At 38.5% G+C, this 144179-nt stretch overlaps 1 protein-coding gene across 3 annotated transcripts; it reads right to left on the bottom strand.

The window, feature by feature from the left end:
- Nucleotides 1–28409: 28409 nt before the first annotated feature.
- Nucleotides 28410–133233, bottom strand: RSPO2 (R-spondin 2). Of its 3 annotated transcripts, none has more exons than XM_005516963.3 (5): nucleotides 132942–133233; nucleotides 78178–78366; nucleotides 72156–72299; nucleotides 71243–71431; nucleotides 28410–30471 (listed from the first exon to the last, which is right to left on the bottom strand). In XM_005516963.3, exons 1-5 carry the CDS (start codon nucleotides 133033–133035, stop codon nucleotides 30362–30364), a joined length of 726 nt encoding a protein of 241 aa, XP_005517020.1. In that variant the 5' UTR covers nucleotides 133036–133233; the 3' UTR covers nucleotides 28410–30361. The 3 variants fall into 3 exon arrangements, with proteins under 3 accessions (XP_005517020.1, XP_087912783.1, XP_087912786.1); XM_088056657.1 differs by lacking the exon at nucleotides 28410–30471 and adding an exon at nucleotides 42709–44026; XM_088056660.1 differs by lacking the exon at nucleotides 28410–30471 and adding an exon at nucleotides 42709–44026 and having other exon boundaries at nucleotides 71243–71428.
- Between the last annotated feature and the right edge of the window lie 10946 nt (nucleotides 133234–144179).

The following is a 144179-nucleotide window of genomic DNA, read 5'->3' as shown; positions in this document are numbered from 1 at the left end:
AGCAAAACTAAAATAAGATGTAGGATCTGACCCTTGACAACCACTCTATGTACTTCTTTATAACAGTTCAAAGTGGATATGGTCATAGTCTTACACTGTAAGGAAGTTCAGAGACTCCTTCATGAATATTTTAAAGTGTATTTATCTCTGCCACACCAGCATCCTTGAACTGTTAGTCATTATTTCAACCGATGGTCTGTATTTTCAATCATTTTATAAATGAGAAGATAGACAATTATCCATCTTCCAAGATGAGGACAGAGGCAATCAGGAAGCTTCTAAGCATGCCTTAGAGATATTAAAAAACAAATTTAAGCCATTTAACAGTGTTACACTTCTGACTCTCAGAGAATAAACCAGATATTGTAGTAATGGTAGCTCTCAGATAAGTTTGTGGAAAATTACACCTCATAGAAGAGAAAATCCATTGATTTATGAAATTTCAAAATATTGGGACTTCTGAAATGGAACCTTTACACCTACACACAAAGTTCATGTCCTTACCAACTCCAAGAGTTGTGAGACCACGTCTAGAGTCCTGTGTCTGGTGGGAGGCTCATCAGCACACAAAGGACTCTCAGGAGCAAGGCCAATGAGGGCACTGAGCCAACAGGCCAGGCAACAGGAGCCAGGAGCAGAGGCTGAGAAGCTGCATTGCCCAGCCTTAAAAGAAGGTGAAGACCTTACTGCTGTCTACAGTTCCTGAGGAGAAGATAGGACTACTATGAAGACAAACTCTTGCAAATGCACAGTGAAAGTGAGTAAAGAGATACAAATTAGGAACATAGAAAGATCTGCTTTGATGTTAGAAAACTTGTTTTTCTATTGAATATTGGGAAAGGTCATCAGAAAGATTGTAGAACCTCCATCTTGGAGTTGTTCTGAATACAGCCCTAAGAAATCTGGACTAATTTCTACATTGAGCAAGGGATTAGACAGGGTGACCTCCAGAGGTCCCTAACAACATAAATTGTGATTCAATGGGTGATGTTCTTCACCCACTGTTGTTATAGTCTGAGAACCTGGGTATATTTCTGTGCATTTGAATCCTAGCAGGTTGGAAAAGTATGTTGATTTTAACAATCCCACATTCCAGCAGGAGCTCCAACTGCTTTAGTATTACATCAGGAAACAGCCTCCACTGATTAGTTTCTTCTGATGTACAGTCCCAGGAGACTTCTTTGCTTTATGGCAACTAAATGGGCAAAATACTTGTCCACAGCCTTATAAAAGTCTGTGCAAGTTCTAAAAATCTATGGTTACCCAAATCTCAAGATTTCTTGACTGTCCTTTACATCTTTTAAATTCTCCAGTGCCTTACATGAAGATATAGGTTGGTTCTGGATTTCATTTACCATTCTTGGGATTGTCCTGAGCAGAGCCTGGATTTGGACTTGATGGCCCTTTTGTGTCCATTCCAACTCAGGACACTCCATGAATGAATTTACCTTCTTTGCTTGAGAGCTGTTATTATGCACCAAATATACAACTCTTCATACTGCTTATTTACTAGAAACTCTCCTGGCAGTTTTTTTCATGCAAAAAAACTCTCTTAGACAACATCTGACAATGATTTGAGAATAGCAAAGGGCATAGGAAAAGGCACATTTAGCTATTTGGATATATAAACTGTTGCGTGACATGTCCCCTAATGTCCTTTTTGAATTGACTCTTACACTCTTAGTTCCTTTTGTGGATATAGTTTGTCATCATACAAATTATTTACCCATACAAAAAGGAGGAAAACTTGAAAGAGTACCTTTTAAGCTCTACTTATATTTTATCCATGCTTGTCCTTAGGACTTAAAAGAATCTGACCAAACACCCTGAGGATTCTACAACAACAGAAAATGCCATGGCAGACCAGTTACACCATATGAATGTTAGAAAGGTTCCAGTGCAGTGCCCACTGCTGCCAACAGAAAGGTTCATACTGACATTGTCAGACATTCTGAATTAATTTTTTAAAAAGAGACAGGTACAAACAAACTAAACATATAAATGGAAGTCAAGAAATAAAATGCAGGAATACAGAAAAGAGTGATAATACTGAAACTGTGCAGCTAGTTAGGGAAGTTGTCAAAAGCACAGGAGTTGAAATTCCTCAACAAAACTTTAGTGCAGAGCCAAAGAATGTGTATTTATTTCACTCATGATGACAAGTTCAAGGCATCTACACCACAATAAGATGAGTGTCGAAAGATGAACTGATACAAGCTGTGCATTTCATCTGAGCAGTGTGGATGCTGCTCTTACAGGAGAGAATCATTCAGAGAACAAAGTTATTACAGATAGAAAAATCACTGCTGTAATGAAATGATGTTCAACCAGTCAGAGGCATACAAAAGCTGCTTCTTTTAGGAGGATTTTTTATTTTTAAATTAAAGGCTTTTTCTGTTTAAGAGCTGATAATAAAATTGTCTATACTGAGAAATGGCTGAGAATCCCCAAGCACATTATTGCTCTGTATTTTATCAGTTCCTTCCCTCTCAAAAGAGGGGAATGCTACAAATAGATACAAGTAGTTCCCATTGCACAAGTTTATTTTCAACATGACTTAACACTCAACATCATCTTCCTCACTGTATATAGCTGGTGACAATCTTTCTGTATTTACAAACTGTATTCATTAAGTTCAGTAGGGGACTGGAGAGTTTGAATTGGAGGCATAGGAAATTCCAGGAATTCAAGATAAAAGTGAGCACTATTATACACTAAAAGTTCATTTATAAACTGGTGGATGGCCTCAGCATTCCATCTGGCCCTCCAAACCAGGGGCTGCTATGGGACATTTGGACACAGAGACCAGAAAAATCAATGTTTTGCTGGGAATAGGAAAGAGCTCTACTTGTCAACAACAACTTTGGCTTTCATCTTGCAGATAAAAATGTAACTGCATCTGTAAAAGTTCTAAGTATTTAAAAGTACTTAAGGCGTTATAAGGAATTATAATTATTAAAGAACCCTTTAAACTAAAACTACCAGGGAGTACATGGACTTAATGAAGACCTAGTTCTTACAAGCAAATTGTACTGGTTTACTGAAATGGGATGTTGAAAGACAGCTTTAGCGCTATCATTTTTATTGTGACAATAATTCCTTTTGTTTTAAATTCAGATTGTTTTTAAACTCTAAATTAAACTCATTTCTCATTGAAGTAAGCTTTAGTGCTACAAACTCTTAAGAAATTTTTAAACTTACACTAGTTCTGTTTCTATCCAGTATTTCCACAAAGAATGACTTATTTTACAATTTCCACTCAGTTCTGTCTCCCAGCAACATCTACTTACAAACATTCACTAAAGCTTTTTAAATCAAAACTACAGATACACAGGGCAAAAAGGCAATATAAAAAGAAATATTCAACCAGTATCTTTCTTCTGGCATATTTAAATACTGAACTACAAAAAAAAAGGTATCTTGTTATCTTCTTGTCATAGAAGAATATTCTAGGCCTTCACTGATGAGACTGGGGATGGATAAAGGGCAAAAGACTTCCAAAATTCTGATCACCAATTGTATGAAATCTTATACTATGTAAGTTCTTTAACATTACTTTTTCTTCCATTTTTTTTCATCTCATTCACATACTATGGAGGAATATAAGAAAGACTTCAGATAGGTACACAGAAAAAAAAAAGACAATATTCCAATGAAATTTATTTATCTACCTATCTTATGAACCATCTGAGAGCTTGCCTAGATTTCATCTCTAATCACTAAATTTAAACCCAAAGAGGGACAGTCACAAACTCAGTATATGTTGAATACTATTCACAGGAGCCTATGCATTAAAGGCCTTTTGTACAAAGGATGTGAATCCAAGCCTAAGTTTAGAGTTTTATTTATGACTTTATTATCTTTTCCCTTCATAATAAAATAAAGCCTATTTATCTGAAAGAGCCATAACAGCATTGCACTTCAGGGAAGTGTATTCCTGTAAATAGTAGGAGGAAAATCTGGTACTTAGGGAAATCGGCAAGATTAAAGAAGTTATGTGAAGGGAATCTCTCTCCCTTTGCTACTAACTGGATGGAATTACTCATCCTGTTGAGAGACAATAAAATTATTTTGGAATTTTATAGTAATATAATAAGAAAAATGTGGAAAACAAGCATCAGAAATGTTTTATTTCATGATCAGGAACAAGTTATAAAACTAAGAAAAAAACACATGCTTTAAATTGACCTAGAAAAATGACATTTCAAAAGTATTCAGTAAGTGCATTGGTATTGAGACACAAATAATGAAATCAGTAAAAATTATAGTCTTAAATCTCACGTGCTCTACTACCTTAACAACAAAAAACCCCAAACCTTCTCATTTGTTAACAAATGAAAGCTGGGGCTCTGAAATCATCCCATGCTGAGTAAAAGGCAGCTGAGGTTTTTAAAATATCATGGAACCTTTAAAAAGTTACGAAGACAGAAAGAAAAACTAGACAATATACACTCATTAGCTACTTAAGCAGCTATTTGCTAAGCATGTTTAAATCTTTGGAGGAAATACTAGAAAAACATGCAAAGTATTACTATTAGAAGATGTTAAAGCAGATGTTCCCCGACAATTTGTCACAAAAATTTAAAATATTTTATTAAGTTCATTTATTTTTTCAACAGTCTTTGAAGTACAGAGCAACATTTTTTAAGAGTTGTGATTAATAGGCATACTGTTTTATTTGGATTGTTTTGTAAATCATGTGGGGCTTTTTTCTGTTCCTATAATGTGACAGTTTAACTCCTCTCTGATGTCAGAACAAACTGGAAAAAAAATCCATAAATAAAGAAAACTCTCTTTGGGCTTGTAAATCACAAAGAATACATTGGCATGATGCACATCAGGAAAAACTGTAGGTGGTTTCACACTTATTTCTGCTCCAAAGCCTCGTGACTGGAATTATATTACTTAATTGGAAATAAGGGTCTTACACCTAGTTTACAAAAAACTTATTTAAATATTGCAATGTGATTATGCTGGACATGTCCAACTGAACGTGATACATGTACAGTACATTGTACTGTGTTGGCCATGGGCATTTCCTGAGCAATTAACCAACTTTTAGTGGTTTATTGAGTTTGGGCAGCCAGTTCTCCTGGAATGTCTGAGTCCAGAGGCAGTAGGAGAAGTTTTCTGAACCAACCAACCGATCTTGCTGCACCATCCACTCTGGACAAGTTTATAATTCCTGAAACAGATTCCTTTTGATCGTTTCCCCTGAACATCGATATAGAATCGCCACTAGCACTAGAACTTGATGAGTTTTTATTTCATAGATTTCCTGATGCCAAGAAAAGCAATTTGTCTTATACAGGAACTGAAGGGGAAGTGTGTCAAAAAAGTCATTTATCATTAAGTTTTTTAATAAATGCCTTGGTTTTCTTTTTTTTTTACCATCCAAAATGGCTTTAACTATTGAAAAACCCCACAATTTTTTTCCAAAGTACTGAGCCTTCAAATTAAACTTTTCTGTCAATTTACAGTTGGAACTTAGTGTGTCTCAAAATTGCCATATATTGTCCCCAGACATGACATAAGTATGACATTTATTCTCAGAGCTCTAGCTAACAAGGAGTTAAACAAATACAATGAATATATGTATCAATTACACTAATTATCATTATTACTAAAACCTGTGCTAAATCTAGTGACTATTCTATCCCTAGTTCCCTGAATTTGAAAAGGAGAATATATTTATTTTCATCAGTAACATGAAACAGCTTAGCCATATCTTGACAGAATTACTAGAGTTTTCTTATCCTTTTGTGAGTCCTCTTTACAATACTTTCCCTAAAGTGTCTGAAGTGTACTGACTCTTCTATTGAACAGGTTCCTGTGAGAGTGGAACAGCAGGCTAGAAAATTGCCAAGTATTCTGCATTTGCATTCTTTTTGTCAGCAGAAATCCTGGGTCCTGAAAAGTTATGGTAAATTAAAATCTTTGTCTGCTGTTCTGCAAACAGAAGAAAGGGAACAATGTTTCTAATGACCTACTGGTAAGTCAGTTGAGGTCACAATATAAATTAACAAAATAGCTAACACCTGTGAGTGGCAAATTCAATGACCAGGAACAGAGAAAAGCCAGAAAATCTTTATTTGCAGAAATATTCATATAGATGTACAGAGCTAATTTATTTAGCCAGGCACCTATGAAACTGTTAATTATTCTGTCCTGGGGTGACTTGGAGTTTTCCTTCCTAATTTGCCCTAAACTAAGACAAATTCAAAAGCTGGAAAGTTGTGAGAGGGAAAAAAGCCTCCAAGTGCATTTCACACTCATGCACTGCTAGGAATTCAGAATACACTAATTTGGAAAACATGTCTAAAACCCAAAGGGGTGGCTACCCTCATGTGTTCTGCCTCTCTGTGAAAGTTCATTGACATTATGGAGGAACATAAGAAGACCCAGAATGTGCTTAGATGCTGTATTGTCCAGCATCCAGTGTAAGTTTTAAGGGTGCACTGATACAGGACCAAAAGGGTTGACTTTACTCTTTCAAGTACCTACACTGGGGATCCCAAGCCAACTGCTGACAGATTATACCCTGGAAACTGAGATGCTTAAACAGTGACATAATTTCAGTGATTTTAAGAATAATCATATAATTGTTGCTGTGTTTTGCTTCTTTAATTCTACATTTATTTTTATTATTATTACATAAAAGATATTTAAAGGATATACTTGGATGAAAAGCTCCACTAACAGTGATTTCCCCTGTGTCAATGTAAAATGTATTCAAAGTCGTATTTTTTTTCTTTTGGGGACTAATTACCTTCTAAAATAAACTTTTCTAAAAATTCTGTAAGTGTTTAAATGAGTATTTGCATGTTCCAGTTTATTCCTTGCATCTGGGATCTCTTTAATCAGTCATTTTTTTATGAGACCATATGGAGAAATGATAGTCTTGTTCACACAACACTGTATTAAAAAGAATGCATATGTTTTCTTTGTGAATTAAAAGAGCCTAGGGGTGCTGGAATTGACTGCATGGTCTGGTTACTTGAAGTTTAACAATTCTTGCTGTTCACAGCTGTCAGTGTTGCATGCAAGTGTTATATTCCCCTTGTTTCCCAACTCTGTATTTTTTCTAAGATCAATACAGGTTAAAGGATTTTGTAAGACATACAGCTGTCAAGAAGTTTTAAAAGGTACCAGATATTCTAATTCCTTTAATTCTTCATTTGCATAACAATTTGTTTTTATATTTTCCCTATGAAATTTAAAACTGTAATGTAAGTAAAGGAAAAAGTTTCATTTACTAAGTAAAATTTTCTGTTCACTTCCATAGTAAACTTAAGCCTGGAACAACAAGCATTAGCTATTGCTTAGGGAGCCCAAACAATTCCAACAACTATAGCTTCAAAATATGGTCCAATCTGGAAAAATTTTTGCTGTATCCTAACCCTGAAAATCAGCCTCACCACCCTATTTCCAAAGACCCAACAGGAAAGGGTAAGATAGAGAGACCTGCATGAGGAGAGACCAGAGCATAACAGAACCTTCAGCATTTCTTCTCTCAGTATCAGTTTGGCAGCAAAAGGGAAACAGCAGAAATTTCAGCAGCATTCACCAGCAGACTTCCTCTATCGTTAAATCTCATCCTGGGATGGATGAAAGGATAGATGAATGAGTGGATGGATGAATAGACAGATATTTTTTTTTCCCCCAACAGAAATCTCTAATAGAAACATCAAAAATCTAGTTAAGTTCTAACTCCATGGCAAGTTGAGAAGTGACAACAGCTTTATTTAATTTCCTCTGTTGCCTGGCACGAAATTCTGACAATGAGTTTGAATTGCAGGAAAACAAGTTTGGAACTATGGACTCCTAGTGTTCCATATTATGCTCAAGAAGAACAACGGTTTTGCTTTTAAAATACTAAGTTTTTGCTCTAGTAATGGGGAAGATCATTGCATTTTCACATCAGATTCATGTTTCAAATGCTATGACTGCCAATGTTTGTGGAGCCTGAACCATGTGACTTTTCCCATTTGGGTATTAAGTCATTCACAGAACTCAGCAAAGAAACCCTTTGTAGCAAAATAATAGCATATTTTTATATTTTCTCCTACAAGTAACAAGAAGAAGTAGGGGGGGATATTGTGTAATTGTTCCTTTAAGCAATATGTAGAACGTCAAATGCTTTCCATTTAACATGTAATATTTCCAGCTTTTTCCACTGTTGAACAAATACCTAAGAAAAAAGATTTCCTGTGAGTAACATATCATTAAAATGAGATGTCCTTGAAAAATTCTGCTAGCTTTTACAAATGAGCAAAAAAAAAAAAAGGGGGGAAAAAAAGGGGGGGAAAAAAAGGGGGGGAAAAAAAGAAAAGAAAAGAAAAGAAAAGAAAAGAAAAGAAAGAAAAGAAAAGAAAAGAAAAGAAAAGAAAAAGAAAAGAAAAGAAAAGAAAAGAAAAGAAAAGAAAAGAAAAGAAAAGAAAAGAAAAGAAAAGAAAAGAAAAGAGAAATTTAAAAAATGAAAATTACCAGAGCTGAAGAAAAATGGAAAAAGCCAAACCCAGCAGACAAGCAAGAGGTTTGAGTTCTGAAAATCATGACACCAACAAGGTCTCACAAATATCCTCATGTGGAGCAGTCAGAGTACACTGTTGGAAATGGATCTTACATCACCCATGCAAGGGCTATACTGAATCAACAGCGTTTGCACCGAGACTGGAACATTATAAGTGTCACTTTATGCTTTTGTTCATTTGGTGTCCACTCTACCATCACCAATTCTCCAGTTATATTTTAAGTACAATATTGTTTATGTAAGAATTGGTTTCTCTAACATGTCTTCTGATGTAGATTCACAGAACAGTCTGAGTTGGAAAGGACCCACAAGAATCATCAAATCCAACTCTTAAATGAATGACTCATGCAGGGAACAGCGCCTTGGTTTTACTAACACCATGCTCTAAACAACTGAGCTAATCTCAGGATGTGAGTAGCACAAAACATCATGAAAGGCTATTGAAGATCATATTTTGTGGGTTTTCATTTACTCCTATAAACACAAAAATTAGAGCCAGCTGCCAGATTAGTTGAAATTAAAAGGATGCATATCACTTTTATGTTACAAATAAAGCCAGGGTTTTTTTTTAAAGAAAGAAAGCAACAAGTTATTCCTTGAAGACTTTGTGGAAGATTTATTGCAAATGCACAAACCAAATTCATTTAATGCAACCACAGTTGAGATGCAGTATATATTGTTTCATTTCTCATACAGCTAATTCTGGCAGATACTAATTATCCACCCCCAAACCTACACGTGTCCTTAATTTTCTCTTTGTCTGTAAAGCTGATATGATTGCCAGTAATAAATCTCAAACACAAACATTTTAAATATATTTCATTATTATGATTAGGTACAACACGGTTTTCCATACCTTGTGTTTAAAATACAAATCTACTATTCTTCCAAGTTATTCTGAAATTTTCTTTCTTATCTTGATTTTTCTCTTAAGAAAGGCCCAGCTTGGTAATGTTTTGTGAGACCAGATGCACTTCTAACATGAAAACAATAACACACAAAGCTGAAATCACTGAAGACAAAATTAAACAAAACGAGTGCAGATTGATTCAGTTGCCTTTGGCTGGGATGCTGTTACCTCTGCATGTAGCTGCCTCATTGGGAAAATATTTGCCAGTATAATCTGGTAATAGATTACACACCAGCACTAGCTGTATTTTAGCAATGAGGTGATTTTTACAGATCACTTATCTTCAAGGTGTCAACAAAGCAATGTCTGCAGCAGTGCCTGCCTTCCCTGGCTTCGTGAGGGCTCTCTAGCCATTTGTGCAATGGAATTTTCTCACGTTTCTGCTGCAAAGACCTTAAACAATCCTACTCTGACCCACCACTTGTCCTTCTCCTGGCACCTGCCTGCAGCGTGCTCTTCTGTCCCAGCAGAAGGTGTTTGTCCAAGCGGCAGCAGGACCGCACCCAGGGCCGTGGGGGAGATCTGGCGAAGGAATGCAGCAGGAAAAGGCTTCCCTGCCCTGCAGCACCTGCCCAGGCTGCGTGGTGCCCGCTCCGGAGACCTCAGGCTGTTCTGATCCCTGGAGGAGCGTCCTGGGAAGTTTCAAAGAGTCTGTGCAAGGGAGCGGAGCAAAATATGCAGAAAAGAGACTTGCTGTCTTTCAGAACGCTTAACAAACGTGCTATGATTTTACATCTTGGTGCTATCCATCCACCAGTTGTTTCTGGAAACATGAGTATCCACGAACTGTATAGCTGAGAGGATTTCCAAATTTGAACAGTATCTTCTCACTAGGTCATATCTAAGCTTGTCCCTGAAGTAGACAGAGTATTTTGAATATTTTATTTATTCTGGCTTGAGTCATAACACTTGTCTTCCTTCTCTTGATGCCTGCCAAGGCTTTTCTCTTGCTTAGAACCAGGTTTTCTGTTCCTTCTCTCGTTGCTGCTGGACTGCTGCTTCCCATCTATTTTGTCCTTTCACACCTCTGTAGGAAATTTCTACAGCTCTGGAAACCTTGATTTTCTGTGGCTCTCTTAACAACTTCCTCGGCAAGCTGATCTCCTTGGGCTCTGGCTTTTGATTATTTCTGGCATGGGATGGAAGGAATGACATTCTCTCCTCAGTTTTGCCTAGCATTTTTGAAAAGGAAAATACAAAAGAAGCATCCTTAAACAAAGATTTTTTTATTGTTTGATGCTAGATTTTTTTCCTGCTGTTGACTTTCATATGTCCATGACATTGAAAAATGGACAGGAAACAAAGGTATTTAACTTTTCTCTGGCTGTTTTCTATTTCCTCAAGTACATTTCTCCATGAAAATTCCATTTTTCCTGTTACCTACTGGTGTATCCTTAATGCACAATTATTGTTAACTTAGAGCAGCCAATGTCCCTAGTCTTGTCTAAGCTCAGAAGAGAAGTTTTTGTGACACATATGATATGTGTTACCTGTGCACTCCCCTGCGTTACCAGAATGAACAAAGTTTGGGAAAAAGCTAAGATGACAGAAAGCGAAGGAAAAGCATCAGCTTCAGCCTTCTGTAGACAGCTCTCAGTGCCAGGCTGCCAAAAAGACACTCATCACTTTAAGGAGAAAAGCAATCTTTTTTGATTTACATCTGTATTTAGGTTTTGAATTTGGAAATGGAATTGAGGTTTAAGAGGGATGTAAAGTTATATAAAAGGCTTTTCCTTCACCCATCATTTTTTTTCTTAATTATAGGAGTACAGAAGTCTCATTAGCTAGTACTAAGGTAGTTGGATTGTAGATGAATCAAAGGACTTAAAACAGACAAATCTGACCAAAAAATTAAAAAAAGGAAATACTATAATTTTGATACCATGTATGTATGCAGTAAGCAGCACAAGATACATCTACACTCTGTTCCAAGTATTTTTGTTTCCACAGGAGAAAGATCAAGGTCAAGAGAGAGCAGGATTACGTGATGTAATATAGTATGATCACAACCCTTGACTTCAGGAGAGCAGACTTTGGCCTCTTCAGGGATCTGCTTGGAGAAGTATCATGTGATACTGTCCTGGAGAGTAGAGCAGTCCAGGAGAGCATCTTGACAAAACGTAAGTATAAAAGGAAATCATAGAGGAGGTGGAAGCAAGAACAGGTAAAATAGGAGGAATATAAAAAGAGTCTGAGCATGCAGACATGGGCAAGACAAACACTTATAAGAGTTAAATCTGGTGAGCCATGTAAAGAGCAGGGAGAAAGGCTTCCACCAATTTATCAGTAGCAAAATGAAGATACAATTAGGAGAAACATAGACCCACTTCTGAATGCAATAGGGGTCCTGGTGACAAAGGGCATGGGATCAAGGTGCCTAATACCTTATTTGCACTGGTAAGCCCAGCTTTCATGAATCCAGGCCCCTGATGCATATGGGAATGTCTGGAGCAAGGAAAACTTACCCATGGAGGACCAGGTTAAGCAACATTTGATCAAATGGCATACACCAGTTCATGGGATGTGATGGGAAGCACCAATAGATGAAAAACTGAGAAGTTTCCTGAGGACCAAAAGAAAATACATGTCACCCCTGGAAGAAAGTAAATGTCACTCCTCTCTTGAGAAGGTGTATCTGGGGACTTGCAGCTTATCCAGACTTACATCGTTTACTGAGAAGGTGATGGAGCAAATAAACCCTATAACTGCTGCAAAACATTTTAAGGACATAAAAGGAAGAAGTTAACATGGGTTTATGAAGTGAAAATCATGCTTGTCCAACCTGAAACCTTTCCACAATGAGTGGTTCTATGGGCAAGAGAATAGCAATGGATGTTGTGACTCCATTTAGGGTGGTAAGCTTGTTGAACATGAGTCAGGAACGTGCCTTTGCATCAAAGGATGTCACCAGCATCATGTTCTACCTCAGGAAAAGAACCAACAACAGATTGCCAGAGGTGATTGTGCCACTCTATCCAGCACTCATGAGGCACATCCTGAGAACTGGCCTAGCCTGCAAAGGAGTAAATGAGCACAGAGGTGTGAGTCCAGTGAAAGGACATTTATAGGAATATAAATACGTGATTTTGGGGGTTGTACTGTGCAGGGCAGGGATTGGACTTGCTATCCTTTTGTGTCTCCTCCAGCTCAGGATATTCTGTGATGGTGGTTGTATTAGAGGATGTCCAGAGATCCCTTCCAACCTCAACTATTCCTTGGTTCTGTGATTCTGTTCATAAGTCTATCTCCCTGTTTTTGCAAATGAAAATTTCAAATCTTACAATCCATTTGAATCTTGGAAATGTAAAAGATTTCTAATACTCTCACAAAACTAAAAATCCATGGCCAGCTGAGAGTAACTACTGAGAAACAAAGGTATAACTGTAAAGTAGATGCTCTCACCAGCACTTCTAACTGGGATATTATGCTTCTCTTCTTTAAATACATATCTGGGAAATATGAGATCCTGGATACCCTGGAAGCAGTATAAGTAATATTTCTTTAGGAACACATGATGGCAACTTATGTTGAACTCTCATAGCTTAACTAAAAACAGTTAAATAAAGGAAACTGTGCTATATTCAATTTATATTTGATTTTTGCAAACATATTTGTTTTAGCAGTAGGGCTTTCTTTCCCGCAATGTAGATCAAGCAATAAAATATTAATTGGTGAAAAAAAAAAATCCAAGTTAGAATTTATTCAGGATCTCCTTAAATCTAATCTTAACTGAAATTTAAAAATAGCATATTAAGTATCATATCCATAACATTAAACTAGATTGTCTTGCAAAGAATATTCAGCTCAGTTGAGATAGAATAGAATAGGAATAGAATAGAATAGGAATAGAATAGAATAGAATAGAATAGAATAGAATAGAATAGAATAGAATAGAATAGAATATTTCAGCTGGAAGAGACCTATGATAATCTTCAAGCCTAAATGTCTGTATTTTTTGAAAAATAATTAAAATTATGTTCTGATCTGACAATTTTTTCAATTAAAGGATACACATTTTCCACAAAATAGGTATTATAATGTAGGAGGATATATGCCCCCATTCAGACCCAGAAAACAAAAAATGCTTCAATAGAGAAATACTGCTCAATGAAGATGTCTTAGTTTTTTCTGGAGGGGTATAAAAAATATTAATCACACATTGTATGAAAAATTTCCTCATGTGAAATATAACATCCTTTCAGGATTACATTCTTCTGTTGTAAAGAGCAATGTGTAGATGCAACTTTTAGGGACCTGGCTTAGAGTGTAGATGTGGCACTTAGGGACATGGTTTAATGGTGGACTTGGCAGTGTTAGGTATATGGTTGGACTCTGATCTTAAAGGTATGTTCCAGCTTCAATAGTTTTATGATTTATATTTTTTTATAGCTGTGTATTGTCAGCTATTTGTCATCAGTTTTGTGGAAATATTTGCACACACATTTTACATTATTCAACTAAGAAAGGAAAAGTAATTTGGAAACAAGGTTCAACAGCTAACATATTAAATTTTGATTAACTTAGGTGAGGTGCAGAGATACACTTGTACATGTGTGCTGTGAGGAACCTGCAGCAAATGTTTTGTCACTTTTCATGTTTCTGTTGAATTGCTAAGTTTGGAAATCAAGAGTTTGAATATCAGGGAGACTAAGTTTCTGGAAGATTATTATTTTTCTTCTGATGTGTAGTATTTCAGATTTCATAAAAAATTATGTACTTGCATATGTTGCCTTAAACTGCTGTTTTTCCCCAGCCTGCAGAAGCACAAACTTTTCCTCTGTGCCTGATGAGATGGAGAGATGTAAAAAGTTTAAAAGCCACAATCATTTTGCATCACCGACATAAAGCAAACGCAGGGGTCCCAAGGGGCAGATAGGCCTCCATAAATCTGTGCCACTCTTGGGAGATAGACCCAACAGGATAGCCCAGCGTACTGCAGGAATGCTCCTGCCGTGGGGTGGGAGGGCTGGCAGCAGAAGCAGCAGCAGCAGCAGAACCAGGAGCAGAACAAGGGACAGCAGCAGAACGAGCAGCAGGAGCAGAACCAGGAGCAGGAGCAGTTTTAGGAGCATCAGGAGCAGTTTTAGGAGCATCAGGAGCAGTTTTAGGAGCATCAGGAGCAGTTTTAGGAGCAGCAGCAGGCACAGGGCTCTCCCGTGGCCTCGGGGCGGCACTCGCGCTCCGCCGCCGGCGCTCCCGAGATTTGTTTCTCCGCTATTCTCACCCTGCAGGGCCATTTCCCATCAGAAACTAATCTCGTTTTCAAATCTGCATGTTTCTTAGAAATATCCCCGGAAAATGAACGGAAAACAAAAGAACTGCGCAATATCTATGCAGTAGCTCTTACGCTTGTTTCTGGCCGAGATGGAAGTGACAAGAGAACAGCTTCCCATAGTAACGCAGAATTTCTAATTCTGCGTAAGAATATTAAAATAAACATGCATGCACACACACATATTACTGTTATGATTTTTTTCAGAGATAAATTAGAAGGGTCAGTCTCCTTTTTATTAAAAATGCTCTTACTCTAATCCATATGGGTGGGGATGGGGGTGGGGGGGAGGTGGGAATTAGCACATTATTGTGCATTTTAGTTACTTGGAAAAAATTCCTTAGGTAAGGTTTCCCACATTTTTTTTAAACATTTTATATTTGTATATGTATGCATGTTTGTATTTATGTATGTGTGTGTATGTATGTATGTATGTATTCTATTCATGCAAAACCCCCAAATCTGGTAAGATTTCTTTGAGAATTTTCCTGGATTTAACAGATCTGACTCTTTCTTCTGTGTCAGGGTGGTTTTGTAAACAAGATACTGTTTTTTTGCTAAACGTTATGACAGCAAAATCACTCATGTCTATTTAAGATGCAGACAATTTTCCTTTAATCAAATAATAATTGATTTGCCAGGTAATGTTTCATATGAGGGAAGTAGAAATTGTGCTTTATTTTGTGCATAAACTGAATCTGAATTTAGGAAAATTCTGAAGTCCAAACCACCTTTGGCATGTGCAACTGCTGTCTTTAACATATTTTTATAATGTGATGAACAAGGAAAAAAATGTTCTTTCCTCATTATTACTTGCACAGAAATGGCTTTTTTAAAAACATGAATTTAGGCAGAGTGAAGTACTTCAAATTCTTTATTGATATATTTTCATTTAAAATGAAATCAATCTTCCTGCCTCCAGAGGATGCCTTTTACCCACAATTTTTCTTTTGATTACTCTCAAAGGAAGTAGTGGTCAATTTTGATCAGCTGCCTTATTTTCAAAAAGTGTTTATTTTGATCTTGTTCCCTTGAGGAGTTCTTTTGAAGATTTGTGCAATTTGGGTTCTCAGTGAAAATTAATCTGTTAAACTTCTAATACAAAACTGTTAAGCTGTTAGCAAGAAGTCATACCTGAACATAGTACCTGTAAGATAATAATGTTCTATTATACCCCACTGAACAGTGACAGGCTGTTTAGAGATTACAGATGGGATGAAGACGAAGACTCCTTTTGACTAAGCATGAAAGACTAGCAGTAATCTTCCTCCAGAGTGCTGAGAGTCCTGATGTCTTCCTGTGGAAAATAACAGCAAATTAGTGTAGTGAAGCTGGAAGGCAGCTGATCCAGGAAAGTGGATGATGATGATGTATTTAGAAAAGCAGATCTGGTAACTGAAAATTAACTGGACAGGACTGTATCTAATAGTGGGGCATCTCAAGAGCAACTCAGAGCTGACATTAGAGCCCAAAGGCTTCACAAACCACAGACCAGAAGCTTGAGGCAACCTTGATGTATTCCAGGACAAGAGAGTTGGTAAGATGTGTCCCTCAGCAAGCTCCCACAAGTGCATGAATCACAGTGTGCAGAAGAGAGTTAATCACTGTGTCTTCATTAGTGTGTAGATGATAACATTATTAAAATTCAATACATTTCTAATTAAGATCCTTGTATGATAGATGAATGCAGCAGTAATTTTTCATAAGACTTGAGACTAAGGAAGAAGAAATCCCAGGCAACCAAAACTCTTATGATTTTCATTCCTACCTGGACAAAAATGGCTGAAAGTAAAGAACATACAGGATGGGAATCTCAAATGTTCAAACTAAAAAACAATAGTAAAATATTGATCTTTTCACACAACTCTTTGAGAAACAGAATTCTATTGCATTAAAACCTGGCATGTTACTGTTGAAACAAAAGAGTAACAATTAAACAAATGCTAAAAATTAAAATCAGGAGAACAGAGGCATGGTCAGACAAAGGGATATGCAGGAAATCCTAGGAGGTGATGTGCTCAAAATAGTCCCTATCTCTGTCTCTTGAAGGCAGTAAGAGAGAATGAGTTGTGGAAAAGATTGTTACTAAAGAAGAATAATTCCCACACTTCATCAAGGCAATATTTGACATCTGTAACAGAAGGGGCTCCAACACAGCTCTTTACTGCTGCTCTATCTGCATCATGCCCCTCTCCAATAACATGCTCCACAGAACTCCCTAAACAGTCCATGGCCGTCTGCAGGGATGGAGATGAAGCCTGTGTTCCCTTCTCAGTTTTCTTTGAGGACTTGCCAAGTCTTCTCTGGGTAAGAGCTCTCTTCTTCATATGGGCTGTAGTTCTCTAGTTTCTCAGAGAAATGATGATAATAAGCTGAAGAACATGCTGGGCATAGTTTTCAAGTTAACAATGATGAAAATATTTCTGCTCAGAGTTTTGGAATGTTGTTGCCCTCCTTCTCCTCTGGGGTGGCTTTTTTTTTCACAAGCGTCTTATCCAGAAGGGTCTGAACAGACTAGAAAGAAATGAAGTGCTGCTATTCTCTTGGCAACACTTGTTACAGGCATGGAGGGCAAACAAGAGTCAGTCAAGCCCTCTGAGTGCTGTGTTGTCTTCCAGTTTACATAACAAAGCAAAACATCTTTTTTTTCATTTCTATTCAGTTTTATGATACAGAGAAATCTGCATAAAGTTTAATGCAAATTTTACCATTCACATTGGAGAACTCTGTTCAAGAAAACACTCCATACTTCCTCAAAGCTTTTATACAATTTGAGCCATCTCTGGCTTGATTTAAATATTTACCCCTGGAAGGTTCAGCTTTATTTAATACTACATATATTAATGCATCTTTGAGCTAATACATCTTTCCTATTGTTTTAGTTAAAGTCTTGGTATCTTTCACTATTATAAACATTTTTGTTGTGCAATGTCTGGATATTTCCACTTATTTTGTGCAGAGAGACTGAATTAAAGGACAGGGGTAGGAGAATTTATTCCATATGGCAAGGAAAACACAGGAGAACAAGCACCATGAGCCATGACTGAGGATTTCATGCAGAAACTGAAGATTTTGAAAATGTTAAATTCTTCAAATTTGACAGCTGCTTGAACTTGTGGCATTGATCTTAAGTAAGGTCACAGTTTTTCTAAGTGTTGCAGCAGACAGATGACATCCAGAAGAGCACAATTTTGTGCAGAAGTGAACAAAGCACTTTCAGGGTGGCCAGACTCCTCCTTCAGAGTGTGCACAACAGTGATGCTCAAACTGCAGACTGCTTAAACGGGCCTGGTTGCTCTGATAGGTCCTGACCTTCCCAGATCTCATGGATGAGAGAGTTAGAGGTTCAGTTGTGAAATATATACTGTCTGTGACACTTCAATGACCACCCACATCCTCTTCACAGACATGGATGGAAGAACTCCCCTTTATTGTTGTCTGGGCAGATGGCAGCATGACCAGAGCTTTTGGCTTTTTCTCATGAAGGTAGTTCTACCATTGACCCTTTAATTTGTTTTTGTCTTGGGGACAAATTCCTTTCTCTTTCTAAGTTCGTGACAAGAAAGTGTTATGTAGATATGGCATTCTCTGTCAGTTCTCCAGCTGGAGCTGAACATATGTCTCTCCCTCAAAGGCTCAGGATCTCCAGAGGGCTCCAAAAGAAGTAGCAAGAAAGCAGCAGAATGGCTGCACCACTAGTTGTGTGATCTTACTATTTCTTAACATCAGGAGAAAATCCTCTCTCATCACTATTTTTTATTAGAATAATGTCATCTAGTCAAAGTGGTTTATACACAGATGTGTAATGAACAAGAGGAGTACTAGAGAACAGTGCTTGGGACACAGATGCATGAATCTTTAGGGTTTTTTGGTTTTTTTTTTTTTCAAAATCTGTCCCACAGATCTGAGGAAGAAAGCTGAAGATGAAAATCTCCTTGAAGGGAAAACCACTTTCCCTCATACATTTCCCTCTACCAACACACCTCTCTCTGACTGTTTCCAGCACAGTCTGGTGGGCAGAGCTCCAGCCCTGTGCTAACACATTTCCTTGAGGAACACTGTGGACTCAACACTCACCTGAATTCTTGAGAAGAGGATTAACACTGCAGTACCACACAGCTGTGACAAGTTTCAGTAATTCCTGCTTGTTGAGCCAGCAAACCTGCAGCATCAGCTCATGTCTTCAAGCACTGTTGTGCAGACTGCGGGAGCCGTGGTTTGCACTGGCTCTGTTAGGGCTCAAGGACAGCATGTTCAGCCAAGGCACCCTTAAAGACAGGCTTACAGCTAAATGGATTTGAATGGAATCTTACCAAAGAGACAGAAGGGTATCATCAGAGATCCTGTAACATGGGAGTATTTAAAAACTCCGGTTTTTGTGAAATGAAGCATCTGTTTCTGTTCTAGGTTGCCATTAAACTCTTTACAAATATTTACTAGCTACCAGTCGATACAAATTTTGAGACAGAGAAAAGGAAACACTAAATAAGTCCCTTATTAAAATTAGTTTCATTATTTTCTTTTTGAATGCTGTTTTTGCATTTCTAATCAAAGATTGGAACTCATTGGTTTCTGCAACATTCTTGACAAATGCATCCTTTTATACAATAAATGACCTGGAAATATTTGCATGCAACTTCAGATAAAATTTCAAGGAAGCAACCAAAATAAATGTTAAGCTGCCAACAAAACCAGTTAATTTCCTTTCTGCCTCCTTGTAAAGGTATCTTTATGTTTTTCTTCAGATTGGGGAAAAAAAAAATTTGTCTTCTCCAAAGTCATAATCTGTTCAGGACCATTTTATTACTTCTCTAATCTGAGTGCTGTCAGCAGCTTGGCACTATTTGTCTTGTCAAGCATCTGAGGATATGGAGATTGTAAAATTAAAGCTGCAGCTGTGCTCATTTGATATATGACTAAAACAGTCTGCCACTACTCTCTATAGCATCATATGTTAGCTCAACATGCCTTTTTTCTACTGCTACAAACTTTTTGATATATATTTCTGTTTCTTTGATGCTAAGTAAGAGACCATGCACATCAGGACCAATTCTGAAAACTCTCCCAGGCTGGCACAACTCCACAAGTCAGAGGTTTATGAATCACTTTTCATCTGATGGGTGCTAATTTTTCTTTGTAGGCTGCCTTCAGCATTTCCCACAAGAGCTCAACAAATTTGAAAAATAGTTTTCAGGAATATTGCAAAACAGCAAAATAATTTTGCTTGCAAAATTAGGACCTCAGGCCTATCAACTCTATCAATCTATCTCAACCTGCATGGTTGTGGGCATAGTACAGATTTGGGGACTTTTTCTGGAGTGCCAATGAACACAAATCCCTGCTAACCAAGTCTGGTGTTGAGAAAAAGAAGACACACACAAACAAAATCCTTCATAAAAACCCCTACCCCACTCTGTTCCCAGTCTGTATTTTCCTTCCTTCTGCTCTGGATTATATCAAATCCATCAAGATCCATCCAGTGAGATGATGAGCCAGTCCCTCACAGGTACCTGCACCAGTCTGAGCTGCTCACAGGATCCACAGCACAGAGTATCTCCTGCTCCAAGAGTGCATCTCTGGTCCCCAGGAGCTGCAGTTGTCCTTCTAAAATATTTTTGAATGGCAGCACCTGAGGGCTTCGGGGTTAAACTGAAGTTTTGATCATGGGTGGGTTTTACCACTGTTGACAACACTTCTTTCAGTCAGCTGGAAGAAGATGTGAACATCACAGTCTAGTTCATGATCTCCTCACACAGGTCACTACATCCCTCTGAGACCTAAAACCTGCAACTTATGTCCACTAACATGCAAACAATAAATTCAGATTAAATTATTATGTGGTAGTGCTGAAAAATAAAATGGTAACTTTTGACAAAATATTGTGAAAATAGCCCTGAACTGTTACCAGTTTATGTCATACGCTTATGCTTCGCACTGCCAAATATTTCTCATCAAAAGAATCCTTTTAACTTTTTATTTATATGTAATTTAGACATTTATGTTTGGAGGGTTTATTTAAAAAGTACTTTTGCCAATTAACAGATATCAATTTTACCTCAATTCTGGTTAGCAATTTGCAATCATGTCTCTTTGAATTATTAACTGAAATAAAGAACTCAGGGTAGAAATAGTATTTTCATTTTTTTTTTTTTTTTCCAAACAAGAAAGTACAAAAATTGAAAACCTGGCATTTTCATTAAAAAGCTAAGTAACAATTATGAAGCTCTCAGCCTTCTAAGCAGCAATTTGCATAATTGGCATTGAAATGTTTTTGAAAATATAAGGCATTGAGTCCAAGCCGATGGCTTCCAGTGCTGTTGAGAAGTTCATGTTTGCACACATGGTTTCTATCTCTCCCATGAACCTGAGATCCAGGATTGGTTAAAATAATTCTCTTGGAAAAAAATGTGGGGATTTCCAGAAAGTCAAGGGTTTATTAAGCTTATACTAGTTTTTGAGTTGTTGTCACCCACTAATGAAAAACTGCCCCTACGATTATTCTTTTTCATGAAGTCAGGAAAAAGGACTTACTCCACAAGAAGGCAACAGGTTTGCCTACACACACCAAATGGGAAGAAGTAAAGGTGAGCTCATCTATAAGGCCAGCTTTTAAAAATAAAATACTATCTTTGTGTTCTTATTTAAAAGGAAAATACTGCCCAGATTTATCCAGGTGTCTAATCTTCAACTAATTATCTAAATGTGCTTTATGCTTCCCTGTATGGCACATAACTTCAAACTACTCTACAGATACAGCTGGGCATGGCCTGTGAGATCTCCTCCTTTCCTCTTAAGATCTGTGTCCTGTGCAACTTCCATTTTTAGTTCAATGCATGCACCATAGCATGTCTTACTGCTGCTGTTAAACGGTTGTTAAAGATATGAGTAAAAGACACATTTTAGATGTGCTTTGGTCTGAGGGTCTAAAGTTAAATAGAATCTACCCATGGAGAGACTTCACTGACTAACAGTGCTTGTGAGCCTGTGCTGCTGATTACATCTGTTAACTTCCAAGAGGGTTAAGGGTAGGATTCTTGCTGCCTTAAGATCATACTGTTCTTCAGCTTGGTATGAAAATTTTGGAATGTGTCTGGTTTTATCTTTGCTCACATCTGACTGAATACCAGTATGGTTTTTCTCAAAAAAATGGGATAATATTTTAGAACACCAGATGAATCTGTATTTTTACAGATTTGTGCCTGCTCAAACTCAGGGTAACTCACTCAAGTTTCTATGTGCCTTCTGGGAGCTCACCAACAAGATGAACACAGTGGTGTCTGATAGCTTCACCTCAGCAAGATCTACAAATTCAGCTGCAAGGTCCAATGAAGCCCCTGCAGACACTGCAGACTGACTTAGACGTCAGTCTCATTTCCACTCTGAAGATTAATAGCAGTACACTACATGGTATGCATTTGTTTCTGAGGTGCTGTCATTTATGAACTGCTGAACACAGATGCGTTTCCATCCATTTCAGCTTCAGTGGCTGCACATGGATCCCAGTGAGCATAGCTGGGGACAAGGGCTGGTGACAATTGTTGGGGAGCGCACACAGGACCTCTCGGTGTGCAGTCAGTGCCAGCTGCAGGCTGAGCTCTGTGTGGTGACAGCCCCAGGCAAGAGGCCATCAAATGATGACCCTGTACACAGCAAATGTCATGGGGACTGTGGCCTGGCCAGGGGACACTCAGAGACTCAGCAGGAGCCAAGGGCCCCCAGGCTTTTGTGAACTTGGACTGTGAGGGTATAAAAGCCCAGGGGCTCCTTTTTTGGAGGTCCCTTCTGGAAGGCACCAGCTCAAGCTGTTACTTTGTTAATTGTTCCACCATTATGAAATTGTTTGAGGGATTCTCACGTCTCAGGTGAGGTCTTAGGTGACATCTCTGGGGAAGCCAGGGTCCAGCTGGTGAGGAAACCTGCTCTGACTGTGTGAGTGTGGGGTGTGTAGCCATGAAGGGGCCAGCTCAGGTGGTGTGGTGTGCCAGTGACTGCCAAAGTGGGTCCTGGATGGTCTGAGAGGGAAGTTTCCTTAATAGTGATGATCCCTGGAATCTGTGGAGTAGATGAGTGGGAACTCCAAAGTATCTGGCTACCACAGTTAAATCAAAGAAGGCTTGTGTCTCAGTCCTCAGCCACACTTTCTCAACTGTAAAGACACATTTATTCAAGAATTAAAAATTACCAGCTGTGAACTGCCCTTCTTTCTGGCCATATGCACACCTAGTCCCTCAGGATGTTACAGAACAAGCTGTATTTCTTTAAAAATGAAGCAGTGGGGGAAGACACTGGAAAATTCCTTTAACCTTAACACAATGGTGTTTCATCCCTTGCCATGTTTTGTACCATACAGTGCACAGTAAATTATATAACTTTCCTAATAACTTTTATAATTAATTGTTTTTAATTTTCTATTAATTGCTTTAAATAATCATAAACAGTGCAATTATCCACTCTGTCACATCCCACTGTCGCCACCATTTAGCAAGGTTTGTGATAAGCTGCTATTGTGGAACCACAGTTTGGGAAAATTAATGAAGCTCTTAAGTTTTACTAAAGCAGTTGTAATCAACCTTAATGTGCTTCAGTGCTCTCAGACCTAGAAGGAGGTTAACAAAGCCTTGGGAGAGAGATATATTGCTGAAATTGGGCACAAGAAATGAAGAATTTCTGGACCACAAGGACAATTTTCAGAGCCCTGAGATAAAAAAGAAACTAACTAGGACAATTCAGCAATTGTCCTGAAGTCCAATCTGGGTGGACTAATTAGCATGAGAAGTGAGAACTCAATAACCAATAGAAGACAGAATATTAATTAATGAAGAAAATTACAAAATTTATAGCAAATAAAAAACAATTTGTCAGCTAAAATGTATAAATAATGAAAAGTTTGGAAAGTGTGTGTGTGTGTATATGTTAGGTGGAGCTATCCCCATGCACCCACAATGCTGAATAAAATAATGCTGACTTTCTAACCTATCAAACTGGTTGGAGAGTTTATTTCTAAAGATCTAGATGATCTTTGAGGTTCCTTCCTACTCAAACCATTTTATGATTCCATGATACTGTACTAAATAAATTAAAATTGGCCTGCTCTACGTTTCAAGTTTTATTCCAGACCTTAAAAAATCAATCCTAGGATTCAAGACTGGTCTTGAATACTGCCTTGGTGGTACAGTAGTCCAGGCTGAAATGCACACATGTTCTTCATTGTTAGCTAAGAGTCCATGAGCCTTAATTGAACTTTATTTGCTCAAAAAGCCTTCATTTATATTTTTATGTTATTTGCCATTTCAATAGAGGAAAGGTAATTTTATTATAAGGTTATTTGTGGCATGAAGTTCTGTTGCAGAACTGAGTTATCTCCTCTGTCTATTCAGCACAACAATAGTAGCATTAAGCTTAAAACCACACCAATATTTTTCAGTTCTAATATGGTAAAACATCTCTACTTTTCTAAGTGGATTTGGAGGCTTCCCAGAAAATATACCTGTCCTTTCTTCTTGCATCACACCTAAAGGAATGAAGCTGACTGGGGAAATAAGAATTAATATACTTATCTAGAATGCATGTGCTACCTACTTTCTCTCTCAGAATAACATCTAGATTTTCTTCAGAGTGCCTGGCTGTGTAACTTGGAAATACATGCCAAAACATATCCAAGTCAACTGCATATTGCAAAGAATCTGCATCTTAAGGCTTGTGGGAATCCCTTGAATTATGGCAGACAGAGCACCAGGGAGCAGGAGGGGAGGGGAAGAAAGTATAGGCAAAACCCCCAAATCCCTGTGCTGTACTGTTAGCATGAAATAAAATTAAAATAAAACCAAAATTAAAATAAAAATTAAGATATATTGCCTCATTCAGTTAATCAGTATTGCAGAACTGCAGTCACATACAGAAGAAACATAATTTTGTTCATCTCGTTATGGATCTTTAAAATACTTTCATTCAGCATTCACACGTATTTATCATCACTGCATATAAAATTAACACTGAAAAATACCTTTTCCACATCTTTCTTCCTGTTGCCAAGTTTCTACAAGCTAACACCCTGTCATTAGCTGTCATGGTTTTGGTTCAAAGTCAAATATACATTTAGGGGTGATCTCTGCTAAGATCACTGACTGCCTTTGTCAACAATCCCAAAAGAACTGGTTGAAGACTTTGATTTTAAATAATCCCATTAAACTGGGATTAAACTGATTTGAATTTATAAATTCATTATGAACCAAAAAAAAAAAAAAGGCAGAAAACCCATTATCTATACTATTCTAGCAGAGCAACAAACATAACATACTTTTCCACAAAAGCCTAAAAGAGAAGCTCTAACAAGTCAAACCAACAGTTTAATATTCTGTCTCCAGCAGTGGCAATGGGCAATACTGTGTAATACCTGAGCCATTATCTACTGTTCTTTCATCTCATACTCCCTCAGCATCTGCAATCACTGGATCAGGCATGGTGATTATATTTACCTGTACACTTACCTGTTCCTGGATTAGTTTATAGGTGTGACAGGTTACATACTTGCCTATTCCTCTCATCATCTGTTTATAGACCTTTAGTTTAGACCTTAACTCTCTCTAGAGAGAAAATATCTGACCACAAAATAAGTTACTAGGATCGGCCTTAGAGTTAAAAATCATGCTCTAGCCAAGAGAATATGCAAACTAGAAGACATTTATGGTAGAAAAACTGTTCACTGCTCCTGCTGAAGCCAGCATAACAAGTAACATGGGGCCAGGAGAGCACCAAACAGTGACAGAGAAATCCTGTGGCTGCGTTCCATGTCCCTGAGACTTCATACACCTACCACAAGACAATTAAATAAAAGACTGAAACAATTCCTGAGCAAATATCAAGAGCTCCCTTGCAGTTGTGGCCCTTAGCTTCCATAGATGGCAAACAGAAAGCAAACATAAAATCTCACTGCAGTTTCTCACCAAAATAACCTAAACTAAACTCCCAAAGCTCTTATCTTTCTCATAAAGGCCCTGAAAGACTGAAGGGAAGAAACAATTGCAAGCCAAGACATATCTTCTAACTGCTACTGTTGGCTTTCTTGACCTGAACTTCTATTTTGAAAAGTCACAGGGGTAGAACAAAGCAGCCTCATTTTCAGTGTTAATTCATTTGTGGTCTATGAACTGTCAGTTAGCTTCATCAGTATTGCCCAGTTAAAATCAAGCGTTACATGAGTGTCACTGGAGACACAATTTGAAAACAAGGAGGCTGGGAGCATTTTTGCAGCTGCCACCACCACAGATATATTACTGGCCCTTTAAGTAAGTTTACAGCTTCACTGGGGTTGAAGACTTGAGTTTATTAGACATAAACAGAATTAGTTTGCATTAAAAAAATCAGTTGAAGTCTGGAAGAGCTTGGCAGTGGACTAAAGGCTGGGCTCACTTTGGACACTAGTCACACTTTTCTTAAATTTTTTTCACTTCTGAGAGGAGCTGAACTTCAAATACTGGGCTGCTCTTCTCCCAGATGTCCTGCAGATCAGGCTGCTCTAATACTTCCTGAAGTTAATGTCCTTTCCTCAGTCCTGGACAGAGGCTTTTCATAAAAGAAACTATGCCAGGTTCAGCACAGAGCTTTCGGTAAAGAACTAAACAAAAAGCTGACAGTGGTTTCTGGGTTACACTTTCAGAAGGGTACATTTTGTTCTTCTTGGTTTCAGTCCAAAATAACTTCAGTCTAGAGCTTACTGGAATTCATGCTGGCTTACACCATTGGATGTGAAAGTGAACTGGTGTCAAAAGACAAATACATTTTGTTGGTGAAGAGAGAGAGTTTGAATTCAAAAAACTCTCATACCCTCTGGTAAGTGGTAGCATCAGCCTTCAGTAACATCACTCACTTAAAAAACATGGCACTTGTGCTAGAAATACCTGGTTATTTTTAGTCTATATTCTATTTCATCAGCATAACAAAGCTGAAGCACTGAATTTGATTTTAATCTGTCTGGTAAAGATCTGTCTTCTCATTTTATAAGGTATCAGGATTTTAGCAATATTTTTGTTTAAAAAAGTTAACATGGCACTTCATTGATTTTTGGTTTGTTTTTAGCTAACATGGATAAAATCTACTTTTTTTCTGCTCTGCAGTTTTCTGTAACTCATACTGATAAATGGAGACATGTCATGTAAGCTCTATAACTATTCACAGTTCTTTTGCTGACATCTTTATATCGAGCATACAGCAGTAAGAGAACAATTTCCTTATATTGATATTTGTAATATAGAAGCTTTGCATTACCATAATGTGGAATGCAACATAGGGATTTTTTTCCCCAGGAATAAAAAAGGAGACATATAACAATAATTTCTCACTAACAAGAGCAGCTGAGATGCAATAAAGACCAATCAGCCACAAAATAATTGCTTTAAAGATGCACCTGGGGCTGTTTTCCTTTTTTCTTTTTTTCTGCTTTTTCTGTTTGGTTTGATTTTCTTTTGTTCTAATTTAGAGACAGATATTAACAGACCAGGATAAACTATGGCAAACTGGGAATAGAGAGATCCTAAATACACAGTGCAGTATGCAGTTGTCTTTCCTGGGACATGTGAATAAGATATAAAATAGTGTATGCTTTTGAAAAAGCACATTCTACTCATCATAGCAACACAATAGCTGAAGTTTACAATACAGCAATGACTAGAGCATATAAAGTGTTTTGTCCTCCTAATCTGAATCTTTTGTTGTTTAAAATAAATTTCCAATATAGCTAGGGCATAAAAGCCTTGTGAACACAAAAGTTCCACTGCTCTGAAACCTTCAGCTGTTTGAGAGAAACGGATTCAAAAAGCAGTAATAGTTATGAAAAGGGGGAAAATGTAGTATTTGTACCTAGTCAATTCTTACCAGAAAAGAACTAAGATCTTTATAAGTCCTCTTCTGATTAAATTTAAAGGAAATAAGAGACACAGTGGGCACATTTTATCAAGAAACAGTATCTGAAGACAGCTTCAAGGTAGGCCTGTTTCAAGCAAATATTTGGACAGCTGATCTCTCAAGGTCATAGATTCATCAAATCATAAAATATCTCAAGTTGGAAAAGACCCATAAGGATCACTGAGTCCAGTCCCTGCTCCTCAGAGGAGTACCTAAAACTAAACCACATTACTGAGAGCATTGTCCAGACACTCCTTGAACTCTGACAAATTTGGTGCCATCACCACCTTCCCTGAAAAGCCTGTGACCAAAGAGGCTCTCTCAGTGCAAAGCCTTTTCCTAATGTCCAAGGAACTGTTGATTCCAACCTCCAAAGTATGGTCCTACAAAACCCCAGTAGTGTGAACACACTGACAGGGTCCACCATGCAAAGGCAGGATGTCTAGGACAAAGGAGGAAATACTGAGGGCTACTTTGGGATAATATTTTTAATTCTACACTCCAAACTCTAAATACGAAGGTGACTGGGAGAGGAGAAATCAATGTACATCTAATGTCTTTTGAATGTGAGAAGTGTCTCATATAATGTGTCTTTTCAAATGAAACAGTTCTATGGGAAACCCTCACATTTTTTACACCAGTGGAAGAAAATCTGCATCTCCCCACCCTCTGCAATTTTTCTACATGCATGAAATTCCAAAAGAACATGCTATTTGAATTAAAAAGGACCAAAAATATTTTACTCAGGAGCTTGTGACATCATTTTATTGTATTTTGTAGCATTCTTTCCATGACATGCCTAATACAATATTTGTAACCACTACTGAAAGGTTTGTATGAGGGCATTGTCTGCACTTACAGCCAAATTTGATAACCAATAAGCAAACAGACAGCTACAGTTCTTCTTGTCTTTTTTCTGTTGTTTTTTTTGAAGTGAGCATCTTATGTCCAAAATAGCATCCCAGCATTAGAACAATCTTGCTGTCTGTAACATTATTATGTTCTAGGTGAATATGAACATACAGTGAAAACCTCACAGTTGAGTGGAAGTCCACAGGCAGTTTGATGGAACATTCATATGTGTCTAACTACTGCACATTTTGGTAGTAACACTTGTCATAGCTAAACACAGATATATTTGTGCTTATAGATGCTTTATTTTCCTAGTTTATTTGAAAAGCATGTAACCCATAAAACTGGTATTTGTGGGATTTTTCTAAAGTATATGTCAAAAAGAGGTATGTGGATGTCTGGGGTCTGTTTTGCTGTTTCATTTTTTTGTGTAGGTCGTATGCAATTTTCAGCTCTAAAAGTGAAATAATTTTTCTTTTCTTAAGTGGCAGCTTACACAACATGAATTTTAGTGTATGCTTTCCCTGTCAGGTATCCAAAAATCACCTTGAATGCTAGCCAAATAATTCTAGATTACCAAATTACATATCCTGAGTGATTTTAATGTCCTACACAGAAAACTGCCTCCACCTCTTCCCCTGAAAAAATGTCTCAAAGCAAACAACAGCTGCAGAATAAATTTGTTAAGCTTCTACAAATAATTGGCAATAGTGGGACATTGGTGTTTTCTATACTTTTGAATGGTTGACTTCACATGACTTTTATTTTGATTCGTCCTTATTCAGGTATTTTTTTTCTTATCTGACTGCATCAGGACTAAATGAAATAAAACACTGTGCATTACACTGAAAAAAAACCCAAAACAACAAAAAAAACCTACACATACAGTCTTAGATACCAAGAACTTTACAATTAATTTCTCTTCTGACACTCAAAACTTCTATCATCATCGTGCCTCATCTTAAAAAAAATTAAACTTCTTTTTCTGAGACAAAATATATGGGGCTGAGACAGAAGTACTGAATAGCAGAAAGAATTTGTGGATTACTGCTCTGGCAAATATACTTCAGAGCTGACACTCCATTGTGAGTGCAAGGTAGTTTTGCAAATGAGTGTGCTTTGCAAATCCAGAAAAAAAATCCAGTTTGTAGCTATTGAGGAACATGAGAAGATACTTAAAACATAGCAAAAAGTAAACATTTACTGGATTATTCAAAAGTATATTACTAGAACCAACAGGACATACCTTTAAACATGTATAAAGTATTATACATAAAAATGCATAGATGTACAGTAAATATGTTCATTTATATGTAGACAGAGTAGTATGTACACACAGAGTCTGTTGTGCTTCGGTGAGTCTAAGCAGTGAATCCTGCAGCACGTTGTCTTAAAGCAGTTTTATTATACAACTGTGTCAACGTAGCAGGTGGGAGAACAATGTACATTAACACTAAGCAGGTAAGTCATATCCATTTACTCTTGAAATGTACAAATATAGGAAACAAAGGCCATAAATGCAATTGTACCTACACCTCCAAGACTTCCTTTTTTTCTTATTTATTTAAATATGCACAAGTCCACCTACTGGTGCTGCGTAGGTTTCTTTCCTTGTCAGCATGTTGACCAGAACAATATCTCTGATGCACTTCAGGACCACTTCCACTGATCCAGCTTAGCACCCTCCCGACCTTGAAGTCTTCAGGTCAAAAATGAGAGGAAAAAATAAAATAAAAAATATATAAATAAAACAAACAAGCTTGTGGGCTTTATTTTCACAAGTTATTTGCCACCAATACTGTCAAAGCAGCTGAATTGTAGTGCATCCATGGGCAGGAGCATATAGCAGCTTTTGTGCACTTTGCAAAAAAATACATTAAAGAAAATCAAGTCTTTACTGGCTTGTTTTATCTGTTGCTAAAAAGATGCTGTGCTGCTTCTGAGCCCTTTCCATCAAATTGTTTTTCTTCTTTTTTTTGTCCTTCGTTTTTGCTGGCCTTCTCCCTAAAATAAAAAATAAAAAAAATAAAAAAATAAAAAAAAATAAAAAAAAAAGAAGAACAAATAATAGCAATTAGTTAAGTAAAGAATCCAGATGTGATAAAAACCCCAACAAAAACAACTCAGTGGTACCAAAATTATCAATAGGGACTGCAATGGTAATACTGGCTAAAGAGCTTCAATGATCAGTGAAAACAGAATTTTTCAATGTGTTATAAAAGGAAGCAGGATCTCCGACTGTCATCACTAGTCCACAGGCACAATTTTTCTAGTATGAGTAACCATGTTGATGCAGGTTTCATTTCTGGCAGGGTGAGTTACACAAGCAACATTATGCAAGTGCCCAAGGCCCAGAGCCAAATGAGTATGCAGACTCCTTACTCACTGGAAGCTGGATATATGCCTTAGACCCCTGTGTAAATTTGTTTGAGTGAGTAATCCTATTTAAGTCATGTCCAATACATGTGTGATTTAAATGAGAAATGAGGCATCACAGCCCAAGAACTTGGTTGGATGCCACCCTACATGCTTTGGCAGAGACAGTGCCACCTCTGCAAAGATGTGTTGTTATTGCTTATTAGTACATTGTGCCTAATTCTCACAGTACATAACTGTGCAGAAACAAAAATTTAATTACATGCTTCTACTATTGGAAGTTCACTGAAAAATAAACAAAATTGGGAAATCAGGGTCAATTCAGAAAAAAAAAGTTTACAAGCTTTTTGAATGAGAAAGTTTTTCCTGTTTAGCTCTAATAATAAATCAGTGCCCTTTGGTTATCTCAGCAAAGATAGCATGGACAGAAAAAATGTCAGATACAAAGGCCCTCATTGAGCAGTGCATTACCTTTTAAGTATATGTTTAAATCCTATCAAGTCTAGTAGGATTTAAGGAGACGACCAAATGTTGTCGGATGTGAGAATGGTCTGGATTTTCTTGGCAGTATCATATACTAAAATATGTGATCAATGGTAAAAAAATAAGGTTATTAAACTCTAGAAGCACCAATTTTGTAAATTTTCGGGAGCACTTAATGAACTTAAGAAAACAGTAAAAAGAAATTCAGTTAGCAGATTACATAAAACTGTGAAAATGCATTTTCCACCTACATTGTCAGTGCATTATTAATTGGGAAAAATGTTTGCCAGTCTGTTTTTTCTCTTTGTTTCTTAATTAAAAAGTCCCAAACCAGTGCAAAGAGGTTTTTCTCTATTTGATAATAACACTGAATAAATCTGATTCTAAAATTATCAAAAATTATGATTAATTAAAAATATATACATACTTACATATTTGTAGTACACTTTCTGGGCCACTGTTCTCTAGGAATTATTGAAGTACTTGTATATAAAACAGGGCAGGACATTAAGGTAACCAGCATATGAGTTTAGTCCATATTAAAAATCATAAGGGTCCTTGGAGTTTACTTCTGCTTCTCATTAAAGTCTGGCATTAAAGTTACTATGGCATTTTGCCATTTTTAAATCTAGGTAATCCTACACAATAAATCCTCAGTCCAACCAAGCATTAATCAAAGCAGCTTTTAAGTTAAAACTCCTTAGTAACAGTGTATCTAATGACAAGGCACACCTAATGAGGTCAGAGGGAAGGAACACTTGACACAAAGTGACATTAGAATAAGGTGGTTTGAATTATAGAAACTTCAATATATATTTATGGAATTCTACTAGTTGGTATAAATTAAGGCATGAGAACTTGCAGGAATGTATTATTCAACACTGTATTTATTCTAACTTGTACTTTCAATATTCTAAATTTTTTTTACCCAAATATTTGAAATGCTTATTAAGGAGGAGTAGATGAGAGGAAATAATATGAGAAAAGTGACCAATTATGCTGGTCAATTGATGCTCACAAGACCAGCAGAATCAATAGGAGCTTTAGTGGAAATTTGCTACCCAGTTTGCTCAGTGATCTAACCTTCTGGGGTTTTTCACTAAACAGACCAACCAGTAAAAGAAATATAAACTTCAGACAGTGTCTCATCTAGTCTCTCTAAGACCTCCTCCAGACAACTAGATTAATTGCTTATTAAAAAATTAAGGTTATGAAAGATCCTATTATTTTTCCTCTAAAAAACACGAGTTGTGATGATAAAATGACACACAACACAGTTGGTATCTCTGTCTAAGCCTTAGAAACTAACTCCTGTGACACAAACATCAAATCAAATTGCCAGCACACTCCCCAGATGATACGCTTAAAATAGAAATTAATGGAGTTCAATGATTTGACATCACCATGCAACAAGCACATTATGATGCAGCAATTGTCTCTGTACCTGCCTTCTTATTTCAAGAGACACCAAAGGGTGAATTACCTTCTTCTGCATGTGCTGTGGACTAGCTACCCATGCAGAGACAGCATCCCTAAGCCACCAATAACTTCTGTTAGGAGCTTTTTGGCTGCTTGCTATAACTCAAATTGCCCTATTGTACAGATTGTGTTTCATTATTTTCAGGACAATACTAAATCACACAGAAAATCCAGATGATTTGGTGATGCTAAGAGTCCCAAATTCCACATGCCATTTTAACCAGAAAACTGAATATAAAAGGTAACCATCAGTTCCCATATTGTTAGTAGAACACAACAGAGATTAGAAATTAGCAAGAAAAAACTGATTATAAATACTAGAGTTCAAACAATGTATGTTGCTGAAGTCCCCATTCATGAGAACTTTTATTAAATGCGGACTTCAATTACAGTGTTTATCAGCAGAAGCACAGTGAACAGAAGTATCTTCTGAATATCTTGTTACAGACAACTTTTGAAGAACATTATGATACGCAAAGTAGGTCCTCTGAGAAGATCTGTGAGCCATTTCCCTGACTGGAGGGCAGTGGGATGAGGACAGGAGGAGACTGTCCCCTGGAACAAGGATGGCAGCAGTTACCTCTGCTCCATGTCATGGGTCAGGTGTGGACAACTCCACGTGCAGGTTGTGTGCACAAACTTCCCCACACCTTGCCACGCTCACTTCCTGCTCCTTAGAGCAAGAGCCCTGACCCCAAGTTATCTCTCCATAGGAAGCAGCAGGGCTCTGCTGTGCTTGGCTCTGCTGTGCAGTTGAAAAGGAGTGGATTTTTTTAGCAGCACTGTATTACAGTCCAGAACCTGCTGTAGAACAAAAAAGGTAATTCCTGACTGAAGCAGATGAGGAGGGTGAGTGAAAGGACTCTGTCTCTTTAGAGGGGTTTTATCACCATCAAAAATAGGGTATAACATTATTGTACAGGACGGAAAGTGATGATACAAGAGAACTGGAGAGGGATTTCTCACAAGGAAGGGCATGTTGTGATAGGGCAGGAAGAAATAGCTTTAAACTGAAGGAGGATTGGTTAAGATTAGATACAAGAAGAAATTCTATACTGTGAGGGTGCTGAGGCACTGGAACAGATTGCCCAGAGAAGTTGTGCCTGCTCCACCCCTGGAAGTGTTCAAGGCCAAGGATGGATGAGGCTTTGAGCAACCCAGTCTAATGGAAGGTGTCCCTGCCTATGGCAAGGGGTTTGGAAGTAGATAATCTTTAACGTCCCTTCCAACCCAAACCATTCTATGTTTATACGACTATCTGAAATATTAAGTCTGATCCAACTGCCTTATAAACCCCTCCTGATAGGAAGCAGTATCCAAGGAAGCAAACAATCCATTGCCACTGCCTAGTATCCACAGTCAACACTGATCTTTTAAGTGACATTACATCCTTCCTAGTGGAAGGATGCTCATCTGTCATCTGGCAAATACAATGCCTGCACCTTGTTTCTGCTTTCTAGGTTATGGGTCTCCAGATCAGGCCTCATGTTCAATCTTTGTTTTATGACTGCTGTCTTCAATTTTTTAAGACTTTGATGCTAGCAGCAAGGGGAGCAAATACAAGTAATTAATGCAAAGAGCAGGATATCTGAGCACTGTTCAGGTTCCAGCATTCTTATATTTATTTTGACTGTGTTTTCCCTTGCATAGTAACTAGCTAACTAGCAGTTCCTTGGAAAGCATTTTTTGTCTCTGACTGTCTAAAAACAGGCTCCTCAATTTCTGTTATCAAAGTCAACTATGAAGATGATTTACATAATTTGCTTAATTCTCTGTAAAGTCATATGTGTACACTGAAATATATAGGGCCCAAGAAAGATGAGAAATGTAGCTGAATTCACTGTTCAACTACATACCAAAAAAAGCCTTGAAAGCCCAGTCTAACATTTTGTATCTCACATTTCTGCACAGGTTATTTTTGCAGAAGCAATATTGGTAAAGCTATTAATTTATTCTTTATTCCAATTTTTAAAATTCAGTTTTGCAATTTGCTTTATAAATTTCCTATGAGTAAGTCTTTATTTTCTTATTAACTTATCCCAATGGGTGGTGTCTTTACAGTGTTATTCATTAAACTTTTGTTAGAACCACTTAGTTCTGCTAGGTAGCTGGGAAACTAATATGCTATGCAATAAAATATTATAATTAGCTAACCATGTACCACCTATTTTAATGGAAAAATATAGGTAATTCTCCAATAAGGACATGCATATAGGTTATCATGCAATTATAACATGAATTCCTAAAAAAAACATTTCTTATACTAATAGACCCAGCAATTGTTTATACACCAAAGAATAACAGCTACAAAAAAAACCCAAAAAGAACCTTAAGGTGGATCTTGCTGGGCTATTTTTCTTCATTTTATGTAGCTTTTGTACCATTTTATCAGTGTTCCTTGTACAATTCATGCACTTGTGCTCAGTTTTCTGGTTTGTCTCATACCCCAAGCTGAAAAATGCTTGGAAGTACTGCATATTTCTTCTGGATGGACCTACCTGGTCAATTGGGGATACATGTCACCTGGTTCAGAAGGAGCATTTATCACCTTCTTACAGCTGCAAAGGCAGCTTTCTCCAGACAGAATTTGGGCAGCAGTTTCCTAACACCTAGGGCAGTCCTGGCCCTCCAGAGTTAAAGGGCAGCAAATGTATTCACAGGGACTCCCAGCCACATTTCTTGAGATTTTTGACTCCGCCAGACAGCACCAGTTCAGGGTCTGAATTGTCCCTCATCTGGTGTACAGACGCTGCTGCACGTACTGCTGCTAACAAATGCTGTCCATTGGGAGTTTCAGCAGAGAAAGGACAGTATACAGCCACAGGAGGGCAGCAACTTTAAAACATTTAATACAAGGGAAAAACAAAACAAAACAGCCATCTGCAGTTTTATTTCACAGTGTAATTTAAGCAGTCTTACATACAAATCATCATATTAGATCTATCAGAATGCTTAATACTCACTTCCTTATTTAAAACATTTTTCTCCTCTATTGATAATTACTCAATCATGTGATTTACATGTGTGTGCCTGTTTCCCTTCTCTGGATTTTCATACACAGAATTTTCACTGCTGGCAGCAAAGGCACAGGGGCGTCCTAAGATAACAGCAGACCCTGCTAAATACACCTTTTTGTCTTTTCTTACCTTTCACTTGTCCTCTTAGGAGCTGCACATTTGTACATCATGATCCTACAGCCACGGTTCTACCACAGACCTCATGTGGCAGCATTTCATCCATGTGGGAAGCCAGAAAAGTTATTAAGTGATATCACTGAAGGATGGCAACATCAGGGAACTAATGACAGCAGTGGAAAGATGATGGATACTCAGTGGTTCACCAGTCAACGAGATCAACTGACAAGAAAGATGGCAGGTCATAGAATCATAGAACAGAATTGTTAAGCTTGAAAAAGTCACCTAAGATCATCAAGTCCAACAACCGATAAAGGACCACCAGCACGTTTGCCACTAAACCATGTCACAATCATAGAATCACAAAACCATTTAGGCTGGAAAAGACCTCTAAGATTGAATCCAGTCATTCACCAGTTTGTCAACTAGACCACGGCACTAAGTGCAATGTCCAGTCTTTTCTTGAGCACTTCCAGGAGCGGTGACTCTACCACCACAATGCAAGATGGAACCAGAAGTATGTATTCTATTACCATCTGTTAAACCTGGTGTGGCAGTGTTCTTTATCTTTTCCACAGCCATCCTCCCTCCAGAGGGATATCCTATGTTAATGGGCCATCGAGTCTCGCTGCATGACTGATAAAATTACATCATCCCATTGGGAGATGCTCCACCCAGGGGGAGGAGCCAAGCATTCCTACCTGAATATAATCTGAGACTGGGAGCACCACAGGCAGCCTTATCCACTGGATTCCCAGAGGAAAACAGGACCCATCTACACCACCACCAGACCTCCAGAGGAAAACAACACCTTTCTACAGGATCATTGCTTCAACAGAACCACATCTGTCACTCCAGAAGAACTGCAGCCATTTAATCAGACTGCTACCAACACCCTGACCAACAGGGTGTCAGGTTGTATTCTGACTCTGTCAATGGGTTGGGTTTTTTTTTTACTACTGCATTTTTATTTTAATTTTCCTAGTAAATAACTGTTATTCCTATTTCCATATCTTTGCCTGACAGCCCCTTGATTTCAAGATTATAATAATAATTATAGGGTGGGTTTACATTTTTTCCATTTCAAGGGAGGTTTCTGCCTTCCTTAGCAGACACCTGTCATTTCAAACCAAGACAGTTTAACAACTTTTTTTGTGAATAAATTCTTTCTGATGTCCAGCCTGAACACAGCCCTGGCACAGCTTGAGGCAATGTCTTCTAATCCTGTCACTTGTTGCCTGGGAGAAGAGCCTGACCCCTACCTGGCTACAATCTCCTTTCAGGTAGTTGCAGAGAGCAGTAAGGTCTCCCCTGATCCTCCCCTTCTCCAGGGAAACACCCCCAGCTGCCTCAGCCATTCCTCACGTCAGCTTCTGGAGGAGCCCCCTCTGGCAGGACACTGGTCATGCACAGACCCACAAATGCCTCATCACTTACTTTGCATTTACACCACACATCAAGCTACACAGAAACACCAACTGCAAAAATCCCAAAACCAAGAAAATAAAGAATTCAGTACAGAAATTATTCCCCAGAAATAATTTATTTCCCAGGGCTTTCAGTTAAAAATTCTGGATACCAAAACTGCCAGAGAAATGCACAAATTGTTAAGAAATCTTATAAACACACACTCAATGGAAAAAAAAAAAAATAATTCCTCACTGTAACAGAGTCATCCTCTTCCTAAAGCATGATTTACAAATCGACACTGACAAGTGGCCCACAAAAAGGGGACACACAGAGATTTAATAACTTTGAAAACCACATGAGCTTCTCTACCAATTTCACCTGCTACTGAATTCATGACAATTTTCCTAAACTAGTTTTCAGTTGTGGATTTTTTAAATGCCATAACATTTAGGCTGAAATTGGCTGTGCTCAATAAGTGCTTTTGGAAGAAATCAGCCAAAGTAAAATACCCTTTTGGACAAGGAGTGAAAAACATTTGGTCTTGGATGGTGACACTGGGAAAAAAATAAGGATGAGGAGATGCAACAGAAAGGGTCAAATGTCAGAAGCCACTTCCTTGTTGAAAATGAGAAACCTCATTTTCCTGGGTGAATTTCTGATGTCATTTGACAAAGTCTTGTGAACACATATTTGCCTCTGAAGACATCAGAAGGAATAGAATGATCACACAGAGTACATCAGCTGCCCACAATACCATTTCAAGCCCCCAAAGACCAGAATGTGTAGAGGTGGGTTAATAAACATTTAGCAAAGCACTGAAACATGGTAACAATGGATATCACAAAAAGTAAGGAATTCTTAAATCATTCTTTCTTCATTTGCAAGGGTTAAATAATATTCAGCAAATGAGGTCCTAGAACAATTATTGAATAAGAATACAAAATACCCATGCCATAATTACAGCCATCATCACAACAGATAAAAATAAGAAGCAAATGAAGGCACTTCTTCAGCTTTGAAATGCCTGAGTTTGCAAGCTTACTGGTCTTCTTTTATTCTTTTTGGTGTAATACCAGTAGCTAATGATTTAAATATATATTCCCAGCCTAACTAAATTAATAATAGACTACAAAGTGGAATTCACTTATGCAAACACAGAGTTTGATGTTCTGTGTGCATTCTTGTCTATTTGATGTCAGCTTTCCTGATGAAAACAGAAATATTTCTGTCTTGAGTAAACCTTGCAATTTCTACACAAACCATTACAAAAGCACTCAGTGCAAAGCTGATCTGAGTGGTATCTTACTCGGTTCCTCACATCCAGAATCCTGATCATTTATTTTCAACTTAATAATGTCATAACTTTAGGTAAATTATTATATCTACCCCAAACACCACTTAGTGTTGCATATACTTGATGTTCGCATGCACCAGACATCAGCTACTGAGATGAAAGCTAATTTACAAGATTCAAAAACTAATTCCTCAGCTAAAAGAAATATCAAAATATCTCAAGTCCCTGCATTTAAATCCTGCTAGGTTTTTGTTTAGATATATCCATTAAGAAATTAAAGGTATTAGTAGTTAGGACAAGAATAAGCAAAGTGAGGTATTCTTTTTTTCTCCCAAACTACCCATCTATTTTTCATCTGGCTTGAACACAAACTAAGCAATACTATAATCTGATGTTCTTTCCTTCTGGACAATATAGTATCATCAGACACTGCCATCTGTTTAAGAAATACTGATTCCTACACGAAGAATGGAATTTACATGAATGTTCAGTAGTTTTTTTCCCTCAATTTTAGAGCAAATTAACTGGGAAAAGAGTCATCATACACAGCTGACATGCAACGCATTTCCCACAGTGCAGTTTTCCAGCATATACAGTAGATGGCAGTGAGATATGAACTGAAAACTGGCTTGTACTTCCAACATTTCCAGGAATATTATTTTTCGTTTGTAGAAGTACATATTCATGAAAGAACATGGAAAGTGGAAGACTAGAAGTTCACAAACATACTCAGAGCAGAAAGCAAGAGTAAGCACTCTTAGGGAAAACTAGTAAACTCAAAGGGACATGGAAACTCTATAAAACTCTCATAGGAGACCCATATTAACTGAATATACAGATGCTCAAACGTTAGGTACCACTGTCCTCTCAATCACAGTTGCATGAAAACAGGTGAGTCTCCACTGCAGCCAAAATATTTGTCTAATGTAAATTTAGCTCAGAATTCAAACAATATGAATATCAGTTGCATGCAGGGTACTCATTATTCTTAACACCATGTCAGATCAGATACTCTGCAAGCAGAGCCAAGCAAAATATTTACAATGAAAGGTTTGGGTTTATTTTCCTTCCTTTTTACAGAGAAATATAAAGCAAATTTAAAAATAATAAAATACTTACATGTTGTTTAGAGTATACATACACATGTCAATATATTCTAACTCTACAGGCAACAGTTACAGCTAAAAACTAATTGGCTTGAACTTCTCTTGGTTTGACTGGATAGTAATCTGACTTTAAATTCCTTCTGTTCAGTATTTCAGAATGGATTCTTTATTTTTCTTCCTGTTTCCAAGTGAATTTAATTAATTTTATTTTTCTCTCATCATATTGGGAATAAAAATGAATTCTATTGAAACATTTATTTGTGGCACCCCCAAGGTTTAATTTCATACTGGAAATTTGATTCAGTGAAGGGTTTCTTACAGAGAGGAAGATTATACTGAGAAGCTAATTTGTTTTAAAAGATATTTTCTTCTGTGGAATGCTATTTAGTCATGAAGACTTATTCCTTTTTTAATTCCCTTCAAGGATTTAGGTCAAGAACTGAGGAATAAATTTGTTCCGGGATCTTTTCCTTTTATTTTATTCCTTTTTTATAACTGAAACAGCTCAAAAAATTATTTTTATTATCCCTCATGCCTCTCTTTAAGTATTGCACAGTAAATCCTATAGATGTTCAGGAAGAAAAGAGGCTAAATTAAACACCTGGCAACAAATTAAAGTACAGACCAGCAGGAAGACTCCTGAATAATTACTGAAAGTGAGTATGAGTGTGATATTTCTAATATGATGTAAAATTATTGCCTCATTCTTCTCGTGCAGTGAAGAGTGTAGCAGGTGAACTGCTGCACCTGCACTGCTCACTGACACTTGCTGGATTTACATTGTCAGGGTGCTCAGGATATTCACAGTGCCTGCCTGAATTTGGTAAGGTAGTCTCCGTTTATCCGTGGCTCCAGCACTGAATACAGTGCACACCTTTCCCTTCTCCACAGACATTTGATCACACCAGTGATCCAAATTTAGCTTTGTGGACTTTCCTTCCCCTGTGCATCCCACACATTATGGCCACAGAGTTCTCTGTCATAGTGCCAGGCCTGCATTACTAAATTCAGCAGTGTTAGAGAACCTCTCCAGACCCTACCTCAGTTGTCTGTCATGCTTTGGTCTGGGGCAGTGCTGTCCTTCCCAGAGAGGCAGCACAGGCCAGGGCTGCTCTTGCAGGCATCTCCCTGGCTTGGGAGCTCTGAGCCGAAAAATACGGATGTGGACAAGCTGTGCCCCTCAGTGCAGAGCCAGGCAACACCCCAGCAACTTTAAAGAACTACTGTAGAGATAGTGACTATCTACCAACTGTGGCCATTTTCTGAGTTGTGTGGCTTTATCCCTCAATGTGTCACAGTAGCTTTCTTGCTGGCTTAATGAGAAACACTTTCCCAAGACTATGAGGCCCTAATAATTCCATACCTGCATAGCTTTTCAAAGTCTGTAGATTAAATAATAAATACGTAAGCAAATTAGGTAATAAATGTCTCTTTTCAAATGCCTACACTTTACATTAAAATAGGTGAAAAAACGTTTTATTGCTTAAAACTTAAGGTGATGCAGTGATTAAAAATGAGAATTGGGTGAAGAGAACCTTTAGTAAGATCTCTTACATAAACATGAGAAATGAAACACTAGTTTCATATTCTGTTGAGGCTACTAACTTCTTGAAGAATTTTTTCCAATCTAAATACAAAGACAAGAGGAGATGGAGGGCCCAATACTTTGGTAATTGTTCCAGCTGTTAATTGTTCCACCACCAGCATTTCTGCCCAATTCCCAACTTGAATTTTATTATGCAAGTATTATTTCCCATTATTCCTTGCTGTCCTAGATCAGACTGTAGATAAATATTTGCTACTCATCTGAGAAGTTAAACATATGGCAGATTTTGTTCACCTTTCTTTAAAGTTTATTTTGTAGACCTCGTATAATTCTTTTTTATTTGTACCTGCAGTTTCCAACTAAACTATCCACTTAGTTTTCCAATACCTTCTAAAATACAAGTCTTAGTCTGGATGTCAGAATTCTGAAATTGATTTATTTTGCTTCTTCCTTATTACCAAAGTGATACAGAAAGGAACTGCATTTAAAATTTTTCTCTATATATTGTAATGGACTCAAATTATTTATTTTGAGAAATGCTGATTTTTTGGATGCCATTGCTCATCCTGCAGGTATGTTTTCCTAGTTCTAAAACTCTGATTCTCCAGAAAAACTTTACATTTAACTACATGAAAAGTAATTGTGATTGCTTTACCAAGTAACCTAAATTTTTCTTTTGGTCTACTCTATAGTATAGTTTACCATTATCCTCAGATTATTTCTTTTTCTAAAAAATGTTTATATAACTGACTAAAACAGTAAGTAATGCTTACAGATACATTTAGAGGCCATCACCACTTCTTCCTAGACATCCAGCCAGCAAGTGCTTTAATTTTATTTTGTGGTAAAGATAAAGAAAATTCAATAGGTCTATAAATGTCACAAGTCTAAACACATTCAAGTATGGCAGGTAGACTTGGACATGACTCCTGAGATGCTCCTGTTAGCTTCATTTCTATGGCTGCAAATGTTATTCCAAAAGGAACAAACTTTGCAGAAGCTTTCCATATGTGAATGTATAGGCTTAGTCTCACAAAAAGAAATTCTGCTTTTAAAGCAATTATGTTTGGTTAAACTCTTGTGATGGCATGAAAAAACCGAACAAAAAAACCCAAAACAACTTGGGTTGAACTTAACCATAAGCCTTTCATATCAGAAGCTGCAACAAGCAAGATATGATCTCTCAAGGTGGTGCCACAGAGTCCAAGTCTTTATTTATCTTTACTATTGAAATGTAAGTCTAGGAAAAGCCATGAGACTTGAGCTTTTTTTCAGAATGAAACCAGTATAACTACAATTAGAGGGAACGCCCCTTTTCTGAATCCAGCTGCAGCTGCTGGGGACATTTTTGTCCAAGCTCTTCCTCAGTGCCCACCAACCCAACTCACAGCTTTGCAGGCAGGAGAGGCCATATTAAAATTGTCAGCCCACAGAACCAAAGTGTCATGCCTGCATGAAGGATCAGCTCCACCAGTGCTGCTGGAGGATGGATGGACAACTGTACATGTGTGAGTCCCTTCTCTGGACAGCTGTGCACTCCCGTGTCCCTTCATCTTGTTGTATTGCATTTAGAAAAAATGGTATAACCCAAGAGAATGTACCCCCAACATGCAGAATATAAGTTTCTTTCCCTCATCTCTTTCTCCCCAGTTCCCCTTATTGGCTGTGTGAATGTAATTTACCCTCTTCCCCCTGCCTTCAAAAAGAGGCCCTTATCAATGTTCTTTTCTTTCCCCCCTGCTCTCCTTCTCCACAGGATCCCAAGAACAATAAAGCTGCACTTCCATCTCAGCAAGGGAAAGGGCCTTGATTCTAGTTTCTCTGTTCTAGGCTATAATATCTCCCCTGCTTCTTTGGCTACTGCAGGGTGGATGGTGGCTATAGAGAGGCAGGGGATATAGAATTATAGCACATCTGGCACAGCTGTGCAATCCCATGTTCCTTCTCCAGATAGCTGTGCACTCCTGTTTCCCTTCTCCATACAGCTGTGCACTCCTGTGTTCCTTCTCCAGACAGCTTTGCAATCCTGTGTTCCTTCTCCAGACAGCTGTGCAGTCCCATGTCCCTTCCTCTGGACAGCAGTGCAATCCTGTGCCCCTTCTCCAGACAGCTGTGCAATTCTGTGTCCCTTCTCCAGACAGCTGTGCAATCCTGTGTTCCTTCTCCAGACAGCTGTGCAGTCCTGTGTCCCTTCCTCCACAGCTGCAGGAACACCTACAGCAGGGCAGCACTGGCCTCACGTACAACAAGCACCCAGAACTGAACAAAGGCTTACCTGAACATTTTTTCACTAAACTGAAATAAGCCCATGGCAATAAATTTATCCACAGGAGCTATTCACATGCTTAAATATGCTAAATAACGAGTATGTATTTCAACCCTAAGTGCATCAGTGTTGAAACATGTTGTACTTAAAAGCATGTATTTTTTACATTCAGCACTGACCTGAAGAACACAACTAAAAAAATGCCTTTTTTCCCCTTCCAGAGGTAAGAGACTGATTTGCCAGGAGAATCAATGAATGAATGGTCTGCAGCATCTCTGTTACAGCAGCCTAGCACTGAAGATGCTCTCAGCACCGCAGCAGACTGTCTTTCCCCTCAGATCCCCCTCATATACACAGCAGCTGGAGACACACTTGGCATCACATGACATAAGAGGCAATATAGCATGGTGGCCAATAATACATGTGGAGTGGAGAAACAGATTCTCTTCTTATTCGGAGACGTATCTGCAAGAAAGACAGTGCTATAATCTCAACCATCAGTTTAAACAACATGTCAAAACTAAATTGAAAAACTGAAGTTATTCTTGCATGAAAAGTTTTAAAGTATATATTCACTGAAAATTCAACTGAAAGTTGAAGGAAAATTTGTGGATACTTTCTTAAGAAGAAAAGGAAAAAGAATACATGAAATAAACACAGCATGTAGCTTAAAAGCTACTTGCCATAAAAGGCTTTTCCTGACTGGAAGTTACAGTACAGATGTGCCTAAAAAACAGATGTACATCAAAGACTGTTGATTAGAAGCACAGAAAGAAGCAATTATCAGTTTCAGTTTTTTTAGAAAAGAAATTCTTTATTCTAATACCAATAAAACCCTAGTATGTACAGAATGATTCTATGGGTTTAATTAACCATATGAAAAATATAAATGTATGTGCTATTCCAGCTCCACATCATCAGATTCTTATGGCTACTTTGGGGAAGCTGCTAATGTATGCGAGATCTTGTCTTTATTATTTTGTGACAGTATTATTAAAGATTGAAACTGTTCAAGATATTTTTTCTGGGTTTTTTTTTGTTTGTTTGTTTGTTTTTGGTTTTGTTTTTTTTTTGCTTAGAAATGCTTGATGCTAATAATTCCTTGTCTACCAGAGGTACTTCCACAAGTAGATACTGAGGCTAGCAGTCAGAGACTGGAATACAGTACAGCAGCACAAACAAGAATCCTTGCTAAACTGGTGGCCAGCTGCAAGCGCTACATCTTATGAATAAAATCAGTAACCTGGTGTGGTGGGTGGCATCCCTGGTCATGGCAGAGGGTTAGAACTAGAGGGTCATTAAGGTCCCTCCCAATCCAAACCATTCTAAGTTTATATGAAAATAAACAGAGCCAGAGCACAGGTTTGAACAGTCCTGAAACACTAACAGGTTCCTGGCATGTGCCAACTGTCTTCCAAGAATGCTACCTTCCTGTTTGTTTGCTCTTTGCAAGGTTAAGAGATGATAAAACATTCACTTAAGCCCTTGAGACTTCACTAACTTCAAATTTACAGCTATTTTTCAAGCTGAACAATTTTTTACAGATTAGATGCATGGGTGATAAATGCCTGGACTGGAATACATGGTCCTAAAAACCAGACATGCAAGTTGTGGTTTAACCTAGGCTAAACACTGCACAGCTCACTCCTCTTCAATGGGATGGGGGAGGAGAATTAGAAAAGAGGTAACACTCATGGGTTGTGATAAAGACAATTTCATAGGACAGAAAAGGAAGGGAAAATAACAATAACAATAACACCTATGATGATGATAGAATATAGAAAAAAAGTGATGTACAGTGCAATTGCCCACCCAGTCTCTGAGAAGTAGCTGCTAGCCCCCAGCCAATTCCTCCCTGTTTTTTCCTTTGGCATGATGCCATATGGTCTGGAATATCCCTTTGTTCAGGTTGCGTCAGCTGTCCTGACTATGCTCCCTCACAGCTTTTTGTGCTACCTCCAACTCCTTGCTGTCAGGGCTGCATGAGAAGCTGAGAAGTCCTCGCCTTAATGTAAGCACTGTTCAGCAACAACCAACACTTAAGTGTGCTATCAACATTATCATCCGAAATCTGAGCTCTCTACCAGCTACTACGAAGAAAATGAACACACATGTATGACTTTGGCTACATACTTGAACTGGTTGATACCATTTTAAGTCCTGGAAGGAACTATTAATTTGGACCAAGTTCAGCTGAATGATTATCAGCTTCTCACATTGAGGTATGACTGATCTCTACCAAATGCTAATTATTTCATCATGTTAGCAAATACTCATTTCTTGGCCAGCACATTCATCGCAATCTATTCCATATGTTGATTTAAACTGTCTTGTAAGATTGATAGTGGATGACAACTGGATCATTTAGGGTGCGACATACTTATCAAATTAGTTTCAAGCATCCTTTCAATTGTTTATTTTCTCTACTGAGACAATTAAACCACTATTACAGCCAGTTTCCTTCTCTCCAGCTCAGACTGGAAGCATTTTCTTCTCATTTACTGACTTCACAAAAATCCTTTCAAAATTCTGTCTGAATTTGTTCTCCTTCCAGTTGTGGGTAATATCTTCCAGTTTCCTTCTGTGTAGCTAAATAACTACTTACTGCCCAACACCAACTAGTTATTCTTCTTTAAACTTCTTTCCACATAGACAAGTTTTGACCACGTGATTTCTGTTGTTGCTCATTTCTGTGTAAATAAACTTTAGGTAATAGCTCTTTCCTCAAACCTGATTTCAACAGGAAATGTAAAGCACTAACACACAGTTGAAAAGAAATGTTTGTAGTACAGAATAAGCATTTCTCAGTGGTTTGTCTGTCAATTACAGGCACTTTAAATCTGTACAATTATTTGGATTATTAGTTAGAAACTGCCAGTGTTAAAGCTTGTTTCTATCACAACTATGGAAACATCCTAGGTAAGAGCAACAATGCAGATTGACTCTCATGCTGAACATTCACAACATGCATTAATTATTATTCATATGTAATTAACTAAACCAAAAAATCCTGCCACCAGCAATATGAGCATGACATCTAGAAGAAAGTTTTAAAATACACATTAGGATGTAATATCAACATCATACCACAAGTTACAGAGTTATTTATATATTTAGATTTTCACTGATACACAGTCAGCTTTTCAAAGGAAAATATCTCATATATTTAAATATTTCTAGAATACTGAAAAAAATTGACCATTTTAAACTATGGATCTGCCCAACAAAACACACAGGCACATTTAAGAGTGATTAGTAAGGTAAGAGCAACAAATCAATTACTCATTGTCAGGAAATGTGTCTATTTAGATTAAGTGATCATAATATTATCTGTTTCCAACAAATACAATTCTCTGATCTTTAAACAATACATTATTTTGAAACACCTCTGATTTTATAAATTAGATGACTGATTTAGTTTTGAGTATTTGGATAAACATACAAGTGAAATTTTTGTGAATCAAGACTTTCCAAGCCAAGTCTCAACTGTGAGGGATTTTTTATGATTAAGTATGAATTCCTGGAAAACATGGTTTATCATAGAAAAGTTGGCAAAACTTTCATAGTATTTGCCCTAACAGGCGCCACTGTAATGGGCTGTAGAGCTATGAATAGGCCAAGTACAGAAGCTAAAACTAAAGCTGAACAATACAATATGTTACTAAGTGGGAAGATAGGGTTTTCTTTTTTTAAATTATAGTATATGGGATTGATTTCACCCATAATTTACATAATAAACAACTTAACTAGCCTGATCCCATCATTTCTCAAAACATTGTTTTGATAAATTATTCTTTTCTGAAATTTCCTCTGGCAATGAAATTTTGGTCATCTTTGAAGAATTGATTTATTCTCTTCTTATGCATAAGAATTACTACTTGGAAACATAACTGAGCTTTCAAACAACAGACCAGATATAAGTTACTATTGCTAGCAGAATTTTGCTCATTCCATGCTGGCCATAAGTCTTGAACGATCACTGAAACTCAAATTTCACAAATCCTTAAAGCCTATGTGCATAATGTTATGGGCTGCAAGAGTCAGCTTGTGGCATCCAAATACAAAAACATGAAAGTGGCTGTTCTGGGTCAACCAAGGATCCACCAAAACCACTATTGCAGCAGTAGCCCAAAACTAACATGTCAGTAATAGCATAAAAGTAGGACAAGGACATGAACTCCCTTTCACAAGAAGCTTCTCTAACGCACGTAAGGCCTGGCATGTCCATGGTCATATGGAGGCACTTTCTGCAGAAGGGCTTGGAAACAGGTTTCTGCTGGAGAACATTTGTCCTGGTGGAACTCTTGTAAGTGAAAGCCTCAGCCTGACCTTCTGCCACTCAGGAACTTCTTCGCCACTTCATGATGCTAATCCAGCAAAGCTGGTTAGGACCATGTAACTACGACATTCTGACTTCTGATTTTTCAACTGATAATAGATCAGGACAAACTTTTTTGCACAAAAAGGACAGCTGACTTCACATGAAACCAAAAATCTATGAAATCAAGACTTTTTAAAAAAACCTCAAGACATGGATTGAACCTGCAAGTCTCCCATGTACTGCCAGAGACATGAGAGATCAGAAACAGTAAGAGAAAATGTGAACTGCTGTACGAGATTACACTAATAGAGAGTAAAAGAAAGAGTGGAGATACAGCTCACCAGGACAGTGTTTTCACACAAAAATCAGGATATTCATTATCTTATGCCCTGAAAGCCAGGTCCATTCCTGACATGCTAGGTTGTGAATCTACTTCTGCCACTTAAAACTTGTAGCTCCATAGTGTCTCATACAGAAAAGTGTGCATGACTCCATCTCTAATTTAAACACCTCCCAAATCAGGCACATAGTGCCTGCATTTCATTATCTGAAGTTTACTACTATAAAAAATAATTGCATTTTTTGCATATGGCTTTCAAGTACCACAGTGTGGAAAGACTGGCCCAGGATGGTAGTTACAAAATATGAAAGCAAGTAGAGACATTAACTTCTGATAAAAAGAAAGGTTAAGACTTCTGTTATAAGCTGATTACATCAGACAACACACTGAAGTAAGACTTCTATCACCTTTGGGAAAGAAAAGAGAAAATTATTTTCACTGTGATTAAATGGGATCAGAAAAGAGAAAGGCATCTGTTAATATTCTGTTGTGAGGCAAGCTTATTCAGCCAACTATTGTGTTAATGCAAATGGTAACAGTTTATTGCAGATGTGCAGTGGAATATAATGCAACCAAATCCTCTGGGCTTTTTGAAGTAGGAAACTATACACAGAAGATGTTGGTGTGTTTAATAATCATTATAAAAGAGAATTTTAAGCACAGTGCCCCTTGCCTCAACCACCAACACTGCAAATGTTCATTTGTAAATGTTATTTTGAAGAGATTAAGATTTAAGTCAACTAAGAAATCAAAGTCCAAGTGGCTAAGGGATTTCAGGCTTCTGTACTGACATTTCAAGGCAGACAGAATCTTCTTAGGTTCTAGTCACTTACTATATTTATTTTAATTATTATTGTAGCAGAGAGAGATAGAGTGACTACAAAATTAGGGGAATTATTTTAGGATAGTAAGAAAGAGACAAAAATGGTGCTAATGTCTCAGTTGCAAGAAAAGAGCATCCACAGTATAATAAAGAACTACATTCTACTTTCAGCTACATCAAGTAAACTGCATATATTTTGCTGGCATTATATATCTCATGTAAGTTCCCACCATTTTTTTTTCCATAGTGCTCTGCAAGTTTCAGAAATTTTCTCTACAATCACCCTCAGTGTTCCAGTGAGCTTCCCATTAGCTTCACATCAGTCATTTAGTCATATAAATTGTCCTTCCCTGGTAAAGCAACAGACTAAAAATGTCAGGTGGAACAAAATGTCAGGTTCTCTAAATTACATAGCATGACAGCACATGTCACATTTATTTTTTTTACTAATAATGGAGAACCATGTAATTAATAAAAAACCATTAACTTTTTACCTCTGGCAATATGCTTGCTTTTTAAGATAGCTAGTATAACAATTTTGATTAATTTACCACCACTTCAAATTTGAAATTCAACTATGCATAGCAGAGAATGGTTGAAGTTGGAAAGGACTTTGAGCTTAAAAAGAGAAGTCATCTAGTCCAACATCTCCTGCTTGAGCAGGACCTTGCAGAGCCATTTTCCCCAGGCTGTGTTCAAATGGCTTTGGATGGCTTCCACCACTCCACAACTTCTTTGAGCAACCTGTGCCAGCACTTGGTTGCCTGACAGTGAAAAAGTGTTTCCTGACATTCAGAAGGAACCTCCCGTGTTTCAGTTCATGCCCATTGCCTTGTTTCCATTCTCTATTCAGGTATTTAAACACATTAGTAAGATCCCCCTGAGCCTTCTCTCTAGGCTGAACACCTTTGCCTCTCTCTCTCAGCTCTTCCTCACAGCAGAGAGACTCCAGCCTCTTCAATCTCTTAACCTTTCACTGAACTCTCCATGTCCATGTCGCTCTCATGCTGGGGAGCCCAGAGGTGGACACACTACTCCATCTGTGGCCTCAGCACTGCTGAGTAGAGGAAAAGGATCTCACTCATCCCACTGCAACACCTCTCCTAGCAAAGGACACCATTAACCTTCTAGGCTGTAAAGGCTGTAATGGACATTGCTGGCTCAAATACAGAAGTATATTGAGATTCCTTGTTTAAAGGTTAGATAAACATATCCCATTCACTTAGATAACCTATTAAATACAAAGTGGTATTATCACCAACCATCAAAATTATTGGGCAGACTGATAAAAATTATCACTCTAGATTAATTACATCAATTAATTTATTTTACACAGATCGAAAGAGCTTGCAAAATTGAAAGAGTGAATTATAGCATTAAAGAGTAAAGAAAAAAAGGCATACAGAGTAGAAAACTCTGCTCATTGAAGAAAAACAAAGTACAAGCATAGGAAGCAAAATTAAACTAAGGAAGTGGGGAGGAATATATTTAAACAGGGAGAAATGTGTCAAAAACTGAAGGAAGAAGAAAGCACACAGGTGTCCAGAAATAACTTTTCAAAGTGCTAGAAGCCTGGTAGTCACTAGACACAACCAATGCCATGACAGAAGAAATGCTGACATGTTGACATTTTGGTGAATTTATGTTAAGTGATGCTTTTTGTAATCATCCACCAAATAAAGTAATTAATAATCTAATATAATGTTTTTAAAATTAAATATTTATGGTGGGTAGAAAACTCACATCATCATGCATGTCTGCTAAGCTCAGAAACTTAAAAAATGGAGGTTATGGTGAAGCTACCACAATTTCATGAATACTTGAAATTGTGATTTTCAATATGCACTGTGCCAGCAACTGTGTAAGACTGGATCTATCTTTGTACAAGCATCCCAAGTAGAGAGTCTCTCAATCAAACAGGAATATCAAATCTTGTCTCAGTGCAGGACTGAAAAAATACACATGATTTGAATGGAATATTATGAAATGCTATGAATTTTCTTTTTCTTCAAGCAACTTAAGAAAACATATCAAATTTTTTGTGGTTATGTTAGAGAGCTAAATTAAAAAAAATAAATACCCAGAAGTAGAAATGTCCCAATATGCACAGTGTGAGAAACAGCCATGTCTCCTCTCCAAACTGCATTATTCCACTGAAAATCACTTATTTTAGTAACCAAGAATTGGAGTTCTAGGGTTATTTAGTAGACACATCTTGACATTTAGAAAAATATCTGTATATCAAGTATCACAATTATACACAGTACAATATCAATAAAATCATACAAAACAAAACACAATCCATTAACCACAATTTGAATATTTTCATATACTTTTGCAATTCCTACTTTTAACCAGTACTGGAAGCTCCAAAAAAAAGTTTGTTCTTATGGCAGGATTTTGAGAGATTTTATATTCCTTTTTAATGGTAAGACAAACTAAATAATGATCAAGACTTTTTGCAATGATATAGAAAGCTAAATATTCTTGAGGTTATGGTTAGGATTCTAGGGCTGTGGGTTAATACCCAGACCGTATCCAAAGATTTACTGTGGTACCATTATTCCAAACTAATATGTAATTCACAGGTAGCTACAACACAAAACTCTCTCTCCTTCTATTCCATCCCTTGATAGAAGCCTTGCAAATATAGGGTATTTAACACTTGAGAATAAATTGTAAATATTTTCACTGATATCAAGCAATTCCAAGAATAGTGCAACAACATTTTTACTGCCAAACTGTTTCAAACTCCCATTTCTAAACCAGTCAGGGAGGGCTCCTTGTGGCGTGTTCAGCACATCTGACCACTAAGTTATTTGTCTCGTTTGGGCTGATATGTGTAACTGTAACTTAGTCAGAAGCATTTCATAAATTAGGATACTGCTTCTGAGGAAAACAAGAGAATATGATTTTATGGGACTGTTTGTAATCTACCATTTTATAATCTTGAAATTTAGTGTGGAGAAGTATAAGACTACAAAAATCTCCCAGCATACTCTGCAAATACCATTACTCTGGGCAGAAAAGACTAACTTTACAATGAACATTTTCACAAGCCCCTGAGGGATTTAGAACAGCAAGTCCATCTAGAAGTTAGAAAAGCATTTTTTATAAAAGCTGAAGGAAACTTTGAACTCACTCATCCCTCTTAAAGAATATTCTTCAGTAGCAAATGTTGAAAAGTGCTCAGCACTCTGTAGGGCATGATAATAACAAAACTGTTACGGAACAAAATTTTGAAAGCCTGAACAACAGCAGCTGTGTATTAAAAGAAACACCAATAGTGAAAGACTAAAATTATTCTAGCTGCAAGCATCTTCTGGAGTTAGGAAACACCAGCAAGCCTGGAATCTTGACTATTGTCCCAATCTCTCTAATGTTGGGGTTTCAGCTTTTTGGGATAACACAGTAAGCTTTAGGTATAAATGTAAAACACTATATACACCAAACTTAATCAGAAAAAATCTAAGCACACACAAAATCTAAGTTCCCATATCTTAGCTAAATGCGTTGAGTAGCAGAAAAACAAAAGCAGAATAATAAATGTTGGCCCTTGAGGTACAGTCACTCAGACAAAAATGTTTCTACATTTTAACATTATATACACAATTAGATACTGAATTTCCTGGTATTTTTCCATCAAAATAAAGCTAAACTGTAATAAATGCTGCATGAAGCCTAAAGCAAGGAAGACCTAGATCTGATTTTTGTTATCATTATTTTTATATATTTGGCAGAAAAACACTCCAAAACTTCCAAACTAGGCAAAGTACCTTTTGCATTTATCTTCAGAATGGTAAGATCACCATAAGTACATTTTAGCTCCTTTTAATGGAAAAATATGTTTGCTAGCAAAGATGAGATTATGGAGCTTGTTAAGTATTAACTTCTGCCAAGCATAAACAATGTTTCTCTGAGTTACTACTGATTCATACGGCTAATGGTAGTAACTATTATCACTTCATTTTCTGTAAAATGGCCTGGGTTTGAGACCTCCCACACTTGACCCTTGTGACAACTCATGACTGTTAAACAATCAGCAAGTGCTTCCTTTCCAAATATCATACCTGAGGTAGCGTGGTGACACCACCACCCTTCAACAGTCCTTTAAAATGGGCCATTTTGATTTTAACTTATTCTCAGCTGAATGCCATATTCATGTGAACACTGCTGTAATAGGACAACCTCAATCAACTCAGCTTTGAAGACCACAAGTAGCACATTTTAAAAGGAAGCTATGTTTTACTCGAAGAATGCAAATATAACTGAAGACCAAAGTATTTTTATCTGAAGCAGGAAATTGCTGTGCTTAATACAGGATATGGAAAGTCTGATGATATCACAACCGGGTTTAGTGCAGTCTCATTTTGGACACACAATTATACCTATTCAAGACAAATGAAACTGCTGGCAGGAACCAAGGAAGTAAATTACCAGCTATTCTTTTGCTCAGTCACAATGCATTGCATTAGCTCATTTTTTAGAGCTTAACAGAGAATATGAATTTCTAATCTTCTCAAATTAGCATACCAGATAGTGCACTGAAATGTTCCTTCACTAATAACACTTGATTTTTTGCTGCTGACTAGGTTTTACATAAATAACATGAAAACCAAATGTTTTCACACAGAAATACATCTGAGTTTTCATGAGTATATAAGTGAGACACAGTGTTTTAGCAAACACTGAAAACTCTAAACCAGCACCTCTAAATATGTTCCCTTTGGGGTTCCATGTCAGGTAAAAGTTTGACAACCACATTGAGTCAAAAATCATAAGCCAGTTGCAAGTAAAACTTAAAACCACTGGATTTTATTGGAATAATTAATTTCCGGTGCTTTTCATTTAATTTCTGGTGTTGAAACATTCAAAGTGCCCATTTTCTCCAGCTTTTGCCTGCAGCTATAAAGACTGGAAAAACAGCTAAAACATTGAAAATGTTATTATGTAGTTGTTCCAGCAGCTGAGCTTTAAGAAATCAGGAAACTGGTGACAAAAATTACACAAGAAAGTAATACAAGTATGTATTAATTAATGTCCTCATTATTACTTTATTCTCTAAATTGTTTTAGGAAGTAATAAGGTAAAACCTTTTTATAACAATTCCTGCAAGTGATATGTGGTAACTTTCACAGTTCAAAGAGTTCCGCTGAAGGAAGAACCTAAGCTTCCTCAAAGCATCCACAAGGAACAAATACTGTGAGAGTTCAGGGCATTTGGCAGCTGAAGCATTGCCACACTGACAGCATTGGTGTTCCACTCCCTAAAAGAAGTGTCTTTCCAAAATCAGTCAATTTTGTTTGAGGGAGAAGAAAAAAGTTTGCACGTGACACTGTTCTCAGAAGGCCTCCACTACTCTTTTGTCTGTTATTGTCTTAGAACAAGACAATTAGAAAAATTACTGAAAGTGGTACAAAAGCACCAATTCAACTACAATTGAGCTGACATGAAGCCTCTACCAATTCTAGAGAATTTAAACAGCTAATTGTCCAACTAGATGAAATTTTGGTTCACATAGAAATATAAAACTCCTATCAATAGATCCACACCCATCTTTTATAGCCCTGAAAGATAATACAGAGATGCTGACTTGAACAACTGGCTAAAGAATAGTAATTTTTAAGTGGTTGTATTGAAATATGTTTCTCCCAGCTTTGAAGTGCACGCACTGACGCAGTTATAACTCCAAATCCAGCAATGCTATTTATACTCAGCTGAGGAAAGTGTATCACTTTTGAGGTTTTTTTAAATTACTTGTTCAAGGACAACCTTTGCTGAATTAGAGAGAGGTTCTAAAATTGCTCAATAAGCGAGAAGGACTTTAGCTATATTTTAGCTCCTATTTTACATTCACTTTTAGGTTCTGAGATCCCATTAATTCATGGAACAGGTAATAATTACAAAATAGATAGATTTGCTTCTCATTTAAATCAACCAAGCAATTAAACTTTGCTAGCTTTGATGGGACTTCTGATTTTTGGCAATAACCATCAAGAAGTTCACGCTCATCAATGAGAGAATAATATGAGAGAATAATGAGAGAATATGAGTGCTATGAGAGAATAACAGCAACTCATCTATAAAACACCACCAATGTATTCCAGATAAGCATTTCACGCAAAGAACTAGGAGGTGAACGCTTTATAAGCTTGAGTCCCAGTCTGAGATACTGTAAACTTATGATACTGTAATAAAAAGAGGAGAAAGTTGAAAGAAGAAATTGAATATACCTCTGAAAAAATAATTCAGATGTTTGGAAGAAAACTAAGATGAAAGTAAAATAATATTATCTTACAACATACTCCACCAAAAAGACATTATTCTGGAAAAGATGTATGAATTAAGTTTTTTTTTTAGAGTTTGAAATTTGAAGAAAAATTACTTATTTAATTAAAAAACTCCAGTTGAAAGAACTGTTCAGCATGTTATAAAACTTCTCTCAAAACAGTATGCTTTTCTTTGGGTCATCTCTCTTTCTGAGCTCTGCAGAACTAATAAACCTTCTTCTCTTTTACCTTGCCAGAGCTGCAAGAAAAAAATGAACTGTATCTCTCAGGATTTTTCCATTTATATGTCTAGGGCTCATGATCCACTGGTTTCCCCTGTTCTCAAAAGAGGAATTATTGCAGCCTATGTTCAAGCTGGCACTGGATTGCAGATACAATTAACAAAGTCTGGTGGCAGAATATTCACATGCTGGTGCTGGGAATTACAGCTGATATCTTCTATTCATCCCACAGAAAACATATATAGAATCACCTTCAGTGACTGTGAAAAACTCATTCTGACCTTACATCAGAATGTCTGTAATTTGGATTATCACACTGACACAATCTGTAATGATCTTGAAACAACTTCCTTTTTCTTCAGACTCACCTCCCTTTATTTTGCCACAGTACTTTCTCTTAGCTAGAAACCTCCCACCAGTTATTCCACTTTCCTAGCCAGAGCAATGACCTGAAACCTGACACAGGACTTGCTCAGTGGATATTTTTCATCTGTTTTTATGGCCCAGAAATTTCTTCAGCCATCAGTTATCAAATACAAAATCCTTTTTCCTGTTGTAAATAACACTCAAAGAGTCCTACTCATATATCACTCTCAGTGCTATATGGCAGAGTTGCAAACTGATTTTTAGTACATATCCCCTGCACAATGTTTTGCAATACTTAACATTATCCTCTATATTTGACCAAATTGTGTTTTTACTTTGCAAACCCTAATAGATGTTTTTTCTTGTTGTTTAGATGTTATAAGGAACAGATTGTAAATGAGTAGGTAACAAAATGATCTAGTCCATAAATTCAGAGCAAAAATAAAAAGCTGGAATTTAACCATCTTTTTGTTACTTTATAACTAGCTTTATTTTAGAAACCCTTTAAACATTTGTCATGTCAAGTAGTAGATAAATGTAGCAACTTTGTCATTATTGAAGATACTACAGTATTATAGATGCAATCTAACTTTAAGGCAGCTATGCTAGATGTGATCGAAGCTGCTAGGCACTTGCCCCTAGTCAACAGCTAAGGTTTCTTTGTGCAACATTAAAAGCAATGAATTAAAAGAGTTTGAGAGCTTTTAGAGTTTGAGAGTTTTTATAGTACTCTTTCTACTGTGCTGAACTTTTTTTGTACAAGTTCAGTTGGCAACTCAAAATGTTCACATTTGTATCTGACAGAGAAGCAGAAAAATTTAAGAGCTGGCTTCCATTTTCACCAGGAGCTACTCTAACAAGTGCCATGGTGTTAACATGGGATATTGATGTCATTGGAAATCCTTGTGATCTTCATGTTCCGTGATAGCTCAAGCAGCTATGTTGGAGTTGCAAGTCATGCCCCTTGTTTGAACTTCTTAAAGTTTTTAATAAATCTGACATGATGTAAAGCACCTGCTTTGGTGTCCTACTGCTGCTGCTCTTTGCAACCATATACCTCTGACTTGGTACCAGGGTTGCAAAAGTCATTACACTTATGTGTATGATGAGAATGCCAAGGAATGCTCACAGGAAACCAATAAAAGGCTTAAAATAGACAAATATATGAACAGCCAAGCTAATGCAGTTGTTTAAGAAGAATAGTCTTAAAACATGATCTAAAAGTTTGCTATTGTGTCTGAAGTATTTCTACGCAGTAAATAGATGTGCACAACATACGACTGAAGAGTCAAACTTGAAGGTGCTGTGTAAGGTTGTGTAAACTCAGCCTCATTTGAACCCCAATAGCCTTCTACCTGATTCACACTTTATAAAGAAACACAAACTGAGAAACTCTCACATTAAATGGCAAAGATGATGTGAGATACAAACTCAGAGGAGGACACTTTAAAACAGATTTTTGGGGCCCCTTTGAAATCTAAACAGCATTAGTCTAGACACACAAAATAAATATGTTTAAGATAGAGGATTTATTGCACAAAGAGGCCCTGCACTGTGTCTATCATAAGTAATACTGCTTCTGTGTTTGATCATTTGGTGCAGAATGCTATACTGACACAGGGAAAGTACTGAGATATCTCTATGGTATTGCATTGTTCCTTATATATTACTACTCATTTTAGGCTAATTTATTTTTAAGATTGTGTTCAGAAAATTATTAAAACCTATTCATTTTTAATGGGTACAGTACCATGTAACATCAGTGCAGAGTGGGGATGCCTTGTTCATCATGAGCAATTCTTGCTTTCACTCTTTTCCTATGCTCAGGTTCCCACTCCTTCACCAAATATCTGCATATCTGCAGTATTTTTGTTGCTCTTCAAAATGAATTAGGAATTCAAAGTGTTTAAGAGGAAGTTCTTTGCATTCACCTCTGAGGTGTAAAGCAAAAAGTACTACGGGAATCAGTGGTGGCCAAACTTTCCAATATGAAATAAAATTATCTCAAACCATCTCAGAAAGCTCTAAAAAAGAAAAAAGTAAAAAAGGCAAAACCAAGCAACAATTAAAAAAGAAAATAATAGTATTTCATCCACTCCCCTTCTTCTATTGCCCTTCTTCTGCTGCACATGAGAGGTAAAGATGCAGACATATATAGAAGCTTTCTGTGAAAGGCTTTCACTGCACAGCCTAAAAAGTCAGTGCAGTTGACTCCAGCCTAGTTCTAGCACTGGTGGTCATGCAAGTGAGAGCAGCTGAGGAGATTGTTCCTTCACATATTTCCTCTTGGCACTCCCCTTTCATTCCTCTAGCCGTCTGCTGCAAGTTAATTAAATTAAATCTGGCCTGCAGCAGAGTACTGGAAGCTGCTGCATTTATGCATTGAGCAGTGTGCCCTTCCAGAGTTATTGTGAGCTTCTCTGTAATCATTAGCCAGGAATAAATCCCACAAGAGAATGAGTCCCACAAGTTAGCATTCTTGATCTATGCACCCACAGAGCAAATCACAGTTCTTCATCCCAAACATAGCACCTCATGACCTGAAAACATTATATCTGCACAGCACCATGCCAGATCTAATAAATCGTATGTCTCAGCAGGGACCATTAACTCCTGCACAGCATTATGCTGACACTTTTAAACTCTTCCTTTCTTGAGCTACTTCATGCAGCATTGGCTTAGGAGTCTCTGAACTACACATCACTGTAGAATTGCACCCTCTTTGTCTGATTTTAAAAGGCATTGGAAACCATTCAGTGAATCAGCATGTGTGAATATGCTTTACCTTCTCCCATTGGCTAACAAAGCCATTAATCAGAAACCATGTCTGTATCTTCATGATTTTTTTCTGCCTAAAGAACCAAAGAAGAGGAAGAAGCATTCACTCTATTTCTCAGATTCTTTCCTCTCTCCTTCTCTTTCCTGGATTCTTTGCCCTCCACATTTGCATTCTCTGGCTGTAGGATAAGAATAACTTCTGCTGAATTTTGCCTGAAGCTGTGAGGCTCCTGTGTTAGGCTACCTCTGGGTTGCCACAAGCTGTCAAGCAAGCAGGCCACAGAGCATTCAAAATGATTCTCCAGAATAACAAAGCTATTATGAAGGGTCTGAGACAAAACATCACAATCACAATTACAGCAGTGTAATGAGCTTTTATCGTAACAGTCAAGCAGCAATTAGCTTGTGTACACTGCTGGCCTACTGCAAGTGGGAGGGTGATCTATACTTACATAATTTGCATTGGTACTGGACAAGGAGTACTGCACCTAATGGTCACTAACACAGATGATCATTGACATCACTGAGGCTGATGGAGGAAACCTGTGCTGCTGCGATCATGCACTGGTGGAGTTTGTAGTCCTGAGAGATATGGGTCAGGCAAAGAGAAAAGTTGGGACTCTAAATTATAGGAAAGCAAACTTCCAGCTGGTCAAGGAATTGGACAGTAAACTGGTAAATTGGTGAGGAAACTGCCCCCAGGGACAAGGCAGTAGAACAGAACTGGTAGAACTTTAAGGATGATTTCCATAGGGCACGTAGAGCTCACGATTCCCACATGTAAGAAATCAGGAAAGAAAGGCAAGAGAGCAGCATGGCTCAGTTGAGACCTACTGATCAAACTAAAGAGCAAGAAGGAAATGCAGAGGCAATGGAAGCAGGGCCAGGTATTCTGGGAAGAATATAGGCACTCTGCCTGGTTGTGTGGAGATGGAGTCAGGATGAGCAAGGTACAGCTGGACTTAAACTTGGCAAGGGACGCAGAGAATAACAGGAAGGGCTTCTAGAGGTGCATCAGCCAGAAAAGGAAGGTCAAAGAAAGTATACCCCCCTGATGAGAAAAACTGAAAAAACGGGTAACAACAGATGAGGAGAACACTGAGGTACTCAGCAACTTTTTTGCCTCAATCTTCACCAGCAATCTCCCTTCCCACACCCCTTGAGTGAATGGACTGGAAGACGGGAGGAGCAAAACCCATCCTACTGCAAGAGATCAGGCTCATGACTGCCCAAAGAACCTGAATGTACATAAGCCTGATGAGATGCAGCCCAAAATCCTGAGGGAATTGGCTGATGTAGTCACCAAGTCCCTCTCCATGATATTTGAAAAATCATAGCAATCAAATGAAATACCAGATGACTGAAAAAATAGAAATACTATACGCACTTTTAAAAAGTGCAGGAGGCAGAACCCTGTGAAATGCAGAGCTGGCACCTTTACCTTTGTGCCTGAGGATACCATGGAACAGTCAGGATGTGGTCCTTGTACCAATGCTGTGAATACAAATACTATCTGCATAGCCTAATAGGTTCATTACTTAAGAAGAGACTTCTGTTCAAAGAAAGCCTTATTGAACCTTTAAAACCTGAGAAAGGCTGATTTCTCTCTAGTCATGCCACACCTGAGGCAGATGGCTCTCCAGACCTGCCATACCCAGGCTTGTGGTTTGGCAGAGGATATGCATAGAGCTGCATCTGATTGATCCTGAGGGAGGAAGATATAATCTCAGGCAGGTGAGTGTTTGCTGGTTTCTCTGCTGTGACTGAAATGGCTGACACAGTAATGTACAAAAATAGCCCTTTGGTCAAGAATTAGGAATTAGTATGTATATGGCTTTTCCTCCTACAAGAGGATTGTGGTTTCAGAATGAGCAAGAGACAAAAACCCAACAGGAGTTACTTCACAAGGGTATGCACAATAAAATCCATCAAGTACCTTTTATGGACAAATTCAATCTGTGCACTTGGATCAGCCACAGCTCTTTTCAGTATTTGTATTTCCACGTGGATTAGCAGCTGGCTCTCCTTCAGTATTTTTAAACAACCCTGAATTGTCTAATTGCCATGGGACCATTCTAACTCATACTCTGGTCATTCACAAGGATTTACACCGTGGTACACTCAGATATTCATTAAAAACAGATAACTCCCATAGGAGACACTGCATCACTCAATACTCATGCTACTTCTGAAATACGGTATACTTAAAGAAACACACATGTTAAAAGTACTTATCTGGTCTAAGATATAATAATGGCAATAAATAAATAAATTGCACATATTACCTTTTAATGATTGGGAAAACTATGTTAATGTCTTCCAAAGAAAATAGTTCCTATTACTTAAATTAAAAAGGATTGAAGGATAATTTATATTCAGAAGGAAGGGGAAAATGGACTTGAGTTGGCTTTTGTGCACAGTCCATAATTCCCTCGAAAGCCTTTAAAAATAACTTGAAAATGTATCCTGCTAATATGACAAAACAATACATAAATTTACATAGGCTGAATCATCCTGATAAAATACTTAGAGTTAAAACCTAGCACTCAGTATATATAGTCCATTATAAGATTTTCTCTTTGAAGTGATACTAAAGAGGAAAACTAAAACAGAAATCAAATTACAACAATGCTTTTCTACAAAAGTGTTTTGTTAATGTCATGAAAGGTACCCTCTACAGGTCAGTTTAAACAGATTTAATTTCTAGTTTATGCATTTTTAAATTCTGCTTCGTTCAAAGAGACTGAAGTCCCTTAAAAGCTTTAAAACTTAATCCATCAGTTAAAAAAGCAAACCAAAACCACACTTCACTACAACAGCACTCCAAGAAAGTTCAGGGTAGTTATGTCTATCTAAGCTAAGTTAGTTTTCAGTGTAAGTAATGCATTATTGCACCACATTCACATAAACCCACAAATTTTAATAACTGTAATTGTAACATATAGTAATATTTATCCAGACAAAAACAGCAAAAAAGTTTTGTAGGAGCACAGTGACATAATAACAAGCTGCCTCAGCTCCCATGCAAGAATCACCATCCCATTTTCAAGGAAAATACAAATCCAAACACTGAACAATTACCTAAATGACCTAAATCTGAGAAGGGTTATTTTCATTAAGTGTTGGTATTTTTTCAGAGCACTTCAATGTTTAACTGCTTGCTCTAACTCACCCAATTCCAAACACATAGAAAAAGGAGGAGGATCAGTCAACAGCTATATCTTGTTCACAGAACTTTCAGAGCCACCTCAACCTTCAAGCAATGTGATGTCATCTAGTAGCAGCAAAGAGGAGGGATTCCTGCAAAATCTTCCTGTCGATCCTTGATGGACTGTGCTTGGTTTTGGAACTGAACATGACTGCTACTCAAACTGACTTTCAAGTTCATGTGGCTTATAAAAACAATTTCTAACTACTTTCCAAATATGAGTCAAATTGGATTGCACTTTCTCTTTGGAAAATAACTCAGGAATGGATTGTTCCCAACAATATAAAAGAAAAACAGCAATTGTTTAAATGTCACAGTAAGTTTTCACTTGAACTCATTTTAATGAACATGAACCAAATGCATGTATAAAAGAGTTATTTGCTCTCTTAGCCCAAAAAAAAATTCACAAAAAATATCCATGAAATTTTTTGTTTCTAAGAAGAAAGATTATAGAAAACATGATACTTTAATGCAGAAAAGAAATCTTGAGAGTTTCTTGCTTCATTTGAGTTACTTGATAGTATGCTACCACCTGAGAGGTACACTGCCTAACTTTTACCTGCAAATCTAAGAAGCATCAGGTACAGAAGTGCTCCAGTACAGGCACACGCATGCATGTACATCTAACTGTCAATGAATGCAAATGTCATGAAAATATAACTACAAATTTGCTGTGCATTTCTATATTTTCCACTTTGAAAGAAAAAAAACCAACAATTTGTAAATCAGCATCTCTGAAATAAGCATATGAAGAGGAATGGAACTAAGACCAAAAAAGGGACACTGTCTAATGTCTGAGGATTGTGAGAGTAGTGGCTAATCCTGGTTTTCTCACAATTGACCTGATTTCAGCAGGAGGCTGGACTAGATGACCTTCTGTGTTCCTTTCCAACATGAAACTACTTATGATTTGATTTTCACTTTTTTTTTTGTTACCAAACAGAGATGAAAACATGTATGCTCTTCTTAGAAGATGGTACAAACTTAATTGTCTATTGATGATATAACTATAGTTCCTGCCTATGTGCCTTAATTAAAATACATAGTATAGTTGCAGGCACTCCCACTGAAATGAGCAGTATTATGTGTTTCATTTTCTTCAGGGTCTAGATTTCATTTATAATTAGTTTTCACTAGCTGCAGTCCCTTTTGAATGTGATCAGCAAAAGGGTAGAAAAAGACACACATTTTAATACTTGCAGCACAACATTCTGTGAACAAAGTAGATGCTGACAATCCAGACAAGCAGAATCTGCAGCTGACAAAAGCCTGTTTCCTGAACAAATGTACTAACAAGCATGCCAGGCTCTGAGGGTTAAGCCACACTGTAAAACAGTTCTTGTTTCCTGGAAAGCCTCCAAAGTACATCAGACTACTATTTTGTCCTTTATTGCTCCTACTTATGAGGTCCTTCACAAAATGTGTAGAATGGCCTTCAACTAAAATACTCACAAAAATATTTCCTCCATTACCATTGCTTTCCCACCCTGCACTGTGCAATTGAGTGGTTTTGGTGCAGTTTACTTCTTGTAAACTGATGCTGAAGCAGGTTTTCTTTTGCTCCTTCAAAAGCTTTGAGCCATGATTTGTAAACTAAAATGATGGGTTATATTTTCACAAGCTAAGGACAAGTCTTCTTGGCCAGAGTGGCATGCAAAACACACATCAAGGAGGAAAACCCGCTTGGTAACACCAGGATTCTAGCAGAGCCAGTACTCAGTGGAACTACACTTAATGCAGCTTCTACCTGTCTGGTGACTGCAAACAAGGGCAGGTTTGGTCCAATGCAACTGCAAAATTAACAGAGAGCTGCAGTAGGCAATGAGAGTATAATTGTATATTCTATGTCTACAGTCTTGTTTAAAATACCAATAAGTCTTGTAAATCCTAGTTTTAGTCTTACAGTGATAATTAATATTCCAATGTCTTAAAGAACCATGCTATACTAACAAAGTAGTACAATCTGTTTGTAAATCTTGTCATCTTTCCCTAAAACTCAAAGGTTTCTGGTTGCTACCATCTCTGATGAGATCATGCCTCAACCTATAAGATAATTTTTTATAAATGGGAGAATTTTCTTTTATGCCTAACTTGACACATACATTTATGTCATGGCAATGGAATGAAATCCTCATTTTACTAAAAATGTCAAAAAAATCAAATATTTCTTTAAGATGTTAAAAGTCACAGCAACTCCAATATACGGCCTTATAGCTGCATTTCTATAGTTCTGCTGGTCTTTCAATGTTTTCAGTGCCATAGTGCATTAACTTAAAATAGAGGTACATTGTACTATGGATCTTTTATGCATAATTTTGATTTAGAAGTGCGCAGCATTCAGCCAAAAACAACTAAGTGAACAGGTCAAATAATAAGAAATAAATCAACAAATCAGCACTTTGAACTAAGCTTTTATCCTGGTTAAGGCTAAACTTGGAAATGCATGAAACAACAGTTAGGACTGTATTCAAAACATGACACATACTTTGCATATAATTTCAACTAGGATAAAATAGGCCAAATTAAGATATTTCAGCACTATAGCAACCACAGTAAAGACCTATTCCCTACATCCAGTCATTCCAGCTTTTCTCTAATTCAGAACAAAAGTTATCAGAAATTTTGAAAAACCCAAACAGTGGTCTTCCAGCATATACCCACAGCAGGTTCTGCCATTCAGGCAAAATCATTCAGACTGGTTCCCCAGTCCAAATATCAGTAGGATTGAGATCCCCTGCCTGTAGTGGGTTTAGAGCTGGCTAAAATTGCCAGTGCACCTACTAGAATTCTTTACTAATTTCCTGCTGTGAGATATGGACTAGGAGGAGGACAAAGCAGGCTCAAAATCTAAAAGGTATAAAAACTTTTATTAACAGAACTAAAATAAAAATAAGAATCAGAATAAAGCCTTCGGAACTTCTCCTCCCCTCCCCACAACCTCAGTTCTTTCCCGCTGACAATGTAGAGACAAAACCTGGGATTTTCAATCAGCTACCACCTCTACAATAGTCTTTCATCAGTTCTCGGAGAGAGAGGAGTTTCTCTCACCAAGCCATGGAGACATCTCCACAAGAAACAGTTCTCTTGTGGCTTTCTAATTTCCACAAATAGCTACTGCCTGGAAAATCTGCAATCGTGAAGCTCCTCCCATTTTTTCACAGCCTTCCCACAGCTGAGTTAATGGGCCATGTCAGCTTATGGAGGTACTGTTTTAAGGATGAGCTGCTGAAAAGCAGCATTCCTCTGGGAATGGAGGTCTTCTTCTTTCCCTGGGAACAAAGGGTCTTCATCACTTGCATCTCTCTCTCTGTTCAAGCTTCTCATGGGATCACAGATACTTCAACATCTGCTTTGCTTCATTATTCATTTGCTTCATGAGCAGATGCCTCTGCTCATGTCTGCAGTTTGAAAACTCCACCCCCCCATACTTTCTCATGAATTAAAGGGGATATTCTAATGTATCACAGTCCCTCTCCACAGCCTTACCAGAAGAATTCCAGCCCAATACTAAGGCATCTCCTCATTCTCCTTCCATCTGGGACTTGACTCTTTTTATACTGACCTTGGTGTCCTCATGTTGTCCTCTACTTGTCTTCACTCTGTCCTCTTCTCTCACGTGAGAGAGGATCAGTATTTTTCAAGTTCCATCTGTGCAGTGAGAGTCAATATCTCACTCAGGCCTGCAGGCAGTCGTGTGATCTCCGCCAGACTGCAGCCAAAGCTGCTTATGATGGAAATTCTTTGGGGCCATGCTGGGGGCTGTGCCAAGATCTCAGGGGGTCCAGCCAGAATGGTGGCGGCCGCTGTGGCTACAGGGCTGGTCTCTGGCCTTTGCTTCCTTCAATTTCAGCTGCGGGTCGATGGCTTCCCTTCCCTCTGCCCAGCAGTGGCTGGGGCTGCACAGGCCATGGTGGAGGGAGCCTGGCCTGGCACAAAGCTGCTCCCAGGGCCCGGCGGACCCCAGTTCAGCCCAGGCCAGTGGCAGGACAGGGCTTAGTGTCAGCAAGATGTTCACAGCTGCGGCCCTGCCCAGCCTTGGCCAGGGCCCCTCAGCCTCCTGTCCCCTGCCCAGACACTGCTGGGGTCTGGCCCAGCCCCGCCAGGCCATGCAGGCTGCGTCAGAGCAGGGCTGGTCTGATCGGCCCCCAGTTACCTCTTCAAAGCAAGAGAGAGATTTCCTGGGCTTGCCAGGAAAATGTAATCTCACAGAGGTGGACCTACCGTGTAAATTAGGAAACCTACCGTGTTTTCAATTAGGTTGTCAATTCTCAGAGCTAGACAGCTATTGGTTTCTGCCAGGCACAGAGGAAGCTCTTAACAGCTTCTCAGAAAAATCATTTCCATGGGTGGCTTCTTCCCTCCTCACCTAATATCAATTAATGCAAAACCAGCACACCAGCCCAACATCCTCAGTAGGACAGTAGAGACCATTCAGATTAGATTGTTCAAGAGTTTGTCAAGTCAGGTCTTAGAAACTTCCAAGAATGGTGCCTACACAGTCTACTGGACCAATCCAGCCAAATGCTTGACAGTCCTCACGGGGGAGACAACAGTTCTTGCTGTTCCTGGGCCAGCATTTGCCACTTAAGCTATCTGTTTATGCGGCAATATAGCATGACCAATAGAGACAGAAAATATGGTGGTTATTTTTCCTGAGACCCACCTAGAGAATGCTCTAGCCTTGACTCAAAGGGTAGATGGTGTTTGTAGGTATTTGGCACTGAGACAGACTACAGGTGCAATGTATAAATAAAGGTCTCAAAAGAGTCCCAGCCTACAAACTTTTCAACATTGTGTACTACAATGTAGATGTATCACAAAGCTCAAAAGAATGTGATCAACTGCCTGATCACAAAGATCATTCACTGAGTTCTGCTGTTATATTTATTTTGACTGGTTTTTTATTTCACACTTTTGAGGAAAAGATTCATTGTAGCTGAAAGAAACCTCATTAAATTCAACCAGCAATGTCCTGCATCTGGGAAGGAAGTACTCTCTGAAGAATATGGGCTGGATATGGACTGTCTGGGAAACAGCTCTCCTGGGAAGGTCCTGATGAAACTTGAACTAAATGTAAGCCAACTTTGTGCCATAGCAGCAGCAACCACTTCCTTCAATCTGCTGACCTGTTAATATAGTGTGACAGCAGATTAAGGGAAGTGATCATGTCCCTTTATTATTCATCAGACCACATCTAGAATACCATATCCAGCTTTGGGTCCTCCAGTTCAAGGAGAGAAAAATATTGATAGTTTGGCACAAAACTCTAAAACAAAAACAAACAAACAAAAAAGCATGGTTGGGGAGCTGAAGTGTTTACCCTGGGAAGAGAGATTAAAAGAACTGGATTTGTTGAGCCTGGAAAACAAAAAAGCTTTGGTGAGCTAGAAGGACTTGGGGGTGCTGGAGAATGAGAGGCTGGACACAGGCCAGCAATGTGCATTTGCAGAAGTATTAGTTTGGCATAGAGTAATATTCAAGTTTCAGACAGCTTGAATGACTGCAGTTTGACAAACACTAAAATAGCAGTGAGCTGCTTTGCTTGCTTATGTAACACTTAATATGAAAAATCAACCTGCAGGTTCCAGGAGTGTACCAACAAAAGAGGAGCAGTTAATAAAGTAAACATGAGGAACATACAAATAAGAGATACAAATAAAATATTTATAGTAAATAGATGGGAAAACATGAAAAGAGCAAGATTTATCAGTCTGTTGTACATTCCTGTCTGATTTCCCCACTTTTTTTAAAAAACAAAACAAAACAAAAGAATCTCTTTTGGAAGTAAGGAGAAGAAAACTCCTTATCAGGAAGAGACCAGCATGAAGAAGAAGGTGGCCTGAACAATCCAAGTCTCTTTTGTCTAAATCTAACCTCTCAAAGTAGAATTCACATTGCAGTGTGAATTCACATTGCAGATAAGTAGAATTCACATTGCAGATAACTTACATAACATTAACAGATACACAAATGTGTATTAATGTCATTTCCATACGGTAATAACAGTTAAATCAATTATTGCTAACACTAAGAAAATATCTCTAAGTAACAAATACAAAATCAATGCTATTCTTATGTTGCTGGCTTCAGTAGGAAAGAAGTTAAATCATCTTTCACTTGTATCTCTACAACTCTGCAGATACTGTGAAAGAGATAAATAATTCATCAAGAACTGGAGTTGTACCACAGCCATATGGACAGCTGGGTAGCACCTTAAATATATGAAACTGAAATAGTTAGTAGGAAAACAGAATTAACTCTCCTTCTCCTGCAAATGCATAAAAATATGTTTTGGAAGTTTCCCTGTAGTGTGGACCATAAATAGAAACTTTATACAGAAATAGAAAGCACATGACAAAAGCACTTTATTTGACCTATTCTACCGAAAATATCCTTACTTCCTGTGCTCGGCTTAATCCGTCATAATCTTCAATCATCTTAGCTTTATAATCCAATACTTATTTTCCACATTTGTGTGAGTTTATGTAGAACATTAGGATGAAAGGATTTATTAACAGCCTCTCAACTGACATTTACAGGGGATTATGGTTCTTCAGTCTCCCAGAAGTGCTAACCTTACAATTTTTTCTCTTATTTCCTCAGTTTAAAAGTTCAGTTACAAAATTCCTAACATTAGGAAAACATTGTATTTTTAAAGACACAGAATCTCCTCCTTAGCAGCCAGAACCTGTAACCCATGTTTGTGCCTCCCACTATGTCACAGTGATCAAATAGGCAATAAAACATTTTGAGTGTCTAATGGGAAAACCTGCTAACTAAAATATTATAAAGGAGCAGGGTCTTAGACCAGCCCTGTATATAGTATAAATTAAAACATACTACAAAGTTGTATACAAGGTAGCCTCTGTGGCTTCCTCACCTGCAGAGATAACCAGGTCTGGGGAAGACTCACCCTAGGCACTTAAAACACCACTAACACTCTCCCAGGAGTTTCTTTGGAGAGAGAAAGGAGTTTATACTCTGGGAGGTGTTTTCTATGATGCACAGAAGCAATATCAAACACTGTATTCAGTGTGGAGAGTTTAAACCTGTAGTTTTGTATACATTTATTTTTATCTCAGATGCAGGGAATTCCACACCATGGGAGTATTGTAATCTTTAGGATTTTCTGGTACCCATGAAAGAGTACTACAAGTATTACTCTAGATTTGTATTTGCAGCAACAATCTTCCTGATATGTGGTGAAAAAAAAAAAAAAGCAAAGATTTTATCAGAGATGTTAATATAGAGATAATATGGACACTGGGCAATAAATATCCTCACTCTTAGGAAAGCCACTGTACCTTTGAAAAGATAAATTTGAGATGTAAATCTTTAAGCAGTGACCTGAATTTCTAGACAAGAAAATTTGAAACAATCTAAGAGAATATGACATAAAAAGGTATGAATGTTTGATAGCTCCAAATTAACATGAGCATGCTACAGCATTTTTGAATATTATTTGAATGTTCACTTAAGCACACTTCTCAACCTATTTACAACAACTTGAATATTAGTATCCTAACTAAATTATCAAGACTAAACCCCCATTTCTACCTGCTAGGAATTTTATAGAAGCTGGACACTGCACCCATAATATACTTCCCTTTATACACACTGAGTACATAATCGACTAAATCTGTACCACATGAAGTCAAACTGAAAAAAATCTACAATTTTCTCAAATTTTCCACTACAAGCTAAACTGCCTGCATTTGAGGGCAAATGAAAAGAAAGAAAAAAAGAAAACACTGATTGGAGATTTAGTAGAACTTGGGCCCTTTTTATTTCCTTTTATTTCAGCAGTAAAACATTTTCTCAGTTGATCAGATTATTAACCACATTTGGGCTTCAGAGTCTGTTAGAAGTAACTGGATCACTCAGCAGGCTGCAAGCACTCGTAAGTGTAGCTACCTTGATGAAGAGGCAGCAGACTAACATTCAAAGATACCATGACACACACCATGGCAGCCCAAATCAGCTTTCATTTTTACCTTTTTTTCCTCTTTCCTATAGAGATGTTCGTTTTGTAGGTTCCATTCTTCAGTGCCTTTGAGAAGTTTATTTAGGTTGCAGATGCACTGTGCTGTACGATATACCCCTGTACCACTGTGCCCTACGTGTGCATCCGTATGCATATGAATACAGGGAGTGGGACAGGGAAGCAAAGTACATCATAGACTGCCAACCTGGATACCAGAGAATCAACTTTATATATTCTTCCAGACTGTCTTGCAGTCCTAGAGACAAAAATGAGGCTCACAGAGATTTAACCCATATCCATAAGATAAAGCTCTATGTGTAACATACTGTGTATATACTGGTAGGCAGAATGTTCAAACCAAGACAGACAACTTCAACAATCCCAGAACATAAAGCAACTTATTTAAGTACCTTTTCAGGTACTGACTGTTTCAGGTTTATTCATCATGTAATGGCTTTCCTCAGGATTCTTCAACCCCTAATTTCTTTTTTTTAGTTGTCTGATTTCACAGTTGACTCAGCTAGCAGTAGGAGGTTGGACTAAAGATCTCTTGAAATCCATTCTTTATTTAACCCTGTGATTCCAAAAGGAATGGCATCTTCATCACCTGCTGATCACCCACCTCTCCTACAAATTTTGAGACCTGTTTAAGTGGTCAGGATACATAACTGAGAAGTTAAACTTTTCAGCTTCTACCAGTGATGTTATCTTCAGTTTGGGATCTAAAAAACCAAGCCCAAATTTAAACCCGATTTCCTTTTTCATATCAGCATTGCCATTTAAGTCTTGCAACACCATGATAAAGAAATTTGATTTTATTTACTTGGGACAATTGCCATAGGAATTTCATGCAGAAAATCTTAGTATCTATCACTATTCTACTTGTATCACATCTAGGACAGTTTGGCCTCTCTCTACAATATTCAAAACAACATGTTCCAGCCAATAGTTCCAGCTAATAATGCCATGTGTAATTAATTTAAATACCCATCACACCAACACTGTGTGTGCAATCTGCAGAGAGGTTTAGAATCATAATCTTCCTTGCCATGTGCAGAACAAGTTGTTCTTCCACCATCAGCATCATTTTCATGCAGAAGCTCAAAATGCAACCAGTTATGGTTCTTCTCTGAGGCACCTCTTTGAAAAACCCTCAGCATCACACCAGGAAAAACATCGTTTCACAGTCTGCTGAAGGACTGATTGCTCCCATGCTGAGCATTTCCCTGGAGTCTCGTTATACAGACTAGAAATGATGCAGTATTGCTGCTTTTCAGCCTTGGCTGACAGAACAGAGACAGAATTTGGCCTTCAGCTCATGAAGATTTTTCTGGCATGGGCTACACTTACCTCCTGGACAATGCCTCATGGCCATTTTACACCGTCTGGATTCTGCAATGGTTGGACATGGTATTGTGTCTTTTGCTGGCTTCTTCACAATTTGTCTTGTTCTTGTTTCCAGGCCCCACTTAAATCCACATGTTTTGTTATTTCTGCTGCAAGTTCCCCACTCACTCCATTGACCCACTTCACAGCCTTCTGATAAAGCAAAAGAAAACACAAATGAGCAATTCTTCTGGGTTTTTTTTTTGTTTTGTTTTGTTTTTTTCTTTTTTTTATTATAATACACTGTATAATGTTAGAAAACAACACTTGACAGTTTTACTATTAGAAGGTAAAAGCTAGAAACAAAATTAAAATCTCTTACAGAACCTGAATATTTTAACTACCATTAACCCAGCCAGAGAAAAATTAGAATATCAAACTCTATGTTTGATATACTATGACAGTCCCAGATACCCAAAAATTTTCCTGAAACAATGAGATTGACTTTTGTTCTCTATCTAATATATAAATCTTATTTGGTTGTCACCTGGGTTTGAAAACTTCAGAAGATCACATTTCCAAGTCCTCTCCCTCATGAAATTCAAGCCATACTCTTGAAAGAGTTTGTTCTAACACAGTTCCTGAAATCTTACAAATTCTGAATTGTAAATTTTCAAACAATTCTGAGTTGCAAATCTTCATACAAAGTGATTTTGAAGTTAAGAGGACAGAACTTTCTGATGCACAACAGAGTGGCATTCCCAATGAAGCAGTATTTTAAGGGTTGGAAAAATTTAGTAGTATTATCAGTAAAGAAATAAAAAATAATTAATTACTGAGTATTTCCTGGTAAGAAATACTAAGCATCATCATAACGTAGTGCCATATTTGAATGTGGGCACTAGCTGTGCTAGAGCTGCTGTGCTAGAAGACTCACCCACACATTCCATAAGCTCTTCCAAGGCTGCAAATCCAGCAGGACATCCTCGAAAACAGCGACCTCTGTGCGAGTAAAAACCAGTTTTGCATTTGGTACAGAAGTCTCTGCTAAAGCAGGAGTCGCAGTTTTCTATTCTGCATCCTAAATCAAAAGGATCAGAAGAAACAATGAGACAGCAAAGTTAGGGTAAGACTAAAAATGAAGGGACTTATAAATCAATAAAACAGGAAACCCAGAAATGCTATAATACTGTCATCCTAAAATCCATCTGGTATATAGACAAAATGAGAGGTAACTGTGTTTACCACATTTTTATCTATGTCCTTCTAATCCTATTTTTTTAAATCAAACTGTATATAAAACTCCTAGTTTAATTATATTTGAGTTAATGACATCTTTTTGGAGGAAAAATCTTCAGTATAAACTATTTTCATGTGTAAGTAATTTTGATGAAACTGAGATGCAACAAATTATTTTGGAAAATATGCATATATTATATGTACCGTCTTGAGTTCATAATTTATCACTGAAAGCAGGATACTTTTTTTTTCTGTGAGTTGACCGTATAAATAGCTGAATGGATGCTTTCGTGTAGTATATCTGATGTCCATGTCTACACATATGAATGTGCAAAAAGCCTCAGTTCTTCTGGATTTAACTTCTCTGTTATTGAGACACTTAATCCACGAAAAAACCCCATTCTTAAATAAGGATATATATACCAATAGATTAAAAAAAAATAGAAAACAAAATCCCAAACAAACCAAACAAGACAACTATTGCCTTTATGAAATACTGGATTTCTCTGAAAATTTAAGAGGAATATGACCTGCAATAGATGACAGACTCAGGTGTAGGCTTTTCAGAAATATCCTATTACATATTAAAACATGTCAACTTGGAAATGAACTAGTTATCAATGGTCATATGTATACAATACATACCTACAAAAAATATCAGGGAAAAATATACCAAAGATTAGAAAGGATGTCATTATATTTGGAACTGTAACGATAATTTTATAATTAATTTTTAAAAAATTGAATCCTTCAGCTAATAAAATTAAATAAACTATATTAACTGTATCATCTCTTCAAATATCTGAAGCCACAGCAAGAAGTATTTTTTGTTCATGTCATGCAACAATATAATAATAATTTTGGTAATTCTGTTACTCATTCTTCATTCTTTCATAATGAAAAAAAAAATAAAAAAAAATCCTATAAGGCCACTATTCTGAAATAGCAATTAGTAAATATCTCAAATCAACACTTCAAATTTAGCCAATCTTTATGAAACAGATTTTAATATTTATTCCTGAACTTCAGCAGGCCAAAACAGGGCATCCCACAATACTTAAACAGTGTGTGTGTGTGAATGTGTGAAATTCTTTGTTAGCAATTAGGGAAATATGAGACTTTTTAGATCAGATTTCTTGTGGCATTGGAAAACAAATTAGTCAGATTTAATGCAAAGAAAAATGTATATTTCAAGCAGTGGTGACCTTTGCTTGATTAAAAGGAATGTGAGCATCAGTTTGAAGCCTTGCCCTGACAAAGATAACCTCTGCTGGCTCTATTTAGCCAGAACCACACATAACTGGAATGCTACCAACTCCTGTGTCCAGCATTTTTCAAAGGATCTTTTAAAACTCGAGTTCATATAAGCAGCACAAGTTGGGCTTCTTGTCTACACTTCAGTTTATAGGAAATTCCTTAGAATAATAATTTCTTTTTCTCAAGAGTTGAACCAGTCCCTAAAGAACAGGATCCTGGTCAATGTCTACACAGTGACCCTGCAAAATCACTTTCCTAGAGTAATGAATTGTTAGTCAAAACCAACTAGGTGAGCTGCTCTGGAGATGTACCACAATACTTAATTGCTAATCTGGTTTGTTACACTCAAGGTGTACTGCAAGAATTTTATTAAATGCAGCACTTGAGTCAAACATCCTGTGTATTTAAATTTTCAGAAAAAACATTTGCCTCTTGCCCACCCACCTTAGACACTTGAAAAGACATCAAGGTTTTTACAAATCCTGTAGTCCCAATGGTAAGATGCAGAACAGAGCATTAAAAGAAAAATCAGCATCTTGCAACCCTCCCTTGCATCTCAGTGACACAACATTCTTTAAACAACATTTTAACTATTGCTTTCAAAAAACATGTTGGGACTAACATGCTAAAAGCTTTTCTCTGTGTGTGGAAGAGGGGCTAAAGGAAAATCTTTCAACAGAAGTTACTGCTTGATATGATACAGACACACTTGGCGTGTGGAAGCCAGTCTCACTTTACACTGGGGATTCCCTCCATAAAACTATCACTATTTAACATAAGTACCTATGTGAATAACCCATATTTCAACATTAAATGAATTAATAAATCCTCTAAGTTTTGATCATACTTCAAAACTCCCATCTTGTTTGTATTTTCTGCTTTATTTGCAATCCCAGTTTCCTTTTGTGTCACAGTACAGTCCTTGAGATAACTATCTCTTAAAAGCTTTAGTAAGTGAAGGTTGGGTGGTGTGAAGGTTGGTTGAAGGTTTGGGTGGAGATTTCCACCCAGACAGTTTATTTTCATTTTTTTCATATGAAAGTAAACTACTCCAAACATGAAAGACCTATAATTTAATCTGTATCAGTTGCAATTTAGGGGAAAATAGTGAAAGAGTATCAGGAATACCTAAGAATTCTGAAATTAAAATATTAATTCATCAGAGCAATATTCATCATAATGCTTAGGGTTACTGAGTGCTAATCATAATGATAATTTAAGTGTAGCTGAAGATAAACTAGGAGTGACAACAACCTGACTCTTTTAAAATTTCACCAATCCCCAGACTGTCCCCATGACCATGACACTCCTTCCAACTCCTGCTCCCATCCCTCTGCTGCTCACTAGGACAGCATCGGTGCTACAGATCTGACTTCACACTGCCATCCCAAAGTGCCCACTGGCACTCTGCAGGGATTTGTCATTGACCAGCAACACCTTCTGTGCTAAATCTCTCCAGAATTTTTTGGTAATTGAATCCCCTGACTGCTACAATTGCAATTACAACAGGCTCAAAGACTGCTCTACTATCCTACATAAGTATAGTTCAAGCAACAACATTAACAAATGAAGCCTTGCTATTTTGTAACTGTTAAAAAAAATCATTATCTTTCTTAATGCACTGAATTAACTACACATGTTTAATAAATGCTCAATTTGTTTAAAAGTTTCTCTTTATCTTGTTTTTACTGAAGGTGAATAGAAGGGGAAATTACAATGTTGGGCCCACCTAGGAGAAAGACAAACAAGTAGTCAACCAAATCTGAAGGGACCTGTAATTTTTAATCTCTGAGTGGTTTCTCCTCCTAAAATTATAAAGGTTACTATGACCATGGACTAAATTGAAAGGTTCAAGATAGGCTTGATCCATTAATCAGTCCAACCATCAAACTGACAGGTTTCATCTTACTCTTTAAATTCTATTTTTTTTTTTTTTCTCATGAGATTATCTGTTGTTGGAGCAGTTCAGTTCAAAGTCATTAATTATTAAAAAATTATTGGAAAATTAACAACTCATAGCTCATCTCTTGGGCATTCTTCTACAGAGAATATTCAATACTTTCCAAGTTCATGTCCAAAAGGACTGCATTCTCATGCTGCAGTGTTCAAGCTGGAAATCATATCCAATAGCATACTCCACACTGACTTCTAGAGACAAGCAGTCTCGAATTTCACAATGCACTGTTACTAGAAAAACAGTCTAGAACCACTTAGAAGATTCTAGGCACGCATATTGTTTACATGTAGAAAAGAAAATTTGTCTTAATCCAAGATTTCCATCATTTTAGAGCTGCTGCATTGGTTGTGGTATTTATTGTGTTACATTTGGCACTGATCATGTTTGGCTTTTAAAATCAAGACAACATTTTCCATAAAAATATGTTCTCTAGCTTCTCTAACAAAAACAGTGAAGTGTTCCAGTAAAAAAATATTTAAAATATTTTGTGCCTATGAAGACATTATTATGGCAGAAATTATATTCAGTTTATGCAATTCAAGCTCTATAACTCCCATAAGGATTTTAACAGCCAAAATTTTTTATTATTTTTAGCTGAGATAATACTATCTGAGCAATGGAATCTGTAAGCATACCTAAGAAGAGCTAGTAGGAACAAACCTATTCAATTTTTAAGGATGGCTATTTCAACTCAGCTTCAATCAACAAAATGTCTGTGTGTCCACAATGTTTCATATGTGCAAACCAAGATTACCGAAGCAAGACAAAAAAAAAAGAGAAGTGATGTATAAATACACCAGTTAGCAGTTACACTAACATAAAAATACACAGTACAAAAATCATCATTGGTGAACCATGACTGATCCATAAATGCAACTGCATCATTATTTTCACAGGGGGAGAGTGTCAAAGGCATGAGTCTGAGATAAACATCAAGTGCTCAACACACTAGACACAACATGAATTTATGCTTTTCAAAATCAATCCTGTAATTCAGTGGAAAGGGCCTCTTTCCATAAGTGGTAAAACCAGAAAAAAATATTACATTGAATTCACCCTCCACCTTCTGCAATTAACTTTTCTGTTTTCTTCTTTTCAAGAAAGTAAAGAATACTGCCAATACAGACTACTTTGCCTTTCACACAAGCACAGTACAGGCTAATACTAATAAATTAATCTATTTCCTAAACTACAAATATACTCAAAAATATTTTTACATGGGGAGGTATTTACAGCCCAGTTTTGAAAGGTTTCAAGTACAGAAGTTGTTGGCTTTCACAAATGTGTTACAAAAATTAAGCCCAAGATCCTAAATTACTTTACAGAATGGATGCATAAACCATATACTGTCTCATTTAATTTTTTATCAAAACTTGACCACCTGGTACAGATTAGGCAGCACTCTGCAATATTACACAGCAGTTTGGATATACTATATCCATGGAGCCCATGCAGGGAATGGGGAGAAAGAGCTGGGATAGCTTGGGAGAGGTCCAAGCATGGCCATAAGTGCTCGTCATCCAGCCCAGACTGCCACTGAGTGACCTCATGTGAGTCTTGAGATTATGTGTGATGTGAAAACCAGCACAGGCTTTCTTACAACTCAGTGTTCCCAATGACATGGCACAGCGTTAGGGGAAAGGTGCCACACATTTAACAGACACTTGATTATTGCAGGAAACAAAGAAAAGCTATTTCTCACTTCAGGTTCTTATGGCAGGTGACCTGATTCTGGTTAGACTATAACAAAAACATTCTCCCCCTAAACAGGAATTAGAGGTAAGTGCAATGATTAATAATCCATATGGGTAATACTCCACATATGAGCATATGGAAAAATCAATATGAATCGGCACAACTGCCAGACAGAGGTGAAATAATGCGAGATACCAGAGCACCCGTGGATTTTAACAGTTGTGCTTCTAGGCACAAACATGCAAACAGGGAATCTTGTTGCACATTAGCAGGTTGTAAATTTCCAAATAAAATGTTTCACTAAAAGTGAAAGGTTGTTTGTTTGTTTTTAATAGTACATCTGTTTTATTAAATTAGCAACACTTACATATTAAAACATGTCTGGTGTGAGGTGTCTGGTCACCTGAAATTTGTGTGGGAACAAAAAATATCACAAGAAGCCCACCCATATATTAGTGTTTATACTGACAAGTACCTACATGTTAAATTCCTTTTTATTTTCATACAGAGGGAATTTGTTTCTTAAAACTAGGAGTATCTGCATGAATCATGTATTTTTTCCCTAAATAACTCATCTTATTAAACTAATAATAATAATAACAAAAAAATACAAGGTCAAATAATCAACTAGTTAACCTGCTGAATGTTCTACATCTCAGAATGAGCTGAGGCCTTCTTTAGCAAAGTTTTAAGATGATCTTGAGACATCTGTGAAAATACAACTCTGTTTCACAACATACCATCTTAAAAACTGAGCATGAATTATGGCCCTCCTACAAAAGCAAGTGTAAGGGTTCAAGAACTAACTCACTTGAACATCTGTTCATATCTGGCGTTCGAAGTCCGTAGTACCCCGACGGGCAGGAGTGCAAGCATTCACCGTACTGTCTCATCCCTTCTCTTCGCAGGAAGAAGAATAACTTGTGTTGGCATCTGATACACCCATTATCCTTTGAACAAGATAAGCAACCTTTGCAAATTGGATTTGGTCCATAGTTAGCTGCAAAATAAGAAGATAAATTACACTTTAAAATAATTTGAAAAGTATTTTGTCTGCAGGTCTTCTGTCCTTTAAAGGCTACTCATCTTTTGCATGTCTACAAAAAAGTTTTGAAAGGAGGGTTCTGAAAGTGCACTCGCTTTCAGACATCTGCACTGGCACTGAATAAAAAGAAACACAATCTCTACATTTTTATTTGTATGTAGGGCAGTTTAATGATTTTACAAACATTTAAAATACAGGCACAGGCAAGCAGAGACCAAGCTACATAAAGCTCGAATTATAAAGTTAAATAAAGTTACAATGCTGGATTATAGTTTGAAGCTGGGGATATAAACACACAACAGCAACAAAAAACAAGAAGTTCAGTAGCCTGATATATGCACGTGGAATGATATGCCCATGGAAATTGAGCAACACCACTAATGAAATTTCTGATTTGTGAAGTGAGCAATATTCAGAGTAGAGAAGTCTCTGCAGAACAGGTACAGCACTAGAAATGGGGGCTGTCTCCTCACTCTCCTAAGGGTCCTAAGAGCTGTCTTCTTGAAGACTCTTCTTAATTGGAGTATAAAGACAAATTTTTTATTTTTTTTTAAAGAAGCAGTCTTAAGTTTAAAGAGCCTTCTACAAATTTTTACTCAAAATGGGCTGAAGACCATATGCACAAACATTACCAAAGGAGCACATTTAGTGCAGGTTACCATTTTAGGTCACCATCTGCTATGCTCATCAAGTCTATGCTCTGATTTTGTTGGATTATTTTCTTTTTTTCTTTTAAATTACTTGGCTGATAACTGCAACACAAACTTCAGCCACATCATTCTTTGTTCTTATGAGCTTTTATTATCCTGCCTTTCTGCAGAGTTGCAGAATACTCTGTTGTCCCCATGGGCTGTCGAGTCCTTCTCAGGTGCTGGGTCAGCACAGTAGGTTAGCACAGGGAGGATGACTCAAGACATTCCTGAAGCCAGCATAACTTCGCAGGTCTGTTTTAAATATTAAATTGGCTACAGGACAGAAATTTGCCCGTTCAAACCTGGTTTACTGAAAACAAAAGAAAATTACTATGCAACAAAGGAAAGCGTCTTTGGGGTCTTAAGAGGTTTATAATAGCAGCCACCCAGGGAGCAGTTCACCAAAAGGGCCTATGTTTAATTCTTATATTTTTAAATATTTAAAATTATTTACACCCATATGTAATGATCTGATATTTTTACCTTGTATGGCTGGATAATTGAGGTTGTTCAACTGATGACTTCACCAGCAGAGTCAGGAAAAAAAACAAGGAAAAGCCCACCACCCTCTGGAACCAGTAGCTGATAAGCTTTACTCTCACCTTCACACATCTGCACACCACATTCCAATTCCCTCCCTGCTCCCATCCCCCACATGGGACTCACTAAGTTCAGCATGACAGCATTCAACTCCGATCTTGTATAAATAATCCTAGTGGGTAGCAGGCAGGACAAGAAGTGAAGCAATCTGGTATGAAACAGCTCAGTCAGTGGGACATTTTCTGAGTGTTGGAGACCTCCAGTACAAGTCTCACTAGGTGAGATCCTCTTGATGGGAAAAGAATCCTTACCCTTTATGATTGATATATGTATGATTCTTCATACACTGTTAGCACTCTGTTAACCCTTTTGTAATGAGACGCCCTAACAGATCACAGCCTTACACTCCTAAAAGAGTTCCCATTTCCTGTTGCCCAAAAGACTTGAGATAAAACTTTTCCTACACTTCATCTTGTAACTGTTTTCATTCCCAACCCACTTCTTCAAAGATATACAAGACAAACAAACAAATGATGAACTAGGCATGGATGTATCCCTCCTCTCACTGTCGGCAGGGATTGTCTTACTGGAACCACATCAAATGTGTCCACGTATGCCAAAGCAATTGTTGCTTAACACATGGTGGGCAATCCTGTAGACTTCTGACTTCTCTTTTAGTCTCCTTGGATGTCATTCTCAGTAAACTTTTACTTCCAGCTTATTCAAGGCTCCTCAGAGAAGCCAGTATTATAACAAAAGAGTTAAAAGAAAGCAAAAGCAAGGATGCAAGATGCCTGAACTTATTCACTACTCAGTGTTTTCTGGAGTTCAAAACAGCTGAAATCATGTATATAATTTTGACTTAGGGCCAGGCCAATTGCTGAACAGCATGAATATAGCTAAAGGCTACTCTATGTGTGTGTGTCTGTGTCTGTGTGCGTACATGGATATATACATATGCATGCAGATAACTGCTATACCTATGAATACACCTAAAGGGAACAAAACAGCAGGCCTGCTGGGAACAGACAAGGTAAAACTGTCTCAAAGGGAGAAAAAGATCTTTCCACAGCACTTAGGAAAGCACACTGAAGGAGCTTTAAAGAGACTTGAAGGGAGAAAAGGATAAAACAAGGCTCACTTGTCTTGAAGTCTGAGAGTAGTATGCCAATGCCAGAGGAACAAGGTACTAGCAAGGTCTATCAGTCTGCTCTCTCATTCGAGGTAGGGTTGTTTTGGTTCTCTAAAGGTTAGTGATGGTAAGGATAGGGTTGAGTGTTTGTGAGTAAGAATTGGGGGATGGCCAAGAAGGCAGGTATCACGGCAGGAGTCTGCGACAGACCCACCCCCCCAGCCAGGAGAAAGACGCAGATAAAATATTCTCGAAGTAGCTGGGAGAACTTTAACAATCACTCACCCTTGTTTTCATGGGGAGCTTCTATTTACCAGATGTCTGCTCAAATCACAACACAGCAAAGAGGAAAGAGCCTAGGAGATTCCTGGAACATGGGGCACATAACTTCCTGACAGGACTGGTGAGGGAGCAAAATAGGGAAGGTAACTGCTGGACCTGCTGTTTGGGAATGGAGAAAGACTTGTGGGGGATGTGATGGTTGGAGGTCACTATGCCCATCTTGGGCATAGTGATCACCAAATGGCAAGTTTTTGGTTCTTGGTGAAGTAATGAAGGGGGTCACCAAAACCTCTACCTTGGCAACAGAGTCCAAGAAGGCTAGAAAGTCTTCAAGAGGGAAATCCTAAAGACACAGCAGCAGGCTGGTGCCACATGCCAAAAGATGATCCAGGGGGAAAGAAGACTAGCTTAATAGAGAGTTTTGGCAGGAACTCGGGGGGGGGGGTGGGTTGGAGGGACAGCGTGGAATAAAGCAGAGTTTATAACCTTTGGAGGAAGGGGGAAACAATTCAGGAGGACTCCAAGGATATCATGGTGTTATGCACAGAAAAAATTACAAGGGCAAATGCCCAATAAGAACTTCATCTGCTACTTCCATAAACAGTAACAATATTTCTATAAATATATCAGCAACAGCAGTAGAGCTAAGGAGAATCTCTATTCCTTATTGAATGTGGGGGGAAACACAGTGACAAGGGATAAGGAAAAGGCTGAGATACATAATATCTTCTTTTCTTCACTCTCTAACAGTAATAAGACCAGTTTTTTTCTGGTACCCAGCCTCCTGAGCTGAAAGGCAGGCACAGAGACCAGAATGAAGCTTTCCTAATCCACAGGGAAATGGTCAGCAACACCACTTAGACCCATCCAGTTTTATGTGGATGACGTCCACACAAGGATACTGGAGGAGCTGGTGGAGGACCATTTACTGGCCAGCCAGGGAGATCCCAGCTGACTGGAAGATGGCCAATGTGACACCCATCTACAAGATGAATCAGAAGGAGTATAAAGGAACTACAAGCCCCTCAGCGCTGGGGAAAGTCATGGAGCAAATCATCTCAAGTACCTTCATGCAGCACACACAGGACAAGCATGTTATCAAGTCCAGCCGGCAATAACAAGAAACTGAGGTGCTGGAGCATGTACAGAGAAGGGCTATGTTGCTGGTGAAGGGTCTGGAGAACAAGTCCTATGAACAGCTGCTGAGGGAGCTGAGGTTGTCTAGCCTGGAGAAAAGGAGGGTCTGACAGCACATCATGCTCTACAATACCTGAAAGAAAGTTCTAGCAAGTTGGAGTACAGTCTTTTCTCCCAAGTAACAAGCAATAGGATGAGAGAAAATGGCCTCAAGTTGTGTCAGGGAGGTTTAGATTGGATATTAGTAAAATTTTTCCATGGAAAAGGTTGTCAAGCCTTGGAAAGGGCTCCCCAGGGAAGCTGCTGAATCACCATCCCTGGAGTTATTAAAAAAATACATAGATGTGGTGGACATGGTTTAGTGGTGGACTTGGCAGTGGTGGGTTAATTACTGTGTTCAATGATCTTAAAGGTCTTTTCCAACTTAAACGATTCCATGATCTTGTGGAGCAAGAATTAGGCTCTGGAGCAGATATATATCAGGCCTCCATGTAGGTTTCTTTGCCACCTTCTCTCATGGATCTCCATGAAAATCCTGATTTCTTGGCCACAAAATGTGTCTGAGTTTGACTCTACTGTCCAATTTTCCTTTATTACTGCCACATGTTACTCTTCCCAAGCACTTTTTCTGTCTATTTCTGGTTAGATGTCTTTATTGATAACCCTTTCTTTCTGCAGGAAAATTTAATTATGCTGACTCATCTGGGCTTCAGCTCCATAGAAAAGGAATTAACACCATAAAATGATCTTCCATTCTCCTATGCTATTATTTGTCCATGAAATGGATGGCACACCTTTCACAGCTTAAGGTCAACCCAAGATATATTAAAGAGTTCAGTAATATATTAATAGAGGTTTCAAATCATGACATCTGGACCCTCCTCCTTCTTAAAAAATTAATTTTTTTACTTCTATAGCTGTATTTTTTTACCTTCTTATGCTGTGAACCTCAAAACTTGTAAACTACTCTGAAATCCTCAGATATATTGTATTTATTGTTACTTAAATGAACAATTATTTAACTCACACATTGAATTTGGACAGTGTTCAAAATCATCACTTAATTAATGGTCACATATTGATGAATTTCACTGTTGGTCTCCTAGCTTTTTTTCTCTCTTTAGCACATTAAGAAATTAAAAATTGCTGAAGAATTATAATGGTAAGGGAAGATAATATGATTTGTATGTTGCATTAGAAGGAGCAAACTTTGTGAAAGAATCTGAAAACTTCCCACTGTGCTCCATAGGCATTAAACTGAATAATTTCTGGGTAATTTGCATGTAATTAAGTTACTGTAAATTGTGTACCATTGAATTGATCTTCTTTCACATTGTTGTTGCTTGTTTTCTTTTCAGAGCTTCATGGGAAGCTCTGAATTCTGCAACCTTTCCGTTATTTCAATTTCTCCCAGAGTCAGGGAAAACTGTGATATGATCTACTAACTAATTTCTTGGACAATGAACACATACATTAACAAATCAAATACCATAGCACTGGTTTTGGGGTCATGTAAGAATGCTGTCTTGAAGATACCCACTTAACTGTGCCTCTTTTGGCCCTATATACATAGGCCATAATTAAATCTTAAAAATCCTCCCTGCCTTAAGTTCTTCCCTTCCCATCTCGATTTCTTAACACAGCAAACTGGATGTATTGCTATCACATACAGCTTTTACATTTTGCATATAATTGCTCTTTGAAGAGGAAGCAAATGCCTCCACCTTCAACAGAAGCATCTATACACTTACTTTTTAATTTCTTCATAACTTATTTTGTTTTCCCCTCTATATTTGTTCGCAAGAAAAAATAACAAGCTAATAAAATATGGTCTATCACATTCCAGATTACTGACTGCATCTCATGCAATGTAAAAACATCATCCTTATTTCAACCCTGCCTGGAACACCCTTCTCATCTCTGCGCGCCAGGCAGGCAGGTCTCCTCCAGCCAAATCCCGCATGGAGACTTGCTCCTTCCACAAGGCCCACAAATGTTAACCAGTGTCAGAGTGCTGCTGTCATCACATGATAAAACTGAAAATGCACACATGCTGTAAGTTAGCACCATCCTCTGGCTCTCAAAGCACATGATTGCTCTCTATTAAGACTGTAAGGTCCTGCAGCAGGAATAATGTTTTGTACAGCCATATAAGTATGTACACAGGTGTGAACACTGCATATAAACACAAGCACACACCTTAATGCAGGTAACACATTTTCTATTCCTTCTGTTTCTACAGCTATTGTCCAGAGCACCTCTACAGTTAAAGCATTTGCAGACTTAATTCCCCAAGTAGCGCCCTTATTTTAAATCTGGTATTAAATTTGCCAAGTTTCAAAAGGTTACTTTAGAACACAGACTAGTACCCAAACACTGAATGAAACACTTCTGAACCCTAAGGGTGTTCAAAGTTTCATGGTTTGGATCCATATCAAGTAAAATCAAATGTCAGCTAATTACTTTAACTCTTGTCTAGATCAAATGTATTTAAGCCACATTGCTGAAGCAGTTTTGACTTGTTATGACTATTTAAAATCACAAGAGAATCAAAATGAGTCTAGCCTGTTCCCCACAAGAATACAAGTTGTTCTGTAAGCAAGAGAACTTACAGCATTTGATGTTCTGTGATCTTACTGTCCTGCAGCCCATACTACAACTGCTTCTAATTTGTGTCTTTCTTGTTGTTGGGTGTCACAAAGCTCTTTTGAACCTGGTGCTCCAGCTCACCACAAGAACCTGATATTTTTATGCTTCTGTAAAAACCAGGCTAAAATAGACAAATGAATCCAAAACCAGTTGGAGAAAGAGGAGATCCTGGCAGAGAAACAAGCAGTAAAGTCTAAATCCCTAAACATTTCTTTAGATAGCCAGGCTAACATGCTCACTATGTTCCTAGTATCACTTGCTATCTGGTTGCTGTGTATCTCTTGGCAGTCTTTAAAGTCTCTGAAGTCAGAAACTGAGCTTGGTGATACAATGGCCAGCTTAATGACACTCTCACCCTAACTGGGATTGCAGCCACAGGAATGCTGGTAACTGGATTTTAGTACAGATCTAGCAGAAATGTCTCCAAGACACTTACCACTGTAAACATGAGATGTGCAGATGGGACTCAAGAGGAGATGAGAACTACAAGCTGTGCTTACTGCAAAGTAGTAGATTTCATAATCCTGAATTCAATTATTGTTTTGAAGATATCCCATACATATATCAATAAAATACACCTGTGCTTAGCTTATGTCTTCAGGGGCACCAAGGAATTGAATAATAAATACAGCCTTATAGATAAACCAATACTACATAGTGTACCAAGGAACTAAGACTGTAACCCTGGAAGTTCACTACAGCTGAAAAACATCTGACTAACTGATCTGGCCAAGACAAATACCTATTTTTCATTAGAACTTTGTAAAAGCAAAAGTAAGTTTTAGGCAGAAAAATTTTATTAAAAAAAAAAAAAGAAAAAGACTAGTTTGTTTCTAGTAATTATCTTTAAGAAAATTTTAAAATTCAAGGTCAAAGGGGATTTTTATGAACAATTAGGCCAGTGCCCTGTCCAAAGAAGCCACAGAACTTCTGCTTTACTGAAACATATTATTTAAGAAACCATTCAATCTTAATTTTTAAATTGTCAGTGGTAAGGAAACCACCACAACCTTTGTTAAGATATCATAGGGGCTAATCACTCACACTGTTAAAAATGTGCAATGGAATTTTGAACTTCAAGGACCAACCACTGGACCTTTTTATATCTTTGCCTGCCAGTTTGTTAATAGTCTTTCAAAGTTTTTTTTCCCAATGCAGACCCTCTGATCAGGTCAAGTCATAGCTTTCACATGGGTAAGATAAACAAAGCAAGATTCCAGAATGTCTCACCACAAGGCAAAGTAACCAGCACTTTGATCAATCCCTTACAATTTTATCAACAGGCTTACGGATACTCAAAAGAAACTCAGCATTGGAAAAGCAAATGTACTGATACCAAATAAAGAAGTGATATAACTTCTCTACTTTTCCTAGATTTTATTCTCCTGAAACATTCATGTGTTATGTAATTTTTTTGGACCACGAAGATACGATTTCCCAAATCACAGGACACAGTCATTTTTTTTGTTATACAGGAGATCACCCAGTGTTCTTTCTCAGGGCACCAGGCCTTCACCACTCAGGATCGTTTTCTCTAAAGTTTTCCACAACTGAGAAAATGCTTGTTCCACACTCTTCCTCTGAAGACAGATTAACTGTAGGGTGGCATTTCACTTAAATTAGTTTGGTATAAATCTCATCAAATTTTGCTTGTAAGTGAGCAATTTTGCCTGGTTATTATTCTTTCACTTCCTTTGGAGGTCTTCATTACATTTTCAATATCACAATTTCAAGCTTAAACTAGTCTCACTTATCAGCTCATTTCATTATCTTGTTATTGATATAATGTCCTTCTGGTTATTCTAGTGTAGGCTTCCAAGAGACTTGTCTTCATTCCATCTACACTCAAAAGACAGTGGCATTTTATTCCACTTCCAAATCAAAACATTTTACTGCTGCTACACAGCTATCCAGCTGAATACTTTCAGAATTTTCTGTATGGTGTTCCGCACCACCATGACATGGAGAATCACTATGAGGATCAGTTTGATATTATACTCCTTCAGCACGCTGGCAAGTCTCAAGAAATCACCTACATGTTGAGATATTTTGCAATATTTAGTGACTCTAGACAGTAGCACCATTGCATGCTGACTACCAAGTTCAGAAGTCTACCAATAAAATGACATGTTGGTCTCAGGATGCTTGGTTACCTAGATGTTTTAAGAACATTACTGATACTCTTTCCAGCTGGGATGAACTCCTACTGACAGAGGTATCTCAGCCATCTTTCTTCCTTTGACTGTCAGCAGCTTTTAAAGGTATCTCTCATTGCTCACTTTCTGGATACCTACAGTCATCTGGAAACATTTAACTGTTCTTGTCCTCTTCTGCCCACTGCTCACAGTCTACCAATCCTCATTTGCCTTAATGCTACTGAATGCTCCTTCCTTCTTCTACTTGGGATGAGAAATTTCTTCAACAATTTCTCTCTGTTTAGCTCCTAGACATTTCCTCTTCCCCTGAAAATGGAGCAGCCTGGTTGCTCAGACTTCCTGCATTTCCCTGGTGTTCCCCACTAATAGTACTTTCCAGTAAGGAAATCCAGAGCTGTCATCAATTTACATTTTATCCATGGGAAGTCCATGGGTGGAAAAAAAAAATAGAGCATCTGTTGCAGGTCACAAACACCACCCCATGACCTGCCTTCCTACAAAACACAACTACAGAAATAGAGAAAGTGTCACACTCCCTGTTGCAATGTCCTAGGAAATGTTAGCTTTTATTGATATTTTCTGTCCACAGAGTCACCAGTTTTATTCTAGGTCTTCCTGTTGTAACTGAGAGAAATTCAGCATATACACTTGAAACACTGGTGATAAAAGATCCAAGTATCACTACCATAGAGTATACTCAGAGATTAAAAAAAAAAAAAAAAAATAAAATTAAATTGGAAAAGCCCTGCTCCATTGTGTTCATGCAAACAGGACAGCTAAATAGCCTGTCCAGAAAGAAATAAAAAACAACCACCAAGCCTTACCAACCAAATGGTTCACAAATACCACTCACAGGTCATTTCTTTCGAAGCCTAGTTCCCTACCCATTCCCCACCAAGTACTCATTTTGGTATTTGAAAGTCTTACATGATACACATTCATGTGCATGTTGCCAATCCCATTTCTGAATTTTAATTTATAGGACAATCCATTTCAGATACAATAAGAAACTGCATTAATACAACAAATTAACCAGCTGCTTTTTTTAATCAACTGAAGTTGCTGATTTGTAAAGTGTCCGCTTCAGATTTCATCACACGGAGAAGAGTTCTTCCAAGATGATCTCTGTTTCATCCATATATGGATGTTTTTTTAGAAACCCTATAGGTCTAAAAGTACTTAAACATGGACAATACCTGCCAGTTGTGTACTATTTGCACAGCTCTGGACAGTTTTGTCTACTCCAAATCTCAAGTCTTTTTTCTTTTCTGGCATCTTCAGTCCCTGTAAACGTATTCATGATATAAGCTTTGCATAAACTCCCACTGGGTTTTACTTTATAAGTCCCAGATAATGTGATGAAATGTCAGTAGCTTCATGTATAGTAACCTCAAGAAATTACAATCATAAAACTCAAGAGGACTCTTAACATTTTGAAGGATAACTTGTCTCATAAATGCTGTTATTTAGATTTTACACCAATTACATTTTCTCCCTTTTACACGTCTATAGAGTAAAATGTAAAATCCCCCAAAACCACACATTAAAAAGAAGATGCTGTTCTTCCTCAAACCCCAGCAATTCAGACAGGGAGGAAGAGCACCACAATCAGACTTTTGGCCACAGCACAGATCATTTATATCTGATGAAGACTGCCAAATCAAGTGATGGGACAGAGGCCAGACATCCAGTCTGTTCTACCCCTCAGATCTACCCCAATGTTCAGCCCTCTCTGAAATGCCCTTCATGCAATGATGGGGCTCTGTGTAAGGACACAAAGTAGGAAGCGAAGGTTCATATCACAGCAGCTGAGGTTTTATTTTCTCAGAACGTAAAAACCTTTATTTCGGAGTTTTCAACCCTTTTTATAAGGTGTTCCAATAGAGGTTAACCTGATTGGTACAAGGAACAACACCTCTCTCATCCCATTGGTGGGACAAGAGGGAAAAAAAACCTCTCAGAACATCTGTGTCCTTGTTTTGAGAATTAAAATCTTATTTACACAACAGTCCTTGAGAGAGAAAAGTTTCCCAAAAGACTTTCGCTTGAGAAGCAGATCAGCCACTGACAGGCTGAAACTCTCTCAGGTTCAGAAAACCACATCCACAGGGCTCTTCTGTCTCACTGGAAAGAGGGCTGGGGGTAAAATAAGCAGAAACTGAGAAGTTATATTCACATCCTAACATAAGTTGTAACCCTATGGAAATTACAGGGTAAAATACAGCTGCTGCTCCCTGGCTGGAATGCTCCACAATGACTCCCCGTACACATGATCTGCAACCAAGAGGGATGGCAAAGAGGGTGGAGCAGAATGAAGACACCACAGCCAGGCTCTGTGAAATCCTTGCAGGGAGGGGAACTTGATGGTACTTTGCAGCTGATAAACTACACAGCACCTGTCAGCCAGGGGAGACAGGAGATGTCCAGCTGCTGAGTCAGCAAGTGTGATGAACATCAGAGTTCCTCTGATGAACTCTGTTCATTGTAACCTAACTATAATATTAATCTCCATCCAAAGTTACCTGACTCCAAGATATGACCACCCCTCACACTGTGATCTATATTTTTTTTACTGCAAGAGCAAAGCAAGATAATTTTACACCACTCAGTAACAAAGGTATGTATGACTAGAGCCACTCAAGCTCCACCTAAATATAAAGGAATAGTAAATAAGTTGAGAATGGGGAAACATTAGTGCAGACTTCATCATAACTGCTGTGATCAGTCAATGGACTGAATCTGTTTTCCCCCCACAGGGACACCTGGAGGGTAAGAACCACACTCTATGCATGCTAAATACTTTTATTGGGGACTAGCAATATTGCTTGGAATAGATTTTTGAAGTCAGATCACTGGCAATGCTCAAACCTTAATCTGTCACAATTTTATATTAATCAAGAGTGTTAATCTGTAAAGTGTTGGTGTTGAATTCTTCACGGGCACAAGCAGTCACTGGCAGCAGGTAACACACTCAGAGTGGGAAGAGCCACTGAGGGGTCTCCTTTATGCTGTTGATGTGTCCCTGCCTTAGTCAGTCACACCCTCTGATCCAGGACTGCTCAGTGAAGGGTCCCAGTAATGGGACACTGGCAGACTGGTTGGGCACGAGGGTCTCAGCTTTCCTGGGACTCTGACAGACAAAAGAAATACTAAGGGTTGAAGAAATCTCCTCTTTTCACAGGACAGTGGCCCAGCAGGCTGGTTTCAATGAAGGGACAGGTAGGTACAGCTCCCTTCCATCAGGCCACCACACAGTAACTCACCAGTCTCAGCTCTGCTGCAGACAGTGTGCATCTCACCAGGAGCGTATCTACTGAAGAGCCTGGCTGCTCAGACAGGGAGCCTGCATGGAGCTGACCTTAAGCCATCTACAGGAGAAATTGTGGGTTTTCAAAACCAACTGCTGCGTCCTCCCAAACAGGTTTTTGAAAAATCACATTCCTCAAGCAGCTTTATCTCTTTTTCACTTACAACTACCCATATATGAGGCACAGGAGCTCCTTCTGGGCTTTGTATATGGGAAGAGATATGCAGGGCAGACAGTACATGAAAACCACCATATTCCCCAACTTATTTCAAGTGTGTGTTTTATTTGCCTTCCATTGAAAATAATTTTCATTGGGAAGCATGAGCAGATGCTCAAACTGAGGCTGGTAGTTACATTTCTAATACAGAAAAAAGTCATGCTTCTTCTGGAAGCTCGAAGAAGTCTAGAAGCTAGACTTACTATACCTTGGACCAACTCTTTTTGTATAGTTCTGGTGTGAAAGATGCAAAGGGAAACAAAATTTAAAACAGCAAACACTCCTTTACTCTTACCATGCCAGTGGGGAGGCCTGGCCAGTGCAGTCCACAAGGCAGTGTCTTCTCACCTCTCACATGGTTAAAAGCCACTTGGACACCATTCTCAGAGTTTTCCATTTCAGATTCCCATGCTATAGTCATTCAGAAATGCAGAGGCTGTCACAGCCTATTCCTTAATTAAAAAATTGCACAGAAATGCATTTTTCCCATGTACATATTCTGTGCCACTATCTGATAACATATTCAACACAAATTTCATCCAGAATATTGCTGGTGCAAATCAACATCTGGGACACAAATCCTATTGGAACAAAGTCCCAGGCATTTTAAAAAATTCACTTTTTTCCAAGTCTTTTAATATCTAGAATATTTCAGCTAGCTGCTTAGAATAAGATTCATCTTAGTATGCAGGTGAATAAACAGAGATTTAATTTTTCCCCTTTGATGGTGGGTTTACTTTGTCTTCCATTGTAAGTTATAACTTTTCCAAGCACTGAAAACTGCAGGGATCCAATGTAGAGGCATTCCAACAAAAACACAGTTCCAAATCCAGATCCACCCAAACCACAGAAGACAAAACATTGTTGGCAGCACTGAAGCTATAGACGTGAAGATCCAAAACACTCTGCTTAAGACACAAAGTACAATGATATACAAGAAGACTTTATGCATGATGGCTGATATTTCACTTCACCTTTTCATACTTTTACTGAAAAAGTAATAGTAGAAAAGACTGAGGAACAGGAAAAAAAAAATGTAGCTAGAGAAGGAGATTAAGTGAAGTCTTTCTTTTCCTTTCCTTTCCTGGAAGATGAAATGAAACATATGTTAAAATTCATAGATACCAAATCTGGACTCATACAGAAACTCCAGCAGAAATAAACAGAAGCAAAGACTAGGTAGTTATTTGCATTGTTATATTAGATACCAGTAAACTAATGAACACATCTTAGCTATTGATATTGTCATATTTTATTGTTCAACAGAACTGGCACATAAGGGAAATGACAAAGGAAACAAATAAATGCTTGACAGCAATTGTAAATCTGTAACAGTGAAGAACATGCCTCAGTTCTCCAGATTAGACAGCAGTGAACACACTGCTTAGTGTTTCATAAATACCAAACATCTGAGCTAGTGAACAGCATGTAAATGGAGGTTTTGCTTTTGTTCATTTTAAAAAACACTATTAAATGGAAAGGTACAGAAAGTGGTAGCCTCTAGGAATGAAGAAATTCAATGTTTAGATAGCTGTGAATAGTCTGGAAGATTCAATGTCCTTAGATATAGATATCTAAGTAGGGAAATTTAAAATGCATGTAAAGTTATATTCACAGTATCAGAAGTTTTGCATAAGGAATGTTGCACAGCTCCTTACACTGAGCAAACCTAGCTCTGACCTAAGCTTCAGTGAGCACCTGTACAGGTAGATTTTCCAGAGGTCCAAGCCTGATGGAGGGAACCGGAGTTTCAGGCTAGACATCATAGGTTGAGAATGATGCTTTGACCACACAGAAAGAAACTGCTCCTCAGAGTATTGTGAAGAACTAAGCCAGTAGTTTCCTGGTAGACAGGATTTGTCTGAAGAGAAGCTGAGTTGGGTACTGTGTAGATACAGCACTGCATTTCCTGAGTATGGCAGTTGGCAGAGAGTAAATAATGATTATATCTGCACTAGAAAACTGAGAGCTCTTAAGGTTCCATGTTGTCTTCTTGGGCTGAATCCATTACAACTCAAGTAAAATTTTTGTCAAAATTTTCCTGAAACACTAGGCAGAGAGGAAATACTATCTTATCCTTGCCCAAGAAGGAAATTCAAAGCCGCATGGATGCTGTGATTACTCCAAGAGTTACTCAGTTTCATTAAGTTCCAAGATTCCAAGTGGTGTCATAACACTCCTAACAGTTGAACAAAGGCACAGCCGTTTCAAGCCCCAAATAGATAACACCAAATTAACCTGGTCTGGCATCATACCTGACCCTGCTTCAAGCAGGGAAGTCCTGCTAAGGGAAGTCCAAAATCTTGCCAGAGAGGTCACTTCCACAGGACTCACCCTGTGGTCCTACAACCTGCATGTGAAGTACCAGATTTCACTTCTTGCCTGAAGAAGGAGGCAGCTTGAGCTACAAGATGTGAAACACACTTTGATGGAGGAGGAATATATAACAGCACATGAGGATATGCAAAGTTTTCTGAATGTCTAAGTGTATTTCTTTACACAGGAGTTCCCATGGAGGGAGACAACAAGCATCAATGAATGAAATAGAAATAAAACATTTTAGAAATGTTTTGTAACTGCAAATAAGGTAACAAAAAGGGTATCTTCACAGCTGGAAATACCCTTTCCCACACAAAGGGAGTCATCTTAAGAGACAAAAATTGCTTACCAGAGGAAAAGATCTATAGGCAGCAATACAGCTCAGCTCAAATTACATGAAATTTGGGAAGTAACAAGACAATATCCACTACTAGCCAATAACCTGCTAACAATTCCCCACAGAAATAGCTCTTGAAAAGAGCAGAGACACATTAGTTTATAAATTACACATAGTCCCATACTTCAGGGCCCAGCCAATAACCCTGAAAGGTTATCAACATTAATATGCAGCCAGCAAATACATCTTCCCAAGAATGAAGGAAAATTCTTTTTCTTCCTCTGAATGATCAGAGACGGACCAAAATGAGGGGGAAAAAATATGCTAAATCAAAACTCATGTCTAATTCATATATGTCTCCAACATACTCAGAGTCAAGCTAGTTATCAGATTACATACAGAAAGGAACTTTCTTCATCAAATCAGCTCAGACTTGCAGCATGTGGCATGGTTTACTAGCTGGGACTATCTGGGCAATCTTCATTTAGATAATTCTCACTTTTCCAAGGACCAGAAGTTGTTTGTGGCTGCTTGGTCACTGCTGTAGTCTGTGACACATAGTTTAGTAACCTTTGGAGTGCTTTGTGCCAGGTTTGAATCTTCAGTCTGCATACATCTGAGTAAAAGGTAATAATACTCGTCAATGTATTTAAGTAACAGTCCTTCCTGGTCGAAACAAAACAAATAACAATATGCTCAATAAATCACTATTTTTTATCACCTTTTATTACAAAGGCTGTACCTCTGAGAGGAGGAATGAACTAGCTCACTGAGCCCTCAGTTTAGGATAAAACACACCTAAGTTCAAGCAATATTTTGGGCATAGCTGTTTTTATGACTTGGATAAATAAGTTTAGCCTTTCTTACTCTTTCCTCTTTCTAAAAAGTGAGATTATAGAACTTCACTATCTCTAAATGGAAGGAGGGTCAGCAGCTTAAAGAAGTTACATGCACTTATATTTTATTTTAAAAAGAGAGAAAATAGTTAAATCTATTAAAAACAGAACAATTTAATTTCTGGAGCATTTCATAAAAGAGAAATTATTCCTCCACAGTTCTCCTATCATTTCTCAAAACATTTCATTCCAGAGACCACCAGACACAAAAATTACATAAGACACTGAAAAAAACACCAATTGAAAAATGCAGAAAAAATATCCAATGAGACACTGAAAATCTGGCAGCTAAATATTCAAACAAGTTTGTTTTCAAGATTGCTGTACATGAACAGACTCCAGTCATTTCAACTAAAACAGTAGCAGTCAGGAATGCTCCAGTTGTAAGTCTCCTGGTACAGTTTGCTGAATGATAAATGTTTGTTGGTAGTTTTCCAGAAAGAAAGGGTGGTGTAGTACAGCCTTGGTGCAACTATGGTCTTTAACCCAACCTGCTCATGATTACAACTCCCATTATGAGACATTTTGACTCAAAGTAACTAACTGGAAGAAAAATAAATTCCCAGTGAAAGCAGACAATATGCGTTTTCTGTTAAGATAGGCAAAAACTCTTTCTCAAGAAAGCCTGTGGAGAGCCCAAATAACAACACCTAAGAAAAGAAAATCCTAGCCACACTGTTATTTAACAAGAGAAGCCTAAAAATTAATAGTACTAAACATGCCTCCTATTTGCTTGTCTGAAGTCCCATATTAAGACCTAAAAAAAAAAAAAAAGGTTCTCCATTCACAAAACTGTGTGTAATAAAAAAAGCCTTCATGTGGGTACGTCCAGGCTCTAAAACAAGATGTCAAAATGACTGAGAAAAAATTTATTTCATTGCATGTGAAATGAAAGCTCGTGTCCTGGGAAGGAGAGTACACTCAAATGACCCCTAATAAACCTGTTTTCTTCATAGTTATTTCATGGGAAGAAAGCAATATATTTAAATTAATTTCTTGCTTTGTAGCTCAGATTTAGTTTTTAGTTTCTAAGATTTTTAGAGGTATTTATAACACATAAAGCTGCAGCTGAGAATCATAAGGACATTTTCATCTCTACCACCAGAAGCATATTTTTAGGAAGTCAGTACACATTTTTTGCCTCTGCGAAAACATCATTAAATACATTTATATTCAAATGTATATTTGAACGCTTTACTTAAAATGAAACCTCAAGATACATAATCTCTATAGTATTGGGTTTTTGTTTGTTTGCTTTTATTATTTTTCTGACATCATGAAGCATACAGAACACAAGCTATCCTAACATCAAGTATATTTTTTTAAAATGGAACAAATGATGAAGTTAGAATACCCTCCACAGTACAGTTCCTCTCCAAAACATGACTGCTAAACCAATGGAGTGGTGTTCCACAGCTGAATCTCAAGGACTTGCCAGAATAGTTTGCTCAAGTTATGAGCATGTGTGTGCATCTATGTACATGCACACATGTACATCTGCATTTATACTGCTTGCCAAAACCAGCCCTACAAAATAACTAATTAAACAATGTCATAAAAAGGGCTTGTATTTCCCTCAAAGGTTTTGTACTCCCTATGCTTTCTTTTAAACTACTTTAAAAACATGACCTTCATAATTAAAAGATGTAAGCAAAAGCAGAATATAGGTTGCAATTTTATTTCATTTTTCTTGAAATATACAAGAATTTTTTGTCACAATGCTGACTTTGCAAAGCCAACAAGACAAGCAACCACCTTTAAAAACCGTGGAGTTAGAATGACAGAGAATGAATTCAAGACAGTCCCACAGAAGATCTTATAAAAGATTTTTTTATATTTACAAGGTTATATTATCTATATTTTTTAATTTTGAAATCATCATGTCTCAAATAGTACTATTCATTGTTACCTAAACACTCATCTTCCACAGATTACAATCATTAAGATACAGCATAACCCTAAACATGAAGCCACTCCTCATTTTCATGTTCTCTTATAAGTAACTTCACTATCTCCTTATAGTCAGTGTAACAGGACAAGACTTGATGGTCCAGCTCACTGAGATCAAGCATCTGCTCCACAAAGGGACAAGGATGGAAGCATCAAGCCCTGTACAAACAGCAACTACCAGTGGCTCCACAGGGAGCTGTGAGCTCCCGAGTCTGCACCACTGCCTCCACACTGGGCATTGCAGGCAGCAATTTCATGAGAAGTTTGTGATTACAGTCAGCCCTTTACCTGCCTCCATCCACTACCTCTTTCCACCTGAACAGGAGCATTGGCCTGTGTGATTCTGACCCTGGGTTTGGGGCAAACCAAAATCCAAGTTAACTTTGGGACTGTTTTCCTTTTAAAAAAACTTATCTTACATTTGTCTGAAAAAAAAAAATGAAATAGGTAAGTATCTGATCAAGATAAAAGATGATTTAGAGTTTCCATGGCAAATGCAGGAAAGATAATCATGTGTGATTATCAGAGTTAAATATCTCATTGCAGCCAGAGGAGAAAACTGGATCTTGAAAGCAGCTTCCCCTCTCTGCAAGCTTTCTGTAGGGATCATTTGATGATGCAGTGCAGTCAGGTCAGACTAGGATTCTGGCCAAAATATATCAAATCTCCTGAAAAGAGGGAATGAGAGGGGAGAGGGAAGAGGGACATATATATAAAGGGACATATATATAATTATATATATATAATATATATATATAATTATATATATATATAATATTATATATAATATATAGAAATAATGGCACCTTACTATGCCCATTCTCTCCTTCTCCACTCCTCATATATACATATCACTATTCCCCACAGAGCAATTAAACTCAGTGCACAGCCCCTTAAAATTACTGTAACCATCTGATTTTTATAACTTCCCACTCCAGGCTTTCATTAACCCCAGACTCACTTGATGCCAAGTCTTCCTTCCTGGAGCACCAAGGCTATGTGTGGAGCCCAGCTGGCGAGTCAGGGAAGCGTTGTAAATTGGAGGAATGTGCTGCAGCTACTTAAAGCTGTGGTGAACCAAAGGAAAAGGACCAATTGCACAAAAGATTTAGGAAATGGATAGAAGGTGTTAAAATATCTATCAAGAACTTAATTTGTGAAATGACATCCAGAGCACAAGGAAAACCTAACACTAAAGACAAACCAAAATCATCCACCCAGACCAGATGCTGCACAGTGACCCATAAAAGCAGACACTGAACAGCCACCACACACCTATCGTCATACATTTCCTGACTCCTGGAAATTCAGCACCAACAGAAAACTGCAGATTTCCCAATCTTGTTGATGTGCCTCTTATTTCAAAGCTGCCAGACTTTAATTGCTTTTCAGCAACAACCTCATATGGCATGCCTTGGCTGGGAACATATTTTTATAGCCAGTTATAGCTCCCTATCTCCAAATGGAAACACTGACAGGTTTCTAATTCCAAAAATATTATCAGGAACCATAACAACATGAGTCTGCTTTAAAACATAACCTGTGACCTGGAAAGTCATTCTTAACACTTTGTGTTTCAACATTTTGTGTGCTTTTCCAGGGTTGGTTAAACGCGAAAACTGGAAAAGAAACCCAGGTGCCAAAAGAACAGTTTTCCCTCACTCTCCACTATGGTCATCATTGAACAGCTGCCTCCTTCATCTCCAGAGCTGGAGAGAAAAACATAATTGTGGCACATACCTGTACAAAAACATGGTGCTATGCTTAGCTCTGCTTTGCCTCAAGCACTGTAAAATGTGCTCATTTTACATTAGCTTTTAAAAATTATTCATATATAAAAAAAACCAGACAGAAAAACAATTTCACAGAACCACAAACCCATTTGGGTTGGAAGGGACTTTCAAAGGTCATGTAATTCCAACCCCCTGCAGTAAGCGAGGACATCTTCATCTAGAGCAGGTTCTTCAGAGCCCTGTTCAATCTGAATGTTTCCAGGGATGGGACATCCACAACCTCTCTGGGAAACCTGTTACAGTATTTCACCACCCTCATTGTAAAAAACTTCTTTCTTATAACTAGTCTGAATCTACCCTCTTTTAGTTTAAAACCATTATCCCTTGTCCTATCACAAACATCATTCTTATGTTGGGGGCCCCAGAGCCACATGCAGCACTCTAGGTGGGATCTCAGCAGAGTGGAGTAGAGGGGAAGAAACCCCTTCCTTGCTGGCCACGCTGCTTTTGATGCAGCCCAGGACACATTTGGCTTTCTGGGCTGTAAATGCCCATGGCTGGGTCATGCCCAGCCTCTCATTCACCAGCACCCCAAGGCCTTCTCATCAGAGCTGCTCTCGATCTCTTCATCCCCCAGCCTGGATTGATACTGGGGGTTGCCACAATCCAGATGCAGCACCAGCACTTGACCTTGCTGAACCTCATGCAGTTCCCATGGGTCCATGTCTCAAGCTTATCCAGGTCCATCTGGATGGCACCCCTTCCCTCAGACACATCATCCACACTGCTCAGCTTGGTGTCCTCTGCAAACTTGCTGGAAGTGCACTCAATCCCACTGTGTCAATACTGAAGATACTGAATGCTACTGGGCCCAGTGTGGGCCCTTGAGGGACACCACTTGCCACCACTGTCCACCAGGACATTAAGTTGTGGACCACACATCCTCTTCACAGCACTGCAGCAGTTTATCTACAGACAGCTCTAACTAGATTCTGAAGAAGGCAACTCAAAGCCAAACTATCTCACATGCAAAATTCTCTGTTTACACAAACTCACACAAGATGTTCTGGTTACTCTAACTCGCTCACAAAATAAACTTTAATGCTAGAGACACAAACTCTACCCCATTAAAATTCAAATAAAATCACCACAAATGCTCGACTCTGCAAGCAACAATTAATCTACCAATCCAACAACGATTGTTAAATACAGAAAAAGTAGAAGAACATTTTATATGTCACACTATCCTTCTATACCACTAGTGTGATGACTTTCTAAACAAAGTTTTGTAAGGTATTCTGTTCCCTAACTACATAACTCTTTAGCTGAATCTACCTAATAGTTCAAAATCCTGTGGTACAAAAAGTCATTCTCATTTGCAGGAATGTTGAGAAAATGTTATCACACTTTACAGACCTCCCTGTGTCAAAATCAGTCTTCATTCCAGTGCAGAATAACACAGGAACAATTAATTCAAAGATAAGCCAAATTCTGGTGCTGCCCATCTGACACGAGTATCTCATTGCACCAAGAGCAGGACCACAGGCACTTGGGAACTGGGCTTCCCAGGCACTCACACCCTTCCAGTATAACATCTCAGCACCAGGACACAACAGTCTGCTCTCTCCACAGTGCCTGGGAAGCCAGTGGAGAAAGCAGCCAAAACCCTGACAGCCCTGGAACGTTGTGGTAAAGTGAGAGCTTCAGCACACAGGAGCTGCCGCAATTACCACTCCAAGCTCCAGCTCCACAGCATCTTTCCCGACTAAAAAATATTGCCCCAGGGAAGCCCATCAGACTAAGAGGGATTTATATGCCAGTGGTTTCTGCAGTGATTCCAAGATGGTCTAGACTGAGTTGTATGTAATGACCTGCTGACTGACAATACTTAAGTACACCCACATTTATTTGTCGACTAACAATCTTCCAGTTATTGTGTTCAGTAGTAGCAGTGTCTCCGTGACTCTCTGGAAGCAGACAGGCTACAATAGAGTGCAAATACATACACAGTGCATATTTTAGAACCAGCCTATTTCTTAACCATATCCATTAAATTTTACTTTGTTCTACACCTCTTTTTTTCAGTCAACAATAAAAGATATAAAATTAAGGAATTCTGACTTACAATCAGATTAAATTATAACTACTACTAGATAAATCACCTTAGAGCTGAAACAGCACATTGGGAGACACAGATTAAGAAGTTACTTAGGATACACTTTACTGCTGAACTCACTGGAGTAAGAGTGGAGAACATGAATTTATCAATACATAGTCTACATAGAAGTTCACATATAAGTACCATCTCTGTTGGTACAAAATTGCCTGAACTCTCTGCTTTCCTTAAGAAAACAGGGCCTTAATTACAGCTTCCTCCAACTGTAACACTCTTAGCTCTTAAATCCTTAGTTTTACTGCCAGTAATTAAAAAGTGTATGGTTGTTGTCCAAAAAATGGAATTGCGTTAAAATTTAAGAATTTTGCTAAGAAAATTAAGTACTTTGGTATTGCCAAATTATCACTTCACTCTCTCCTTCACCTCTCCCCACTCTATGTCACTGAACTAATTTTGGAACTTAACACCTATTGTGCTTGGCTTTGTCCCAGACAAATGAACTTTAAATCATAATTTACCATTTATGATGCCTTTTCAAAAAACTTTTGGCTTTTGAATCCCAGTCAGATTTGTTTTCACAAGAGTTTTCTTGAGCAAACATGGTTTTTGACACCACAAAAACAATTTATACCCAGAATCAGAGTAATATACCAAAATCCTCTACAAAAGTAAATGCACTTTCATTATGCAAGTGATAAAATATATGACTAGAACTTGTGGGCAGTGTTTTGATTGCAGGCTATAAGCATTATATAGATAAGAAACCTTATTAAGGAATGGGCACGCATATCACAGAAAACACACCTTAGTAATCTTCTGTTTATGTTAGTCAATTAAATGACATATGCTTTGCACCCAAAAATGGTTAAAAAAAAACACAAACAGTTCACAGCAAAGCAATACTGGATGTAGACTCTGCAGTGTTGTATCACTTATAAAACAAAATCCTTAAACTAGAAACTGCATTACAGCCACTGATACCTCAGGAAGCTGCGGTTTGCTGCTTGGAATGCTTCATTCATGCATTATTTTTAGGAATGCAGACCTCTAAATAAAATTTTGTAGGGACACAAGGTTATCTAAGGGTGAAACTTAGTTTATCATACTCAAAAACACAAGAGAAAAGGAATAAAGAACAATAAGTGATACTGGGACAGTCTTTTTGAAGAATCTGGTGATTAGGAGAGAAAGAAAAGCTTGTCCTAACTCAGTCCAAGCTCTTTTCTTAGAAATCTGTACCACCACGAAGCTTAGAAGGAGTTTCAGATAAAGAAATTATCTTTTCAATGCCACTTTTCAAGAATGGATTTCTTCCCCATAAATAGCTGGTTGGGAAGCAAGAAATGCCTTGGCTGGTAATGAGAAAGTTGGAGAGTTTTTCTGCGTTTATTCAGCTGATTGCTTTTCATTTCTATGTAAAAAGGAGTATGACTTTTCTCATAGCTTTGTTCCTACTGATGGCACAGGTACTACTAGAGTCTGCTGCAGAGACAAACACTTGTAAAGCCTTCAACTGGCTCATCAGAAACCTCTCTGCTGTATCAGCATGCATTTTTCCTTTCTCATAAAGGAAAGTACAGACAAATTATGTCTTGCCAGGCACTCCTGCAGCCCCTGTACAACCACCTAGCAATGCATGGATCTCTGGGGAACAACCTGCATTTTCTAATTAGGAGCACAGAGAATTAGGAATGTCTCAGTTAGGAAGCAAGACACTCACATGTCCAAGAGTAAATGGGTTCTGTAGCAGAGAAGCAGGTCACATCAACTTTTTACCCCACAGGGCCATAAACTTGGCTGGGCTGAGGGCACATGGGAGCATCAATGGCATTCAGAAGGAGTTTCAACCAGTTTGTAGGGAGATGGGTGTGTAACATTTTTACAGGAGGAGAACATGTATAGGGAAGTATAGATAAAAAAAAAATCAAAAATTAAAATTACTTCATCACATTCACACGTTTTCCTGATATTCCACCTTGGATATATCAAAAGCAACCTTACTCCAGGCCAGGATGCATTTGACTTGCATATTTTCTTCAGTTCTTTACTGTATGAGATGCATATTAACAAGAAAGCAGAAATTCCGTAACACAGAAGCCCAGGTTAAAGTTCAACAAAGAATAATGAAGTTTTGTATGTTGCAGATAGGTTCCCTATCTACTTGACAATAAAATGGCAATTAAGTTTGTGTAGTAAGCTACTTGAAATCATTCCTGCTACCTTCTTCTATAATCCACCCCATGGTCTTTATACTTCCAACTCTGGTTGATGGAGAGGCTGCGGGTTATGCATTTAAACTCTGCACTGAACCAATAGAACATTTACCAGCATTCAGCTGATTTAGTCATTTAAATCATAGGAATTTTATATACTTTAGGGATTGCCTTTCCGCTGTTTGCATTTCAGAAGCTGTGCCATTCCCACCCCCATCAATCCTGCTGTGTACAGGAAGTCACACTCCTTTTCTATCAATGGGATTTTATGCTTGTGTGTCTGTGTGCCTGTGTCTGTATCCAATGTTAAACCACTTCCCCAGGCTCCAAGGAAAGGTTCTTGAAGAAAGTGGTGAGCAGAGGAGTGGATGTAGACCAAAATTCTCATGCAAAAAGGAAGATAAAAGAAATGCTACGGTAAAGCCAGTCAAGGAGTTTGTTAACAGTCTGTTTCACAGTGCTGGCTGACTTCAGGACTGACCTATCCCAGTTCAGATGCACAGCTGACAATGGATTATTGGATGAATTCTTCATAATATGAAAGTTCTCTCAATGCTTCAAATTTTGTCAGAATATGTTCTCTAACCACCTGCAGTTCTATGCTTACTTCCTAAATGTCAGCTGCCATTTCTGCATGATGTTGAGAAAGACTAGCTAGTAAGATCCAGCTGAAAGTTAACAAGCTGAATCTGGCTCAGTGCCTTTTCCCTGGAGGAGGCAAACCAGCCAGCTGCCTCTCGCACAGCTGGGCTGGGAGCATCTGCCACCCTGCAACATCACAGCCTTGGGGAAACCTGAGCACTGCAGTTTTCTCAAGGGGAAGAAGGGAGTCAGCAGAACTACAAGTTGCTGTTTATCAGAGGGGCAATGAGGAGAGAAGCAGCACAGCTTGGCCTCCAACACAGCTCAAGGTTTCCTTGAGCTTCTGATAATGCTGTCTCCCAAGAAGAAACCCAAACCTAGTTCACATGCCCACTGGTTAATACCAGACCACCTTAGGCTAAATAAAAACTTGACCATGAGATCTCTCACGGTAGTATGTTACCTGTAAAGTCCTCAAAACAGAAGATCAAGAAAAAAGTTCAACAGAATCAGATCAAAAAGGCTGAAATTATTAACTGCTAATGCAAATCCTCAAACCTCTTGCTTTGCAGTAGCAAATGGATGGATGGATGATGACACTTTGCACAACTCAGAGATATCTTGAATGTTTTCCATCCCTTTGGAGAGGAGTCTCACAGGGGCACTCAGATGGAAATGCAGGGAGCTGTCAAGCTCTCTGAGGCACAGAAAGTGTTACTGGAGTCCTCCTGGGCAACTGCAATATTTCTGCCCATTCATCAGCTTTTCCTAAAAGTCTTCTGCAGCTCAAAAGATCTCACTCCAAATGCCCTTTCAGCATAAACTGTTCCACCAGCAAATTCACAGGTTATGGTGAAGTGGGATTTAGAACAGCAAAACAGAAGTTAGATATCCTGAACACATCTGAAAACATCACTTTTGATAAAGAGGATTGATCAACCAATTGATTTCTTTTTTTAATCGATCTCCACCTGCTGGTAGTAGGTATGTTTTGACACTGCAATACAAGAGAATACAAGGAAAAGTACCTGACCTTAGGAACAGGAATTAATACAAATTTCAGAAAACAATGCCCAGAAAGGAAAGCTATACATACACACACACTCTCAAACTCTGTGGGTGAACAGGCCCACTACTGGTAGCAGAGACGTGTTCTTCTAGGAAGAGGGGAGACCATGACTCAGTGCGACTAAAGAGAAAAAAAGGCAGACAACAACCCAGATTGACATGGACTCCTATTGCAAAACCCCAAATCACCTCACTCTCAAATAGAGATGATTAAATAAAATTGCATTTAGTAAAAGAGGGAGAGAGTTAAATATATTATTTTTGTTTCAAAGTAGTTGGGAGAGTCTAAAAGTAGTTACTATATCAGTTTAGTCTTTGAACTGTTTAAACAAAGAATTAGTCTCATCTCCTTTTGGCTGCTGCTCTTGCAGAGCAGCAATCTCAAAATATCATATATCAAAATCAACAAATAAAATCTCATCCAAAAATGAAAAAGCTCATCTAAACGTATCTAAGTGTCTTTGGCAATATCAGGCACAAATACAAGAGAGAACAGACTGTTTTTTGATAAACTGATATATAAACTTCTGACTGTATCCAGAAAGTGCACAAATGGAAGATCCTAGTATACAACTGGAGAAAAAAAAAAAGTTAATGTTTCTAAACCACAAAATAACATCTGCTTACATATGTGGTGCAGTTTTAAGTATGTTCCTGTGAGAGCTCCCATCTTTACATACTTATTGTGCAGAGCTTTTTCACAGATTAAAAACAGCAACTTTGTGAAGAAAGCACCATGATGGAGAGACAAGGCTAAATTCTGCTCAGCTCCACTGGTAGTTGGAGGAATTCACTACTAACTTAATCCACCTCACTGAGCAATTTCATTAGACAGCTGCAACATGGTCAAAATGGAAACCATACTGACACTCCTTACACTGACACTCCACTTCCAGTGGTCTTGAAACTAGCCTTGTTTGACTGGATATTTAAAATCAGTTATGTCTGTACACACCTGAATTTGTTTGGAAACATGAGTATGGAAAGGAACTTCCAAAGTTATAGCAGAGTTTAGGTAATATATGGTACCAAACAAACATGCTTGGGACAATAAATCAATCAATTGAGCCAGTCCAGAGATCTGTTCTTTCACTTAACATCAAACAGCAGGTACCTGTTCCCCCTCGATAACTGAAGTGGCACAACTGAATACCCTAATCCTTCCCCTAGCTGCATTAACATTTACTAACAAATTGCTTACAGGAATAATAGGTGTTTGAAGAAGAACTAATTATTCTAATGATGTGTAAGAAGCTGCAACACACGCCACTCTAAACATCTTACTTTAATGTACAGGTGAGTACAAGTCTAATATGTTCACCTGCATGTGACCAGTACCTTTACCATGAGCAAAACTGCACACTCAGTTATATGGAATCGGATCATAAAATGTGAATTCTCAGTTTTCCACTCAAATGCCATTGGAAATCCCTATTTTTTTGCAGTAGAGAGGAGGAAAAAAATCCTAACACTCGAGAAACTAAATTAAAATTCCTCATACAAATAAAAATTAATTTGCTTAACATATTTTCAATAAATCCTTCAAATCCATGAAACACAAGTCACACCAACTCTCAAAGAACTTTTCAAAAGCACTTTAGAAACTCCCTTTGATCAACACTGGATCAAGACATAAAACCCACCTATGAGGTCAACTGTAGAGAACATCAAGAAATACAGGGGCCACACAGAAACACTTGCCTACACAGACAAAACAAATACAATAAATATAAGATTTCAACACATTTTCAAGTATTTTTAGAGTTGGCAGACAGAAACATGTTCCCTTGAGTCTCATTGAAACTATAAACTTTACCCAGGTCTCAGCTTTGAGTCTGTTGAAATAACCGTTTTCCATAGTGTATTTTGTGTTGACTGCAAATGTTGGAAAAAAATACATATGCTCTTTCCTTTTTATTTTTTTCCTTTTTCCTCTTTGCTGTCCAAGTCAGTAGGTGAACATATGGGACTACGCAAAGAACAAACTATCGCGCACTGCGGGAACTCTAAAACAAACACATCACAATGGAAGTACTAGAGATAAAGAACAGTGGCTACAATCAAAATAAAAAAACAGGAGCTAAACAGAAGGCAGAAGCCAGTCAGGCACCAGTGCCAAAAGCAAAACAATTTAAGAGCCAATCCATTGCCCCACCCATCTACCAAAAAGAAGCCCAGGGTAGTATCTATGTAGAGCCAGACAGGAACCAGAAAAAAACAATAACCTATTTACAGATACAGAATACTATGGGAAAGTTAATTCTGCTGTGCAAGTGAACATACCAAGATTAGAAGCTTAGCAGAATGTCTTTCTAGGCAATCCAGAAATTTAACGTACTATGGCAAGATGTTCCACGAACAATATTGCTGAATAATTTGAAACTTTCATGTTGCTTTAACAGAACTGGAGACAAGCAGTTTTCCTCATTGGCTTAGACATTTTCATCAGCTCATTGATAGTTGTGAGAAAAAGGAAGTCACTCACAGAAGTGTGCTAGCTTTGTGCATTTGAAGGCTAGCAGGATATATTGATTCCAACTTGTGTGAAGGTAGTGATTAGAAAATACAGGAAAGAAGAACAGGAAACATGTAAAATACATGTTTAGGTTTAATCTTAAAAGTGGTTTTCTACCGTAATCCTTTATCATAATGGAATTATTCTTCAAAAAAAAATCACTGAAATTTCAGTTGTTAGACTCCATCAAAAGTTCCCAGACAACAGCCCACTCGTGGGTATCCCAAGCCTTGACAGTTATTTCTTTTCATAAATTCACAATTCAAATTCTTGTGTTGTTCTGTGATATTAAAACAAATGTTCTGCTTTACTGAAGTTTGTAAGGTGATTTAATTTTCAGCACAGAGATCCTGGATCATTCTCAAGTCATAAACAAGTACACCCTAAGAATATTTAGTGAGCTGGAGATGGAATTCACCTCACCTAGCTTCAGCAGCTAAAACCTTAAGGATTCATTCTTAGGTTAGCCTTTTGGTATAAAACTACCTTTGGAGACACTCATCATGTTCCACTGATTAGAGAGGAATCTAAAAGCTAAGGAGGATGAGCATCCCTGCTGAGCTGCCCATTTTGTTTCACTAATGGCCAAGTCAGACAGAGCCTAACCTTCAGATGGCTACAGTTAAATGAAATGGGTCCCTCTCTGTACTTTAATCTAAGCCAGTGTTGTACTTTGCTTGCTGTAACGTAAGGATGCTATACCTCAGGGGTAGGTGGAGAGATACTTGCCAATAGTCCCTGTTTATTAGGTAGCATCTCCAAAAATACCTCATTTACATAAATATCTAACAGGAGAAGTTGAGAAGCTTCAGTAAAATGTGGATTATTATTATTATTTCTCAATGAACTTTAAAATATCTTTTTGCTGTACATTTGGCTGGGAACTACGATCACTGATCAGCACATGAATTCATAAAATCTCCCTGAAGTTGCCCCTAAAGGTCCCTTTTATTGCAGTTTATTAATCACATTTAAAACTCCTTAACCATGTAAGAAAATTACTTTGGGCTTAAATTTCAGTACAATTACCTTTCAGTGGTTGAATTTCCAGCTTTGAGATTTAAGGGGATTTTCTGGAGTTTAATGCTTTTTTGTACATATGTGCCCTTAGCATTACTGTACTGTTTTGCTGTAGGAAATGAAGGACTTGTACTTAGAGAACACCAGCTTCTTGTTAAATTCAATCAGCAGACAAACAACTGTGCCTTTGTCACAGAAGCCCAAGTTCAAATGCATAAGGATCAGATAATGAAGAAAAAAATAATCTTGTATGACACAATATGCTTTCACTTTATTTAAGAAGTGAATGGACAAGTATCTAAATCAGATGCTCTGGAACCAAAGCAGTTTAAATGAGTGTATTTTACAGCCTAAAATATGCTTAACCAGTTGCATGTTATAACAGGATATACCACATTAAAATTAAGTTAAAATCACATTCTTTCTGTAGTCTTAAATATAAAAGAGAAGGAAAAAAAAACTAAACACAAATAAATGGCCTTAACCTCCAGAAATAATTTTAAAACTTAAGGAAGAGGGGTTAAAATAATCAGAATTCATTTTCAGAAACAAATTACCATCTCAACATCTTTGTCTTTTATGTTCTGAATATGTAACAGGAAGTGGGAATTGTCAGAGGTATGTTCAACTATACTTAAATTATAGCTATAAAGCCAGCTAGCCTAATTGTTAGAGAACTTCTAGTTAGAACCTACTCAGATTACATGTAGATAATAAAAAGAATCAAGCTAGAAAGCTGAAGGGGTTTTTTGCCCAAGTTATTTAAACATGAATCCAATTACATGAATTACAATCATGGAGCAGCTTTCTCACTCCATTCAGTTTTCCCTAAAACAAAGATGATATGACTGTATTGTAGTACTGAACAATCCTGAATTAATGTGGGCAAAAGAAATCTCTTCTACAACATTCTGCTGTGGAAGAATCCCTTTTAACATAATAAAAATGATGATGATATAATGACTAATTATTATGGGATTTTATAGCTGGAAGGCATGGTAGTTATTTCAAAGCCATTTGTAACCAACAGCCTTATAAAAAGCCAGAATGTATTACATATGTGCAGAAGGTAATTGGGAGCAAGTATTCAATCCCAACATCTGAAATAATTAATGTATTGTGTTTGTTACAACAGTAACTACTGCTTGATGAAAAAAGTGAACTTACGAAGAACAAAATTAATTAATTAAAATCAGCCCTTTTTGAAAGGAGAAAGGATGACTTATAAATAAATTTGCATTAGAGGAGGCCTCTCCTGTCCCTCTCTGTTAGCTATGTATTTCCCTTCCAGCAGCAAACTGGTTTTTGGTGAAATGCAGAACCTCCAAAGGAATTGCCAACACTTAAGAAATGGGAGAATGGGATTCTAAATATACAGGTCCTGGGTTCCTGTGATAAATAAAAGAGCAAGAAATGGCATTTCTTTCTGCTTAAAAAAAAAACAAAAGCTTGCAGTCAGATTGTATAAAAGCCTAAAAATGCATGGGATACACAGACCAAGAAGAACTGTTCATTTTTTTTACTTTATTTCCCTTGCTTTATAGAAATATCAGCAATTCCAGTAAGTTTTGAGGAAACTGTTTTACTTCATTATGACAAGGCAACACTGTGATATCACTCAAGAAGTGACTCACATGCCTCTTCTGTCTCTCCAGGAGTTAAAAACAGATTCCCACTGCAGTTACTCGCACATAGCAAAATAACATTTAGTTTGGTAAGTGATCTCCCTGTCTTGATCTCTGTCTGTGAGCTTTATCATTTTATTTCCCCCACACTGTTTTGCTGACCAGGGGCGAGAGAGTGGCTGGGCAGGCACCTGACCTCCAGACAAGGTCACCCCACCATGCTTAGACACATGCAGCCATCCTGAGATGAAGTGTGAATGTGGACTATGGAAGTGGGAGATGCATCTGAACATGGGGCACCTGCTCTGAAAAGAACAAAGTGCTCTCAATATGACTTTGAGGGGATCAACTATGTGTAGTAAAACAGTTCCTTCCAAAGCCAGTCTACTTCTTTTTAAAAGAAGCTTAACATTTCATGGAATTAATAATTCAATATGAAAGAGGTTTTGAATGAAAGTAATAAAAATATTGATATTTATTAGTTTCTTGGAAAGGACAACTTTTATATGCCTGTTTTGGAAAATTATTAATTTTGGCACCTCAGCAGAACATATTAAGAACTTCAACAGTAAGCAGTAACTCCTTTGTATGTGCTCACATACTTAAACACACACATTTACATACACTATTCTGAAAAGCGCAAATCATTTTAATTTAAAAACAGATTATTAGCTTCCTGCCTACAGCCTTTTAATAGAGCCATGGCCTTTGTTTTCTACCAAAACAAGCTTGTCTCATGAGGGAACACCTATGGGAATGTCCAGAATTCCTGCAGTCAACTTCCACTGATAGATTCTGCCAGCCCCCTAGAAGATGTGTTGGTGCCACTGGGCAGTTTTGATCCACAGGGCAGCAGACCCAGATGGTGTGAATGGAGAAGCAAAATATCTTGATGTGATGTGGGAGTGTACATTTCTCACCAGCCTGTGCTCCAGGGGTGCAAATGAAGGAGAGCAAATTTCTACAGTTTTTTACTGTATTCCCCACAGGAATATTGATCAAGAATCCAGTGATCTGATTTTCAATATAAAAGAAGTGGCTAGGCCAGGCAGCACACATGTACAGCCACTGGGTTTGGAAACCCTCCCAAGTGTAGGCACGTTTTGGCAGGGGAGGCGGGAAATGGTGGGGGGAAGGAGATGCAGGTCATCAAACCATTTAAATAATGTGGCCCTAGGCTAGCTACCCATTAGTACCTTAGCTATTTATAACTTAGAAGTTATAAATAGAGCCGTTTTATTTAAATGCTTAACCATGAAACAACTTTTAAGAAACAGTTATCAACATTTCCATATCACAAATTATCACTGATACAGGAAGATTGCATTCTATGTTCCTGTGTTCCTAGATGCATCTATTATTCTAGTCTTTATTCTGAAAGAGCATAAACCAAAGTATACATTGAAATGACTGGTTTAAAATGCAAGTGAAAAGCTGCTGCTTGTTCAAAATTAGTTCTTCCTCATGAGCAAGGATATTGCATTTCAGTTTCCAGGAAACTTTCCAGTTCCTTTAAATAAAGGGACAATGCAACCAACACTGATGCCTGTTCATTGTAGCAATATAAACTATATTCCTGTTAGTTTGAATCCATTAATGAATTAATCTTTGTCAGAAGAGTGTCTATAAAGGAGGTTCTTAAAAGACCCCAAGGACATTATAGCACTGATGGTTTACCATTATGTGGTATAACAAAGTTTTACTTAACCAGTTCTAAAAGCAGACATATGGAGTCCATTAAACCCCTCTCTTTTTTGTGGTGTAATTCTGAATGGCTGCATTATACTACTTATTTAAAATATGGATTGTAACTTCCACCACCAATTAATAAGAGTTCTACACAGTGCATGCAATTTATAAGATGCACAAACTTTGTCCATCAGCACCTAAAACTTAAACACTCTTGAGAATTGTATTTCAGCTAACTGTTACAAATAGAAGGTCAATATGATGAGATCCAAGTAACTTTGACACTAATTCAGTAAGGGACACACAATTCAGATGCTGTTAAAATCAATGAAGAGGTGCTTCTTCTGTTAATCCCCTGATATTTTGAGCAGTTTGGAGTTGGTTTTTTTTAATGTATACATTGTTATCTGTCACACATGCATAATTGTGCTCCACCACAATATTCCTAAGTAAGGAATTTCCTTTTAGTTCTTAAACAAATATTTTAAGAGAGAATCTCACATATGAAACTAATCAACTCAACTGATTTCCCTTCCACAATAAAAACTCCCTTCTTCACTATTCTTTCCATTTGGTGCTACATTCTGCTCCCTTACACTAGCATCATCTTTTACCACTTTTGTTTCCCTATTTATACTCTTTAGGACTTCCTGATTAAAGTATTTAGACCTTGATCTTACATGGGGTTCCTGAATTCAGTGGAATTCATCAAAGACCTACAAAATACCTTGCATTATACCTTACTTCAAGATAAGGGCTACAATAGAAGAGCCCAAGAGGCAAGGAACGAAGTGCACGCTCAAGATTAAAGGAACCATGTTCTTGAAATGCATCCTACCCAAATAATGAACAGCATGGAAACAAAGTTTAAGCAGTGCTTAGAAAAATAGCTGCACTGCACTTGTATGTATATATATATGTATATATACACATATATATACATATATATATATATATATAGACAGACTGTCAATCAAAATGTATGCCAGCCAAAATCACAGCAGAGGGTAACTAAAAAAGATAAGCACAGGAAAACTTCCTTTTATTCATCCCTTTATCACTGGGAAATGTAGTTAAAATGCTAAGATTTAGTAAATTGGTCAAGTAGTTAAGAAGGAATATTTTCAAAGTGATAAATGGAAGTAAAGGAACTAACTCCCCTCTATTACTAACAACTACAAATTTTCAAGTCCATATGACCACCAAATTCAACTTAACATACTTCGAATACCAAGACATTTCAGCTCTTGCTACAAGTTCTAAGAGAATCTGGAAGTCCACAAATAAAAAATCTCACAGAAATGCTGGCCATTAGAAGTAGATGCATTGAAGAAAATGGGAGGGAAGAGAAGACCATATTTTCCTAACACTGGAACAGGTTGCTCAGAGAAGTTATTGATGACCCATCCCTGGAAGCGTTCAAGGCCAGGGTGGATAGAGCTCTGAGCAACTTGGGCTACTGAAAGGTGTCCCTGCCACAGCAGGGGGGTTATCTAGATGATCTTTGAGTTTCCTTCCAACCCAAGCCATTCTATGAGTCTACGATTTAAGACTGACTTCTGCTCACATGCCAACCTGCAGCCTGTGAAGTGTTACAAGGCCACAAAGAATGGGCAAGGTTCTTCACTGGGCAGATCCACGTCTCACTCATCATCTGCTCAGCTCAGATCAGCAGGAGACCAAGAGCAGGTGATCATATCCTGGAAGACGTTGGTAGCTAATACACATCAGCACCTGTTACACACCATAAACACAGCTAGACTTAGATGAATGTAAGGTTCCAAATTAAATGTTTAAATCATACTATGACCTGCAATTTCACAGTGACACTTTTGCAGCTTTTTCGTTTCTGTTCTGGCCTCATTGACTTACCCTAAATGTGAAATAGAAAGATCCTCTCCACATGAACCCAAGAAAATACTTTCCTTTGAAAACCAGCTCTTACACTTTATCTCCTTTCTCCAGTTATGAAACCTTGGATACTTCATACAGCAATCATATAACCAAGAATTAAAAATCAAATATAACACACAGCAAATATTCTCAGATGAGTCACTGTACTCTCTATATTCTTGATTTGTTGGTTTCTTTGCTGAGCAATCATCAGCTAATTACTGGGCTAACTATAGAACACCAAAATAGTTACATCTGCTCAGACACAGCCACGAAGGAACAAAAAGATTTCTCATTTCATACTTGAGTTAAAATGAAAGTGTACATAATGATAGTTTTCAAGAGATCTCATTACAACTTTAGTTCAGCTATTTCCAATTTTTGACACAAGTATGTCCTTTATGTTTTTGAGAGGACCGCACAGCTCTATCAACTAATGCCATAGCCCTACCTTCAGGGTACTCTCCCAGGTCTTGTAAAACATTTGAGCAGATTTGGGTTCTTCAGTTCAAAATCTGGAAAATTCCAATAGATCAGGTAACATTACAAAAACAGATACAATGCTTCTACACAACATCGGGTATGACTTTTTTCATTGCTTTTGCATCCCACACAAATAAAATGAGCAAGGAATAACATCAAATACTACCATGGCTGTTTACTGTTTTTTTTAGACATGAAAGGCTACCGGGTGGATGGGACAGGGCTGATCACCATACAGCGCCCTGGGATTCGAAGCAAAGATCTCTGTATCCAGGAAAGTTTCTGGAGTGTCCTCCACTGTATCAGCAAGCTGTTAAAATCATCATTGTATCAACACAGAAATGTATCTCTCCCCACTGACAGTTGTTCAAATGGCAAACTTGGCAAGCGTACTTGCCAAAAAGGCGACTGGCTTTTGTTCAAGGAAAACAATGCAACATGGATGACAGGCAGGAAAGTCATGCTGCAACAGCAGCTTTTAAAATTAGCAGGGGAAAAAAAAAAAACCAAGCTTTTTCTGAGAGTTCTCATCTTTTTTTTTTAATGAACAGTAAGGGGAATATCTGCTACTGTTACAGCTACAGGTAGGATATTCAGTTTCCAATTATTTGTTACAACACAGATGAGAGCAATTAGACAGTTTACATACGACTGGTAGGAGCCCAGGGCACATTATGTGGACCATCAGGTCCTGCAGCCTAAACACAATTCTTGATTTAATGGATAAATTAATTTTGCTAAACCACTTGGATAAATTAATTTTGCTAAACCACTTCAAATAGAGGAATGTTTTCTGAATCTGTGTGCAGGCTGTTCATATAGTTCTGTGAAGTCCCATTCCAAAGAGATCACAGCACACTGTCAGATCCAATAAAAACTGCACCCCAAAATACAACACCAATGAATTTGGCACTGTTTTCTGGGGCTGCTTGCTTCTAAACTGACATCTTATTTGGCAATTGTTTCTTTTTTCACTGAATGATACTTCCTATGATAGTTGTCTGCTTTTCATGAAAAAAGGCTTTTTTTCATTTCCTATTTAATATATTTATTATATATTCCTATGATTTCCTATTTCTCTGCCAAACCTCGACCACCAATAGCTAGCACCTTTTAATTTCCTCCACCAAGTACAATGATTCCTTCACCCTTTCCACATTCTGTGCTGTGGAAGCAGTGTTCTTTGTCCTAAAGGAGAGATCTGATGACTAAGAAAGGGACAAAGTAAGGGTACAGATTCACTGTATCTCTTACTGCTCAATTGCCAGTGCCATGGAACTTGTCCGATTCTTACAAAAGCCCTTGATGAAGACCTGAAATCTCTGCTCTGCTGTCTTGTAAGAGAAAGGAAATAATAAAGCAGCACACTAATGCACACTAATTTTGCTGCATTATTAAATCAATAATTAATTTATCATTAATTTGGTGATCTCAAAAGAATGTCTTCTCCATTTATAAAAGGACTGTCCTTTCACTTATGCAAATGTACTAGAAGTGTGTCTGGCTTGGAAGCCAACACACAGAACTATCTTCAGCACAAACTCCATGGAGTAGAAAGGGAAACTTTATTTAAAAAGCCATGACGGCTTTCAGTATAAACAATACAAATCTCTGCAGTGCACAGTGGGCTTGGTGTACTCTAGGTGAAAGAACCTATTTCAGGTTCAGGTCCATTTGCAGACTTCAAAAACTTTTGAAACATCACAAATCACCCCAGTAAGCAGTTGCATGAGGGGGCAGTCTGGTCCTGGGCACCTGGTAGAGAGACACAGATGGGGCCCAGCAAGGAGCTCAGGGCTCTGCCGTGTTGGAGTGGAGGCCGTGGCTGAGCTGAGCCATTTCTGCATCCTGTCCTGTGCCAGAGGAAGGGCCTGTCCAGGTGCACAGTGCTGAGTTTGTCCCCTGGGGCATGTCCAGCTTTACAGAGTGGGATTTCTGGAGGAGTGAACATCTATCTCCTGAAAGCAGCTGAGAGGTGTGAGTCCAGCCCACACATTTTGTACACCATGAGGGGCTTGAGTTGATTTAATCCAGCAAAGAGGATCTAAAAAGGGGTCTAAGCTGTCCTTGGCACCAAGTGAAAAGCTTGTTAAGGTTGGTCTGTGCTGGCCATGTTTTCCAAGTCTCCATGGCAAGGCCATTGCCAGATGAGATGGAAAAAGGCTGGGGAGCTGTTGGACAGTGGCTTACACAGGGAAATCCAAGCAAGTGCAGAATTGTATTGCTGAGTTATCAACAGAAATGGAAAACTTGCACATTTCTTGTAGCTGTGGTAAGGAAGCATTGGTACTGGCTGCCTAGGGAAGCATTTGAGTCCCCATCACTGCAGGAATTTAGAAAACATGCAGACGTGCTGTTTAGGGGCATGGCTTAATGGTGGACATGGCAGTGCTGGGTTAACAGCTTGACTCACTAATCTTAGAGGTCTTTTCCAAGCTGAATGACTTTATGATTCCATTATATAATGAGGACTCTTGATCAATATTCTGTCTTTCACAAATTTCAAGCAATCCAAGAGGAAAACAGTGCATGGGAAAATTAAAACTGTATTCAAAAGGCTTCCAAGCTTCCTTTCCATGTGCATGCTCCCCACAGATAAGATACACAGATTCCAATGTGGAGACCAGTGTTTGGAGGCTGATTTTCCCACACTGATCAACTCATTAATTGGCAACTGAGACCATTACCATCACTTCCAAAATACTCATAGCAGATGGTATAGTATCATTAGGAATTCATTCTTTCCCACCTTTTACGTGATCTGTGCAACTCTCAGATTAAATTTGGGAAGAAAAACCAGTCCCATATTAAAAGATCGTGGTAAAATAGAACAGCTTGGATTTACCGCTTCATGGACTCAAATTACTTTTTATTATTATTCCCAACGTAAAAAAGTAGCCACTCTCATAGCTGAGGAGTCTTTTTCTTCTGTAATATTTACTGATGAATTCTTCACATATTCCTTAGTTCACCCTGTTTCTTGCTTCAATGAAGAATACTCAGCTGAAGGTAATAAAGGTACTGGCCCTGCCTGTTTAAGCTGTGTCCAGCCAGATGCAACAGGCATCAACATATAATGTCAAACAGTTGACATTTCTTAAGGTCTTTTGCTCCTAACCCCAACACAAACCAATAGCAGATGAGCCTTGTCAACAATTTGCTAGTTGCTTAGTACACTCCAACTATCATGTTCTAGACTGCACACTACATATCTGGTTGGCATTAAAGTGCATAATGAAGAACATATTTTCATCCTGTATTTTTCCAATTTTAATCACTATATTACAGGCTTAACAGGCTTACAGTTCATGTCAGGAGCCAAATTGCTCTAATAAAATATGAAGCATTTATCTACTGAGAGGCTGAAAAGAGCAAAGTTTCTTTATTGCCAAGTCTGAAACAATGCTAACTAGAGCGTGTGTTACTTAATCTCATTCATGCCCATAAGATTTTACATGCTAAGACTAAGCTGAGTAAATAAAATTCAGAAACTTGAAGGAAATCCCATTCTCTTATTTTTATTGAGCATTAGTAACAAGCTTGGCTCTCTACTGGAAATAGCCTGTTTTCCAGCTCACTTCAGCTACATCTAAGGCACCTAAGGCTTCATTATAATCTACGTAAGATGTGGAAACTACTGGGAAAATAAGCAAAGGAGAACAGTCCTACCAGAACCCAAGAAAAGCACTGGATAAGCAAAGCTTCTCACAAATACATCCAACTGTTACATTTCATCTGACACTTCTAAATCAGTGGTGATATTCTCATTCCACTCAGGTCAGCATAAGACAAGCAATTCTTCTCACAGGGCCAGAATTCTCCCTATGTCTTTGCCCGAAGGAACTTACAGAACAGTTGAAGCAAACTGAAATACTAAAGTCCAAGCATGAGATTCTGACCTTTCTGTTGCTTCTAGGAAGAAAGCTTCCAAAGAACATTCCAGATAAAGGCACTAAAAGAAGAAAATATATAATGCTAAGGAACAGGTCTTCCAAGTTATAAACATGAGAACAAAAAAAAGTACGTAGCAAAATGCAACCAAAACACTAGACAACAGAATTGAATTTATTTCTTAGATATGCAGAGTCTTCACCCTTGGAGAGTTGCTACAAGACCATGCAAGGAGTAAATGTCCCATCTTCCAGAAAAGAAAGGTGGACACAGGACGTTTTCCAAACAACTTCACCAAGGTCACATATGCTGAGAATGAGGAAATGAAAATGTATCTTCTGTGCACCTAAGAGAGTTTCTTATCTCTGCAGTCCTCCTGCTCTAAATATTAAGCAAAACTGAACATAACCATTGTGAAACCATAATTCATAGAACTCTCTATAAAACTCAAATTACTAGATTTAGAAAACTTAAAAAATTCCTACGAAGTTATCTTCCTAGACAAAAATGAGCCAATGAAAACACTTTTAATAAAGACAGGTTTTTTTGGACATTGGGAGTCAAGAGGTGGCATTTCAAATAAATAAGGAATTTTCAGCTATATGCTCTGAGAAAATGCTGGATTTGCAGGCAAATTAAAGCATTTATAGACACTTGGACAAACAGTGAAAGAAGAATAAATGCTATTTATACTGGCACAGCTGGACATGGCTGAGAAGAGGAGCAGCAAAACAATTTAATTGTTAAAAGGGAAGGTAGAAGAACAGAATAGGTGTCTTTACACATAGTGAAAAACACTAAATTGAAAAAAATAGAACTCTGAAAATATCTAAGTATGTGGTTTAGAAAAAGACATATTAAAAAGACAACCCAAACTGAATGTTCCCACACTACACAAACCTACGCTTAGCTGCAGGACATCACTTAAATTCAATCCAATATCACTGAGCTTTACATCCTGCTTGTACATGCCACATTCAAAACATTCACCAAAACTTCTGTCATCCTCCCTGTTGTCAACCCCAGGCATCAGAGTCTGAGACTTCAAAGATGATGGACCAGACTTAGAAATCTTGAACTAGAACAGATGGAGCATATTTGCTTTTCAGATACATACAGCTATCTCCACATCTTGCAGGAATACTATTAAAAATGAAATTAAATGTACTAGCTTCTGTATTTCAGATCCACTTAAATCAGAGAAGGCTGGGTGTCATCCTGAAAAATGACACTTAATGACTACAGGGCTTTTTTAAATTCAAGTGAGAATTCCCTCATAAAGAAAATAAAAATGTATTAAATATACCTGTGTACTCTGAGTGCTTACCATTCAGTACATTTCAAACACAAAAAAGAATTAGTATTTGGCAAGGGCCTATGGATTTATTTTTTTTTCATAATTCCATGGAAATGAAAATACAGTCTTAAAAACAGACAGATCATAAATTTCTAAAAAACTAAAAGCTATTTGGCTGAAATTACACAGATTATGTTTGCAATGCGAATAATGAGAGACTGGAAAATTAAAGAACAGATAGCGGAAGCTATCCTTTACTGAGGAGGCAAAGACAAAAATTGTATTTCCTCTTCTTATAGTCTTAATACAAGAAATACACATTTCTTAATTTTGAGAATACCTTAAATTTTTAAAGCTATGTTTCCACTTTCAGATAAGGTAAATTTAGTAAGGCATTCTGCTTAGTAACTCCAACTGTAGGCCTCTTGGACACATCTTAATTTCACAGTTCTGAGGTATCTGACAACACAGTTACCTCAGTCTGGAGGGAAATAAAACATAATTTGGGGAGGTTTTTGCGAATACATAAATTCTTCATATAACAATTAAGTCAGACTATTGTAAATACCTACCTGCAGTTGAAGAACTCCAGCCTTTGTACCTGAAAGTTTAAATGTCAGGATAAAACCCCATTTAAATACTTTCAGACACTTACCTAGTAATGCAAACAGGCAGTAGTAGTTTCTGCACACTGCAGAGCACTGATGTAGAGTCAAACAGATTTTGCTATCTCAGTTCTGATATACATGACAGCACAAAATTCTTCACATCAGACAGAGCCAGCACTTTCTAAAGCTCCTAAATCATTGTCATGAATGCAACGCTCTGCACGCTGGTGTGTGCTCAGTCAATAAACTTGGAAGCAGGAAACTTATTTATGTGCTTATTATCCTTCAGAATAACCATATAAATGCCTAGAGATTAACACTCTAGAACCTGTTAGCCATGCAGATCACTGATATATAATTTAAACTGCACTGTGATAAAACACTACTACTACACCAGAGGTACTGAGGCACAGAAGGGAAAGACAGACTTTCAGTGCCTGATTAAGCTGCTCAATACTTATTTAAGAAAAGCAGAGAGAGAAAAAAAGACTTGTAGACACATGCAAAAATCCGTTATGGGGTGGTGGGGTAGAAGAATCTGGTTTTAAACATACTGACCAGCTCTGTTGGTAAGAGAACCAGGCACCTTGGATTCAAATTTCATACTCTCACCACTAAACCACAATCCCTGCAGAGCATTTAAGTAAAGCTGTAAAATGGAACATCAAACAGCAAATGCAAAGCTCTAGGACGTACTTGAATATTATCAAGAGCATTCAACTAATCAGATTTCTTCTTAGCTAAAAATACATAAACAAAAGAAAAGTTATTCCACACAAGAGAATATCATGGGGTCCTCTACATGATTACTGCAAGGACAGTGTTTCTGTTACAAACTAAGAATGAATGACAAAAACAAGAAACAAAAACAAGAAACAAGAAGTGATAACTATGTTTGTGGCTAAACAAAACGTTAAATCTTAGTCACAATTTCATAATTTAGTGATAGAAGATATAAATGCAAAAGAAGGTTAACTCTAAATAGTTCTGACATTAAATCATTGTAATATAAGTCTCTTGAGAGACATGCTATTCCTCCACAGCACTGCATTTCATTGTGTGCTTTTTCTCATTACATATCCGCCAAACTTAACTGTGACTTAAGGTATTTTTAAGATCAAGCCCAGAATGGCACATGCTATGCTATGAAACCCAAAAATATAGATTCAATTACCATTTTGTGTAGAAAAAAACTTTGCAACAAAAATTTTACATGGAAGTTTTTATACTGAGCAAAAGCATTGCTCACTCCAGCAGCAGTCAATGCTTTAGAGAAAGGTATCAGAAACCTCTTGTTGGTAAAGGCAAATTCATTTCCCAATTAAGAGTATTCCCAGTCTGTGCTACTCAAGTCTATATCTAGAAGCATGAGATTAAGTAATTTCTCTTAAAAATACTCATAATCTTAATAAAAAAACCAAAAATTATTGCTATGTAAAAGTGTTATCTACTTTACCATTCAATAGTTAAACCTCAGATTTAGCAGTATTGGCTATAGAGGCCTACTATGGTGAATATCTGTCTAATTGCATGATGTTGGCACAATCAGTCATTTAATTTTCTTCAACCTCTATCCCAATTCTGTAGCAGACTTGAGTAAAAAGAGATTACTTGTGACTTGTTTTTTCAGAGGTACTATGCATCCCCAATTGTCATTCTCTTTTACCTCATTTTGTAACCCCAGGACTCCATTTCCACACCTGTAAGAGACACCCATGACTTCAGAGAGGTGCAAGGGAAAGCATCCTGAGTGCTCTAAAACACTACCATGAAACAGAAGAACACAGGATTTTCAAAGACACAATAACAGTAATCATGTTATTTAGAATAAGGTCACTAGGTTTGCTAACACCACACAATCAGAAAGCAAGTACCACGGTGGATGAAGTACCATTGCTATTTAGTACTCCACTGGGTTTTCTGTTGGATTTTGAAGTGTCAGTGCATGATTTTTTTTTTAAGCTGTTCACATCTATGTATGTGAACTACACATGTAGCTCCTTATCAGCTAGAGTGTATACACTGAGCTCTCAGCAAAGATAAAAGCAACAGAATGCAGATGAAAAAAATGTTGACTTTAGTAATTAGAAAAAGCCAGCTGCAGCTAATAAGGAGAAGGAATGTTAAACTGAGATGATTTTTTTTTTTTTAAAACTAACTTACAGCTGAGACACAGAAGCCAAGTAAATCACTGGACTCTTTCAGTCTATGACTGCTGGTAGAGAGCTGTGCATAGAAAAACTACTGCAGTTGATCTGGTTGGAACACAAGCCCTAAATGGAGGTCTTCATTCAGGTCAAGCTTGGGCAAATTCTAATCCTTCTCAGGTGACATTACATGTATTCGACCACATCCAGTTGATCTCTTCAAATATTTTCCTTCCTCTCCTCCTTAAGCCTTCCAGAGTGTGTTTAAGTAGCACAGACTAATGTTATTTTACCCAATGAGCCTCATGTTACATCAGGCTCAATGCGCAGTAGGTTCGCTTAGCGCCTGCTTGGAAAGCTATTAGAAAAAAGCCCTCTTCCAAAGCTGAAATAAACCCCTACATATTGATGCCACTGCTAATTACAGTAACTGAAATAAAAGTTGAAAGCAGCAAGACTTTTTTCCAGGAGTCTGATGAAAGAGTTCAGGTAATTAGAGAGTTGTCAAATACAGCATCAGCAAATTGACAACAACGTCCCAGAGCAAGCACCATCTCAGGAATATCTGCTATGCCTGAGACAGATTGACACCTCCCCCAGATTTACAAAAAAATGAGGGAGACCAGTGTTAGGTCTAGTATCTTAATTATTACATTCACAGGGCATTCTTTGGTATCTGTAAATACTTGAAAGAAGAAAAATGGGGGAACAAAGAACTAATGGGATGCAAAACTAGCATGACATAGAATCTTGTTTTTATGACAACCTGTGCTACAGCTAAATACCAAAAGGCTTCTCTGGGTTGATTTTAGTACTCCAACAGCATTAAGAGGACTGCAACTGCTCATGATTCTGTAACTTATCCTAAGGATTCCTAAAGAGAATGGAATGTCTGTTTCCTCTCCACAGCTGGCAATTACTAGAAAGAAAAAAGCAGGCTCAAACCAGGTACCCAATACATTTCCAAACCATCTTTCACAGAATGGCTGAAGTTGGAAGGAACTTCTGGAGGTGAAAGAAATTTGGTCCAATTATCCTGTTCAAGTAGGGCCAAACAAATGCAGCTGCCCAGGACCACATGTGGATGACTTTTGAGTACCTCCAAGGACAGAGACTCCACAACTTCTCTGGCCAACACATGCCAGTCCTCAGTCACCTGCACTGTAAAAAAGTCTTTCCTGATATTCAGAGGGTACCTCCTGTGTTTCAGTTTGTGCTCATAACTTCTTGTTCTGTCACTGAGCACCAGGCAAGAGCCTGGCCCTGACCTAATTGCACCCTCCCTTTCAGCTACACTGATGTGAACCCCTTTGTGTCTTCTCTGGGCTGAACAGTCCCAGCTCTCTCAACCTTTCCTCACAGGAGAGATGCTCCAGTCCCTTAATCATCTCCGTGGTCCTTTGATGAACTCTCTCTAGTACCAAGGAGCCCAGAGCAGGACACAGCATTCAGCTGTGCTTCACCATGGCTGACCAAAGGGGAATGATCACCTGCTGGCAATCCAGAACACCATGAGCCTTCCTTGCAGCACACGAACATCGCTGGCTCACGTCCAGCATAGCAGCCACCATGCCCCCCAGGGCCCTTTCTGCCAAGCTGCTTTCCTGCTGATTGTCCCTCAGCTTAGAGTGATGTGTGGGGTTGTTCTCTCCCAGGTGCAGGGTTTTGCACTTCTTGTTGAACTTCATGAGGTTTCTTCTGATTTCTCCAGCTTGTTGTTATCCCTTGGATTGGGGGCATTTTCCAGAATACTGCTGGCACAAGACGCAAATAACATTTTTAGCAGAAGAACAGATAGTATCATCTTCTTGCACTCAAAGCTGAGCAAAAATAGATTTTCTTTGACTCAAAACACAAATCTCTGTCTTGGGTTGCAGAGAGCATGCAAAATAGAGGGGTGGAGCATGTACAGCATGAATGCAGAACGATAACAAAAATGGTCTTTCTTGCTCAAAGAGATACAGATGAGGTTGAACACTAATCTGAAATGGAGGAAATACTTTTCTTGTGCAAGTACATGCCCTCAGCACAGAGGGGCTACATAACCCAGTGAATATGGATGTATTTGAGAATCAAAACTACAGACCAAACACACAACTTTGTCCACTAATAAAAAGGTTATTCTATGCTTCTTCTTCCTCTCCATGTGTCAGTTTTGTTTACTTGAATCCTTCAAAAGGAGTATATATATTTTTTCTACTCCACATCTGTACAGCACTAGACTAGGTGGTCTACAAGTCCTTTTCACCTAAATATAAAATTTTTCAGATTTGCTTCTCAGTTTCACACCACACATTGCATATCAAAGAAGGTCATAGTTTTCTACTTCTATAAGAATCTATATTAAAAAAACAAAACCAACCACAAAAAAAAACCCGAAACAGAGTAAAGTGAAGTCAAAGTAAGCTTTAGAGAAAAAAAAAAGTTACTTTAAACACTTCAAAAAATATTGAAGATTTCTCTCATTTTAATTACTACCTACAGCCATACACATTTCCTAAAACTGAATTCCAAAACAACTTTAAAGGCCACAGATAAAATTCAGCAAACTCTGTGACTAATAAAAGAACTATGATAACTACTTGTAACTCTGAAGTTCCATTATAGCTAAAAAGAGAAACCATGACCCAGTGTCACCTCAGCATCAGCAAAGATGCTGCATTCCAGCATACTGCAATAGTGCTGTAAGAAATAGAGTTGGAAGCCAAAGCTCCTGTCTAGAAGCACCACTTCAATTAGATGCTGACATTATTTACATCCCTAATGCCATAATATTAACATTTCACACTGGAAAGCTGCTTAACATTTACAGAAAAGAAGAATTTATTTTCTGTTACTATTTGCATTTAATGTATACATATATGAACCACAAGTCTTACACATAGAAAGACTAACAGTGAAAGCAATCCCTCTGACATCCTGAAGGTACCCTCTTACCAGGGAAGCAGAATTCCCAACACTGAATCATGTCAAGTAAAACCACACATATAATGTATAATAATGATCATACCCATGTGCAATCAATAGTTGCTGAACAACTTTAAAAAGACCAAGACAGATACATGCAGACCAGGCATATTTTGCATGGCCCAGGCAAGGAACTTAAGCTGAAGAACTGTCCTGCTGCCACAGGAGATCACAACAGCATAGCCACACAACTACCCTACTCCAAAAGGTGCCTTCTCAGAGCTGTCCTTCAGAGTGTCAGCTTTCTTTGCACTCAATAAAGTAGGGGAGAGAACGCTGACCACTTTGGAAAAGATAGGAAAACAAATTTAGAGGTAAAACCACCTCCTGAGAATGCTCCTGGTGAAAGTAAAACATGCAACCTGATGTGGACAGAAATAAGCAGACCCTCTGTGAAATGCTCTTTGGATTTAGGTTTCTTGCAAGACTGAAGCATCCCAGGTCAGAGGCTAGTTGTAAGCATTTCACAGTAAATGCTAAAAGCTTTAAGCAAACTAAAACCAGCAGCTGCTGTGTTGTGCTGTGAACACAACCTAATGCACCTCGTGTGCATCGCAGTGATTGTGCCAAGTTTCAGTTACTCTTGCCAAGTCAAAACCAAACCCAGTCCCATCACATTATTAGTGATTAATTAATTATATAGTGTGCACTGTGTAAACTGAGACGTAAACCAGATCTGAACTAGCTTGCATGAAAGGCCTAAGAACATGTCTGCTATAGGAAGGGAATCCAGGACAGATTTCTGATTTCTGCTCCAGTGCCCTTAGTTCAGAGGCTGTCCTCTCAGCAGGGCCAGCTCTACAGGGCCTCACCTCAGCTGGGACCCTCAAGTACCATCTCAGTACAGATAAAGCAAAAGATTATGGAACTTTAGGGCCCATTTAAAAGAGCCACAGCCACATGCTTGGCAGTGGAAGCATTGTGTAAGTTGGAAGGTTTATAATAAAAACACATGGTATCTACCAAAATTTTTGAGTAATTCCAGAAAGAAGAGCAAACCTATCTTTACTAAGCACAATTGCTGTTTCAGTTGTTTCCATCTTGCCCATAAAGTTTGAGTATGGATGTGATGGGTGTTGTCAGCACTGCTATACACGTGCAGATTAATCTGTGCATGCACAACAGCCATTTGTCTGATGTGGCTAGTTTGGGGTTTTTTGGTATTCCAAAGGTGGCAACCATACGGCAGAGAAGACCATTCATGACTGCACAGTATATATGTGTGTGTGCAACATATTTCAGCCAGCGTTTCAACTCAAAAAAGAAAATAATGTGCTTGGATCAGGAAGTTTGTATTTTATGGCAGCACTGCAGTTCTCTAACACAAATACACTTGTCCCTTTGCAGTGTAAAAGCAGCATAAGTATCTTCCAAGATAAAAAGGCACAAACATTGTCTTCATTGCTGCACATGGTCTGCTTCAGAGTTAGTGCTCATGCAGCTGTCCAGTGATTAAAAAAAACCACCAACCTAAAAGCCAACATCACAAACATTAGCTATCTTCCATGTCCCTTCCTCCATCTCACTACATTTTTGGGCCTGATTTTCACCAAGATGGAGAAAATCCTTTCAATTCTCACAAAAATACAGACAAAAGTTTCTGCAAGGTAAATTTGAGACTCAGTCCCTAAACCATATTCTTTTGAAAATTTTTAGATTTTAATCCTAGCGAGAAAAAATATTTTTACAAACAGAAAATCACAGTAGAAGTACTTTCATGATATCTTGGATCTATGTTAACTATACATGAGATTTACCATTATCCTCCATCAAATAACACACATAATTGCACTGAAAGTGTGCTGGGCAGTGGTGTTTGAAACAAAATTACAGGACTGCACACCTCTTCTAAATGTTTTGTGTGTAACCTCTAATTATTTATACTTCCCTAGTTACATGACCATCCCATAAAATCAACAAGAAAAGGAAGGAGAGGAGACAACATTTCCTCATAAAAGGACAAAATCTTAGAGATATATCAAGTGCTTGGCTCTACCAAATCTGTATTTCAAAAATAAATACATTACAGATTAATTATAGAAATAAAGATCGTGAAGGTTTTTTGTACTTCTCACCAGATCTTAGCAGATGGGATCTTAAAAACCACCATTGATCACATAATCAAGGTACCTAATATACTAACTGCTTCTCTGCTTTCCCATAAAAATTAATTTCTTCCCCACTCTATGGTTCTATTCCTTTTTTATATCCTTTTGCATTTCACAGTTTACACATTCAAGTCCACAAACAAGAGGAAATTTCAGAAAATTTAACTGCCAATCTTTTGCATGCTAGGCCCTAAAAATAAATTTTAAGTTTAAATTTGAATGTAATTAACAAGCACTTGCATCAAAATAGAATAGGATTAAAGCAGAGCCATATAAGTTCACTGGAGTGCTTCATTCAAGGGTATTTAGGTATAATCAGAAGGATGAGACAGTGTGATCTCTACACATTCAGAAGATGCTAGCACCTCCTCCATGGACCACAGTTTGATAGACAAAGGTCAGAGATGCATGTAGCTGTTTGAAATTAAAGTGCTAAGACATAGAAATCCCAAAATAAAGACATACAGCTAGTCTCAAATCCTTTTAGGCTCAGAGGAAGATATACAGAGGAAAAATATCATTATATTCCATCATTTCACAGGACTTACACTTGTCATTTCCATTCCATATTCAGAACATGCATTTCACACCAATTATTTTGAAGTAGTATTATGTATAAATACCAATTTCTTGTAATTCCTACATCCCACCCAGCCCTTCCACTGCAGAAACTACATCAGAAAGTGACAATAGAGTGCTGGCAAACTTAGGCTTTCACTCTTGCCTCTCCTATGCTTGACGCTGTTGCATCACCATCTACCTTTTTGGGGCATACGCTACAGAGAGCGCCACCCTGACCCCTTTCAACTTCATTTCTCCTCAGAGTTTTAAAAAGTATTAGGGAAAACAGACAGGAGCCAAATATCGAGAGAATAAAGTGACACAGCTAGAATTCAAGTCAGACTTACAAGTGACCTTACTGCCCACAGATATGCAAAGCTCAACAAGTGTAATGGCTGATCAGTAAGTGATCTTTGTGGATGGAGCTGCCTGGCTAAAGCCATCGTGTAGGCAGGAAAGAGAGCTCAGCATCTGCCTTATGGTGCTCACAAGCAAGATCCAAGTGACGCTTCAACACCTCACCTCCTAAGATGTATTAGCTAGAACCCAAGCATCAAAAAGTGATACAAAGCCTATTCCATTCTCTACACCAAAAATGACTTGGGAAGAGGTTTAAACCCATCACTACTGTCCCAAAAAGTGATAGATTTACTCCTCTTGCACAAAATTGTTTTGCAGTGCCACACTGACACAAAAGCATTACATCGGCTAAACACATACTACAAATACAATAAGTACACAGACCATGGCTGCACCTAATTTTAGTGTCTAAAGCAGTCCATGATGAAAGGATCAAGCTGTTACATTTGTGCATTATCAACAGCCAACACATATGAAGTCATGCTTTTCACTAAGAAAGGGATTAGCAAATTCTTGGAGCCTAGACAAATACAGAAGGTTCTCCAACTGTGACTGAACAAAATTTTGAGGTGAAAAGAAAGGGCATGCTTGAAGAATTGACTTTATTTTAAAAATACCTGAAACTAAATCAATCTCTAATAGAGGAGAGATTAGGACTTTCAGGGACTGTATCTGTTAAGAGCTGCACCAACAATTTTAATATAGGTTGTGGATCCTTTCTCATTGGGGGCTGACCTCGGTTCCATTCAGGGGCTGACACTGAAGACATGTACAGCTGAACTACACTTCAATTACAGATTGAGGTAATCAAGTAAACTTATTTATTTAGTATTATTTAGTATGCTTTATCTGATCAAAGGCAGGCACCCACCATCAGATGAGTTAAATTGTACCAACAGTTTGACGGACTGCACCAATTAGCACTACATCAACTGTAAAAGAAAATGTTCCAGATGGTTACCTGAGGTCATGTGCATCTCACCCCAGAATTCAAAATCAAGGATGCATTTATGGAAAGGATGTTATGATGACCTATAAGCTTTCAAGTTGGAGGTACAGTAAGCTGGACAATATTTTCAACCTGTGATGATCTGCAGGTTTGACTAGACAGTCCCTCTAGTTAGCTAGAATACCAAGCTTTTGGTACTAAAAAATAACTAGATGATCAGAAATGAAATGCAGACCTCCGTGGGATAGTCAGTCTTGGCAGAAAGAGCAAGAGAAAGCAAAAAACTCAAAGAAACAGCCCATTGTTTATTTCTTTATTCTTTGAATTTTGATAGCAAGCACCTGTTCCACTTTGTACCTTTTAAATCATTTCGTATTTTCAAAGGCAGCTTATATAAACAACACCATGCTAACATAATAATGATACTGACCTATATATTGTAAATGACACATTGAATTGAGAAACTTCATTACTGTTGTTATCATCATAATTTCCTTATACTAGTGTAAAAACTCACTTTCAGTATCTGTCACACATTTTGAGCTGCTTTAGTGAGAGTCTTCAGCCAAGCCTTAGAAAATGTGCATCCCCGCCATCCCCCAAAAGGGGAAAATATACAGTTAAGACAACTTTATCAAGCATACAAATCTAAGCTCTTCATCATAGTGTAAATCTTACAGCAGGTTTTAACATAAAAGCATGTACACAGATTTCAAAGTCCAATCCAGCACACCCATCTAGCCCAGCACCCCAACCCCAAGTGACCTACAATAGAACCTAAACACTGCATCATTAGCTAGTTCAGAATTCACTCATTCCCACAGAAATTTTGATTTCTGGCAGTTTAAGAAATTTCCTCAGATGTACCCAATAATAAGTGTAAATAGCCAAAGGTTTAAAAGTTTTAACTTTCCAATGGTTATGGCGTTAGGATATGCTAACTGCTGCAGTAATGACATATGTATAAAGAATGATTAGTAACGATCCTAAATACAGGTCTGAGGAACAGCAGCTATGTGCCAAAGCATTTCTCCTGATCATGAGTGCTTGGAAAATTACTTGTGTTAGCACATTACAGTTCTTTTACAGGTTCTCTTACAACTGCTTAATGTCACACCTGAGGAAAGAAAGTATCTCAAAGTACAGCTTCCACATAGGATTTTAAGTCTTAAGCCACAGATAAGAAGTTAACTGTCCTTCAAACATAAAACATATTTCTTCCTCAAAGAGAGGAAGATAGAATAGCTAATAATAGCTAGAATATTTATATAATGCTAGACAATTATAAACCATGCAGTATGACTTTTTTTGAGATAAATTACTCTTTAGGAACTAGTACAGTCCTTGTAAAAGTAGATGTGGTATTTGTTTCAGTCAAGTATTTCCAACATAGTTTATTTTTCCCTAGTACTCAGATCATCTATCTTTCCCAAAGCCTGGCCATACAATCCAGCTGAGACAGGTTCCAAGATTATCCCAGGTAAGTACCTTGTTAGGAACGCTAAATCACAATCCCCAATATCCAAGCAGGTTTTCCTTCTAGTTGAAAATCCATACACCAGCTTCCTATAATAACAGTGGTCAAGATTCCCATCTTGCATTAAGAGGATAAAAATTCAATTCATGTAATTTTGAACCCAGTGACTGTACCCTTCCATACATACATATTCTTCAATAAACACTGTGCAGAAAGCTACAATGAGGTCTGAGGAACACTTGGGGAATTTTCTGCCCTGGGTATTACTCCTGTTTCCACCTGTGGATATTTTGCCATCACTACTGTCACTCATTATTCATTCGTTGCCACAGGTATTCCGCCTTTATGTGCCTCTAACACAGAGTAAACATCTAGGAGATAAGTATTCACCTTAGCCCTCTTTACACTCCATGAATAGGAGCTAAATGGAAAAACAGTATTTTACAGCCACAGTTTTTGAGTTCTTGGATATAAACAACTTCCGGTTTAACTTTGTGTATGTGTCCCATTCACATTTTTTATTACTCCAATGTTGGTATTACCAACTGTAGAGAGACTCTCTGTAGACTCTTGAGTCTTCCCATCAATGCAGGCACTGCTATCACATTGACTTTTTTTCCCTTGGGGAATTTCTTAGCATCTGTTTTTTGATGAGGATTTATAAAGACCCCTATATTCTCTTCTGTCAAAACTATTAGAGAATACATCATGCCTCCCAGTAAGCCAGCCTGAGAGTCTTCCTTTCTATGTACCCCCATTTTGACTTATGGTACTCTTTGGAACAGTTGATTTCACTAGATCCCAAAGGGAAAAATCACAGGTCTTTCATGTACCCTGCGCTGTTCAATGAAATGCTAAGAGGTGAAGCTGCCCATCTTATACCGACTGCTAAAGAGAAATCTGAAAAAGAGATATAAATTTTCATTGAAGAAGGCTTACAAGAGAAACAAAAAAATCAAGTTATACAATCCAATAAGAAAAGGAAAGATTAGGCTAAGCCAGCTGTGATACTACAGCACTGAGATTTAAGCTAGGTAACCCTTAAATAGGTTTTCAAGTATCTTCTGCAGGAAAGGCAAAAAGGCCATAATTACCTGCTCAGGGCAGTGATTTCCAGAGGGACAATTTGGTGGGGTGTTTTAAGGAAAGTAAGGTTCTGTTCTGAGCAACTATGCAAAGCAATATTTTAATGAGTTGAAAAAGTAACTAAGAGCAGCAGTGGAATAAGTAGAGCCTGTTGATTATTATATATTTACCAAAAAAAATTTAGCAAAGTGACATTGACTAACAAAACACAAATCAATGCAAGGTAAGGACCACTTTCTAAACCCTATTTTATTATTCTGCTTCTACTGCAATGTTGCAAGCCTTGATTTGGGAAAGGGCTGCAAGCAGATGGTGAATGAGGAATTCTGGGAACATCTCCCCAAATTTACTTAAGTCTTCTTTACTAGAGTATTCTACATCAGCAACAAACCCATGCAAATGCCAATAAAGGCATATACACTTTTATTGTACATTTAGCTGCTTAAAAAAAATATCTGCTACACATGACATTTGCCCATAATTCCAGACTCAATGCAATTGATTCCTACCACACAGGAGACTTAATTTATGCCAAAAATTGTATTTCATTAAGAAAACGATATTATGGAGCATCTGAGATCATGTAACAGACAAAACAGAATGCCAGAGAAATTTTAACTGCCAGTACCCCACAGTGACTGCCTGATTATTTGCAGATGGGATATGGAAAAATTGTGAAATTATTGGAATTTTGGGTCCTGTACGAAAGCATTACTTCAGACTGGATGTGTCATAGCAAATATCTATTATAATTTGAATACGTCCTTAGATTGTGCTTTCCGTGCTTAGAACTGGCTATGCTTACTTCTTTAGACTTATTAACTGAAAAAGACTGCATTCTTCAAAGCCCAAAACAAAACCCTTAGGTGATAGCACAAAACAGTGCCAGTAAGTCAACTGTCAATACTGATCGTATTTATCCAATAATTAAACTAAAAACTAATTTAAATCAATCCCCTTTGGAAAAGCCAACTGTTCAACAAGCACAACAATTGCTCTAGGATCAATCAGTGAACATGAGATCAATTAAAACCAGCTTAAGTTTTTGTAGGAGGACAATTCACACAACTTGAGTTAGATGTCTATTCATTTCAGTACTCCCACAATGCAGCCCTTAAGCTCTGTTGTAAAGCAGAAATACCACTATCACCCTCCGCTGTCTAGCCAGCACTCTAAGTAGTTCCACATTTAATTAAAGACACAGTATACCCTTTGTTAGCACAGATAGTCTGGTCACTTTAAAGGACTGCTATCGTTTTAGCCACACACACATAAATTAAACTCTGGAAACCATCTGTTGAAAAACCATCAAAACCAAACTGCCTTACAATTTTATTTGCACCTATTCTGAAGGTGACATATGCATGAAAGTGCAAACTATTTTCTTCTCACAGTTTTATTACTATTTGTAGCAGCTTAACACTAGAGATGTAAAGTCCCCCCCCTTCCAAATAATACCACTAAAAGTGAAATTCTTTCAGAAATACAGATTTCTCAGCAGCTTGAGCCACCTGATTTTCAGCTAACTTAGAAATGTGAAGGGGATGCATAAATAAAGAGAAAATAACAGGAAAAGGGATAGAAAAATAATTCAGAGTAAGTGGACAATAAAAACATTTTATAACAAGGTGAACTACCCTACAACTCAAAAAAATAAAAAAATCACAAAACAAGAAAGAACAGCCGAAGCCTCGGCCAGGCTGCCAGCCGGCTGCAGTAACCTCTCCGTCCACACGGGAGCTGTACTGGCACATTGCACCGCCCCAGCTCCCAAGCTCCGGCATCCCGACACCAGCGTCTAGGGAAACCGATGAAGCCCCAACGCACCGTTTATGTCTTTTCCTCAAAGAGATCTACACGTTTTCAGGAAAGCTGGCGGCACAGAAATCCCCTGGGCGCTGGGCAAGGCTCCGCCGCCGCGGCTCTCCCGGCGGCCAGCCCCGCGGGAGCGGCACGGCGATGCCGGAGGAGGGAAGGGGAGAAGCCGCCGCTCTGCCTCGGAAACGTCCACGGAAAGCAGCCTCAAAGTCCGTCCCACGGACACGCGACTCTTAACTGCGCGGGCTAACAGCGATCCCCCGGCAGCCGTGAGCCCTTGGACGAGAAGCGGCGGCGACATCAGCGACATCCCCTGCCCGCTACGGCCCCTCCCGCGGTGGGCAGCTCCCAGCGAGACCCCGGCTCCACCGGCCCCGCGGGGCAGAACCGTGGGGGCCGGGGCCGTGCTCCTAGGGCTCGACAGCAGCCCGGGGCTCCGGCCGGGCCCATCCCATCGGAGCTCACGTCCACGGCGCTCCTCCTGCTCCCGGCTCGACCTCGGCAGCAGGACGGCGGCGAGCAGCCCAGCGGAGCGGTGGCCACGCCGGCACGGCCCCGCGCCCCGGGCTCGCCCCCGCTGCCGCCGCACGTGCCGGCCCGGTGCCCGCGGAGCCGGAGCGCGGCTCACCTGCCGGAGAGCAGCCCTTCCCCGCGGGCGCTCCCGCAGCTGCCCCCGCCGGCGTCCCGGGTGAGCAGCCGGCGCCACTCACCTCTCTTGCTGCGTCTCCAGCGGCCGGGCTGGCAGTGGCCGTAATCCATGCAGTTCAGGATGATCAAGGCAAAGGAGAAGAGGCGAAACTGCATCCTGGGCCGCTGGGGTGGGCAGCCTCCTCCGGCGGCAGCGAGGGGCGGCGAGGCCGGCGGCGTGCGGGGCGAGGAGGGGCCGGCGGAGGGTCGCGGGGCAGCGGCTGCCGCTGGGGACCGCAGGAGTTTACACGCCTCTTGCCGCCCTTCTCCGGCGCTGCGAACTCACCGCCGCTTCCAGCATCTCCCCTGTGCTGTAGGGAGAGAAAGGTGAAAAGCTTGGACCGGGGGTCTCCCCTGCTCTGGCTCTCCCCAAAAACAAACAGATAGAGAAAAATCACAACGCGGGTCGCGGCAGGAGCGGGGCCGCGGAGCGGAGTCCCCGAGAGCCCGTCCCAGCGCGGCGGGCGAGCGCTGCCGCCGGCCCCCGCGCACCCCGGGACGGGCTGTCAGCCGGGGGACAGCGCTATTTATCCCGGCGCGGGGCTCCCCGCCCACACGCGCTCAGGTCGCGGCACGGCGGGGCGAAGCCGTCCCCCCCGTACCTCCCGCGGCGCGGCCCCGCGGCCGCCCCGTCCCGCCGCCGGCTCCCGAGCGCGGCTCCGCGCCGCGGGGCAGCCCCAGGCGGGCTCGGGGGGGCGGGTGCCGGGGGCTCCCGGGCACATGCAGGCGGTGGCCACGCCGGGCCCCCGGCCGCCCGCCTCCGCCCGCTCCTTTTATGCGTCGAGGCGGGGGCGCGGGCGGCGGGGCCGTCCGGGCCCCGCGGGGTTGCGGGGGGCCGCGGACCGTGGGTGGTGCCGCGGCCCGCCCCCTCCCGCCGCCCAGCCCTGGCGCCGCCCGCCCCGGCCCGCGCCCCCGCCTCCGCCGGGCCCTAACGCCAGCCCGGCCCGTCAGACGCTGATGCTTTCGCCTGGAGGCTCTTCCTCGGCGGGCTTCTCCCTCTCCCCGCGAAGCCTCCTCGTCCTTTCTGTTTCTCTGCCCTTCTTAAAGCCTGGGAAAACCTAGTCCTCCTCTCTTCTCGTCCTGTTCTTTCGCTCTTTTTTTTTTTTTTTTCCCCTTTCCTTTTTCTTTTCTTCTTGATAATTATGTCTTTCAGTCCTGGATTTAAGACCTTGATTGATTTATTCCGCCCACTCCTTTCCTCCCCACCCCTTTTCTTCTGGCCTCCTAAAGTCTTATCTCACACGTTTCAAAGTCTATTCCTTGAAACACCACTTTCATTGTCTTGGCAAGATGGCTCTAGAAGTCCTTAGTGTGACTTCAGTAAGCGATTTGTACTGGTTTCTAGCCACATCTCTACTTGGCAAAAGTATTATAAAACTACTAAAATGGGAATCCCAATAGCACAGAGAAGGAAGACTGAAACAAGGGGAAGGCAAAAGTTTCCAAGTGAATTTAGTTTTGATATGAGAAGGTCTGTTAATTCATCATAACATCCACTACACTGATGCCATTTATTTCTCTGCTCCCCACTCGCAGCCTGTGTCCCAGCACTACAGGTATGGACACACCGTGACTCTTTGCTTGTGCTGCTCACCCCGTTGTGCCTGACCTAATGAGCCCCGTAGGACCTGGAGCTCTATGGAGCAGGTGCAAAAGCTGGGAGGCAGCGTGGATCTGGTACAGCTGGTGTAAATCCAGGTCTTATAAACCCAGCTGGATCCAGGATCGAGGCTCGGTCTGTGATGGGTGTTTCACCTCCTCCTTCTTGCTCCCTCCCCCCAAACCTCCGCCAATAATTCTGGTGCTGAAATACCTGAGCTGCCTCGGGATGGAGCCAGCTAAGTTCTCACAAAAGCAGATGTACTCTTTCCACGGCAGAGCTGACCTTAGAAAGAGCATAACTGCATTCATGTGGCACTGTGCCTGAGCTAATATATCGTGTTAGACCCATGCTGGCTTTTCATCCATGGCCTGAACAATCTAACCACAGATAAGTGAAGTCTGACTGTACCGTGTTTGCCATACCATCCTGAGACCTCGGAATTTTTGACTGCTTTTATTGTATAATATTCCTCTGGAGCAGAGAAGGATCAGTATTGTCGGTTTCCATGCTGAACACTGACTTACAAAGAGGGTAAATAACTTGCCTGAAATCAAAAGTGCTGTATGAGACTGTGTCCTGAGTTTCCCAAGCTCTCAGATATTTCTGTAACCCCCGTGCTGCCATTCTTTATATTTTTCTAGTGTATAGTAGTAGCACTACACTTGTTTAATCCCTAGTATAAAATACAAAGATTTTTTAAATTACATTACAGTAATTTAAATTAAATTTAAATTTAATTAAAGTAAATTAAATTACAGTAGGGATTGAGTGCATCTTCAGCAAGTTTGTAGAAGACACCAAGCTGAGTGATGCAGCTGACAGACCTGAAGGATGGGATCCATCCAGAGGGACCTGGACAAGCTCAAGAAATGGGCACCTGGGAATCTCATGAAGTTTAACAAGACCAAGTGCAAGGTGCTGCACCTGGATCGGGGCAACCTCCAGTACCAATACAAGAGCAGCCCTGCCAAGAAGAACTTAGGGGTGCTGGTGGATCAGAGGCTGGAAAAGATCCAGCAATGTGCACTTGCAGCCCAGAAAGCCAAACATGTCCTGGGCTGCATCAAAAGCATTGTGAGCAGCAGGTCAACAGAGGCAATTCTGTCCCTCTACTCTGCTCTGGTGAGAGCCCACCTAGAATGCTGTGGGGTCCCCAGCACAGGAAAGACATTGACTGGTTGGAGTGAGTCCAGATTAGAGGGATGGAGCACTTTTTCAGGAAAGCCTGAGAATTGGAATTTTTCAGTCTGGAAGAGAGAAGAATTTGGGGTGACCTAATTGTAGCCTTCCAGTACCCGAAGGGAGCCTAAAAGAGAAGAGAGAATTTTTACAGGGGGCTGTAGTAAGGGGGAATGTCTTCAAACTGAGAGAGAGTAGTTCTATATTAGCTATTAGAAATAATTTTTTTACTCTGAGGGTGGTGAGACACTGGTTGCCCAGAGAAGTTGTGGCTGTCCCATCCCTGGAAATGCTCAAGGCCAGGTTGGAAGGAGTTCTGAGCAACCTGGTCTAGTGGAAAATGTCCCTGCTCATGGCAGGAAAGTTGGAACTAAATGTTCTTTAAGGACCCTTCCAATCCAAGCCATTTTATGATTCTATGATATGAGTATTTTCTGATGCAAAATATTTATTTATTTTAATTGTCATTATGAGGTTACAGTGTGAGAGAGAGCACCAATAACTTTCAGTGTTGTCATAATACAAGAATTACAAAGGTGTTACCTGTCAAGTGATTAACACAGATCTAAGAACTCAGTCAATCAAGGTCAGTCCAGCTCAGTGTCAGCGTCCAAGTGGGTTTGGAGTGGATGCTAAGGGAAAGAATGCCAAAAAAAAAGGCATGTGGCATGTGGTTTATGGTCTTTATTTTCCCCAATCTACTTACACAGTGAAATTTTCTGTAAAACTTGTTGCAACTGAGGCCATAATTTATTTCAGTCAAGTGTGTTTATTATCAACTGGAGCTCTCCAAGATGTGCAGTCCCTGTATCCACTCTAATTTTATGAGACATGTTGTGAACCCTAGACAGCTAAAAGTGAGACTTTTTGCACTAGCACTATCTTTAGGGTATGTGCTTGTGATTTTCTGATGCAGAAACAGGGCGTGTGCCAGCACCCTAAAGATCCTCCCAAGCTTTAATGCCAGGGAGAGAGAGATCAAACTACAAGAAGGGGAAATCAAACAGAGATGTTAACTACACTTCTGTGAGGATTCCAGGAACTAACATCCTTTGCTGTTTCACATCTAAACACCCATAGTTGTGGCTTTGACTCTACAACAGTTATCTAAAGTCTTGGAGTCCTTTTTGCAAATGGTAATACCAGGACCTCCCCACTATGAAAGGACTTTCTGACAGGTGTCCTGCTGGCGCTGAAGATGACTGATGTCTCTCAAAGACTGGTGTCTGTGGCCTGGAAGCCAAACCAGAGTCTGCGGGGCCCAGAACATATTTTACAGTCAGAGGGAAAAAAGTTAGGGGCTCCAAGAGATTAAAAAGCAGAGGAAGGAGAAGTACTGGGATGAGTTCTGTAGGACATGGTAGACCTTCATCTCTGCAGCTTCACTTCAATTAACAGAGAGAAATTGACTGTAGGCACAGCACCTTGTGTGTACTGCGGCTCTAAGGAACACTGCACTCATTCTGAGGCAGCCTTTGTCACAGTGAGGAACTGGGAAAATTATCTGAGCATGTTCAATTAACATAGTCATAGAAAGAATGCTTTAGTCAAGGCCCAAGTAGATGATGTGGCAATGATTGAAATACCAGATGATGACAGTCTGGGAAACAGCTTTAGCAATGGGGATAGCTAAGAATGGGTGTACTTTACATAGATTATTCAAAACTCTCAGCAGCCAAATTAATGCATTTGAATAGTGCTGACATGATTCATTACACACTGTTCAGAAATAATATTATTTTCTAGATCTAAACTTTAGTTCATAGAAAATTAATTTTTATGTGTTGTGCTCCACAGAGGTTTCACTGACTGTAAAAGATCTTACCTTCTACATTTCAGCTGTATTAAAGCCAAAGCACTGCTGCTTTTGCAATATAAAGTAATTGTAACTGAATCTTTCCATCCTTTATTGAGCTCCATACGATTTGATCAGAAAGTATCCTAACTTCATCATCTTAAAATGAACAATGCTAAGGTTGACTTTAAAAGAAATTTCTCCATGCTCTTATAACTGGGCAACTCATTGCTACATGAAAATCATGATCTTTCCTAAGACCAGAATCTCAGCAATAACATGTAAGTCTTAGCAGCCTTACATTGCAATAGAAAAGATATATCTTTATTTTCAGTGAAAGAAATAAATGAATCTGACAAGCTTTACATCTAACCTTCAAAAATAAATATATTTATATAAAACCCAGCTTCAAACTTTTTATTTCTAAGTCAATTTTTAGCTTCTTTAAATTCTTAAAACACATTTAATTCATTAGTTCTTCAAAATGTAATCTGAAATAATAATAACAATAATGGAATATTTAGTTCAGCTTGGGGTGTCCCCAAACCAAAGGAAGACTACTGGAGAGCCACAATGTTTGGGGGCTGGAGCACTAGTCCTGTGAAAGAAAGTTGAAGAAGCTGGGTTTGTTCACCCTGAAGGAGAGGATTTACAGGAGACCAAATAGTTCCTTTCCACACACATGAGGAGGTTACTGAGCAGGAAGTGCCAGGATCCTTATGGAGGTGCTGGACAGAAGAACAGGAGACAGTGGTCATGTACTGAAAACAGGGGAGACTTCTGCTGGGTGTAACAGAAAATAATTTTCCCTCTGAGGATGAATAAGAGCTGGAAGCAGTTTGCCCAGAGAAGTTGTGGACTCTTCTTCCTACAAAAAGGCCTTAAGCAGCCTGGTCTGGCCTCTGCTGATTGTACTTGCTTTTAGCAAGGGGTTGCACTCAGAATCCCCCAAGGTCCCTGCCAACCTTCATGATCTGTCAATCCTATAAAACCCATAAACTCCCAAAACAGGCTGAGAGGACTGCCCTGCTTACCTCTGGACACCCACGTCTCTTCCATTCAAATCCTGGGGAGATCAAAAGATTGTCATCCTTCTAACCCTCCTCCCTCTCTGAAACACAATCAAACTCCTAAATTTTCTACCTCCCTGTGCAGAATTTGCTCTTACAGAGCTTCCAACAATGTCCATGAATATTTTGCCCAAAGAACAAATTCATCAATTCATCAAAGCTGCATGTTTTAAGTAAGGGCTCAGAGAAGAAAAGATTGGGGAAAAGGGATAATAACATCTCTAAAATAACTTCTGTAGCTCTCAAATGTAATTTTCAATTCTTTCTGGGGAAAAAAAAAAGAAAGGGAAAGATACACAGAAAATAGTAAGAAAAATATAGTCTAAACAGTGTGTATCCTTCTTTCCCAGTTTGGACTGGCACCAGACTACCAGTTCCTGCCTGCCAGCTTTGGACACCTGCCAGCTTTGGACACCGTGTTTCTCTTTGTGTGTTTAAAGCCAGAGTCCTCCTGAGCCAGTATCCTGTGTGAATACTGCATTCTGAAGGTGAGAGTTCAAACTCCAGCCTGGCAGCTGCAGAAAGTCCACTTCTTTTGGAGAATGGTGGTTTTAGCTTGCCAGCATATAGATCAGAAAATTACTGAAAAATTAACATATACCAAAGTTCAGGCTTTCTGTTTTGCAATGCTTTTCATGGCACTACAGCTACAGAGGAGGTTTGCAACACATATATATGGGTTTAAATTTGCTCAATTATGGCCTCAACAAAATGGCTTCACAAGGACCTGGAATGCAAAGATGAAATGGTGAGCTGGTATTTGCTCAGTTTCTTTACAAAGATTTTACATCATGTGCCCTAAGCTCTATGCAATCACTGCTTTATCTCTCATACACTTAGAAACCCACTCATCCCCCATAAAGAATCATAGAGTAACTGAGTTTGGAAGGGACCATGGAAGATCATCTCTTGCTCAAAGCGGAGCTAACTTCAAAGTTAGGTTACTGAAAGCCTTATCTCGTTGAGGTTTGAAAAAGTTCAAAGTGGAAGATTCCACAGGTTCTCTGGGTGACTTCTTCTGTTCTTGTCCATCCTCATAGTGAAAAATTTTGCTGTATCTCGAGAAAAAACTTTCCTCATTACAAGTTGTAATCATTGCCCTTTTGCTTTTCTCTACAAACCCCATCTTCTTATAAGCTCCCTTTTATACCTTAATATATATATATGTGTGTTTGTAGATATATATTTATATATTGAATTATATATATATATAATAAATATGTATAAAATTAAATTTCTGTTTATAATCTATTCTGTTTTAAATGTATGTTTATTTTTTATTTCTACTTTGCTTTTCCTCTGTTCCCTTATCACATATGTATCAAATGGAGAGAATATTTAAGATATTTCTTAAAAATGACATATCATGTTGAAATGCCTATTTTTTTTCCCCACTGTTTCTGCTGGTTGCAGAAGGAAAGGGAGCAAAGACGGCTGTGTACCTGTAAATACAATTGTTACCACAATGAGACATGACAATCAAAAGTGGCTCTCAAAATGAGGAAAGTGATATGATAGAAACTTTTTTATTGAAATGTCAGAATTTGTGGATTATTTTCTTGTAACAGAAGCATTGTTCAGCATAGACATATGTTGTATTCAACATATTTTCTTAATAACTTTCTAATTTAGCCTTCTAACTGGCTTTGGAGATGTCTTCCAAGTACAATTTAGAAATATTTACTGTTTAATGTTAATAAATGCTAAGTGTTAAATGTTGTGATGTTAAGTGCATGTTTTCTCCAGCATATCTATTTAGCAATAAAGTGCTTGCAATACTTGTTGGAATATACAAGAAGTATCTCTGCCAAATGATAATAAAGAAGGGAGTTTAAAAAGAATTCTGGACAGTTGAGAATTCTCAGATAAAATCCTGAAATTTGTGCAGTTAATCTACACCGAGTTTCAAAAGTAAAATTGTCTCCAGTAATAAAAAAACATATGTTCAAGACAGTTTTATAATCTGCAGAATATTATACTTTTCCACTGTCACATCATTGCTTACTCCTTGTCTTATATATTGAACAAACAGCTCAGGAAAACAAATTAAAAGAGAACTCATGAGCATTCTCTCTGAAACACTGTCACCTCCTTTAGCCCAGCTCAGTAGGGAGCCTGGAGCAGTAGGTGATCCGACACTGAAGGGGTAAATGGTGACAGGAATGGGAAAGGGGAGCCCGAACTCAGTGCACTGGGGATGCCAGCCCCCGACATGACCTTGTACAAATACCTAAGAAACTAAGCATCTTGGTGAAAGGGCAGCAAAAGAGCTAACATTCAGTTTTGTCAGAGGAATTGTGCAGATGTAACTGAAGACATATTTTTAAAATGTGGGAGCCACAAAATACAGCTTTTAATTTTAAAAAAGTGCAATAAACCACAGTAGAATATTGTTTTGTTCGAGCTTTATACCCTGCCAGTCATGACAGGAGCTGAATGTCAGCTTTTGCTTCATTGCAGTTTTGGAGAAGTATACCATATCTATCTTCTGGAACCAAAATTAGACTAACTTCTGTCCTTACAATAAAATAGAGATAAACCATAAGGGAAAAAAAGTGAAAATTTAAGGTCATTATTCTTCAGAACAATTCTTCAAAGTAAAATTAAATTAGAGAATAGGGCAGAGAAGCTGTGATGGCTGCCATTTCAACAGTACCCCAGGGGCTGGCTGAGAAGACTGCTGGAGCCAAAAGCATGAACCACAGTACGTAAGTAGTTGTAGCCTGTAACTATGCCTATCTTCTGATGATCAGCAGAAAGCCCATAAATCATGATCCTAAGGGACTGAAAGGCTTAAATAAGTATTAAAGGACTCAGTCATGCACTGGCAGAATAATACATATGATAATCTAGAAGATTTAATTTCTACTTTATTTTGGACATTTTTTTCTCTCCACTGAGCCCTTTAAAGCAGAGGAGTATGTGAGGCCATGCCAAATGCAGATATTTCACTTTCCTTTCCCCTGAACTCAATACTGAAGTTTTTTATCATCACTTCGAGGGATATTTTCAGATCAGCTGGACCTCTGTGTTGATTTTCATTATTTAATGTCAACTTTTCTCTTTGGGGAAAATACTAAGTTTGGATTTTTTTAACTAGCATGAAAATTAACAGAGGGACTATTACAAATCACATGGTTCAGTCTAAAAAACAGCTACTGATCATCTTCAATGCCCTCATGACAGTCCCAAACCTTCCTTTACCCCAGTGCTGGTTTGGCACACAGCTGGCAGCTGAATATTTTCTGACTGATAGCTGGCTTGGTGAATACAACTAATAATATCTCTGGGCCCAAGTCCACTCCCTGCTGTTTAGTACTTCTGGGGAACAGCATCTTGCACAGTAAGCAATTGTTGAAGTCTCAAAATCCACATTTTATCTGCCCCTCATAAGGGATGCAGAGGGATGTAGCTGGGACCATTTCAGGCAAGGGATTTTTAAAAGGGGATTCTTGTTGTGCTGCTGCTGGCCCCTTACAAAGTGTCACCTTCAAAACTTAAGATTTTTTTTTTAAATATTAGGGAAAGATAAGGTCTCTTGTCCCTTATATATATGGGATAGAAACTGCAGGCTAAGTCCTTGAAAAATATATTTGAATGTCTGCAACTAAATTTTACCTGAATTGCTGCACCTAAATCCAAAATGGAAATAACCAATAATAAAAAGACCCCCTTATCTTGGAGGTTTTGCTTCTACCTCAAACTGCCAAATGTGAAAGGCAAACACATTCTCAAACCTTAAATGCAAAACAAACATGAAATATGTATCACTATTTTCAGTCTATGCCTCTAGCCCCGCCAGTGGGGTTTATCATATGCATTCTGAGAAAATATCCAGGAATGGTGTCCTTGCAAAACATGTTTGTGGTGACTTCTTCGTTAGACAGCAACAGTACTAGTGTACTACCCTAACAGTACTGGTGTTAGTACCCTAACGCTACACAACTGACTATTTCCTGGTTGCTTCATGATATCAAAACCTACATCACTGAATGTATCCTAAGTAATCAGTAGTGGAATGCAGGATGGGGACAAAGTGATGTAAACAATCCCAGGAAATCAGGATTTGTTAGACTAGAAAGAAGTAGGAGAAAGAAGCCAACATTATAGGAAAGATCCATGCATGGCTTCCTGATTTTTGTCCACCAAAAGATTTATGTTTGCATTAATCAGTTCCTGCCTAAAATACTACATGTGTCCCACTACTGAAAACCACCTTGGAATGGGGGGCTGACAGCCCTCAGCTATAAATTGCCTTTGGGGCAATCAGCTCACTACAAGCTCTGTCTGCAAACATTGTCTGTGAAGTTGCTGTAAGTGAAGGCAGGAATGCACCTCTTGCTGATTCCAGCTAGGGAAACACACGGCTATCAGTGCTTGGGGAGCAGTGGATGTGGATCTGAGTGTACATTGAGGCTGAGAAGGTTCTTGAGTAACCATGACTCACCCCACAACTGAGTGGCTCAGGCTGTAAATTACTGCACAGAATCACAGAATAAGCTGAGGTGGACGGGACTCACAAGGATCACTGAGTCCAGCTCCCAGCCCTGCACAGCACCATCCCCAGAAGTCACACCATGTGCCCAAGAGCATTGTCCAAATTGTCCATAAACTCTGTCAGGCTGGTGCTGTGACCACTTTCCTGGGGAGCTGTTCCAGTGCCCAACCACCCTCTGGGTGAAGAACATTTTTCTAAAATACAACTTAAACCTCCCCTGACACAGCTTCAGGCCATTCCCTTGAGTCCTGTGACTGGACACCAGAGATGAGATCAGTGTCCGCCCCTCCTCTTCCCCTCATAAGGGAGCTGTAACCACAGTGATGTCTCTCCTCAATGCCCTCTTCTCAGGCTGAGCAGACCAAGTGACCTCAGCCACTCCTCACAGAGCTTCCCCTCAAGGCCCTTCACCATCTTTGTTGCCCTCCCTTGGACACTCTCTAATTGTTTAATATCTTTCTCATTGTGGCAGCCAAAACTGCCCCCAGGACTGGAGGTGAGGCAAAAAGGTGGAGCAAAAAAAGCAGTGGGCACAGAAGATGTCTAAGACCAGGACAATAGGATCACAGCATTGTGAGGGAACTATCCTGCTAGCCTTTTATCCAAAATGACCACTCTCTGCTTGGAGGAGGTCTGGAGAAAAATAAATGGCTTTATCCATGGAGGGGACAGGAGCAGGAGCTCTTGCCCAGCCAGCAGCAGGGCATCCAGCAGCTGTCAAAACAAAGGAAACCACAGCTCACAACTGTAAGATCAGCCATTATTAAAAGGGAATATGGAAAGAGGGGAGAAGTTTTGAAAAGCTTATGTAAGCTTATGGGGAGGGAAGGCAGCAAATCATGCTTACCAGTGGCAGTAGCAGCAGCAGAGTAGAATCATGAAACTCTTGGCAAGACTTAGAGCAGATTTTTCCATTTCACTGATGTTTTTCTCACTCTCTCTAGTCATATATCATTCTTACAGTAAAGTTTGCTCTTGAAAAATGCTTTGCTCTGAAAAAACCCTTTGCTTCTGTAAAATGCAAAATGCAAACTACCTTTAAATGAAGATGATTCCTCCAGGACTCCTTCTATTCATGTTTATGCTCACAATATAACTCAGATGTTCACAACAGAA

Source organism: Pseudopodoces humilis, chromosome 1 (assembly GCF_049639895.1).
Source record: "Pseudopodoces humilis isolate 2021_Gansu_Grassland_sample_001 chromosome 1, ASM4963989v1, whole genome shotgun sequence".
Lineage (NCBI taxonomy): Eukaryota > Metazoa > Chordata > Aves > Passeriformes > Paridae > Pseudopodoces > Pseudopodoces humilis.
This window is presented reverse-complemented; position numbering and strand designations above follow the sequence as displayed.

Coding starts and splice junctions, on each gene's coding strand:
- RSPO2 (XM_088056657.1), bottom strand. CDS start 133,035: ATGCAGTTTCGCCTCTTCTCCTTTGCCTTGATCATCCTGAACTGCATG. Junction 72,300..78,177: donor AGATATGAACAGATGTTCAA/GTGAGTTAGTTC, acceptor CTTTTGATTTAG/GATGCAGAATAGAAAACTGC. Junction 44,027..71,242: donor CATGAGGCATTGTCCAGGAG/GTAAGTGTAGCC, acceptor TCTTTCTTGCAG/ATACGTCTCCGAATAAGAAG.